Source organism: Manihot esculenta, chromosome 6, assembly GCF_001659605.2.
Source record: "Manihot esculenta cultivar AM560-2 chromosome 6, M.esculenta_v8, whole genome shotgun sequence".
Lineage (NCBI taxonomy): Eukaryota > Viridiplantae > Streptophyta > Magnoliopsida > Malpighiales > Euphorbiaceae > Manihot > Manihot esculenta.
The window spans coordinates 15105748-15249926 of NC_035166.2; the positions used below are offsets into that span (position 1 = coordinate 15105748).

Sequence of the window (144179 nt, forward strand, 5' to 3'; positions counted from 1 at the left end):
CGAATTAATATGTATTTATTTATATGAATATGATAAAATATCAATAATATTTAATGGATGTGATAAAAAATATAAACATAATAAATTTTCATATTTCACTTTTTATAAAAATTTATTTTTTTTTAATTTTAATAATTTATAATAATTTAAATTTTATAATTTTAATATTTATAATAATTTAATTTTTTTAATTTAATTTTTTTACAGTAAAATTAATAAAAAAATTATTTTATTAATAAAATAAAAAATTATAAATTAAATTATAAATTTTATTAAATTTTAAAGATTATAATATATAAAATCGACTTAAAAATATTAAGGATAAAAATAAAACACGTACATTAAGCTTTTTGGCCAAGTTTCCCTATGTAGTCTCTCTATGACTCGATACTCTCGCCTTTTCCTCTTCTTAAATCTAACTTCTTCTTTTTCCTTTTCCCATGGAAGACGGTCTGCGTCAATTAACTATCGAAGCGACTCATCCTGTCAAAGGTCAGGATAGCCGAAAGTAATGATCATCCTGTGTTGGAACTGTCGAGAACTTAGCAATTCTCGAACAGTTAATGCATTTAAGGATTTAGTTACTAGTTACAAGTCGGACATTTTATTTTTGATGGAAACAAAAACTCTTAGTTCTCGTATGAAAATTTTCATAGTTTTTTACATTTTGATGGTTGCTTCTCAATCAATAGACAAGAATTGGGAGGACTTTAGTTAATGTGGAAGAGTCATATGTCTGTTTCTGTGATTGGCTTTTTTTCAAATTTTATTGATTCGATTGTTTCGCAAGGTAATGTCCAATGGAGGTTTACTGGTTATTATGGGTTTCCGGAATCGCAACGATGACGTCAATCTTGCAACCTTATTCGAGCTTTATCTCGTAGAAGCTCTCTTCCGTGGCTTTGTTCAGGAAAATTTAATGATTTATGCTCGAGAGATGAGAAAGAAGGAGGAGCAACTTTACCAAATTATCTTATGCAGGGGTTTAGACAAGCACTTGAGGATAATAATCTTGTTCAAATACCCACTATTGGCTCTTTCTTCACATGGGAGAAGGGCAGGGAGTCGAATAATCTGGTTAGAGAGAAGCTTGACAGAGCCCTTACTACTGAGGACTAGGCTCGTAAATTCACTAATGTTGTCTGCTCAGTTATTCATGTTCCTAGATCGGATCACAAACCATTGGTGATTAATACAGCTTCTAAGGATAATAGGGGAGATAGAAGGAGATTTTGATTTGATAATGCATGGTTATGTGATAAGGGTCTTGCTGAGGTTGTTAAAGGAGCTTGAGTTAATTATATACCACGCAACCTTTTGATGAAACGTGATGATTTAGTTTCTGCTCTTTCGTTGTGGGGTAGGGGCAGAAATAGAGAGTTTTGGCAAAAGAAGAAGACTATACAGAGATTATTGGATAATGGAGCCAGTACTGTTTCTCACGCCTCTTTAAAGAAAGATTTGAATTGTCTCATTGAGCAGGAAGAAGCTAGACTTAAACAGCAGGCAAAATGCTTTTGGCTTAAAAATGAGGACCGAAATACAAAAATTTTTCATGCACAAATTAATGGTAGACGAAGAGTGAACCGTATTACTAAATTAAAGGAGTCGTTGGGTAGGGGTGAGCAGTATTCGGTTCAAACCGAAAAAACCGACCGAACCGAATCGATTTGAAAATTTGGTTCGATTTTTTATATATTTCGGTTCGGTTCGGTTTTAATTTCAAAAATTTTGGTTATTTCGGTTCGGTTTTGTTCAGAAAAAAACCGAAAAAACCGAACCGAACCGATTAGTGATAATAATATATTTTTTCAATAATATAGAGAAATTAAATCATATTAAAATTAAAATATTTTAATTAAATTTTAAAATATTAAAAATAAAGTGTAAAAAATAAAAAAATTATTAAAAATCGAAACCGATCAAACCGAACCGAATCGAACCGAATCAGACCGGTTCGGTTCGATTCGGTTTCTGACCAAAATCGGTTCGGTTCGGTTTTCATAAACACTAAAATTTTGGTTTTCGGTTCGGTTTTGAACCGAACCGACCGAATGCTCACCCCTATCGTTGGGTACTTGGATTGAGGATGGGCAGGAAATTAAAAATCATGTTCTGCATTATTTTCAGTCTATTTTTTATGGCGGTTCTGTGGATTGCGAACGGGTTTTTGAGTTGGTGCCGCCCTTGATTAGTGATGCCGACAATGCTGATCTTTGTGCTCCCTTTTCGAATGATGAATTTAGAGCTGCTCTTTTTCAAATGCATCCAAACAAGGCACCTGATTGGCACTTGATTGGCAATGATGTTTCCGATGGTTGTCGCCTACGACTTCAACAAGGTACTTTTCCTTCTTCTCTTACTGAAATATTGATTGTTTTGATCCCTAAAGTGGATAGCCCTGAAACTGTTTAAGACTTTCGTCCAATTGTGTTATGTAATGTGTTATATAAGATTGTGGCTAAAGTTTTGGCGAACAGATTTAAAAGGGTCTGATAACTCTGTTTCTCCCTGGGCTCCATATCTGATAGATCTGGTTCTCCCTCGTCCCCTATTATATGGATCTGATTCCTTTTTGGGCTCCCTTTTAGATCTGTCAAATGGATCTCCATGTTCTATTTGAGGAAAGGACCTGCAAAATAAGGGACAAACGGTCAGGGGTCCTTCGGGGATGCCCCGGCGGAGACCCTCTGACGTTTAAGTCAGGTTTCATGAATAAGAATAGTATATTTAGGCAAGAGTTGCAGAGAGAAAATAAAAATGGAGTTCAGGCAGGAGAAGAAAGAGAATAAGATACCCCCTTGCAAGAGAAGACCCCCCAATATATAGTGCTTCATGTCCTTGTCACTCAGGCCCGTACGTACGGGCGTGTCAGGCACCTGCTCCATGCGTAACGGCCATTTAATGCTCTCCAGAGCGCATGCGGGTAGGGCTGGTGAGTGATTGGGCCTACTCCCTTATGGGGCTTGTGCTCATATCTGATCCGGATCATCCTGGGTTGCCGGCCCAGGCTCGTGAAGTCGAGCCACCTCTCGAGTGTATGATCTGATGGGCTTTGGACCTGTGGCCTTCTTTTGGACCCGACCTTATTCCTGGGCTAGGAAAGATCTGGAGGTTATCAATTGCCCCTTTACCTCCTTAGCAGTTATTCCATGACTGGTGAGGGGGTAAATACTTAGGCTCCACTAATGACCGTGCAGCTCGAGAACGGCTCTTGTCAAAACGTCCTTTACTTGCCTTATTATATTTTTTTATCTCTTTACTTTGGTGTTTAAATGTATGGCGATCTGGAGATGTGTATTTGATGATGAATGATATTTCACCTCGGCCTGTGTCTCATCATTATTTTCTACTCACACTGTCTTCTGGTTTTGTCAACTTTACTTATATGAGTTCGGACGTCTTATCCCTCTGGATGTAAACTTTTGGCGATTAGTGCGGTCTGAGCTGTGTGCTCCACTAGGATATGGAGCTCGGCCTTTTGTCGTCTTCCTCTCCCAGGGGCATCTTTGCTAAGTATTTGTTTACTGTGAGCTAATCCAAGCTGTGAGCAGGGTCTCTTGCTTTCGTTTATCCTTTTGTATTTTTTTTGTATTTGCAGGCCTTTTCATGTAGGGTGCTCGGCTCTCTGGTATGTCTTCTATATTCAGCTTTATTCAGCTTGGCTGTTAACTTATTGTGAGTCCGTTCATACTGCGGATTAAGGAGCTCGGATTTTTGTTCTTTGCTTAGGCATTTACGCCTATAACTTGTGATGCTGCCTGTGTTACGGGCTCAGGAGTTCGGAATTTCGCCTTCCACACATTTGATGCCCCGAGCTCTTTTGTAAAGTCAGACTTGATTTCTTGCTTTCTTGTCGAGCCTTATACGGGCTATGTTTCAGTCTGACTGCTTGTTTGTTCGGCTTTAACTTTTTCTTTTATAGGCTCACAGCCCTGTTGGTGTAGACCTAGAGCCCCTCCAAGCTTCTGGGGAGATCGACCCTGGATTACAGAGGTCGGACTATCTGTTTTGGATTTGACCGTCTTGCCTTCTTGATTTTTTATCTGAGCGTTGGACTCTCGTGTATGTTTTTTGCCCCCGAGTATTTATGGGTTGTCTGCTCTCGAGCGTTTTGCAGGCTCTTTGTTGCCTGGACCTCTCTCTAGGCCAGCTGAGTTGGTTTAGTGCTAGCAGTCAATTCTCGAGGTCGGTGCCTCTTATGATTGCCCCTGATTCTCTGTTTGGCTTTGTATTTTGGTATGCAGTTAAGGTCTTCTATGGCTCAGTGAGGTCTTCTTTTGCCAGGACCTCAGTGAGGTCTTCTTTTGCCAGGACCTCACTGAGGTCTTATATGTCTCAGTGAGGTCTTCTTTTGCTAGGACCTCACTGAGGTCTTCTATGGCTCAGTGAGGTCTTCTTTTGCCAGGACCTTACTGAGGTCTTCTATGTCTCAGTGAGGTCTTCTTTTTCCAGGACCTCATTAAGGTCTTCTATAGCTCAGTGAGGTCTTCTTTTGCCAGGACCTTACTGAGGTCTTCTATGGCTCAGTGAGGTCTTCTTTGGCTCAGTGAGGTCTTTTTTTGCCAGGACCTCATTGAGGTCTTCTATAGCTCAGTGAGGTCTTCTTTTGCCAGGACCTTACTAAGGTCTTCTATGGCTCAGTGAGGTCTTCTTTTGCCAGGACCTCATTGAGGTCTTCTATAGCTCAGTGAGGTCTTCTTTTGCCAGGAGATCTTAGGGATCCTGGTCTTTGTTGCTCCTGGAGATCTTGGAGATCTTCGCCGGCCGTTTTTGTTTTATTTTCCCGGGAGTTCTAGGGGATCCCGGTCTTCATGCTCCGGGAGGTCTTTTAAGATCCTCACCGGTCGTTTTTGTTTTGTTTTCCCGGGAGTTCTAGGGGATCCCGGTCTTCGTGCTCCGGGAGGTCTTTTAAGATCCTCACCGGCCGTTTTTATTTTGTTTTCCCGGGAGTTATAGGGGATCTCGGTCTTCGTGCTCCGGGAGGTCTTTTAAGATCCTCACCGGCCGTTTTTATTTTGTTTTCCAGGGAGTTCTAGGGGATCCCGGTCTTCGTGCTCCGGGAGGTCTTTTAAGATCCTCACCGGCCGTTTTTATTTTGTTTTCCCAGGAGTTCTAGGGGATCCCGGTCTTCTTTGTTTTTCCGGGAGTTCTAGGGGATCCCGGTCTTCGTGCTCTAGGAGGTCTTTTAAGATCCTCATCGGTCGTTTTTACTCCGGGAGATCTTTGAGATCCGCCGGCCTTGTACCTCTGAGGTCTCTATGTCTCAGGGTCTTCACTGTCAGGAGATCTTGGGGATCCTGGACTTGTAATTCTGGGAGATCTTGGGGATCCCGGTCTTCTACCTCCAGGAGGTCTCTATGTCTCAAGGAGGTCTTCTAGCAAGATTCAGGATTTTTCTGCAAAATAAAAACTTGCACAGAGCGTATATAACGAGGATGCTCGTTGTTAATTCAATAATATTCATTAATAAATAATACGTTGCACGTGTCCCTTAACTTTATATTTCAATTTTCACTTTATAAAATATTGTGCTGGAACATGTAAAATATTGTAAAAGGTTTAAGTATTATTTACACTTTATAATTCTGTAACCAATAATGACTGCAAAGCGATAAATACAGTGAAAGCAGTGCAAAAAGCTCTCGATTTTGGCGTTGATCCAGTTGTAATGATTGATAATAATTAATTGCTTGCAGTAGAAGTGAATTGTGGTTAAACCAATTTTAGAAAATCATTTATAATGGCATTGTTGTAATATTTATAAAGGATTTGGGTACTTACCTCCCAATGGCTGAGATCCATGTGGCAGACTTTGTGTACCTTAAAGTAACTCATGTCGCCAGCTCCTAGTTATGCCCTTTCTTGCAGATGTTAGGCTTCACGTGTAACCTTGCATGTCTGGCGACTTGGCCGACCTGCCCAACCAGGCCGTCATGCTCTACTAAATTCCCCCCAGAATCAAGCCCTTCTAAATGAATGGCCCACTATAACAAAACGTTATCCCTCCGGATAAAACTTGGCTTAGAATCCACAAAGTCCATTTCCAGTCATAGCGCCCCCGTCAGGAAGGCGTGACCAGTAACCACCGTGATTTCACGCTCTTTTTCCAACTCTTGAGGTCCTAGCTCCCAGCAGATCTCTCTCTCCATTTCTTCTACTCTTTCTCGTGTTTTCTGAGTTGTCAAGCATCGACCACAAGCATGCATTTTGCTTCTCCGTCTTCAAGCTGGCCAACACGTATAACCCGAATCTCTCTTCGATTAATTTGGGCATCTGATAATTTTGTGTTGTCTCCCTGTCGCCCCGATGCTTTCCATCTGTCCTAAAATGCGAGTCCGACCTCAAACATGGCTTCGACCTCGATCATATCTAAGCTCGCACACGGGTCCGACCTCAACGAGCAATCTATCGCTGTGGTCGTCGGATTTGCCGAGTTCCTTTCTGTCTTGCTAAACACGGCTCCGACCTCCCTTTTTCTCACGGACTCCTCTTCTCTTTACTCCTCTTCTCTTTCTCTCGCCTTCTTCTTTCTTTTATATATATATATATATATATATACGGCCGACCTCAGAATTTCAACAAATACATATATTACTCACCCTTTTTTCCTTTTACAGAAAATATTCACCAGACTTCAAAGAAAAAATCAGCCGTAATAAAATCTAATAAATATTAAAATAAATTATCTGAAAGACCATCAAAATATTCTTTAGCACAATGAACCTTTCTTTTCAGCTGGGTTATCCGCTCAAACTTTCGTACCTTATGTGGATCTCAATGGGTGGATCTGGAAACTTTAGAGATAGTAAAATCTCTTTCGTTTCCCACAGACGGCGCCATTTTGATAACTCTGTTTCTCCCTAGGCTCCATATCTGATAGATCTGGTTCTCCCTCGTCCCCTATTATATGGATCTGATTCCTTTTTGGGCTCCCTTTTAGATCTGTCAAATGGATCTCCATGTTCTATTTGAGGAAAGGACCTGCAAAATAAGGGACAAACGGTCAGGGGTCCTCCGGAGATGCCCCGGCGGAGACCCTCCGACGTTTAAGTCAGGTTTCATGAATAAGAATAGTATATTTAGGCAAGAGTTGCAGAGAGAAAATAAAAATGGAGTTCAGGCAGGAGAAGAAAGAGAATAAGATACCCCCTTGCAAGAGAAGACCCCCCAGTATATAGTGCTTCTTGTCCTTGTCACTCAGGCCCGTACGTACGGGCGTGTCAGGCACCTGCTCCATGCGTAACGGCCATTTAATGCTCTCCAGAGCCCATGCGGGTAGGGCTGGTGAGTGATTGGGCCTACTCCCTTATGGGGCTTGTGCTCATATCAGATCCGGATCATCCTGGGTTGCCGGCCCAGGCTCGTGAAGTCGAGCCGCCTCTCGAGTGTATGATCTGATGGGCTTTGGACCTGTGGCCTTCTTTTGGACCCGACCTTATTCCTGGGCTAGGAAAGATCTGGAGGTTATCAGGGTCCTTCCTATGATTATCTCTGAGAATCAGTTTGTCTTTATTCCTCATCGATTGATTACCGATAATGTTATGGTTGCATTTGAAATGATACACAATATTAAAACTAATAAAGGCAGAAATAATGGTAATTGTGCACTTAAAATTGATATTTCTAAGGCTTATGATGTGGTAGAGTGGGAGTTTCTAAAAGGCATGCTGGAACGATTTGGTTTTTCTGCTCAATGGATTAGGTGGTTGACTACATGCTTTTCGGAAGTCTCTTACAATATCAATTTTAATGGTGATTGGATTGGTCCTATTGTGCCTGGTAGAGGTCTTCGACAGGGGAATCATATTTCTTCGTATCTCTATTTAGTGTGTACGGAAGGCTTATCGTTACTACTTAAAGATGTTAAATTTAGGGGCTGGTTGGAGGGCTGTAGGGTAGGTGCTAGATGCCCAAAGATCTCACATTTATTTTTTGCAAATGATTATCTGCTATTTTTTAATGCTAGACTGGATGAAGCATATAGTATTAAATCTATTATCAATACCTATGAGGTTGCTTCTGGACAAGTGGTGAACTTCAACAAATCTGGCATTTTCTTCAGTCCCAATTTGGTCTCCTCTGTAAGGTCTAATATCAGTAATATCCTGGATGTTCACTCACCATTGAGTCATAGTGCCTATCTAGGGTTACCTTCTCTTATTGGGAGGAATAAAAAAGCAATTTTTGGTTTTCTGAAAGAAAGAATGTGGAAGAGGATTAATTCATGGAGCAGCAGATTCCTATCTAGAGTAGGCAGAGAGGTTCTCATAAAATATGTGTTGCAGGCTATACCTGCATATTGTATGAATATTTTTTTGATTCCCATTACTATTTTGAATGAATTGTATAGAATGGTCAATGGCTTTTGGTGGGAGGTAAAAGAGAAGGGCGAAGAGGTATTAATTGGCTAGCGTGGGAGAAGATGTGTAGTAGAAAGAAGGATGGAGTATAGGGTTTCGGGACTTTAGGAGTTTTAATTTGTTTTTACTTGGCAAACAACTGTGGAGGTTCTTAACAAATCCTAATACTCTTTGTTATAGAGTGTTTAAAGTAAAGTACTTCCCAAATGGTGATTTATTTTTGGCCAATGTAAGTAATGGTGTTAGCTTTGTTTGGAAAAGTGTGATGGCATCAAGGGAGTTGATTCGAAGGGGTACAAGGTGGAGGGTGGGTAATGGAGAGAAGATTTTAGTGGTTTCAGCTCCCTGGATTCCTAAGGAGGATACCTTTTTTGCAGATGATAGCCCCGATTTTATTGAACCGCATTTGCATGTTTATGATCTTTTTGAAGGTAATGGGAGGGTTTGAAACATTGCACTTTTAATGGTTTTTCTTCAATAGATATAAGGGCTATTATTAGTATTCCTATTAGTATCACCAATAAGGAAAATTCCTTCTTGTGACACTTCAATAAAAGAGGTGTGTACACGGTGAAATCCACATACTTTGTGTGTATGGACTTGCTAGAAAGATTATCTTTTAATGTGGGGGATGAGTTGTGGACTAGTTTGTGGAATGTTTCGGTCCCTCCAAAAGTGAAGGATTTTTGTTGGAGAGCTTGTAGAAATATATTGCCTATAAAGGACAACTTAAGACAAAATGGTGTGGATGTGGATGTTAGATGTTCTTTGTGCCATAAAGATGAAAGTGTCAATCATATTTTGTTGCTGTGTCCAAGGAAGTTTGGAGGTTAGGGGAAGTGGGAGATTTGCAGCCTAATGATAACTTTTTTTAATTTTTTACTGCAGATCTTGAAGTCCCAAGATAAGGTTTGAAAAACTTTTGTAATAGTCTGTGTATGGAGATTATGGTCAGTAAGGAACTCATTATTATGTAACCCATTATTATGGAACCATATGCAAAATTCAGTAACTCACCTTATGGAAGACGTCATGCACCATACTTTGGATTAGAAAGCTGCTCAACGTGCTGGTGTTTTGCATGGAAATACCACTGCTACTTTATATCAGGACAGGAACTTGTTTTATTCCTCCAACCCTGCTCGTGATCTTGAAGCCATTACTCTCCAAATTTGTGCGTCATCTCCAAACTTGGATAATTTCAGTTGATTTTGTCAAGTTGATAGGGTTTTATTTCAAGGTTACGATTTTATTGGTTACGATTTTATTATGGAAAACTCTGAGAGTATATTTCAACGTGGTGTTTCTGGTTTCTCAGAAGGTAATGGTACGCCGGTAATTGTTGAAACTTTAGCTCTCCGTCATTGTTTGCTCTTTGCGACAGAATTTTTGCCTTTTAATAGCTGCATTTTTATGTACTGTTTGTAGGTGGTTCAAGTTCTTCAGTCTCTACATTTAGACATTTTTGAACTGGATTTGATTTTGAATGATTGTAAATCTTTGTTAGACTCTAGAACTGATATTTCTGTTAGATGGGTTTATCGTCATGCCATTCTGAGTCCTCATACTTTGGCTAGAGAATTTATTAGGCATGATCGTCTCTCTATTTGGAATGATATCCCTATTTGTTTGATGAAATTTTATTAATACAACCAGTAGTTTTACTTTAAAAAAATATAATATAAATAATTCTTATTATTATTATTATTAAATTATTTATATTTTTTTAATTTTTATTATTAATATTGTCTGCATCATAATTTTTTAATAGTGATCTACAAACTAAAAAAATATATTAAATGAATTAAATTAACAATCTCTATATTTAAGTCAACATTGCGTATTCAATAAATATATAATATATTAACTAAAATTATAATAATTATATTTAAATTTAAATTAATAACAGTTGTTACTAATCGATTTTTTAACTCATTATTACTGATTGACTTTCAACTCAGTGTTACTGAAATTATTATTAAATTTAATAAATTTCGAGTTTGAACTATGGTCTGACCATACATGTATTTGACCGTATATAAGAGTTTTTTTTAGATTTTTTTATTTATGAATATATTTAATTTATTTATAAACAGAATACATTCTTAATAATTTATTTATAAATAATTTTTTTTTAAAAAGGCTCTAGATGGACCCAGGCCCTATCATTAATACAGCCCAAAGGTTTATAAAATTCTCTTCGGCCCCCACTAAATAATGCGATTTTGCAAACAGCTTCACTGCTGATTTTTAAGAGAGCCGTTCAAACTATTCTTTTCCCTCAAAATAAGATAGGACTGAAAATCAAAACAAAAATAAAAAATAAAAATAGTTATAGTTTCTGTTTTGAAATTTCCACTTTATATTAGTTTAATGTAATTTAAGGCTCCATTTGTTCATTTGTTAGAAAATATTTTTTTGTGAAAATGTTTCCAACAATATAATTTATTTTATATTATTTAATTTTAATTTAAAAAATAAAATTTATTAATAAATTTATATATTATTATGTTATGAATTATTACTTCATTAATGTTTACTAAAACAATAAATATTATTAAACAGAGTCTTATTAAGCTTTGATTCTTTGATTGATTTTCTTATTACAAGAGGAGATAAAAGAGGACAAAGAAAAAAAGTGAGGGGACAAAAGGGTGAATCCATGATAGTTAGTAACCAAAATTCATGTTGTCTGACTATGAGCCACCAACTTTAGTGACCAAAGCCTAAGGGCTGAGGAGACACAAACACACATTGATCACCGAAAGTTATCTGAAACTGTACTAACATTACAATAATTGGATCCATTTCCCCTGAATTTTGGCTGATTAACAATTTCAGTATGCGTTCAAACCGGTAAACAATCAAATTAAATTAAACCAAATCAAACCCCGTCAAGACAAAAACATTCTTAATTAATATCTTCACATCAATCACTCGCACCCACATCATCACAGTGACACCAAATATTGGAGCCTTGTTGCACAAGTGGTTCAATGTGCAGTTTACATCACACAAAGAAAAAAGAAAAAATATATATATATTGAATTTTCTTAGTAATGAACACCGAACCTGAAGCAACACCAAACAACGAAAATTAATACCGGTTCAAGACCCATTACGTCTCGCTCAAGCGGATCGGCCTCACACTGCGAATTTCAGTTCGATAGTATGAAGCAGGTTGGACAGACCCCGCGAATAGACACATATAAGAAAGTCCAATCGGATGACATGACAAGAGATAGGGAAGCAAATTCAGTCACCTTGCAGCTCTGCCCGCATGCTCGTCAGAGAAAATTAAATGGCAGTCTGACGTGAAGAGAAGCTCTGACACATCCTACGTACGAATTTGAGTGACAGAGACAGGTGACACTATAGCAGAGAGACATTTATACATTACTAGCGGACAAAAATAAAAGGGATAAAAGGGATAAACGTCTTCTTCTCCATCCAAACTTACAGAATCACAATAAATTTTACCGTTTGAATTTCAAAATATCACTCGGTAAATTATCAATGTCCACATAAATTGTAAATATTTCTATTTGCTTGAGATTTTTGAAAATTTTATAAACATTCATTTTTGACCCATTATATTGGCTCTAATTAGAATTTAAATTCTAAATGTTTTGATTCTGAAAATAATTTTAGTATCAATGGAGATTTTGTTGTCGTGGTTCTCTATTTCTCTAAATCTGGGAGGATATTTCATATATATGGAGCTTTTCTCAAACTCCAATTATATGGTTTTGCAACTTTATGCCTCCACAAATAGGTGATGACATGATTTTTGGGCATATGATGAGCTTGAGTGGGCTAACACTATTAATTTGTGTTTTAAAATCTAGACTCTCTAGACTGCCTCACTTGTGTGTGTGGTGGGGTTCTTAATAGGGACCCACACAATGGGCATCTCTCCTTTCCACCCAAGGGCCCTTGTCAAGTTGCATGCACAGTGCTTAAGAAAAGAATAGGATCTCTCTCTCATTTGCCTTTCTTCACCCAAAGCATCATAGAATTCTTTTTTATTTTTTTTTTTATAAGAAATGGTTGTTGATGAAATGACCTCTCACCAAGCAATCTCTCCTCCATCCCCTGCCCAATCCCATCCCCCACTTTTTTTTCCCTTTCTTTTCAGTTTTTCAGAATATATTATAAAATATAAATTAAACCCACATGTAACAAACATTGTATAGTTAATAATAATAATAATAATAATAATAATAATAATAATAATAATAATAATAATAATAATAATAATTTATTATCAAACCAATCACATCACCTAAAATTATATATATGTTTTGAATTATGATTATTATTTATATTTGATCGTTTGAATTTAAAATTAAATTAAATTAAATAAATTTAAATTAAAATATTAATATTTATAAAAATAAAGTAAAATTAAATTAAATTAAAAAAATTAATATAAATTAAACTGATTTAATTCTATTCGATTCGATTGAATCAATTCAATCGATTGAATTTTTTAATAGATCTTTTATTTTTATATTTTATTTTTAATATTTTAAAATTTAATTAAAATATTTTAATTTTTATTAGAATTTAATTTACTTATATTATCAAAACCATATACCATTATTAATTAATTAATTCAATTTAATTTTAATAATTTTTTATTAAAATTAAATTAAATTAAAATAATTAAAATTTTAAAATAAAAATTTAATTAAAATTTTAAAATAAAAATTTAATTAAAATTTTAAATTAATTTCATTCCATTGATTATTTGAATTTAAACCGAATACTATACATTTATATTTACATTTTTTAAAAAAATATTAAACAAAACTCAATAAACTGAATCATAATTATGAATGCATAATATAAGGTAAACACTCCAAACATAAATATAATAAATTTACAATTAACTGATAAAAAAAATAAATTGAAAAATTAGTCATATTATTCTTTATTTTATAATAATTATATTTATTTCACAAAATAGAAGATAAGACATTTACATTTTAATGTCTCATAATTTTTAAGATTTTTTTTTTTTTTTTTTTTTTTGTAAAAGAATGAAAATATTCCCAATTTCCATTAATGTAGACGTAGGAATAGAGAGAGAAAGCAAGTGTGAGTGGTGATGGGATTGCACTCAAATATGCTCTTTGACTACGTCTTTCCTATCAACTTTGACCAAACAATAATAAAGATCAATAATTTTGTTTAATTAACGTAACCTTATTTTTTACCCTTAATTAGGAAATTTCAAACGCTCCATTTATTTCACGAACATATTTTTTTAAAGAAAAATATTTTTTTATATATTTTAATATTTAAAATACTAAAAAATTTTAATCAATAAAAATATTTTTTTGATTTATTTTTTGAAAAAATCTCAGCTGCCAAGTTCCCAAATTAACCCACTTAATGAAAATAATTAATAGTGTTTCCATGTCTTAATTAGGTTCACAGACAAAATAGTCCCCACATTAAAATTAACTAATGCTTAGTTAATTAACAGCCCCCACAATCTTTATTTGCTATATTATTGTGCTTCTTTTGAGATTAAATTAAATGATAGCTTGCCTCTTTAACTTCCTTTGGATAATTAATAATATATTTTTTTATCTAGGTGAGCGGTATTCGGTTCAAATCGAAAAAATCGATCGAGTCGAATTGATTTAAAATTTTGATTCGATTTTTTATATATTTTGGTTCGGTTCGGTTTTGATCAGAAAAAAATTAAAAAAATCGAACCGAACCGATTAGTGATAATAATATATTTTTTCAATAATACAGAGAAATTAAATCATATTAAAATTAAAATATTTTAATTAAATTTTAAATATTAAAAATAAAGTGTAAAAAATAAAAAAATTATTAAAAATCGAAACTGATCAAATCGAATCGAACCGAACTGAATCAGACCGGTTCTGTTCGATTCGGTTTCTGATCAAAATCAGTTCGGTTCGATTTTTATAAATACTAAAATTTTGATTTTCGGTTTATTCGGTTCGGTTCGATTTTGAACCGAACCGACCGAATGCTTACCTCTACCGACTCTAATTTGTTTCAATAGCAAAAGCTCTAAGTTCGAGTCCCACTTTCTATTCATTCCATACAAAAAAAAAATTCATTTGTAATTGCAATTTTAGAAGGCATATTAGAATAATGCATGTTTTTAACTTTTTATTGCCATTAGCTAGGTTCATGTTTCTGGAGGAACATTAATTATTCTATATGTATTATTCTCTAATTATTTATGGTTTATTTTTTTATTAAAAAAATATAAAGGTGTGAAAATATAAATATCTATATTAATTAATATTTATATTTGATATTACTAAAATTATTCTCAATATAATATATAATCTTTAAAAAAGATAAATGAATTGATTAGAATTTAAAAACAATCACAGTGACGCTTTAAGTTATAAATATATTTTCCGTAAATGAGTAAAATAATACACGAGAATATTTAAAATAAGTGGTAGAATTCGTATGTCTTAAATTAATGTTGTGATTTTCTTTTATACCGTAATAAGAATAGAGTAATTAATAATTTTTTTATATTGTAACAAAAATATTTTGTTATCAATTATGAAAATAAATTAAATATTGAAACAAAAAATTTAATTTAGTTGCTTTTTTATTATTTTCATATTTTAAAATTAAAAAATATACATATTTTTTAATATTAAAAAATATCTTAAAAAATTGAAATTCTACATTATTTATTGGAATTTATTTAAATTATTTTTTTAATTGGTAAAATATGATAATAGATTAATGCTACCGGCCTCTGATGAGAGTGGCAGAGGAGAAGGATGGGGAGAGGATAGGGTAGGGTCTTTGGCAAAGAGGTGTACGAGTAATTTTGTAATTTAGTAATACTCTCTATTTTTTTACGGATTATTCTACTAACAGACTAATATAATATTTAACACAAATAATTAATAGTTTTATTATGAAGTTAAAAGAGATATTTTAATTAAAGTTTAAAAATTATAAAATTTTAATAAATAATTTTATTTAAATTCAAAAATTTCATAGTAATTTTTTATAAGTCCATTAAAAATGAGTGTTGGCCTATTTCGACTTTCTTAAAACCTTCGGTAGCTCAGATCAATTCTTTGCTCTGCAGTTTTTGCACTTTTTTTTTCATTTGCCTGACCAATCTCTCCTCCATAACGCCTAAGCTATCATCCAGAAAGGAAATAGCAAATTTTCTTCGCTTATTAGACACAGAGCTCAAGAGAAATTAAAAAAAAAAAAAAAAATACAACATCTCAATCAATCACCACATTCAAGTAACAAGCAATATTTTCCTCTTAAAAAAATTTGAAACAACATATTTGATTCTCCCGTTTAGAATTAACTGATAATAGTAACTAATCCAAATTAAAATTTATTAAAAAATTAAATTTATCCCCAACTTATTTCTGAATTATCATTCAAATATTAAACAAAATTTATTTTTTTAATTTTAATTTAAAAAATAAAATTTATTAATAAATTTATATATAAATATCTTAATTTTTAGGTGTAAAAAATTACTTACTTTTTTTATCAGAAAAATATTTTTTATAAATTAAATTTTATGAGTGTTCTAAACGTCAGAAAATATAAAAAATATTTTTTTTTTCTGAAATAAATGGAATTTTAATAATAATTTTAAAGTAAATTTAGATAAATAAATGAAATTTGATATTTTAAAGTAAATTTAGATAAATAATCATTAAAATTTAAGGGTTTAATGAACTTCGATTAAAATTATTGACTTATTTGACGATGAAATTAAAGTTATGGATCATTTTGAGTTTTTGGCCTTTTATAGATTCATTAGAATTTTAATTTATTATTTTTTTATGTCGTTAATTATTGCCGTTAATTTTGGATTTATTTAATTTAATTTAAAAATTGAAGAGTTTGCTTGACTATAAACTCTTTTTTTAAGCCAAAATGATTAGTAAGCCTTTTTAATTTTTTTCTCTTTTATTTAGTCTTGAATTTTTATGTAATTTATATTGTTTAAAGCGAGAAAAATTAAATTAAATTATTGTGGAGTAATATTTTAGAAATTTAATTATTTTATTTTAAATTTGATGGGCAAAATTTTGATGAGTTATAATAATCTATATATTATTACTATAATTTGAAAAAATAATAATTGTGAGACAAAAATTATGACATCGAGAAAATATATTCTAAATTAATTTTAGAATTGTAATTTAATTTATCAAAATAATATTTATTTTTATGTTATTTTTAAATGATAAAAATTATTTTTATTTATTAAAAATTAATATAACGTGTATTATTTTAATTCAAATTAAACCATGGTAGTCCAAAAATAAAAAACCTACAAAAACATAGTATGCTTTTAAACTTTTTCCAACTTTTTAAATGTAGAGTAACAAAATAGTTAATTTTCTAAAATACAAATACGAGGACCAAACGAAGAAAAGCTATCAAAGCAAAAGAGAGAGAGGCATTTTCGCAAAGACCTTCCACATTGGTTAATGGTTACTCGAGCTGCCAACAAAATAAGTAGAGTTTGGTAATTTTGCTAAGTTGAACGCTCATACAGAAGAGAGAGAGAGAGAGAGAGAGAGAGAGATCCATTCTCCATCCCCCACACAAAAGGTGGTGGGAAAAAAGTTCTTTTTGTACACACTGCGATGATGGTGATGATGATGCCTGCAATCTCCAACAGCAACACCAATACAACATTTTTTCAATTCCTCTCTCTCTCTATCTCTCTCTCTCTCTATTGTTCCCCTCTTCTCTTCGTCTCTCTCTCTCTCTCTCTGTGTTCTCTTTCTTTTTTGTTTTCTCTTCTTTACTCATAACCATGACCAGTCTCTGCTCACTTCCCAATCACATCCTCTGCAATTATAGTGACAACCCATGCTAGACACATAGAGCCACAAACCAAAAACAAACTCGCTATGGAGAACAAGTGTGGCTGTTGGGCTCTTCTAAAACGGGGACTTACAGGTGCCTGCAAATCTTCTGCCTCTAAAGACTCTGCTAACACTATCCCTCGTACTAGTCTTGTTTATGATGCAGGTATCTATGTCCTTCTTTTGTTGCTTGTTTCAATTTCTCATTACAAGTTTACCCTTTTATTCTCTTATTTTGATTCAAGTTTTCTGCCAAAAATGCTCCATGTGTAAGGTTCTCCTCTGTTTTTGTTCTGTGATATTGATTTTTACTGCTTTTTTTTGCAATCTATTGAATGGTTTTAACATGGGCTATGTGATTAAGATTCGGAACTGGTTCAAATTCAGCTCCTTTATCCAGTTTTATTAGACTCTGAGCTTGACATAATCTGGGAAGCTTTTTGGATGGCGTGAAATTATGGTAAAGTTGGCATGTGGGAACAGATCTCGAACTGGGGTTTTGCTAATGTTTCCACAGACATCAGCTTCCTTAGTTGCAGGCACTGGGAAATGCAATTTGTTCATTTAACTCATAAGATCATCACAGTTGAAATCTTAGCTTAAACTTTTTCCTTTTTTTATTCACAAGATAGACTTGATTGTTGTTTTCTTTCTTTTGTTTTTGCCCCTTTCCATTTGGCTCAATCTGAACTTTTGTTTCAATGCTCTTTCTCAAGGCTCAAAACTAAGAAAAATTGTTAATAAAGCATGTAAATTATGTGTAAAAGAGTTGTGTGAAGTGTAGAAACTGACATTCAATTTCGTTGGTGCAGCTACTGAAACAAGATATCTAAATGCTAGCAATCGAGAGTTATGCCCTCCAAATGAAGCAAAATTATCTTCTGATAATCCTGATCCGCTATCAACAGATAACAAATCACCATGCCAGTTACTTCAGTTCACCTTTCAAGAACTAAAATCAGCAACTGGTAATTTTAGGCCTGATAGCATTCTTGGAGAGGGTGGATTTGGATATGTCTTCAAAGGATGGATAGAGGAGAATGGGACTGCACCAGCAAAACCAGGTTCAGGAATCACAGTTGCAGTGAAGAGTCTAAAGCCAGATGGTCTTCAAGGCCATAGAGAATGGGTGGTTAGTAAATATCTGTTCTTCTTGGGCCAGTAGATTGATGTTGGAGGATAGCATGGGTAAGATGATAAGAAGCAAGTAATTTAACATCATGGCACTTTTGCTATGTTGCAGGCTGAAGTAGATTTTCTTGGACAGCTTCACCATCCTAATCTTGTTAAGCTTATTGGATACTGCATTGAGGATGATCAACGGCTGCTTGTTTATGAATTTATGACACGGGGAAGTCTTGAAAATCATCTTTTCAGAAGTGAGTTTTAGAGATTTACTTGCCTTTTTACAAGCTAGATCACTTAAACTATGCTTTCTATTTCAGGATCCTTCATCAATATGACCAGTACTCACTAGAAATTTTCAGTTTTTTTATTGTTTGATCTTTCTCTGAATTCACATCTCTCTTTTATTTCTTCCATTTGCTTAACCAGAAAGGTTTCCATTTTCATAAATTTAGACTATATGCTCTATTGGTTTGTTGCAAGATTATACATCATCTGTGAACTTTATTGATGAAAGAATGCTATTTCTGCATATTTCTGTCAGGTCGATTATAATTTTATTTTCAGGAACTTTTTTGACTCACCTAATCAGAATGGATGAAGTTCAAAATGTAGAAAAAGTTGTCCTTTTTTCCATTTTACATTATTTTATATATTTGCTTCAAGATGAAGAATCTACCCTTTTGGAACACTTCAATAACTTTCCTTTTGATTAAAGTTTTAATTTCATGTTTGTACAACTTTAAGATGTATAATGTTTTGATGCAAGTACTTTGTTTCCTTTAACTTTTGAAGGGACAATACCTCTTCCATGGTCCAACAGGATCATGATTGCACTTGGGGCAGCAAAAGGATTGGCCTTTCTTCATGGTGGTCCAGAACCAGTAATTTACAGAGATTTTAAGACATCAAACATCTTACTCGATTCGGTACGTCATAATTGATATTAGTGGTTGATAGTGTTTGAATACTTTTCTTTAATTGAATCCTAATACAAAGATTTATTTAACAGGAATATAATGCAAAGCTTTCAGATTTTGGTCTAGCAAAAGCTGGGCCTCAAGGTGACAAAACTCATGTTTCTACCAGGGTGGTCGGAACATATGGTTATGCTGCGCCAGAATATGTAATGACAGGTACGAGTTGGAGTATATGGTTTGAACTCCCAGAAACCTCTTTAAAACTCATATAAATCCTTGATTAATTGAAGCATTTCAGTCAACCAGACCACAAAAATTTATGTAGCCTGCACCCCCCACTATACATTTCCTTCTATGTCCAATGTTTTGGATATGAACTTTCCATATGAAACTCAGGATCTACTGGTTTGGTAATAACAGGATGTGAGGGACGACCGAGTGATTGTGAAAGTTCTAAATTTTATATCACTTATAGTGGTAAATAAATGTCACATATCATTTTAAGTTTATCAAACCAGAAGGTTCATATTTATCCAGGGCATTGATGTTCTCCTTAAGAGCTTTTTGGCTAGTCCTGTGCTACTTAGGACTCTTTCTTCATCCGGTCTAGCTCCTTTTGAACATATTCTAGAAGCCTAGGACTTAGCATATTGTGATAGATTGGTTGTGTATCTAACAATTGTACAATTTTGGCTTCTTTCCCAGGACACTTGACATCTAAGAGTGATGTTTACAGCTTCGGTGTTGTGCTGCTTGAGATTCTGACAGGCAGAAGATCAATGGACAAGAAGCGCCCTAGTGGTGAACAAAATCTAGTAGCATGGGCTCGGCCTTATTTAGCTGACAAGCGAAAGCTGTACCAGCTAGCGGATCCCAGGTTGGAGCTGCATTACTCTCTTAAAGGGGTCCAGAAAGTTTCTCAATTAGCTTATAACTGCCTCAATAGGGATCCAAAATCCCGCCCTACAATGGATGAAGTTGTGAAAGCTCTCATACCATTGCAAGATCTAAATGATCTCGCCATCTTATCTTACCATTCTCGTTTGTCTCAACAAGCAAGGCGCAAGAAGAAATATGAAGGAACTCAGCAGCACACAAATGCCGCATCTAAAAGCATCAGAGATTCACCCTTGAATACCGGCAAGCAGCGTTGTAGATGATGGACGGGCAACTGTAAAACAAAAGCAAAGGTTTGTATGTCCACCTTTGTGCATTGGTACGTGGAGATTATTTCGAGCTTGTGGTAGAACTTTTGGTTGATTTAAGATTTGCGTAAGCCAGAAAGGACTTAGAAGAGGAAAGGTAAAATCAGTTTCTATGAAACCTTACACTAGAAAGCTAACCATCAACGTGTACCTTCCTTGAGATTTGCCTCTGTTTGTAATTGAGATACATCTTGTAATTAGATAAAAACCTTCCATTTCTAAGATTGCTTTATGCATCTACCTGAATGTAATTGCTTCGAGTTTTTGGAATCCCATCATGTTTTTTCTTCTTCCAAGTAGTTTTGTCAGGACAGTATGTTTCCATGATTGATTCATCTCCTAGAACCAAAAACATCCTAGTTTTATCCGTTTAGCCTTGATTTATGGGAAGCCATCGCGACCGAGAACGTTTATGGATATTTTATGGGTTACACGATTAATGTTTAACATGAACAGAAAGGAGGCGATTGTCTTGGTTGGCTATAGAATCTCAGTATCTATACAAGTCATGTCCAAACAAGCCACTTCCAGCAAAATTAGAACATATACTATGGACAAAGATGCAAAGAATATTTATAGTGCAGAGAAATCTTTGACAATATGCACTTTATTATTTGCTGTATTTTATATCTCATTAAAACTAGAATCTCATCCAACTTTAACTTATTCTGCAAATCATTCCTCTAAAGGGCAAAGTAAAGTTTTCTCATGACATATGTATTTCATCACAGATTGCATTTTTTTTTTTTATCGCTATCATATTAGAATCTGACCTTAGTTTTAGCTTAAAACGCAAACCATTTCCGAAAATGAAGAGGTAAAATTCCCTTGTCGCGTGAGCTTTCTGGATGCCTATGCCTATTGCAGCAGAGCTTTTTTTCAAGAATATGCTTGCCTTGAGAAAAGGCTAAATTGTCCATCCTCCCAATGTAGCTCTCTTTCATTTTTCAAGTAAAAATTGAATATCCATCATGGTAAAATAGTGAAATTTATATGTGATCTATCATTATCTATATTTATAATAAAATAGTTCTATTATAAAATTTAGAAAACAATCTAAAAAAAATCCTATACTTATACTCATTTTTCATTTCAGGATTCATAATTCAATTTGTGTTAAAATAGTATCTCATAGTAGTATTGTGTTGTTAGAAAATAACTATAATTTTTATAATGATATCAAAAAATATATAAAATTATTAATTAAAAGAGAAAAATAAAAAGGCATAATTATATTTCACTTATTTTTATTTTCAATTTCGTATATATAATTAAATTTGTATTAAAATAGTACTTCTTAATTTGATTTTGACAACAACAATTCTAATAGCATTTAAAAATTATCATTCCGATACTATAAAATGTTATTTTATTACAAATTAAATCATAAATTCTAAAATAAAATATCGGTATTAAGCTTTTGTACTTTTCCTTAAAATTTATCATTTTCAATGTACCATATTTCAAACAAGTGATTGTCTATGAATCAGCATATTACATATTATAATTTCTTTTTTTGATAAAGGCTTATATAAATGATTGGATCGTTGCTTTTCACTATTAACATTTTAAATGTAAGTCTAATATAAGTTCATAATTAATTCTAACCGATATAATTTAAATATTTAAAAAATTATATCTAACCATAATTATTAGCATATAAAATTACTAATAAGAGTATATATTAATTTATTATATTAGTAAAATAAATATAAAAATATTAATTTAATATACAATACATGCAAAAAATTTTATTCACAAGTATAATTTTTATCATATAATAATAAATATTATAAGTAGTTTAATTATTATTTATAGTATTTTTAATTAATGTATTATATATTGTAATTTTAAATAATTTATTGATATAAAATTTTAATTATATCTATAAATTATTTGGTGCGTTGAACTGCTAAACCAAACGCCCAGTAATAGATTATATTTAGTAATTCTGAGTTGGATGTACTGTTATATTACTAATGTGGTTATCAATTTTGTTATTAAAAGTTTATTGCAGAACACTCCACAGAGCATATTCATCTTGTTTTATGATTATGGGTTGAGATGGTAGCAAAATTATTGGACCATAAATATCAATTCATATCAGCAAATCAAATTCCAAACACAGGCAAATTTGTTTCCTCCATAGCTATCTGGATTCTGGAAATTAGAGGATGTTTATAAAATTGTTGAAAAAACAGAATCTTTCATTTTAATACAGAACTGGATCAAATCCCAGAAAGATAATATAGCTGAAAACAACATATGTATTATGAGCTTATCCTTCTCAAGAATTGTCCAGAAAAAGACTTGGTCCCCTGTAGGCATGCATTGGCACTTAAACTTTCTTGTCTCCTGTAACATGTGTTGTCTTCAACATCAGCAGATTATTAAGAGGATGATTCAAGTCCAATTTCCATTACCTGCATATGCAAGAAATATACATAACTGCAAGTGATTTGTACTATATTAATCACTTGAAGCCTTTTATTAGTCATTTGCAATCATGGAGTACTGTCCACAACCATCATATTGTTCCTTTGCTTGTCGGTTGGCTTCAGTACAGTTTGTTATTGTTAAATCCCTGATGAAATAAAGCTGCGTGAACCAGAAAATAAATTATTAGCTTAATGCAAGAAATGAGTGGGAGATTGACACTGAAATACTACATCCGATCTAAAACCTTAACACAATGAGTTTAGGATCTTTCCTACTTATGTCTTTTACTGGTCCCTTCATTTTTCGATGCAAAAAATTCTAACACTTGCATACCAGATTGGAGGCATAAGCAAAGCACAGGGAAAAAATTAACATAGATGCGATACAAGGATCACCTTGCACCTTGTTTTCAGGATTAGTTTTGTCTCCAACCAACAATGAAATGATTTCAGGTTATCAATAATAGATGAATGCTTCATTATAAAAAAAACTCACTTGATCACCATCCTTGATGCCTAAAGATCGAATATATGTATTGTCATCCACTAGCTTTTGATCTCCATAACATAAGCAAAATTGGCTCCATACATGTGACCTGAATATATAAATACCAATATTAAAAGAGTTAATCGCCAAAATTTTTGATTTTGTTATGATTATACTTTATACTTTTCTTTTATCAATTAAAATTTGATTTTCAAAATTGTTTTAAATGCATTCAACTGTTACTTGTATAATTAAAAAATTATTAAAATTACTACGTCATTCATCATACAAATAGTATGATTGAAAACTTACAAAAATTATCAAGTTACTTTTTTCACTATCAAATGTTATATTTAAAAATTACTGTGTATATTATTATTTAATTTTTTTTAATTTTATCAATAATTTTATAATAATAATTTATTTGATCTTATTTTGACTAAAAATCATTATCAAAAGATTTTTTTTACTCTGTCTAATATTTAGTATTTTTTTTAGTATTTTTAATAGCTTATTAAATATATTAGTTATGAAGTATTAAAAAATAGTTTAAAATAATATTTAATGTGATTCAGTTTAAAAATATCAAAAATAATAAAATAATTTTTTAAGATATTTATTTTAAAATTATTCTTTTAACTATCAATTATAATGTTAATCCTCTATTTTTTCTAAATTATACTAATATTTAGTGTGAGTTTCAAAAAATTAATAATATATGAATTAAATATTTAATTAATTGTCTAGTTTAACTTAATTAAATGGTTTAAAAAAATATGTAATTCATATGACATTATAGATTTAGTTTCCATTCCTCTATCTCTTAAAAAAATTATTAATAAAATAGATAATTATAAAAAAAAATTTATATTTTTAATTTTGTTACAATTTTACTCTAAAATTTTAAATTATTATCAATTTTATATAGTTTGCCACTGGTATTGATCGTGGCAGGTGGTGGCATGACAATTCCATTAATTTTTAACTAAAGTACAATTTTAACAAAATTAAAAGTATAAGTCATTAACTCATATCAAAATAGATAATCAAAAGCAAAATCCTTCTTATTTTCTTTACTTATCTGTGCTTATTACCTATATAAATAATTAATTAGCAAACATAGTAGGAAATAATTGAATGTTGGGATGATTTAAATATAATTGTAATTAAGAGAAAAGATTTTCCCATAGATCTCATAATTTGCATCATTTTCACAACTACCAAAAAAAAAAGAGTAATTTCAAGGCATATATATCATACAGAGTCTCTCTGAAATCCTTGCAACACAGATTTTTTAAGTATAGAAGAAGAAGAAAATTAAAAAAAAAAATCAAAAGAAATTAAATCATTCAGCAGATATATATATACCATGAGATATTGTGATGAGAATTATCATCCTCTGTTGAATAGCTGAAAACATCCTCCACTGCTTTCTTAAGCTCCCCTACGCTGGCCATCATTGAAACTTCCACCTCTATCAACACCCAGGAAAAGAAAAAAAAACATTTCAATAATTTCATCTAAAACAGCTAAAATTCTAGAAGCACATGAACCCACAAATTAAAAATCGAAAACAAAGCATAAAAATTTACCAAAATAAGAACCATTCAATCTGAGAATAGAAAGCCTGAAGTGATTTTGAGGTAGCCTTCCATATGCAAAGGATGTGAAGGTAGAGAAGGAACGGCAAAGAATAGACATTCTCGTGAGCGAGCTAATCTCTGTATACCACAAAACCCTAGCCCTGTATCACTTATGACCTTGAGAATTAGAATTTAATAACAAAAAGAAGAAATTAACACTGGGTAATATAAATATTTAATAAATGCCAATCAGATGAGTTCGTTCTTACTTTTTGGATATGGAAGAGAGTTTGTAAACTTGAAATATTAGAAACAAACTCTTCCAGCAATAAGTTAGGGTTAGGGTTAGGGTTTCTGTTAGAATGCGCGTAGCTCAAAATGGTCTACGAGGGATTTCACAACGGTTAGAGACTTTCTGTTTTCAGTGGGTGGCTTGCCTTGCAAGGCGGAGAAATGTACATGGTCAGCGGAAGACTTTAAATGAACAAAAACTGCGTCGTTTGGGATAGATAATATATATATACAATATATATAAACAATGACAACAAATTCATGGCTTTTTGAATCTTTGATTTATTATTTTGGTAGGCTCTTTCAGGCCCTTATGAAAAATCAGAATGGTGATCGTCAATTATCTTAAGCTACTTTTAAATTATTATTTAAAAAAATTAATAATTTTATAATAATAAATAAAGAGATCCAAAGAATATTCACATTGTCACGAAAGATTAAACAAAATGATTATTTTGTTAAATATTGTAAAAACCATATTCAACTTTCTCTTTATCTCTCAATTGCTGCTGACATTCCCCCGACGAGTATTTTTCGTGTCACATCCTCGAATTCGATCCAAGAAAAGGGAGTGCTAGTAGCTAACGGATTGTGCTGGAATTCTTGGTTCAGCTTGGTTAGAAAGCATCAAGTGAGAAAAGGTCTTTACTAAATAAGGCTGGTTTTTTGAAAATAAAATTAGTCAATGATATATCTCTATGAATTCGTACATAAAGCAGTTGCAGCTCCGATGATCTCACTTTTTTGAAGTGAAATTCCTTATCGCTTAAGTAATGCGTGAACTCTATCTCTCTTTCTTATTTTATTTCTCAAAATCTCATATTTATATATCTCAATCTTTAAATAGTGTTCAGAAATGTGATTATTAACCGTCAAACAAATGTGTTTAAGGAGTTGTAATCTACAGTTGCCTAAAAATATCAATTATCACAATTTTTTTTTTTACAAACTCAATTTACTTTATTATATTGTCTTTAAATTTGCATATAGTGAAGTCGAAATTGATAATTTATATATTTAAGGGCTTTTATGACTCAAAATAATTAATCAGTGTTTAAACGAAGAGCTAAAAATTTAGATTTTCAAAAATAATAATAAATAAATTAATCGAGATGAGTAAAAAAATATAATAAAATTTTTTTTTTCATTTATTTTATTTAACACAATAAAATAATACTTAAAATATTAATATTAATCCAGTTGAAAAAGGTAATATGGATGATTCATCCAATTATGTTAAACATGTAGTCTATATTAATATTAAGAGCTTATTTATTTGCCATTAAAAAAAAATTAATGGGTAAATCATTAAAATCTTACTTTTTATCTTTAATCTTAGGGTTAATAAAAAGGTTGAAGAAAAGAAATGATATTTAAAAGATTATTGATGTAGAGATTTAATCAAATCTCATTAACCCCCATTTATGCTTTCAAATAAACTACCAAAAATGAGATTAAGGGTTAATTTTAACCTTTCCTCTAACCCCAACCCAACCCAACCCAACCCATGTGATATGTAATTATCATTTTTTTTTTACACTAATGGACTATATCATATGAGGGAAAATTAAAATTCTGTTTCCATTCAAATTATAAGATTTTCTAAAATTCAACTCTAAAACTCTAGTAGACCTCCTCCCTCCTCCATCCTTGACATTCATTGTCCTTTTGTCTTTATAAGCAATGGCAAGTTTTCCTTCCTCCCAATATAATTGGGGATTTAATGGAATTGCATTTTCTCTACTTTGGGCATCTTCCCAGCATATCTTTAATCCTCACCAAATCCCAAGCTAAGACCTGATCATGGGACAACATATACGAGGAGCACAGAATTTTTACTTCATAATTTTATCAGAATTTGCAAATGAGTTAATTTATATTATAAAATGCATCAAAACAATTACGTGACAAGTAATTTTTTTTTTTATAAAATAAAGTATTCTAAACAAGCCAGGTGTAAAAATTGTTTTTTATTGAACAATTAGAAAAATAAAGAGACTATTTCCTGAAACTTTATCAATTACAAGAGATTATTAAGTTTTTGGTTTCTTACTCAAGAGACCATTAAATATCAAACTACATAAGTGATCTAAACTGTAATAATAATAATTTTTATTTTATGATTTACAAAAAAAAAGGACAATATAGAAGCATGCTAAGATGCAAAATATCAAACTGGAATTCCCTTAAATTGATTATAGCAAGCAATGGAAGGGATTAATGGGAAGAAGAGACTAGTAAGATTTTATAAAATTCAAAATTTAACTAGCCAATTGGTAGCCTACATGGAGCAGATGTCATTATTAGAAGGAAAAATCATGCCCACTTTAAGATAGTTTTTCCCCAGAAATTAAGCAAAGAGTAAGATGTTTCACAATTTTATATCTTTACTTTTCAAAAGGAATATCGCTTTTCAATCTTTACTGTGCATGCACATGATAATTAGGACAACATTAACCCTCCACTATAGTAAGAAACCCTAGGTATAGAAGTGGAACTAAAAGTTGCCCTCTTTGAATATGCATCAGAGGATACTACAGAAATGTGCAAAAACTTAACCCGTATGCACTTTCTCTTCCAGGGAAAAACAACAATAAAGAAAAATAGAAAGAAGCTCTGATATGAAACAATCATGCAACATGCATAGAGAAAGAAAATTTATAGCAGACCTGGAATGGAAAGGAAAGAGAAGAAAAGAGCAAAGGTCTTTGGCACTATTGATTATAATGCAACTGATCACTTTAGATGTTTCACTAATTGGCATCCAGCAAAGCGCATTTTTTATCATCAACTCCTGTCAAATCATTCATTTTTTCAATTTCTTCCTTCCTTAATTCATCCCTACTTAGCTCTAGCTCTATCTTGTGTGCGTATGATCGATTTATTTATTTATTTTTCAAGTTCATAATTAACTAAACCAAATAAAAGAAAATTATGGGCAAATAAAATTACTTCTCGTGGAAGAGGATGGCTCTTATTATTAGCCTTTCAATATATGTAGGTCATGCATGCTTCAAATGAATCAAGGACTATTATATATGCTTAATCTAATATTTAATAATATATAAGAATAATTCTTTAATTTTCCCTTAATTTCTTTTTCTGCTAAACAATTTAAAATCCTGCACGTGCTGCTTTAAGATTTGGTGGTGCCATGTATGTGGGTAGCTAGATATACAGGTATGGTAAATGATGAATCTTTTTCTGCCAATTACAGTACAAGCTTTTCCTTTTATCCCCTTTTGGCCTTAAATAGGTATACATCAGAACATACTGAAAATGATTATATTTGCAAGAATAATGTATAGTCACTCAACAAACTATATATTACATTAACAGCTACCTTTAAAAAAACAATATTAATTAAATAATTAGAAGAATTTTTTTTATGAAAAAAAGCACTAAACAAATCCCTGGTTGAAATGGAAAGCACCAGGCAGGGTTGCATACCTTGTGTATAGATCCATGAATCAGAAACACCAAGAGCTGCAGGTGTCCCCTTGAGAAGCGTATAATAAGATGCAGAGAGATGAGACTCTGTTGAGGTGAAAGGGAAAGCAATGTATAATGTAGAGAAGAAAGTGATATTGGCGCGGCTCAATCTGAGATCGTCTTTTACAATACTCAATGTGTAAATCCGTCATCGGATTGAACCTCACCAATATCGCTTTCCTAATTTGTTTCCCTATCATCCAGCAGCAAGATTCCCTTCTTTAAGAAAAAGCTGAACCATGAACTAATAATATAATTAAAAGGGTATACAGAAACCACCATGAATGGAACTAGCAGAGACAGGCATACCAGAGAGGAGCCATGTTTGTGGACTGAACCTCAAAAAAGGAAGTGGGTTTTAGCTTTTAAAAAGGATCTGGGACTGGGAGCTGAGTGAGCTTATCTGGTATCAGTGGTACCACAAGCACTTGAAAAGGAAAAAAGTGTACTTGAATAAAGAAATACAAGATACGGACCCATGTTGTATATGATCAAAAGACAATCATATGAACATGTTTTAAATTTCTGTGGTAGGGAAAAGCTATGGTTGCTTAGTGGAGTTGGAGGTGGAGGTGGTTGTCTTGTTGGTGGTTACACAAATGTGGGGGGAATCTCCAAATCATTATTCCTATTCTATGAACACAATCCATTAAAATCAAACACTTTTACAGGCAATTATATGCCCTACTTGAACTTATCCAATCTAATACAAGATTGATTCAGAATATTGAAAAGAAAATCGATCAAACACCAGACGCACGTCAATAAGTAATACCCATATAGCTCAATTGCAATTTTCAAATCCAAGGATGAAGAAAATCGAAAACAAAACAAGTAAGAAAGCAAATAATATCACAGATATTCGTAAAAATGACCAACTGAACTAGGGTTTCAAAGATATACACTAAAAGAAGATGAAAACTCGTATGAACACAAGAATCATAATATTTCTCGAGAATTAGATGATAAAACAGTAAAAATCTTACTGGGGTTTTATGGAGAGATGGATGGTGAGAAGTGAGGAGACAGAAAATGTATACTGGTAATTTTCTGCCTCGGGATGAGAAGATGAAGAAGGTGAGGGGAATGATTTAAAGGGGAGAAACTTACTTTTTAGGGTTTGTCATGCTTAGATTGTACTCAATAAAATCAAAGCGCATGCACCTGAAAAATTAATATTCCTCCACCAAAAAATCCCAAACAACTCCTTTTGATTGTACCTCTTTTTCTCTCTTTTTATAATAATTATTTTAATACCCACCTTTTTAAAATATATCATGCATGCTTCCTTTTCATTAAATTAATTAACCTTGTAGAGCTTGCTAAAGAGAATATGATAGTTGACTTATATGTAAGTGATACTAATATATGAACCACGGTCTCTTTATGACTCAGTCTTTACGATTCAGTTCTGACTAATATGACTCTTAAAATCCATTTCAAATTAAAGTCCTACTGAAGTCGATTTTCGTTGTCTTACTAAGACTCAATCACATAATTCAAATCTAATACCAAGATAAAGAGCAACCTCTAAATATATAATCTATTTAATATTTTTTTTTTTAATTTCACTTTGATCTTTTACCGACTTATGCATTAAAAATTTTACCCATCAAATCACTCGGTGTTTCTTGTTATTTTACAAATTCATCATCAGAAAGAAAAATTTAAGCAGTATCAGTAAGTCTTCTTTAATTTAGTAATATTATTCAAATATGCATTTTTATTTATTAAATTAATTTTTATGATTAAAATTCAATTTGATAAATGTATGTAATAAACAAATAAAATTTAAATTCGCTGGTATTTGACTCATTAAGATTTGTGAGATGTTTAGAGAATAGAATGAACTCATTGAATTAAGTCGTTTATAAAAATATTATTATCCTTTAGAAAGCTAAAAATATATTTGCTTGAGTTATAATGTTTCTAAAGTTAATGTATTCCTTGAAACTATGATGTAGTCAATATATAAAATACATTTACAAAATAGAGTTATTTGTAATTTAATTAAATTAGAAACTTTTGATGAAATCAACTTAATTTTTATATAAAATGAATTTAGTATAATATACAGTCAATACACACTTAATATAAAAATATATTATTAAATATTATTTAAAATTAAAATATAATTATTAAAATTTATGGAAATATAGATAATTTTATATGAAAAATATAGTTAAGATATTAGAAAATAAATAGTTTCCCATTTTCAATAAATATTTAAATTGTAGAAATATATGTAAAAAATTTGAATATTAAAGTGGTTTGTGTAAAAAGAATCTTAAATTTGTATATTTCTGTGAAGGTTCAAACATAATATATTTTATTTTTATTTTTATTTTCAAGTTATACTTTCATATTTAATAATATATTTATAATAAATGCTTTATTATTATAATTTATATATGACTTTTTAATTTTTTATTGCTATTATTAGCATGTAACTTTTTAATTTTTTATTTAGTACGTGACTTTTTAATTGCGTACGATTTTTAAAATAAAATATATTAATCAGTAATCACAATAAAATAAAAATTTTAAAACATATATTTTATTTTATTTTTAATAATAAATAAATTAAAAAATTATAATTAATATTATTAATTAACTAATACTATCTGGTTTCCATCTTTTATATGAATAATAATAAATATATTAGAGATTACTAATTACATAATTAATCTTACATAATTATATAATATGAAATAAATTTATAATTTTTTTATATATTTTATTTTTATTTTTATGTAAAATAATAATTAATGCATATGTTAAATATAATTTATTACCTTTATCTGATTTTTTGATTTCTTATATTTTAATATAATAAGTATAATTTATTACATTGATTGCTACTTACTTTTGATTTTTTTTTCTATTTTTTAATATAATATATTATTGATATTGTAATAAAAATTTTATTATTAAAAATTATTGTTTATTTTAATAAAAAATATAATATTAAAATACATTTACAAAAATGGAATAACTATCCTATAAAAAGAATTTTAGATAATATATATAGAGAGAGAGGATTGATAAGCGTCATGTTTGGATTGATATAATTAACATTCTTAAATTTGTATATTTGTAGACACTTGATTTAATTTAATTTACTTTTATTTTTATTTTTAAGTTATATTTATATATTTAATAATATTACTAATTAATATGTTTATAATAAATAAAATTTATATTTTTATTATTACAATTTATATATGACTTTTTAATTTTTTATTAGCCCGTAACCTTCTAATTTTCTATAACTTTTATAATATAATATATTAATTACAATAAAATAAAAATTTTAATATATATATTTTATTTTTATTTTTTATAATAAATAAACTGAAAAAAAATATAACCAATATTATTAATTAATTAATATTACATGCATGTATTTCATTTCTTATGTGAATTATTCACATAAATATATGAGAGATTGCCAAGTACATAATTACCCTATATAATTATGTCATGTAGTATAAATTTATATTTTTTTACACATTTTTATTTTTTTATCCATATAAAATAATAATTAATATATATGTTAAAATGCAATTTATTATCTTTATCATCATTATTAATGTATGAGTTTTTAATTTACTATTTTTTGATATAATAAATACAATTTATTATATTAATTTTTATTAACCTTTTGATTTTCTACTATTTTTAATATAATATATTATTGAAATTATAATAAAAATTATATATTATTTTATTATTAAAAAAACTATTTTATTTTTATTTTAATAATAAATATAATATTAAAAATATATTTATAAAAATTGAATAACTACCATATACAAAATGTTTAAATAATAAAATAAATTATAGTAAAAAGAAAATAAATAAAGATATATATATATATCAAATTCATAATAAAACATTATATAAAAAATTTTCTCTATCTCACAATAATGTTAGTTTATTGATTTGATAATTTTTTGAAATTATAATATAATATAATCTAATTAATAAATATTATATATTTTTATTTTTCTAATATGAATAATTATATAAAATAAATATATATAATCAATTAAAATTGTTATAAAAAATATTAATTATGATAAACCATAAATAATTAAAAAATTAATAGAATTAATTGTATAAAATATTGTCAAATTAAAATTTTATTCGATTCAAATAACTTATTAAAAATAAATAAATAATAATAATTAAAATATAATAAAAAATAAAATTGTGTTTATAATATTCTATATCAAGCCTTACAAACTTTGAACTAATAACTTATTAAATCTAAATTATTATAATTTTAATATATTAATTTTGATAATTTTAGTTTTTTCGCTTTGTAACTTCTATATATTCATCATTGTATGTACAATCCACTAGTATAATCATAGTATCTTCTTCATTTTCAACCAGACTCATATTTTAAAATTTATTTTTTATTATTCTCTTTATATATAGTATGGTGGGATGAGAAAATTGAAATCCTTCGTATTGTTATTGGATGAGTATGATACTTTTAATTAGTATGGTGGGATGAGAAAATTGAAATCTTTCGTATTGTTATTGGATGAGTATGATACTTTTAAAAATTAAAATTTTTTATTAATAGAGGAATAATATCACCATTTTTATTCAATAAGATACTAAATTGGATGATGGACTCATTTCATATTAGAAATAATCGCATAAAATCTTTTAATAACACAGATTTCTATTTTTTAAAATAATCGCAGAAATCTTTTGATAACACGAATTTCTATTTTTCAATAATATTCCACGATCAAGACAATTGACTGAATTCCGTGAAATCATAACGGTACAACTCTCGTCAATCAATCAAATCCTTTTAAATAAATAGAAATTATATGAGAGTTATTCAACTATTAAAAATTTTTTATTTAAGTGATTTTATTCCTTCATTAGCATTTCTATTGTTGCCACGGCTATCCACCACTATTAAAATTTAATAAATTTTATTTTTTTAAATATATAGTTTATTAAATATAATAGATTACATGAGTACTCAAAATTTTAATTTTTTTTAATACAATTAAATTTATTGATACATAATTTTGTATTTATTAATATATGAGATTTTTAAATTTTTTATTTTAAAATTAAAAATGATGTATATTAATTAATTTTTTTTATTTTTTTATAATTATTTTCTTTATTTTATAATAATGGATTACATATAACTATTTTTAATAAGGGATACTTGGTACTTTACAAATTAAGAAGCTGCCTATCAAGAATCCATGCGTGCAAATTAAAGACGGTCAAAGCCAAAGCAAGACTTGTGAATGAGGTTTGACCAAAGTCTGTGTAAAATGAATAGGAAGAGAGAGAGAAAGAGAGGAGAATTTTGGAAACAGAAAACCAGAATGTCAGCGAAGGGATTGTCTAGAAAGAAGGTTTTGTGTTTTTCTTTTGAAGGGTGCTTACAAAAGTTAATGCATCCATTTTCTTTGAAGACACAAACAGTCTCATACACACATATCACAAACACATAGCTAACAACTAGGCAATTTTGGAGACACCACGAAACGGGGACACCGGGGATGAAGGAGCCCTGCCTTGGCCTTGCACCAGGGGACACTCTTCTTGGGTTTTGATGGAATGAAATTTGGGTAATTATAATTGAATTTAAAATGGGTTTAAATTTAAAAAAAATACTTTTTACGAGTTAAAAATTTTACTTTAATTTTATGTACAGATATTCACTATTCGAATCCGTTTATATAAATAATTAATTTAATATAAAAAATATATTTTATAATAATATTTATTAAAGAAATTTATATATTTTTATTTACAAATTAAAATTTAAATACTTTTTAGAAATATTAAATTTTTTAAATGAAAATTATTAATAAAAAATATTTTTATATAAATTATTAATTAAAATATATAAGACTAAATCAGTTCGAATTTTATCCAAATAATAATCAATTTTGAAATAGGTTCGGAATGAATTCAAATATTGTTAATATAAATCGAATTCAGTTCGAATAGTTTAATTTTCACGAACCGTTTACCTTCTAAGTTAGATCACTCTCTTTTTTATTTTTAGAAAGTGTAAAATACTTTTAAAATTTTTAACAACTCCTATACGTTTTTTTAGTAAATTTTAATTGATTGTAATTCATTATTAATTTAAAATATAAATATGTAGATCTCACCAATCAAAATTACATAAAATCAATTATATAAACGTCTTATATAATACAGTGATATTATATAATTTTTCTCATTTCACATACTCTAATAAATTTACGTGTCACTACAGATTGATGTTTCCTCTGATCATCAGATTCTAGCACTTGCTCTTTTGTTTTTTGCTTGCTTCTCTCTTTCATTAGTCGAGTTCGAGGAGCCATAAGGTCAAAAGCTACCACCACAACTTTGGCTTTTTGGCTACTTTCAATTCATAATGTGCGATGAAATGATGTTTTTGAGCACAAGTTGAAAGCCCTGTGTGGGAAGAAACATGTGTTCATCACAAAAGGAGACAAAACTGTATTTTTTATAGAAATACCCATAAATTTATTTATCATATGATATTAGCTTGGTGCATAGTTCTAGCAACATATGAAAGTTGATCAATTCCTAGTTCAAATTGATAGTCTTTAGATTCTTGATTAAAGGAGTGGACAACCCCATGTGCTACGATCTTACCCAGATTTTTGGCTCATTTTGGCTTCCTATTTTATAATGAGCAGCAAAAAAGCAATAATACTATTTGGCTCTTATAATATTAAAAAATTTATTAGTTAGTAATTTGATTTTTATAATATTAAACAATTTTATAAATTGAAAAATTAATTAGTGAATTTTTTTAAAATTAAATAGTAAAATATTTAACTATTAAAACTAACCGAAGAACTAATTAGTAAATTTTTTTTAAATTTCAGAAGTGTTGTAATGTATTTTTTAAAACTAAAATACTAACTAATGGGTTTTTCGATACTAACTAATGAGTTTTTCTATATCACATGAACTAAATAGTAGATATTTATTTTATAAAACCTAATAATCCATCATGGTCATTTTAATTTGAAAAAATTTACTATTTAATCTCTATTTCAAGAAAAAATTTATTAATTAATCTCTCAATTTTAAAAAATATATTAAAATATCTATAATATTTTAAAAAGTATATTAATTAGTTTATCCGTTAATTTTAGTCATTAAGTGTTTATTATTTAATTTTTATAATTTAAAAAAATTATTAGTTAATCTTCAATTTTATAAAAAAATCTACTAATTAATTTTTCTTATCAGAATAGATTTTAAATTTTTTTACAATACTTATTAGTATAAAGATTAATTAGTAAATTTTTTTAAAATAATATGAACATTTTAATATATTTTTTAAAATTAATGAACTAATTAATAAATTTTTTCGTAATATAGAAATTAAATAATAAATTTCTCTTTTAATTTTCCTTACCGTGTACTTCGATTTGTTTCCCGTCTACTGTTTGTAGTACGGATTTCATTGACAAAAAAGAATCATCCTCGTAGCTCAATTAGATATATACATGATACTGCATAATTAAGAGATGTGCCTTTTAGGCATGCCTTGGATCACAGCAGCATGATTTTAATCTGCCATTTAGAAGCATCGAATTGAGGAATTGAGTGGGTTGGTTGGTTGGTAAATCGTCTCTCTCCTACGCGGAGACAACTCATAAACACACAATTTTAGCATGAAAAACGGATCAAGTGTGAAAGAGCGTTTGAAGTAAAATTTAAGGGTTTTTTTTTTCAGTAGCTGATGGGTATATGTTTCAATCATGCATGGCAATTAGCCCAAACTTACTTGTCAGCTTCTGCCTTGTGGAGACAAGGACACCTTCCTCACTCTCTCTCTCTCTATATATATACTATTATTATACCATGTATATGAGACTTCTATGTTGAACATTTGCAGGTAAGTTTTTCTCCAATACCAATGGCTAAGTATTAATCCCAGACCTATATAGATCTATGATTAATTTTCTCATATTCAATTTTGGTAGCATAAAAGAACATAGTCGAATCAATTTTTAAAAAATTTAAATTTAATTTGTTAAAATTTTTTTGAACTTGAGCTCAACTCGATCAAGATATTAGTAAACTTAGTTTTGATTTGTTTAACAAATAAACTAAAATAAATTGATTTTTTATAGAGTTTAATTTTGAATAATTTAATTTATTTATAATTATAATAAATTTTAATTTAAAATTAAAAAATTTAAAATTAAATAATTTTAATTTAATAAATATACACACAAACCAATTTATAAACATATAAAAAAATAAACTCTTAAATCTTAATAAACCGAATATTTATAAACTCTAAAAATGTAATCGAGTTAAGTGAAGCTAAGATTTAGAAGGTTCATGTTTGGTTCATGAAAATTTAGGCATATTCAAGTTTAAGTTCATATTTCTTATAACATTGAGTAAATAAACTGAGTGTACGAGTCAAATATTATAGAACTCAAACTCAAACTCGGAGCGGAATACCTTACGAATAGTTTGGTACACCCCATTAGACACTAAATCTACTTTAAAATTCAAAACTACTAGATTTTTTAACTATTTTCCTCCATGTCATCTTCGATCTCCCCTTTTCCATTCTTTCCTTCTTCTCCTACTAACTTATCACACTTCTGCATTGAGGCATTTGACGCTCTATATTGGACATGACCAAGTTCCTCTCCTATAACCTCCCAAAACATTTTTTAGACAAGGAGTGGATAGAAAGAACTTTATTTTTTCCAAAAGATTGAGCCAGAATTGAATCATAAGCTCATACTTCCTTTTTCGCTTTAAGGGGAGACATGATCTTATCTGAACCATCCCACTTCAGAGACACAACCTACCCAACTGAGATTTTTCACATAATTGTGTGTAAGATCAAGATACAGAATGAACATGTCTCATATCTCGGTCAGAGTTTGTAGCATACTTGAGTTTGACAATGACCAGGCTTATGGGCCCTTCAAGTTCTAATAATAGCCCTCATATAAAAACATGCAAGGACGAAATCCATACACTCTACAGTGAAGGAAAATGAATTCCTGTAAGCTTATCATTACTTGCATGGAAGTTGTTTATCAGAGCAAGCTAAAGTTCAAAACTATTGGTTGATCTCATTGTTCTGTAATATTAGTAATATAACATGAAAAATCATAGTGCAAAATCAAATGATTAAGACATTGTTGCACACTAGTACTGATAAGCATCGACAGGGAGGTATGGATATTATCTTCACAAACCAAAAGAAAGCCATCAAATCTATTGTCTGCAAAAAGTTGAGGACAAAACACATGGACCAAGAAAGAGCTCAACTGAAATCAAAATTCTGCCACTTCTGAAAGCATTTTCTTTTTCTATAGTTGATTATTTATTTATTTCACTATAGGTTAGACAAAATGAAAAATGTTTAACTCATATCCACCACTTTCTTGTCATGAATATATTGAAGAAGCAAATAGTCCTTGTTCTTCTCATAAAATTAAAGAGCAGCCTGCCTCGTACAAAGGAAAATCTGCCCAGATGTTTAGCCTCATTTCTAAAGTCGGCTATGTTAAAATTGAAATTTATCATCTCATGAAGGGATGAATGATAAGCCATATCAATTTACCTCCAGCATGCTGATATTAGCAGTAGCTCTTCCATTTATTTCCCTTTGAGTTTACAGTAAGCATATAAACAGGATCCAAAGAAACCAAGAGATTGGCCAATAATATTCAACTGCAAACATTGCAATACTCAAGTTTAGGTTATGTGCTGCATTAAGATTCACATATAAACAACACAAAATAATTAAAATTTAAAACATAACAGGAGATTATGCTCACCAGATCAAATGGAAGCCCACCAAAAAGTAGCCATCCCAGTCCAATGGTGAAAAGATCCTATAACATCCACATTGGTATTAATAAATTCTGAATTGGAAAAAGCAACATCCAGGGCACAAAACAGGCGAATATTTGCATTGGCAGATTTTTATAAGGCCAAGTAACATAAACTACTTGTGACCATAGAAAGCGGTAATCAAAATCAAAATGGGTTTGTGGCTACATCTTTCTGGCCCATTCAAGAGAAATATACTCAATAAAAATACAATTTTCTGGTTGGAAATCTGGAGAACATGTTGATCAAACAGTCAAATCATATGTTAATTGAAGATGTTTGTGGCTTAATTCAGACATGGCAAGCGATAGTTCTGGTAACACGGCTAATAGTATCCCAAGTATCTTATGCACCAAAATTTTTCGTAATAGGGCCCTTGTTTAGGATAATTCGATTGATCATGTAGCACAACCTTTTACTAGAATAATAGCAAGCAGTTGATTAGTGTAGCTTAGACATTCAAGATAACAATTCTGCGGAAAACAAACAACTATTATAACTTAAACATATTTCAGGCAAACAACAGAGAATTATAAGGTGTCAGGCCTCATGAACTTGAGATGATTCCAAGCCTATGGCGAGGAAACCTGTACAAAATCTGCTGATTTTAGTTAAATCAAATAAACTATGCCTAAATAAAGGGCAAAATGTTGTATCAACCAACGCGTGTCTGGCTTGATTGGCTTCATCAGCAAAATTTTGTTGTATAACAAGGAATATGACAGGTGTTGCATACCTTCATATTACCACAGATTGTCTGTGTGAGGGCTGAATTCAGCGTTGTATTCAAAAAGACATAATAATTTATCAAGAAAGCCATGATACAGGATAGAAGCATCACAACCTGCAAATCATATAAATGCAGCAAAATTAGACCTGTCAAATTTTTCACTGATTATTGTGGTATGCATATTCATGTTCATTGCTTTGAATTTGGTAGAAGTTGGTAATAGATGGCAATACTTAAGCAACGAGTGTTCATACAGGCCATAGGTAGAGATAATACTCATTAAGAATTTGCATTTTCTATTTTGTTGATTATGTTAAATTTATCATAACTTGAAGTTCTGGAAGTTTAGCATTTAGGTTACTAAAAGGAACTGAAACCACCATATGACAAGTTTTTTTATTGATATTCAAGAAGACAATTCAAGCACAAGCAGTTAACTTCACAACATCATAGGTGCAGAAAGTTTTATTTTGAAGTGCTAGTGCATCAAGATGAAGGATCTCCAATCTTTTCTAGGAAGGCCTTCAATTTTTCATTTTTGATACATTGGATGAGCCACTTAATGGAGGCAGCTCTCCCCCTTCACATAACCCTTTCCACCCCGTACCAGCAGGATTTGAAACTAAACTTTCTTGAAGGAGATCTCAGACCTTCACTACTAGGATGTCCTCTTTAGGACATATATTCAATATATTGATTGTCCTCAATTTCCCCAAGACTGAGATAACTTAAATATTAGCAAGGACAAGTTTGGACTCCAAACAAATAAAACTTTATGAAACTATAATTATCTGCGGGTGCAATAAGCTTGTAAAAATACAGTTATTTTGAGAAATAAAGAACCTGAAATCCTGGGAATAAGAGATAGGGGAAATTCATCATCGCTTTCAGGTCTCCTCTAATTGATGTCGAGACAAGCAAGATTGGTGCACATATTACACCTACAGATATTAGTTAAGTAAATTATGCACACTGATTTCAAGGAATCCCATCAAATTGAGAAAAATGAACCCAAAAGAACAACATAATCTTATGTTGGTCCTCTTATCTCACCATTGCACCACATAAGACCAAAGCTATTAAGGCCACTAGACTTACCTGAAAATATTGAGAGGATAAATAAAACAAAGCTTTAAACCTTATATTAATAAATTAGAAATAAAAAAATGTTGGATTAAGATACTACCAATTCGAGAAATAGAAGCGAGATATATTGCTGTGCAGATATTTGCTATGAAGACTATAGCATAGCTATAGGCATCAAATGACAAGTCTCGAGCTCCAGCAATAAATGCACCAAATATAATTATCCCCACACTGATGAAATCCTTGTTTTGTTTTTCCAATTATAAACAATGTTAGAAACAATTAAAAAAGAAAAAAGAAAAACTAGATCATGCTGCTTTTATTGGATGCCATGGTAGAATAAACAAAAACATATACCTCTTATGCTTTAAAAAAGTCATAATCTATTGCTTAACTATTTGGTTTCCGGATTTGAGTATGTGTAGAAAATGAAACCATGTTTCTTCATTTGTATTCGAGCCTTGATCATTAATTTTTACCATCTCAGACACTTATGACTAGAACCTTTAGAAATATCTCAGCACAACACTAGATAAACCAGTAATGGCAATAGGGATAACATATGGCACTGAAGATATAGCAAGTAGTATTCAGCATCAACTATGCGGATTGCTGAAAGAAGAACCATAGAGCTAAACTCATTATTTTGGGGTTTAGGCCTAATTCAAGCTTAGTTGAATTTAGTGTCAATTACCTGCATGTCTTATAGAGACTATTCTCTGCCATGTCTCATGGTTTCATTTCATAAGAGTATTCTCTGGCATGTCTTATGGTTTCTAGAAACAATGCTTTTTCAAAGAAAGTGATACGAAATGTGGAAAGTAGCTCTTTTTACCATTGGAGATTTATTATTATTAATTTTTAAGTTTCAAGCATTTATTTTGCATTTCTTCTTTTACATTTGGAAAAAAAAAATTCCTACCCACCAATTGAAATCAAACCACTTTACTAGCTGTAAAGTTTATCTTTTTTATTTTAGTAAATGCAATCTTCCATCATCTCATCATTAATTCAAACGCCCTTTCTTTTCATCAGTACATTTTGTCCCTGTTTCTTATATTAGTGTTCATCCGTCTGGAACTTCATTTTTTATTCAATAGCTATAACAATGAATCTTACAATCATATAGAAAAGTAGCTTCCTTGTGCTCCATACTTAATTTGTTACTCTGTTTTCCCTTCACAATCTAATAGTGGCAACCAAATGTTTAGTATTGGGACCATTTGCATATTCTTGTGTATCATTTTTGTCTAAGGATATAAGCACCAATTATTAGATCCATCCAGCAAAGCAATCTGTTAAGAATTCAATGATACACACATTCAAGCACCTTCTTCACCTTATACTTAATCCTTCATCTGGCAGAATAACTCTCATGAAAAACAAATTCAAGTACCATCTTCTAGTGAATAAAAATAATAAATGCTAAACATATCCAATGACTAATTCATTTGATGTTGCAGTTTCATATCCTTTTATCTTGAAAATATGATTTAATTACAATGACTACAACATGCCATTTCAGGTAATTTCACTTGATAGTCTACAATATTCCACACTTATTAACATAATTTAAAATTGGACCTTGGAAGTGTAAAAGACTATGCAAAACTCCAAAAAAAAAATTAAAAAAAAAGAACAAGGACACCAAATAAGATTCTTTTGTAGATGCAAACAAATTGGCAATATCATATGATTAAATTGGCAGGCAGTCTTGTTTATAAACACAGCATAGCACATTCTTTAGTCAATTACATGTAAGTGAATGCATGGAGATAATGGCATAAATGAACATAAAACAGTGCAGAATCATTAACCTGCTTCTTGGTTAATCTGACTTACAGGAGTATCAAAGGGCTGCCTACTAACCTGCCAACAACAAGCAAGGAGTGTTTCTTGCCAGTAAGAAGATACTCCACAATCATTGTGAATGCCACGGTAGTTCTCCTAAGAGTGGTGTACATGGGAATATTTATGCCACGTACAGATTCCATTGTAACCAGCTTCATCCAAAAGATATAAAACAGGAGGCAATAAAAACTAAACTCAAGAAATATGTATAAGGAAAAGAAAAGTATTTCTATGTCTAATGATTCATACCATGTAAAGCAAGTACGAAAGTGCCAGAGGAAGGGTGTGCAACAATGTCCTAAAAGGTACAAAGCTTGCAGGGATATTATTACTTCTATTGGATTCACCAGTTCTAAAAGATATGATCTTCCACCGTCTCATTGCATAGAGAAATAAACACGAACAAAGAGTCTACAAAAGGAAGATTTTTACCCACTTAAATAAGGAAAAGAATCAGAAGCTGGTCTAGATAAACATTTTATTCAATTAGCATAAAAATTCCCAGCCTAGGTAAATGCATGTCACACACAAGACATGCATATAAACTGAGGATAATATAAAATATGATCCTTAAATGGTATTCAATAATGACACCAAATTAGTGCAAGGTTACATCAATTAACAATTGCTCAAACACCATGCCAAATATATACAAATAAAAAATATTGGCCAGTCCAGGAAACTGAACTTGAAAAAGAAATACCTGAAGAAGTGTTATAACATTTGCATATGGGAAACGGTAAGACGAAAGGGCTGCTTTGTTGAACATTACCAAGAGAACTGCAGAATGAAGGACAAAATTTTATCAGATTAGTAAAACTGATAAAAAAGGAAGGGGGGGCTCCTTTATAAAATAAGAACTGCCAGAACAGTGTGCATTTTAAAGAAGATAGTAAGATGTTAAGTAAATGACACTAGTCTCCTAGCATTCATTTGTAAAATATCGGACATCACATTAGAAAGCCATGATGGAGAACCCCAAAGATGGTCACAACTCACAAGTATAACAACTTAAAATCGAGTGATGCCATAATAATTGTTGTCCCATTGACCAGCTCAGGTCGTCATCGTACCACAATTATACACTATTAGCAGTTATATACATGACTAAAGCGGTTTGTTTGGGGGAAAACTACGGGGGAAAACATAATTTGAGTTGTTTATTCTCAATTGGGAAGTTACTAGAAAAAATTTCACCTGCACAAAAGGGAACTTTCCCAGTAACTTTCATAAGTATAAACAATCATATTCTAAAGCAATCAAATTCTCTGCTTTCATCCATCTCAACATTAATCTACGAGTAGCAAAATACAAACTCATAGATTCCCCCCCCTCACTCCACTGTGCATCCAAACCCACTAGCTCCTTAGTTTCCCTAAACTCTAAATCTTTTTTCTAAGTTAAATTCCATAAAACCTCCTTTAAAATTTGTTCTTAGGCCTTTGAATTCTTTATTATCTTTATCATCCCCATTCTTAAATAATTACCTAAATCTATAATAATAGATTTTTTAATCTGCTATCATCAACAATATGATCTTCACTCAGCTATGACTAACACAATAAGGAACTATGTTTTACAAGGTACTATTGTAGATATAAGCCTATTTGTGATTGAAAATTCAGTTTGTCTCCCTTGATTCCTTCTCAAAGCTTGTACTACTCCATTATTTTGGTGTCCCTTTATGGGATCAATAATACAGGAGATATTCCTATACTCTTAGGCCCACCACATTATCAATTTTGACATACTTTTTCTAAGCCAATAACATAATTAGGCTACAATATTTTTTCCTTTTTCTTCTTTTTGTCTTGTTTCGAACCATGAAACACTAACCGTAGAAATACAGTTAAAACAACCTTTTTAACACGACCATTTCACGTCTCTCTCCGCCATAGACACACACATTCCAAACCCAGCAATTACAGAATGCAAAATTGATAGGAGAAAAAACCCAAAAAAAGCTAAAAACTAAAAACTAATCTCCCAACAATCTTATCTTCACAAAATTAACCAAACAACACATACCCAACAGTGGAAAATGAAAGAAAAAGTAAATAAACAGATAAAAATAAACCTGCACTGGCCATGTAAGAAATGGCAGCATAAGCTCCTTTTCTGGTCATGGCAGAATCATTTTGCAGCTTCTCTGGCTTGTCGGAAGGATCAGTGACAGGTAAGGCGTTGTTCTTCTCTAAATCCATAGCTGAGAGTGATTATGTTAGCCTGAGAATGAGAGAGAGATAGAGAGAGAGGAGTGAGGACAGAGACGAAGAGAAGTTTAAGTAGGGAGTGTTTGGTTTTGCCATACAAGGAAATGAGAGAGGGAAGAGAATGTTTAAGTGGAGAAGCGCATGAGATATAGTTGGTAATGGACACGTGTCGGTACTGTTGGATTGGGGGGTCCACTTAAAACGGTTGGGTCCCAGCTCAGGTATTAAAGACCGCAGGATTTTTTTTCCTTTTATTGCGTGGATTTGTTTTAAAATTTCCTTTTTTAATTTTGGATTTGGATTTGGTTTTTCGAAGCAGATTTCGTGCCTGCAATGGAATTTAATTTCTACATTGAATCATTACGAGGAGTGATAGTATGGTTGTTGATAGGAATGCAAGAGAATGTCATACTTTTCCACTATTGCCAATTGCCACAAAATTATTACACTCCTCAAAGTGCTAAAATTTATAAAATAAATAAATAAATAAATGTATATATAAATATATATTCTCTTAATTATTTATATAATATTTTGTAATTTACAATACAAAATTTAATAAAATTCATAATTTTTCTTAATTATTTAATAATTAATAAATTATTTTTTATTTTTTATTTTATAATTGACAAAAGAGGAATGCTAATAGTAATTATTTTTTCAGTATCTAACGCTCTTCATTCTATTAGATAAGAAATATTTATTATATTTCTCTATATTTTCGAATAACCATTAATTATTATACTTTTTAATCAATAAAAATAGAAAGTATGGAACAATTACATAAAAAAGTGACTGTTATAGAATTTCTTATTGACAAAATAACTATTTTATTAAATTTATCGTTAATTAATTATTAATTAAAAATATTAACTCATTAAATATACTAAAATTATTATACATATTAAAGTTATAAAGATTAAATTATTACAATTATTTAAATTAAAAAAATTAAATTGATATAAAAATAAAATTTAAAAAATTAAATTATTTATAATTTAATAATAAATTATAATAAAATAACTATTTTATTAACGATATGATATCTACTAAATTATTTATTATTAAAATGATAGAGATTAAACGGTAAATTTTATTAAATTTTAAGAGCTGTATTATAAATTACTCTAATATTTTCTAAGAAACATATTTATTAATTTTTTATATTTCAAATTATAAACTATTTTTTTAGAATACAGTTTATTTATTACTTTACTAATATGATTAACTTTAATATATACATATATATGGAAGTTAATATTAATCAACCATTTTCTAATAATATTAAACCTTTTAATTTATTTAAAAGTGATTAAAATAATGATATGGGGCATCCTTTACTGATATTACTTATAGTTTAAGATATTAAATTACCTAAGTTAAGTAGGGTGTAAATGAACCAAATCATTCGTGAATTATTCGAGATTCGATTCGATAAAAACTCGACCGAATTCGACACAATTTCTAAATAAGTCAAAATCGAGCTTAATTTTTAGACTCGTTTGGTAAACGAAACAAACTTGACATCCATAGTATTCGTCTCGTTAAGACTTGTGAATTTGTCTCGTTTCTGAGTTCATGAGCAAGCTCGTGAACAGTTTCGTTAAGTAAGTTAAGATTATTATCATAAGTGAAATAAACTCAAACCCTGCATATACTTTTCATGAGACAAACCTAAATTTTTTAAAATTCAGCTTTATATAATTTAGTTACACTCTTAAACTTGCATATATTTAGAGTATTAAGATTTAAAAACTCATCTCTATAAATTTACGAGCTAATTAGATATACTTATTTAATTAAAATTATTTTAGTTTTAAATTAAAACTCATTATATATGTAAATAAATTGAACTACTCGTAAACTATTCGAAACTAAACTCAATAAAAGCTCGATTCGTCTAAACTCGTTTATTAAACGAGCCAAATTTGAGTTTTTTAATATTCGACTTGAGTTTGAAATGAGTAAAACTCGAATTTGGTTCGAGTTTGAAAAAATTTTAACGAATCAAGTTTGAACTCTTTAAAACTTGGCTCGGTTCCTTTACACTCCTACTTAAGTATTTAAAAAATTACCAAAATAGCATAATTAAAATAATAAAATTTTTATTTAAGTTTTTTTTAAAAAATTAAACTCAAATATATATATATATATATATATATATTACTTTTAAAAATTTAAATAAACAACATATATGTAATACCCGGCTAGACTCCGGTATCGGAATTCCTACCGTCCGGTGGAATCTCGGATGTCGGAAGCCTCTAGTGGGGTAGAAACATGTTTTCATAAAATGTTTTAAGGTATTTCATGGTTTTAAGTATGAAGATTTAATGAGTTTTTGCATGAAAAGTCTTTGGAGGAAAACCCAGGTTCGGCCGCCGAAAGTCAAGTTCGGCCGCCGAACATGCATGCGTTTTGGAGGCACGTTAGGCCCCCGAAAGCATGAGTGAGGGAAGTCCAGGTTCGGCCGCCGAAAGTCCAGTTCGGCCGCCGAACATGGCATGCTTGCGGAAGCACTTTCGGCCCCCGAACGTGGCCTGGCCAGCCACTATAAAAGGGTCACTTAGCCGAAATGGGCGAGCTTTCTCCCATTTTCGGCCATAGCTAGCTTCCGACCTCCCTCTCCCCAGATCTTGTGTTCTTTCTTCAAATCTCCTCCATTTTTCTTGAGTTTTCACCTCTCATTGCAAGTTTTGAGCATTTAAGACAAGTTTTGGAGCTTTGGAAACTCAGGAGCTCTTTTGCTTGGATCTCCGAGTTTAGGTCGTCTCTCTCTCGATTTTCAAGAGGTAAGAGCCGATCTTAAGCTCATTATATGTTTTAAGTAAGTTTTATGCAAGATCTTTGGGGTAGAGATGCATGTGTAGGTTTTTAGTGAGTTATGGATGATTTTTGAGTTTATGCAAATGTGGCTTGCAAATGCTTGTGTATGTGTGTTGTAGTTGGGGTTTAAGGTAGTTTGAGACCCCTAGGAGCTTGTATGCATGTTTTGGTTGAGTTATATGCATGTTGGAAGAGTTGGGAGGCAAACGTGCATAAAGGAGCCAAGTTTCTGCCCTTTGGCAGAAACCAGGTTCGGCAGCCGAAGGCACTTTCGGCCGCCGAACATGGCTGGGGAGGCAGGCCTTTCGGCTGCCGAAGTTGCCCCCGAAAAGAGACTTTCGTCTCTGTCTGGGACTTTCGGCCGCCGAAGGTGCCGCCGAACATGCATGAGTTTCGCCTCTGTCTGGGAGTTTCGGCCGCCGAAGGTGCCGCCGAACCTGCCTGACTTTCGGCTCTGGAGGGACTTTCGGCCGCCGAACCTGCCGCCGAAAGTGTCCTGTCCAGCCATTTCTTGCATGTTTTTATGTAGTTATTTTATGATGTTTTAGGAGGTTTTTGGGGAGTATATTAGAGTTATGTTTATGTATGTTTGGTCCCTCATTGGAGTCCACCTGTGTAGGTTCGGACCCGAGGAACCGAGGACCCCAGCAGTGAGCCAGCTGCTACAGAGTTTGTCAGAGCTAGCCAGAGGTGAGTGGAATAAACCTTAAGTTTTAAAATAAATGAAATATGAATTTTGAGCATGATCCATGCATCATGAATGCCATGGGATATATTAGGTTGTTTGCATTAGTATTCACGAATATGTTGCATTGCATTTATAATGTTGATGTGGATTGGTTATTGGATGATCCTTTAGTCCTCATATGGCATGATGATGTTACGGCATGATATGGTATGGAAGTCCAGGTTGTACCCATTCTACGTCCCTGGCACGATGTAAGAGAAAGTCCAGGTTGTACCCATTCTACGTCCCTGGCACATTGGTATGTTATGATATGTTATGATAAGAGAAAGACCGGTTGTACCCATTCTACGTCCCGGCACAGTTGGACTATGTAGAGGACTATTGGTGACAATACCATCCGAGATGTGATTAGTTGTGATGTGTTGCATTACATAATGGCATGAAATTTTAATGTATGTTTTCACTATTCTGCTCACTGGGCTTTGTAGCTCACCCCTCTCCCCTAACCCCAGATGTGCAGGTACAGGGTAGACCAGGAGGTTAGCCAGAGTTTTGAAGTATGTGTATGTAATAGTTAGATGGTGGACATGACAGTTGTACTATAATGTAATGTAAGAGATTACAGTATGTTATGTAATGAGGTATATTGAGGTTATAGATGTGCTTGACCCTATGAGTATTGTTATCCCTTTTGATACATGATCTATAGATATGTTTTATAATGTTTATGAAAGCCAACTCATCTCATGTTATATTGCCATTTTGGGGCATTGTTGAGATCCCACAGAGGGATCATGATTATGATTATGACAATGCACAGTATATGTTCAGGTTGAGTTGGATATTGAAAGAAAAGTTTAAACTTTTATGCATGTTGTTGATCATGTATGGGATTATACAGGTTTACAGGTTATATGTCAGGCTTGTTACGGGTCCCGGCGGCCTTAAGCCGATCTGGATCCTAGCGCCGGTAGCGGTCCGATTTTCGGGTCGTTACAATATATGGTTAATTACACTCATGTTTTCAATGTTAGTCTCTCCCTTTTGGCATATCTATTGTATATTATTTTGGGACAATATAATAATCGCTTAAAGTGGACCATGAGCTCTTATCACGACACAATACCATGTGGCGATGTGTCTAATAAGTTAATATACTGTTGCAGAGATTTCGCCCAATAAAAAGAAAAAACTAGGATATCGCAATATTCAGTACATCACCAAAACTCGCTCTTTCCTAAATAAGTCGATATTTTATGAAAAATTACCGTTATTAGATATAATTTAGTGATATTCATTATACCTATGATTGGGAGATCCCTATCCACTAACTGGCAGGGGTAAGTATTCAGTCGGTTGATTCAAAATCAAACTGAACAAACTGAAAATTAAAATTTTAATATTTATAAAAATCAAATTGAACGAATTTTTAACAGAAATTAAATTAAATTGAATCGGTCTGATTTGGTTCGATTTAATTATATTTTAATTAGTTGGCCTTTTTAATATATTTTTTATTTTTTACGCCTTATTTTTAATATTCTACAATTTAATTAAAATATTTCAATTTTGATTATTATCTAATCTTTATATTATCAAAAATAATATATTATTATATCTAATTAGTTTGATTCAATTTTTTTGATTTTTTTTACTAAAATCGAATCGAACTGAAATAATCGAAATTTTTAAAATTAAACCGAACTGAAATAAATAAAAAATTAAATTAAAATAATTCAATCGATTTTTTCTATTTGAACCGAATAATACTCGCTCCTACTAGTTGCTATCAGTTGAATTTCTAAGAGATTTATAAGCAATTTTTTTTAATGTGCACATATCAAAATATTCATTTTAACACATTCATTCTAAACTCATAATAATTTATTATATTTACTCATTTTATTAATTTATTAATTTAAGTGTCAGAGTAACTGTTTACTAGTGTCAACTACCTCACTCTTCTTATTTGATACATTGATCAATTACCATTATGATATGATTGACATAAATTACAATTATGATATGTTTCCAACCATATCAATTCTAAATTGAAAATGATTAATTCAAGTTGTTTTTATCATTCATCGTTTGCTAAGATTCGTTTAACAAAATTATGTATATTTTTATTTTTTTAAAAATAAATTTTTCTATTTAAAATAAAAAAATAATTAAAAATAAATTGAATTAAATTTTTATAAAGAAATATTTTTTTATTTGAAAGAAATAATTTATATTTGAAAAAAACAAATATGGAGATAATCTATATTCCTCTGCAAGACAATTGTTCTATTATTTCGTGATGATAAGTCTTAAATTTTCTTCATACTATATATATATACGGGTAAAGAATCACCAGATGGCATAATTTTTTTAATTCTTATTTTTTGAATAAAATTAAAATTTTTTTAAGTGTTGGAGAGAGAAATTGAACCAAATACCTCTTTAACCTTTTAGTTGATATATTTTATTTTATAAAAAAATAATTTAAATAAACTTTTATAAAATCATACAAGATTTAACTTCCTTCGAATGAATTAAATTTTTTATTATAAATAAAATAATTATTAAAAAAATAATTATTTAAAATTTTACAAAATTTTTAATGCCGAAGAGAAAGTGAAAGACTTTCAAAATCACACCTTTTTTTAAAGCGTGGAGAACTATATGCACTTTATTCCATATATATATACTCATGCATATTTATATATATAATGAGATAATTTATTTTTCCATTTCAAAAAAAAAAGAGAGAATTTATTTTTTATATTAATATTTTATAAATATAAAAAGTATGAGTTTATATTTTTTTATTCACACATATTAAAAAAATATTTAAAATAATCTATTTAAACTAGTTATGTTTATGTAAATTTAAAAATACGATAAAAAAATACATACAAATATAACATAATTTGAAAGTTTAATTAATTAAATTTATTTATTTATATTAATAGGTGTTATAATTAATTGATTTATATATATTTACTTAATTGAAAATAACCTACGAGTTGAACCACCAACTTGTGAACAACTCTAATTCCATAACTTGTAAATTGTAATAAGTTATGAGATGTTTTAGCTGAATAATAGTTTTTTCAGTAATTTTATCAAACAGGTTGGGAGCGGCTTAGCCGTAGGTTATAAAACCTAAATCACTGCAAATGCCAATCCAAACACCTCGTTAGGCCTTTTGTCCTTTTCATATGAAGGAAGGAAGTAAACGCGGACGTGTCAAGCGCCCACTCTGGTATTGGCAACTTCTCGTTGGAGTTTTTCCCTCATTAATTAGATGAGCAAGACAAAGATTTTGAGTAAACGAGAAATGATTTTAGTGTAATATTTTGTTTCATTAGCTGTTTATGATGGGACATCAGAGGAAAAGATTTCGCTTACCACCTAATCCGTGGTCTTCATATATATAATTCGCCTCTAATCTTTATTAAAAAAATTAATTTGGCAGTCTAATTTTTTTTATTATTAATTTTTAATACCTGACATTCATAAAAGTATAACTATTTAAGTGTATACTGCCTTACACGTATGTTAAATTTTCATAGATTAAATAATTATACTTTAAGAAATTTAAAGGTTAAATAATTATGCCTATAGGAAGTGTAATGGCTAAGATATGTTAGACGTATTCCTGAGTAAAATTACACGGGGATTTGTGGCTTCTATGCGTGAGAGAAGTGATCAATCAGCTGAGCTACCCAATTGATGGAGCAGTCATGACCCTGCTTTGGATAAGGCTAGAAAAGGTAAGTTTTTGGAATTCACTTGTACAAATCACATATCCAGTTTGTGTATATAGAGTTGCCAGTTTCAATCTGCCCTCTTAAGCCATCGAATAAAACTTTCTTTCCCCATAAAATGTTTTGTCAACCAAAATCGGTGCTTCATGAGCTTGTGGGAAAAAACTGAAGTGAGAACACTTCCCTTTAATTACTTTAGCTGCAGGATTTGTCACTCCTAAAATGTATTTCAAAATTTTAAAAAATTTATTAATTTTAATTTTTAAATATTGTAAAAAATTTAAAATATTTTTAATATAAAAAATTAATTAATAAATATTTTTATAAAATGAAATAATTAATTATAAATATTTATATCATAAATGTTAAATAGTAAAATAAATTAATAAAAGGTTAATTAATAAATTTTTTAAAATATTAATATATTTTTTAAAGTTGAGAGGCTGAGTTTGAGTTTTCCACAGGCCGGATTAAATTGTAATTTCTCTAACTAATATTAAGTTAATATGGGATTTTCCCTTCCTACTCCCCGAACCTAACCCAACGCCAAATCCTTTCTTCTTCCTTAAGCAAATTCACTCGTCTCTCTTTCTGCTCTGCAAATAACAAAATCCCTAGTCATGCAAGAAACAGAGCTCCACGATTTATCTGACGACCCAGATTATGCTGCTTCTATCCAGCAAGTAAGCAATCAATTAAATTCATCGATCAATTGCGTACAAGTGCCTAATATTCTTCAAATTCGAATTACATTTTATTCGAGCAAATGTGCAACTCAAATTTTCCAACACTGATCTCGTGAATTTGAGTTTAGGTTTTTCTGACTGTGGCCACTTTTGGTAGGGATCAGCAAGTGACATGATGAGGAGCAACAGCAGTAAGCGAAGCTCGTCCAGCGAACCAGAAGGCGCTGAAGTTGTGTATTTGAAGGATAATGTGGCGATTCATCCGACTCAGTTCGCTTCTGAGAGAATTAGTGGCAGATTGAAGCTTATTAAGCAAGGCTCATCTCTCTTTATTGTAACTCCTCGAATTTTAGGCTTATACATTTATTGCTTATACATGTTTGATATTAGAACTCTTATCATTATTTTTACTGTCTTTTAATGGCCATTCTAGACATGGATTCCATACAAAGGGCAAACCTCGAATGCGAGATTGTCTGAGAAAGGTTGGTAGCTCTGAACTGTTTTGTCAACGAATTGATGCCACTCACTTGGTGGCTGAATTGGTTGTCTTGTGGTTTCGTTTTGTAGATAGCAGTCTTTACACCATAAAGGCCGTGCCTTTTACAGATGTGCGTTCCATTCGTCGACACACTCCAACTCTTGGGTGGCAGTACATAATAGTTGTTTTGTCATCAGGTATAACATGCTAGTTCTTTTAGCTAAGCTAATTTGGCTTAGCAATTCTTTTAATAATTCAGAAGCTATAACAATACTAATTCCTTAGTCGATTTAAGGTAGATCTATTCCCTGTTTAGTTGCTTGGTTGATATAACAGAAAAAAAAAAAAAAAGAAATTAGTAGTTTCTGTGCTAACTGAAATGTTTCTTATAAGGGAAAATCATTCTGAGATTTATGTTTTGGCTGATTTTCTTACTTAATGTTTGATCTCGAGAATGAAATTACTGAAAATTATTGACTCTCCTTACTAAACCTTTAACATGAAAGAAATGGGATTTCTTGGTTTGTTATGGCAAGCCAAAGCATGATCCAGTAATTAACCTGCTGTCAGCTCTTATATGAAATTATTTTTTTTTCATGCTAAGTACAAAATCTTTCTGCAATTTATCACAATACATTAATTTCATGCCGTGTGCAGTTGCTTCTAATAAGCTGATAGGAGTGATGCGTGCATCTCCATGGCACATTTTCAGAAGGATTTCTTGCTTTTTCATGCAAAATGATTTTGGTTAGAAATGACCACTTAAGAATTGAACTGGTTAATGCCATCATACTCTCTCTCTTTTTTTTTTTTTTTTTTTTTTTTTTTTTTTTTCCTTCCTGTTACCAATTGTGCATTTCTTCCATAGTTATTAAAGACTCAAGGCACATTGAGGTGCAGAAGGGTCTTTGTGTCTAGGCATAAGTAGGACTGTGCAATCTGTGGGTTCAGTTCAAACCAAATTGAACCAAATCGATTAAACCGAAAACCGAATTACAAGTTTTTAAAAAATGAACTGAACTGAATATACTAAGGAAACTGAATCAAATGAAACCGAAAAAGTTGGTTTGATTCAGTTCAGAACAACCGTTTACAGCCACTTTGAGTCGAAATCCAAATTACAGAAGCTACTAAAAATGGAAATCAGAAATTATAGACTGATCACAAACTATTGCAAAGCAGATTACAGATTCACAAATTACAAAATCAGTAACCACAAATTCACAAATTACTCAATAATATTTCAACAAAATTTTAACAAAATACTTGAATAAATCACAAAATTGAAATCACAAATTATAGAGGGGCTCCAAAATCTGAAAAGTCAAAAAATTATCATATCCCCTAAATAAAATAACGAAGGACAGAGATGTGGAACTCTTCATCAATTTGGACATGAAGGGACAATTACTAGAGGTGAAGGCTGTTTCATGTTGAGTGACGGTTGTAGGTGGATGAGGCTCAAATGTAGTTGGACGTCTGATGCTGAATTAACAGGTTGCATCTGCTGGTAATCAAATTTGGGTGGAGGTTAGAGTGAAAGAACAAATAAATAACTCAAATGCAAGTAGGTTTTGGTTTTTCAAATTTGAGGGAGAAGAGCCATGGTGGCATTCAGCAGATAAAGAGAAGAGAGGAGAAGATTGGAGATGGAAGGGCAGCGTGGAAGTGGGGTGGCTAGCTAGGTTTTCAAGTTTATGAGGTAAGATTTAATATATAGAATGGTTTGGATGACTAGGATGGATCCAATTGAATGATTGCGATCTATTGTTAAGTTTAAAGAGGGAAAAAAAAAGTATCATAGTATTGAGTAGCACACTAAACCTGTTTTTGCAGGTTACCAATCTTAGCCACCAAGCCAAAGGCAATACCCATAATCAGTTTCTTCACAGAAATACTTATCTTGGTTCAGTTCAGTTCAACTGATTTCTTTCTCTAGTAGACCAAACCGATCCAAGCGGTTTCTTAAAAAATAAAACTGAATCAAATTTATACTTCTGTTCGATTGGTTATTTCAGTTTAATCTGAAATCTTCTCACAAGTCATAAGGCATAGACGCACGCTTGAATAAGGTGAGCCACAAAAACTAAAATTTAATGAAAATTAAAAATGAAGTAAACTTATAATATATGTAGTTTTGTTTAACCAAACTTACTAAAATTACCAATTTACTAATTTGAACTTGTTAGAAAATAAAATAAACACAAATTTTGGACATTCGAAAACATCTTAGATTTTTTATATTCACAAATGAATCCAAATGGCCCTATTAGCATCAAAAAATGAGAAAAAAGAAATTTCGATAACCTAAATGGAGGACTTAAATAACATGTTAATATTACTTTGTAAATAGATGTCAAATAATCAAGGAATAAATTACCTAAAATGGTATATTATTTGTCTTCTTTGAAAAAGAAGAATTTATTTTGAAAAACTACTAAAATAAAGAATCCACATAACATTTTCAGTGGTATTGAAAAAGGAAACTTTAGATAAAATTTAAAATAGAAGAGTCCAAAACTTAGTTAAGATGAGAAAGAGAATCAAAGAATTTATAAATAATATATGAAAAAAAAAAGATTAGAAGTATCATGAGTTTTGAAAATGGAAATATAGGAGGCTTGTGATTATGAATATTGTGGTTTGATGAGATTTTAGTGACTAGTTATCGACAACTATACTAATTCTGTAAACTTCCTGTGCATCAATATGGAATTCTGGTAGATTGGCTAATTTGGATTGAGTGGTAGTGTTTTTTGCCAATGCAAGTGCCTGTCGAAGGTGGAAATACAAGAGGCTTCTTTCTAGAGCCTTGAGCCTAGAGCAAGGCGCATAAGGTGAGAGCATTGTGATATTGCGTGCCTTTTTTTCCCGTAGAAGTATGTTACATGTTATAGAAGGAGAAAGAAGAGAGCTGCAGAGAAGTGAGCTGATCATGTGGAGTATTTTGGAGGGAAAATAGTTGAATAGCAGTTAATTGTTGAAGATTTTTGGAGGGAAGCATTGATTTAGTTACAGGTCAGCTCAAGTAGTTAGGGCAGTTACAGCAGACTTGTATAAAAAGGAAGATAATTGTACCTGAAATTCATTCTTGAAGAATCAATAACAAAGATCATTCTACTCTTTCTCTATATTATTTTTCTTTTCACCTAGTCTGATTCTTTCTCTCATCTCACTGTAATTTTCTACTTCTCATCTCAATTTCTTCTCTTTCTCATCTTCTAATTCTGTTCTCAGTCTCGGCTCCTGACAAAGCTCTAGAGTTGAAGTCTGGTGAGTGTTGAGCCAGAGATGCGCTTTTAATAACTATGATTTCTTCCATCCACTGTTTACTTCAAGTACTGCCAATTTTGAACTAATGATGCAAACTACATATATATATTTTTAATCTCCAATGTCATCTTAGTTTTATCATTGCCTATTTGGTTAGTTATCTGTGCTTTTATTTCTAGTTACATTTTTTAGGGTTAATAACTAATCTGATTAATTTTTGTCTACTTCTCTACATTTTAAAAAGGAGGCATTTTGCAGGACTCGCATTTCCCCCTCTTTACTTCTACAATGGAGGAGTCAAAGAGTTCCTTGCTACAATAAAGCAACATGTTTTGATTGTGAGGTTGGTTACCATTTTAGCATGCATTTTCCCCTTATATTAACTAACTCTCTGTTTCAAAAGATAGCTTACAAATTGGCCAATATGTACTTATTGTAAGAGCATCTGTCCTACATTGAACTTCCACTTATATGCTATGCAACAAGAATTTTGTATTTTATACATTGATTATTGTCGTCATTTTTGGCTGCCTTGATTTTTCCACTGCTTATTTTTTATTTATTTGTCTTTATTTTGTTTGTCGAGATTCAGGACTAAATGTTTTGGGGTTGTATATGAAATTTTATGGGAACTAAAATAGGGCATTGCTTGTGGATTATGAGGAATCGAGTAACAAACCATGGTCTTGCTTAGGCTATGGAAAGCCTCCTTTTTGGCCTCTATGACCTCTAACCTAGTTACATGTGCTCCCTTATAGATATGGGTCAGAGGTTAAGGTTGGCAGTTTTTCTTGCTTGGGTTTGCAAGTAACAGAGTATATGTGGATAGAAAAAAATAAAACGATTATTTAGTACTTAAATGTGGGAGAAAAGCGAGCATGATGATTTATGTTGTGTTTGCAGGATGATTTTTTTTCGTTCTTTTCTTTTTGTTGGTTATGGTGATTTATTTTGACATTATCTTGTTAGCATGAAGGGGTAGAACCATGGTTTTAAATTGTGGTCGTGGTCGTGGTCGTGGCCGCGTTCGCGGTCGCGAGTAACGGAAACAGGCCTGTAATGGCTGTAATGGTAATGGCCTGATGCTATGCAAATTTTTCAAAAAAATTTGCAAAGTTCATAAATGAAATGATATTGATTAGATTTAATTTAGAACAATATATACAAATGCATAGTAAACTTATATACATAAAATATAGATTATTTAACTTAAGTTAAATATCATATAATTTAAAATAAGAAAAGCCAACATAATCTTTATAAATCGAGTAACCTAATAGCTCAAAGTATAATTTTAACTCAAAACTAACACTTTAATCCATAAAAAAAATTTTTATAAACGGGAAAAAACAACTAAAAACTAAAATAGATAAAATTTAACTAACTTTTTAGAAGAAATAAGCTTGGAAATAGAGTAGTTTATGATGGATTTAAGCTTATATGAGAAATATGCAGGGAAGATCGAAATTTGAAAGAGAAAGGGAAGAGAAAATTTAAAAATATGGCTTTTGAAGCTGCTGAAAAGTGTAGAAACTAATAAAAATGAGAATAGGGGGTATAAGAGGAAGGATATAAAAGAAATTTAATTACTGGTAATAGCCGTTACGCCTGCAAATCAGGGGGCCCGTTGTATAACGGGGTAATGGGTAACGGCCCCCCCCCCCCCCAAACCCGTTATATAACGACCGTTATGTGCCGTTATTTAAAACCATGGATAGAACTTCTCCTGCTCCAAATTGCTGAAATTGTCATTTATAGTATTTGGCAAAATAGTGGGTCAAATGCATGCTTATTGGACAGTGAGGTTTTATTTGGGAAGCAGAAAGGGGCAATTCGGTTCAACCATGTCTTATGCAGAGTATTTGGTAAAACAACAACACTTGCATGTTTAAGGGTGTAGACGAAACCTCTTTTTTTTTTTCCTCCTGGATGGTTTGTACAAGTTCCTTCTTTCTCTCTTTCTCCTTGGGCTTTTAGTTACTCCTAATCTTAGAAGCCAAATTCTTTTTATTTCCTCTGTGGTTGTTCCTTTGTTTCATCTCTTGCAAATATTTTGTGTTTTTTCACAGTTTCGCCCTTTAATTTTATTAATTAATTAGAAGAGGAAGAAGGTGTTTTTTTGCAAGGGTGTGGCATCATACCATATCTAAAGCATGTGTGATGCCCTTCTTTATTTTCTTTACTTCATTCAATTGTTAATTATGTACTTTTGAAATATTTTGTCTCACATTAGTTACGGGTGAGTTTTAAATTTGCTTATTTTGACATCCAACTTGTCCTTATTTATCATTATGGATGCCTTTTCTTATATTTGTTTGCAATTCACAGGTCATTGGAAGATGCAAATGTATTTTTGGTCAATGATTTCCAAAATCCTTTGCAGGTGTGTAGAATTGATTGATTTTGTTTGCTTTCTTTGGATAGCTAATAACCACAGTTACATGGCAACCATTCTATTACATTGCTCTGAGGCACTCTTTAATTGCAATATTTTGTTTCTTAAAACTAGGTTTGCTTTAGATATTGTTTTCTACTAGCTTGTGTGTATGTGTGTGGGGTGGGGCAGGGGGCTAATCCCCAAAATTGACCTAGGCATTGCATTTTCATTCGAGAACCTTTGTGTTGTTTAACATTGCTTGCTTTGGTTCTTATCTGATTCATTGTTTGCTGTCCATAGAGAACTTTATCCTCTTTGGAGCTTCCTAGGGCCGTTCCTATTGCAAGTGGGGCATCCGCATATGCTTCAACTGGTGAATCTCCATCTTATGAAAACCAAGAAAGAGCTGCTAGGGATGCCCACAATGGAAGCTCTAGCATTTCTCAAAATGTCAGGAGGCAGAGGCAAAAGAGCAATGATCCTGCTCGAGATCTCTCAATCCAAGTATTGGAAAAATTTTCTCTTGTAACCAGATTTGCTAGGGAAACAACTTCACAATTGTTCCGAGAAAATCAAAGCAATGGATTTGGTGCTGTTGAGAGGAAAAACTACAGCCATTCTTCCCTTGATATTCCTCCAAAGATACCAAAGGACACAGAGGAAGTTCCTATTCAAAGTACAGTACCGTCAGATCCTCTTGAGGTAACCTCTTGTGCCCTTTGGAAATTATTCAATCTAGTACTTCAGGGGAATTATCTCGATATTTAGTTAAATTAATGCTTTTCGGGGGCATTTTCCCTAAATGTGAATGCACTATTAAGAAGTTAGAATATGTGGGTTTTGTGATGTAGATGCAATTACTTTTCAACTAATCCATATCCTCAGTGTGTATATGACTGTAATGTACATGTGCATATACATATCTTGGATCAACATGCATATGCATGCATTTATCCGACTATTTATCTGAAGCTTGGACACTTTTCTAGATTTTTGGAATGATATATTGCAAATGGTAGTCTAGTTGCATATCTTAAAGCAATTTCGCATAGGCTTTCCAACATTGCATGTTGCTAGTTTGGTATTTCACAGGGCATTGACCAGCCCTATGCATATGTGTGTACCTTTAATAGTCTGTTACAATCCCATAAGTTCTCCTGCCATTCACACAATGTTATCAATTCAAGAGGCGACACTTTTTTTGAAAAAGGCGACAAAGCCAACATGTATCACCAACTATATTTTATATGTTTTAATCGAACTAAATATTAATTTCTTTAGTTAGATGAAAACATATAAAATATAGTTGGAGATACAATATATTTATATATGATATATAGAAGATTAATATAATTTCTTAATATATATAAATAAAATTGATAATATAAATAAAAATTATAATTATTATAATTTAATTATTGTAATTATAAATAATATATAATTAAATAAATATATTACTAATATATAGATAATATATCAATATATAAATAATTAAATAATAATAAATAATCATATTAACTAATAATAAAATTATATAACTTATATATACTATTTAATATAATAGTCTATATAATAAATAATAATATTATTTAATATAGAATATAAAATAATAATAATATATATAACTAAAGAAATTAATATTAATCTTCTATAAATAAACATTATTTATTAGATATTACTAGTACGAATACCAAGATAATTTATTATAAACTACTAATACGATGGAAAAAAAGTGAGGAAAAGTCAAAAGATCCCAATGTCTTTTCTTCTTCCAAGGAAAAAGGTGACTATTAAATATTTCTAAAACCACTTCTTCTTCCTTGCTTTCTTTGCTTTTGTTCTGCTTCTTTTCTTTTTTGCTGTTTATGAAAAAAAAGAAGCTATTTTTCCGAGGTGACGGCTCATACACCAGGCGCCTCTGCCATTTTACGTTGGCCGCTCACCTCTGTCACTCCAGGTGCAACTCATCTGGGCAAGGTGAGGGTGCTTCACCCAGCCTTGCTCGATGCCTTTTCATGCCTTTAACAACATTGCATTCACATTCATGGATTGATTGTGGGATTTACTAATTTATTCATTTAGATTAGCATGTCAAATTTCAAGAATTGAAAATAAATTATAAAATGATTTGGCTTTGAATTGTATTATGTATAGAAAAAATTGTTCAATTTTAAGAGCTATTTAAATGACTAAGCATTAATAATTCAATATACTTGATATTTGGCATTCACAAACTGCATGACTCCTTCAATTAGATGGTGACCTTGCAATAATATAAATGCCTAAAAAAATTACAAGACTCTGAAAAAACTGTTGGAACTTGCACACAAAACTTACCTTCATCTTTCAAAGGTTTTTTATATTTCACCTCATATTTGTTTAGGTAATTATAAAATTTCTTTAAGGGGCTATGGTTATCTTGATATTCACTTAATAAGGGTGAAATAGGGAGACTAATTTGTTTTTGTGATGAAATTTGAAAACTGACAAATAAAAGTTTGCAGTGGTGGAAACCTTTAGCATCTCAGAATCAAGATTTGTAACTTCCATTTTGTTCGATGAGTCACCATGCATTTTATCTTGCCAGCCTTATGGGACTGGTGGTCATTTTTTTGTCATCTCATGACATACAAAATGTATCAAATTATTTTTTGGATTATTAGAAACATGAGCCATTTTCAAAACTGACAGGGATAGTTGAAATTGCTTTGATTTCCTTCTACATAAATTGAGGATATCAATGCTTTGTTACAATTAATGTTATGGTTAAAAATTTAGTCCAACTCCAACTGCTTGTGTTATTTTAGTTGTGGAAGAAATCATCCTATTCCAGAGCAGTATCACTATGCAAAACCTTAATGCGAACACCAAATTGATTATGTATTTCAGTACAAAATTTTTGAAAAATGGAGAATAACTCAGAGCGATTCTTCATTAAAAACAACCAAGTGCAATGAGAATAATCATCAATAAAAGTAACAAAATACTAAAATCCCAAAGTTGTACTGACACGACTTGGACACCAAATGTCTGAATGAACAATGTCAAATATCAAAGTGGCCCTATTATTGACTCGCTTGGGAAATGAAGCCCGAGTTTATTTCCCAAGTTGACATGACTCGCATGATAAAGAAGACAAAGAAGAAAGACTGGGGACGATTTTCTGCAATTTGAGAAGACTAAGATGTCCCAAACGGTTATGAATAAGCTCAGCGGACGTAGTAGAAACAAAAGCAACCGGAGAGGTGGTACAATCTTTGTGACTCAGATCTTGTTCCAATCATTCTCCCAGAACTCCGGTCCTGCACAACAACAGAATCAGCAGTAAAGGTTACTGAACAATTAAGATTTTTGGTCAATTTGCTAATGGAGATTAAATTATATGGACATTCAAGAGTGAATAAGACAGTAGTTAAGGAAATAGAAGGAAGAAGTTGTATGTTTCCTATTCCTTGAACTTAAGTTTGTGAACCAGTAGCTAAGGTGACTTTAGATAATGTAGAAGGTGAAACAAGAGTAGAGAAAATATTGTGATTATTAGAGATGTGATCAGAAGCACCAGAGTCTAGGATCCATGGACCAACAGGTGAAGACTTAGTTAGACAAGCAAAAGAATTACCGGAGTGATCAATGCTGGAAGATGGAGGATGTTGCTTAAGTTTGTGAACCAGCTCAAAATACATAATTATTACTCCCTTGCAACTTCACTGTAGCAATTGAAAAGGAAGGTTTAAGAGACTCAGAACCTATATTGAGTGTGTTTTGCTTCTCAAACATGTCAGGAGAGATTCTGAAACAACAAGGGACCGAGTAGGGAGTCGAATCTGCCAAAAAAGAGCCGAATCTGCCAAGAAAAAGGGACCCAAGCCGTGAACAGTAAATTCGAAGTTACTGTTCACAAAGGGCGTGTGAAGGCGAGCTGAATCAAGCGGCCGGACCTACTGGGCTGTAGTCGCCGTCGCCGGACAATGCAGGAGGAAGAATCGCCGGCATGAAACGGTCGCCGGAAGAGGGTGCGCGCGCCGGCGCATGGCCCGAGACAGGCTGGTCGGGGCGGCGCGTGGGGCCGGATCTGGAGGTGGTGCTTCACCGGAAAGTAGATCGGACGACGGCGTGGAGAATGGGTTGGGTGGTGAGACTAACTGATTTCCAGAAAGTCACCAAAGCAGTTTGGTTCAATAAAAAGATCTGAAGAAAAATCAAAAGTAACTATTTTAGGCAATTGTTTGTTGAGATGCTATTATGTGCTACCGGGGAAATGTGGTGGATTCAATTTGAATCACAACGGTCTGCAAATATTTCTAGTTCTACATAAACTAATGGAGCTGCTACACTATCTTCTACTATTTTTATGTTTGAAATCCAGCCTTGAGGACAAGGCTATTTTTGAGGGGGGTGGTATTGTTAGAGATATGGAGAATTCTAGAAATGCAAGAGGGAAATAAGGAGATAAAAACCATGTGGTTGGACAGCTGGCAAAAGGGGGGAATATTCTAGAAGAGAAGGCTAACAGAACGAGTATAAAGAGAAAGAAGGGTGATGCGAGAAGGCATCAGTATATTCTGGAATTTACCTCTATTTTCAGAGGGGCAGAATTCTCTCTGCACGGGGATCCTTTTCTCGGGCCTCTTGGCAGCCATTTCTATCATCTTATTTGCTTTCTTCTTATTTTTCAGCATCTATTGTAAGTAAAAAAAGAGAGAAAAAGAGATATCAGCCCTTCATTGTTTCTAACTCTATCATATCACTCTATCTAGAATTCTAGACTTTTTTATTAAACTTGTATCATCAACTGAGTTCATCATTTAATAGCATTTTATTATATATTCTTGACCTATTTGACATCAAGTTGGAATGAACTAAGAGGCTTGTCTGAGTGTGTGAGCATGTGAGTTGTTCTAGTTCAAATATTTTTTGTTTGGAAAAATTTAGAAATAACACCAGAAAGATTTAAATTAAATCATGTTTCTTGAATAATTACATATCTATTGTGATTTTATCTCTTCTTTGTTGATAAATAAATGCACGTATTCCTTCTTTTGGGTGTGGAATTAAATTCTTCCCACAATCTTTTTGGCAGTTTGATAAGCTGACACTTGTGTGGGGAAAACCACGACAGCCACCCCTAGGTTTTGAAGAGGTAAGGGTTCTCTTTCCTAAACACAAATTAACTAGTCAGTGATAGGTCTCACATGTATGAATGTTTTATTAGGGTATTTGGTGTTAGTTCCCTTGGAAGAATAATAATTCTCGTACTTCAGTTCTTGGTCGTTTCTTGGAACTAACCTAATCTCTACCTTTTTGCTGATGGATTTTGTTCTTCTACAACCTAACCCAAGAGCTGTGACCAACACTGGATTTAGGTTGACATAAGGCCCTCAAAGCTCTTGAAGGCTGTAGATGATATATCACATAAATAAACCATCCACTTGCATAGAAATCAATAGTTACAACACACACACAGATAAGTGGAGTTAAAACTCGATTTGGAGGGAAGCTCAAATAAACCGTTATTCCAAACTCAATATTCATAAATGTGGAGTTCTGCTCAGCCCAATACATTATTTATAATGTATATACAGGTTCTATGTCACTACCCGTGGAAGCACAATACAAGCATCAGTTTAAAACCTAAATGTTTCTAATATTCAACTATCTACCCAAATTATCCTTGATTGCCCATAACTATCAACATATAATTTATAATTAATATTCACTCATACAACCCAAAAACAACAAGTTAAAACACTTATTACATTTAGAATAATAAAAGAGAGAGAAAACAATAACACAAGAAGATTTATGTGGTTTGGCTACAAGAGCCTATTTCCACGGACACAAAACCTCAAAGGACTATATCTTTATTGAATTGGGTTATCTCACTAATATAAAGGGTTCTCTATTTATAATAGAAGATTCAAGAAATATATGGTATGATACTATAAATGAAGGATTCTCCAACTATAATAGAAATATATTAAATCCCATGATCATAGGAATTTATAGACATAATTATTCTATTTATAAATACAAATCCTATATTAAATAGATTCAACTTTCCATAACATTCTCCCTTAATTGTAGTTTGGAATCTCATCAATTCTAACACTCTCCCTTGATGAGATTCTGTATAAAAGCCAGAAACTTACTCATAACAGCTTTTGACCAGCAACTCATGAGCAGATTCAAAACTAGGCATTCACACAAAGTATCAAAATACAAAACAATCCTTAGAAATGCACTTCCCTCTTTAAAGGCAATACCGGCGAGGAAACATCAACACAATATTGCTCTCCAAAGGTAATATCGGTGAGAAAATATCAACACAAAATTTCTCTCCAAAGGTACTACCAGTGAGAAAACATCAACACAAAACAATTCATAGAATTGAACAACCACACCGATCGAATACAAAAGTATGTGTGAACAGTATCCATAATTAGTACCGATGAATAGTGCCCGTGAACAGTATCCAAACAAAAACCTCAAAAAATTGAAGGCTTTATACTATATTAAATTTAGAATAATAAAAAAGAGAAGATAATAACACAAAAAGATTTACGTGTGTTAAATTTTGGTCAGGTCTAACTCACTCCAATAGCTAGCCCAAGGGGAGGAGTGCCTATGGCCCATATAAGGGGCACATTACCCCTTTCCACAACCGATGTGGGATTTAACACACCCCCTTACGCCCAGAATTTTTATTGGTGCGTGACATATTTATGGGAGGCCCAACATCGGATGGGAGGCTCTGATACCATGTTAAATTTGGGTCAGGTCTAACTCACCCCAAAAGCTAGCTCAAGGGGGAGGAGTGTCTATGGCCCATGTAATGAGCACATTATCCCTTTCCACAACTGATGTGGGATTCAACAACGTGGTTCGGCGATGAGAGCCTATATCCATGGACACAAAATCTCAAAGGGCTACATTTTTATTGAATTGGGTTATCTCACTAATACAAAGGGTTTCTCTATTTATAATGAAAGATTCAAGACATATATGGTATGATACCATAAATGAAGGATTCTCCAACTATAATAGGAATATATCAAATCCCATGATCATAGGAATATATAAACATAATTATTCTATCTATTTAGGAATACAAATCCTATATTAAATAGATTCAACTTTCCATAACATTCTCCTTTAATTGTAGCTTGGAATCTCATCAATTCTAACAACACTAAAGTTAACTAGTTGAAGATTTATTTATGCAAATTCCAGCTTTGTAGATGCGATTGACCATCCTAAAATGAGGGAAATAACACTCGTTCTGAAACTATCCTCCTAATTACTTGGCACTTGTGAGACCCACACTTCTGATTATTTCACTATTCAGTTGCCACTGGACTTTTGCCAATTTGAAGTTACCTGTCAATGCTTCTGGGCCATTGACGATGGTTCTCAACCATGGTTTCAAATAATGGTTATTACATAATGTAACTGCCATTATTTTAAGGTTTTTTTTGTGGTCATTACTGTTAAGATCGTCATTGCAATTTTTTATTTTTATTTTTTAAAAAAAGGTGTTGCAGCCGTTACGACTTCTATGTAAGAATCACAACCGTTAGTAGCCGTTAGATAATGGCCATAATGGCCGTTATTTACAGTTTGTGCAAGAATCTTCCTGCTTTTTGCAGCTTTCACATGAAGGCTTAGAGGTGGAGGGCATAAAACAAATTTTATTGGCTCCTTGACAAGTCAAAATTACAACCAGTAGCTTCTTCTGAATGAAGTTGTGATTAACAAAGGTTTCCTTATGTTTTGATTTTAATTCTTTGATTTGACACTGAGGTCCTCCATCCTCACTCTTTGATCAGATATGCTTTCACATCATGGGCAATTAAAATTGCAAAACTTTTGTCAGGAATATGCACAATGTAACTATGATAATATGAGGGTCTTAACTCTGGTTTGATATGTTATTGCCATTATCGAGTCTTTTTTTAAGATTAATGGGCCTAATTTTTGTGAGTTTATGGTTTGCAGAACTCACCTTGGGAAACTGCTTATATATCCTGTTCCATGATAGATTTTGTTCTATAATATGTGTAACTACAAAAGAGGATCTTTTTTAAATTAATGGAGCTTAACTCGGGTTTGTAGGGGGTATTATATGTTTTCTTCAGTTTTCTTAGTCTTATCTGCAGTGGTCCACTTTCTTGGATTCTGAAGGACGAGTCATGGATTCTAAAGCTTTAAGGAAGAGAATATTCTATGGAGGAGTTGAGCACACGTTAAGGAGAGAGGTTTGTTCTTTGCAGTGTGTTAAAAAAAAGTAGATACTATTTTTGGTTTAACACCGTTTCATTCTTAAATCTCTCGTTTATGCTTGTAGGTGTGGCCACTTCTGTTGGGATATCATACATATGATTCAACATATGAAGAAAGGGAATGCCTTCAGTATAACAAAAAATTGGAGTATGAAACCATAAAAAGACAATGGCAGGTTGGTATTCTTTGTTTATATAATCATAGATCCCTGCATCCATATGTTACTGTATAATATGCCTGTGGAGGTCTAAAGAGCTACTATTGCTTCTTTTCCTTGCTGGGATGGGGGATTTGAGACAGCGTCTAATGTTTTGGAATTTGCATTGGCTATGAATTTTCTTTTCTCCATTACACTGATAGTCTTTCTTTTTTCCTTCACTATTTTCCTGGTGCAATTATAAATATATTAAACGGACTGTAGGCACAGAGCCATAGATTTAGTTAAAAGTTTACTGAACCAGGTAACTGGAACCTTATGCAGGTTTTTGGGGGGCCAAAATGGAAACTTGATTGGTAGGTGCGGAAAACTATGAGTCGGACCAATGTCTTCGTTTCATGATGCACTTCTCAACTAAATTACTTGTAATAGTACTGAAAATTGAGGCCAATTGATATTTTATATACAATATAATATCCTTCTTTTGTAATAACTTATTAACATGTTGATATGATCTCATAAAACATCACCTTTATACAAGTGCTTGTGGGCGGTGTTATTCTGTTTAGTTATGACAAATGGACCTTTGTATGTCAGGATAGCATGAGTTGTTCTGCTCTTACTTTTCTTCAAATATGGTTATCATTTCTGTATGTCTAATGGAGAAGCGTTTTTTCTACCTTTTCCCTTTTTGCAGAGCATCTCTCCTGAACAGGCAAAGAGATTTACAAAATTTAGGGAAAGGAAAGGCCTTATAGACAAAGATGTGGTATGCATAAAGCTAAACAGTTAAATACGGAACTTCCAAATATTTAATCCAGTTGATTTTACCTATAAATGCAATTTTGACTTAATTATTTTAATTTTTTATCTGTCTCTCCAGGTGAGGACCGATAGGTCACTTTCTTTCTATGATGGGGATGACAATCCAAATGTGAATATCTTAGGGGATATACTATTGACCTACTCATTCTATAACTTCGATCTTGGTTATTGTCAGGTAATTACTTCTCTCAGTTACATTGTTTCCACTGGAGATACTCTTCATTTTAATTTTACAACATTGAAAGTCTCATCATTCTGGTTTTGGTGGTTGTTTTCTAGAAGCTTTTCCTTCATTAAAGTTTCATCTAATGTACTTGTTGCATCCTGATCAATGTCAATCCTTACGTTCAAGAGATTGCATATCTAAATGCAATAGAAAATTTTGGTGAAATAGTAATTGTTGGAACTTTTTATCCTTTCCCTTCAATCTCTCTGCTATACATTATAGATCCCTTCTCACAGTGTACCTTTTGTCTCCATATTTCATATTTGTAACAATAAATATTTTATTATTTATTGATTATTATTAATTTTTTTTTTTTTGTTAATGGTTGAGGTTAGTTTTTTAGCGGTTCTTGTAGATCACCTTAAGCTATGTTTGGTATAACGTAACCAAATATGTAATGTGATCATGATTATATTATTTTATTTGGTAACACAAGAAAAAAAATTACATTATCGATTGATGATTAAACAATCTAATTAATTACACTTTGAATAATATAGTAACTACCTACAAAAATGAATATAATGGTATGCTAGGTAGTTTTTTTATTGATTTCTTTATTGTCAATTACCATCATCAACGCTCCCACTCAACTAGTATTGCCACAAACTATCATCACTCCCACCTAGCTGCCCACATCACTGACCCACCATCACCTAACAACCATCACCACAACTTGACTGTTGCTGCCACCATTGTCATGTGACACTACCACTGCCACCACCACGAAAATTGTTACTACCACCAGCGCCGTTTCTGCCAGCCCACCACCACTACCATTTGGTCACCTCTACCATCACAACCACCTAGCTACAGCTACCTCTGTCCGGCCACTACTGTTATCATCAGCACCACTGCAGCCTTTGCTGCTGCATTACTACTTTTGATGGAAAAATCCTTGACTTGTATTGTATATTATATCGTATCATGATTGATTGTATATCACACTTGTTGAATCCCACATCGGTTGTGGAAAAGGGTAATGTGCCCCTTATATGGGCTATAGGCACTCCTCCCCTTTGAGCTAGCTTTTGGGGTGAGTTAGGCTTGGCCCAAATTTAACATGGTATCAAAGCCTCCCCATCCGATGTTGGATGCCCCATAAATGTGCCACGCACCAGTAAAAATTCTGGGCGTGAGGGGGTGTGTTGAATCCCACATCGGTTGTGGAAAGGGGTAATGTGCTCTTTATATGGGCTATAGGCACTCCTCCCCCTTGAGCTAGCTTTTGGGGTGAGTTAGGCCTGACCCAAATTTAACAGTACTGATTGAACAAAACCCAAGGACTGCAGGAAAGATGTGAATTCCAAGTTTCATTGTCGAGAAGTCTGTATTAAACCATAAAGTGACCTTTTCAATAAGCAAACTTGTCCTGGACTAGCTTTAGAATTGTTGAGATTATTTCTATAAATAGCCTAGATTTGTAGTGATAATTAGGGATATGATTGTGTGATATGATTGTGTGATATGATTGAAATATGCTTAGGCTATAATTAGGGATATGATTGTTGAGATTATTTCTGGACTAGCTTCTCTCATCCACAACTACATGGAGGTATCGACACAATATTGGTCAATTCGTCTCACAGTTGCTTCAATTTTGTAGAAAGATAATATTTATTGTTGTATATCACAATAGAGATTACAACCTATTTATACATGAGAGACGGTAACTAAACAGGAAGGAAAATCAAGCCTATAATTATATAATCCCTAAGATTAAGCAACTGATTCATCTATCAATATTTACTTCCTATATTAACATATTTACTTTCTATAACTTATAACACTCCCCCTCAAGTTGGATCATAAATGTTAATCATGCTCAACTTGTTATATATATAATCAACTCGAGTCCCATTTAGAGCTTTAGTGAAAATATCTCCTAATTGTTCTCCAGTTCGGATATATCCTGTTGATATTATCTTTTGTTGGACCTTTTCACGAACAAAATGACAATCAATCTCGATGTGTTTAGTCCTCTCGTGAAATACTGGATTGGAGGCAATGTGGATAGCTGTTTGATTATCACACCACAACTTAGCAGGCACCGAATTTGTGAACCCAACTTCTTCCAACAGTTGACGTACCCACAAGATTTCACAAATGGCTTGTGCCATAGCTCGATATTCAGATTCAGCACTAGAACGGGAGATCACATTTTGCTTCTTACTTTTCCATTAGACCAAGTTACCTCCCACAAAAACACAATACCCAGTAATTGACCTCCTATCAACTTTCGAGCCTGCCCAATCAGCATCACAAAAGCATTCAATATTTGAGTGTCCATGGTTACCATAGAATAGGCCTCGCCCTGGGACCCTTTTAAGGTAACAAAGAATCTGTCCCAGAGCATCCCACTGGGCAACAGTAGGAGAAGACATAAACTGACTTACCACACTCACTGAATATGCAATATCAGGACGAGTCACCGTCAAATAATTCAGCTTGCCAACTAATCTTCTATACCTTCCAGGATCTGCAAATGGCTCATTGTCTTCTGTGGTAAGTTGAAGGTTAGGGGTCATTGGGGCACTACAAGGCTTAGCACCCAATTTTCCTGTTTCTGCCAACAAATCAAGAACATATTTTCTTTGAGACAAGAAGATGCCTTTCTTACACCGCATAACTTCGATTCCCAAGAAATATTTCAAGGAACCCAAATCCTTTGTATGAAACTGTGTTTTAAGAAATTCTTTTAGGGATGTGATGCCAGCAATGTCACTTCCTGTGATAACGATATCATCCACATATACTACAAGCAGAATTACTCCACTATCAGAATTTCTATAAAACACTGAGTGATCACACTTACTCATCTTCATTCCAAACTGTTGGACCACCTCACTAAACCTGCCAAACCATGCCCGAGGACTTTGTTTCAAGCCATAAAGCGATTTTCGAAGTCTACAAACCTTACCTGACTCCCCCTGAGCAACAAAACCAGGTGGTTGCTCAATATAAACCTCCTCCTGAAGATCACCATGAAGAAAAGCATTTTTAATATCTAGGTGATGCAAAGGCCAATCATGAGTAGCCGCCAAGGAAATAAACAATCGGACAGATGCGAGCTTGGTAACTGGGGAGAATGTATCAGAATAGTCAACTCCATAAGTTTGTGCATAACCTTTGGCCACTAAACGGGCCTTGAGGCGAGCAATAGATCCATCAGGATTTACTTTCACTGCAAACACCCATTTGCACCCAATAGCCCGCTTTCCTGGGGGCAAGGACATCAACTCCCAAGTACCATTAGTGTCAAGGGCCATCATTTCCTCTTCTATTGCAGCACGCCAACCAGGATGGGACAAAGCCTCAATAACAGTTTTGGGAATTGAAATAGAATTTAAAGCAGTGACAAAACAACGAGAAGAGGAGGATAATTGATCATAAGAGACACAAGATGAAATAGGATAAGTGCAAGTACGTTTACCTTTGCGAAGAGCAATGGGCAAATCCAAATCAGACAATGAAGGATCAGTAGGAGCAGGATCGGTCGACGAAGAAGCGGGTAGCGGAACGGAGTCAGAGTCCTCTAAGCGTCTGGAATACACATGAAAGATGGGAGGGCGACCTGGCACATGAGCGAAAGGTGTAGGAGTAGTCTGAGGAGACGAAGAGCGAACATTGTATAACAAGAGGTCATCTTCCTCCTCCTGGGTTTATAAACAGATGATGGCGGAAAAAACGGAGTGGACTCAAAGAATGTTACATCCGCAGACACAAGATACCGATTCAGATCAGGAGAAAAATAACGATACCCTTTCTGACGTCGAGAGTAGCCAAGGAAGACACATTTGAGTGATTTGGGATCCAATTTAGTAACCTGTGGACGAACATCACGAACAAAACAAGTACAACCAAAGAGACGTGGCTCAATAGGAAACAAAGATTTAGTGGGAAATAAAATTTTATAAGGGATATCACCATGAAGGACGGAGGAAGGCATGCGATTGATCAAAAAACAAGCAGTGGATACAGCATCAGCCCAAAAACATTTAGGTACATTCATTTGGAATAAGAGGGCTCTGGCTACTTCAAGAAGATGTCGATTTTTTCTTTCAGCAACTCTATTTTGTGAAGGAGTGGCAACACAAGAGGACTGATGAAGAATCCCTTTTTGTAACAAATAAGATTGAAATTCCCCAGAGAGATATTCTTTAGCATTATCACTTTGCAATAAACGGATGGAAGTATTGAATTGGGTTTGGATTTCAGCATAAAATGCACAAAAAATAGAAAATAATTCTGAACGACTCTTCATTAAAAATAACCAAGTAGTACGAGAGAAATCATCAACAAAAGTAACAAAATACTTAAAGCCAGACTTAGACACAACAGGACAAGGACCCCAAACATCTGAATGGACTAACTCAAAGGGAGACGAAGCCCGTTTATTGACTCGAGACAGTGTAGGTAAACGATGATGTTTGGCAAATTGACAAGACTCACAATCTAGAATAGACAGAGAATGAAACTGTGGATATAACTTCTTCAAAACCGAGAGAGAAGGATGCCCTAAACAACAATGAACATCAAAAGGTGTTAAACGCGTGGAGCATACCAGAGATCGAGGAGATCGAGGTAGTTGCTGATCCAAGATGTAAAGACCCTCTGACTCACTTCCTCTACCAATAATCTGCTTCGTCGAAAGATCCTGAAAAACACAGTGATCAGGAAAGAATGAGACACAACAATTCAATGCACGAGTGAGTTTACTCACGGAAAGCAAATTAAATGCGAACTTAGGGAGACATAACACAGAGGATACAAAAGAGAAGGGGTTAAGTTGACATGACCAGAACCCATGACAGACGATTTAGTGCCATCAGCAAGAGTAACATAAGAAGGCGATGTATGAGACTCAAGATTGGACAAAAGGGTAGAATTACCTGACATATGATCGGTAGCACCAGAATCAATAACCCATTTGGAGGATGAAGACACAAGACATGCAGTAGAGTTACCTGACTCGGCAATTGCAGTGATAGAGGAGGAATTAGAAGATTTTATAGATGCCTGGTATTGGATGAATTGTGCATACTCATCTGCAGATATCAAAATTCCCTGATCGGAAGATCCATTCAATTTGTGTTCCGTGATTTTAGTCATCATAGGAATCACATCAGTTACGGTGGTGGTTTTAACTCTAGCCATAAGCACAATCAACCCAAAAACGATAGCAACAAAAGAAACACAGAATCAGAAAACAGTACCCGGCGTGAACAGTACCGATGAACAGTACCACGTGAACAGTACCACGTGAACAGTACCGATGAACAGTACCGTGAACAGTGCCGATAAAATAGTACCAAATAAAACACCTCCACCCAACACCCGAACGGCAAACAAACCTCAAATCTGACAAGGAGTTGGTGTGGTGACTCCAGCGATGGTGAGATCCAAATGTTACCCTTTATGGATAACCCAAATGAACGGAGTCCTAAGTCTCCAAAAAAAATTTTAAAACTTTACGAGAGAGAAAAGAGAAAAAAAATCTCTATGAGACAGGCTCTGATACCATGTAGAAAGATAATATTTATTGTTGTATATCACAATAGAGATTACAACCTATTTATACATGAGAGACGGTAACTAAACAGGAAGGAAAATCAAGCCTATAATTATACAATCCCTAAGATTAAGCAACTGATCTATCTATCAATATTTACTTCCTATATTAACATATTTACTTTCTATAACTTATAACAAATTTATTGTAGTACGTCATCACTGAGAGATTCTCTTGCAAGATCGACGCTATTCTTCGCTTGATTTGATAAATCATCGATCTGTTGCTCTCACCATACCTTTCTCCTAATTCAAGCCAGTGTTCTCGAGCAGTGGTGGCATAAAAAAAACTTCCAACCAGATCCTTTGAAATAGAGTTGAGGATCCACAACATTACCATATAATCACATCGTTTCTACTTCTCGTAATCTTCAAATCCATTCTTAGGCACAATGAGTTTCCCTTCCACAAACGTAAGCTTGTTCTTGGCACCGAGAGCGATTTTCGTTGCTCGATTTCAGTTCAGCCTCTGTAATTGATGTCGTTTAATTGAACGAAGACGAGAACCATCGCTGTATTATCTGAGTTTTGCAGTTTCAAGGTGTCGTCGGTGATTGTTCTGGAGACGTCTCTTGTTGGAGCTGACTGGCTCTGGCAGAGCTGCTCTCTGCTATTTCTTGACCTAGGGAGAATTTTCGGGACGAGAGGAAGTAAAAAAAATTGGAGGCTAAAGACATGTAACTCGCTCTAATACCATCTTACTTTTGATGGAAAAATACTTGACTTGTATTGTATACCGTACAACATATATAGGGCACCTATTTATATGATGTCTAGAACCTAGAATCTTCTAATCAAGGGTATACTAGAACCTTCTTCAATACACTAGAATCTTATTAATACTACATGCTAACAATTACCACCACCACCTATCATTGCAATCATTACCACCAATCATTACCACCATAAATAAACTAAATAGTAAATAAAAATTATCATTACATTACATATATATTTTCATATTTCAGTCAAACATAGTTATTTAATGACAATTACATTATACATGATTGGTTATATTGCTTTGCATTACATCATATTAAAGACATCCCTAGTCCTGTCCCATATTTCTCTTGAGGGTGGTAAACCTTTTAGCTGTTTAAATATTGTTATGTTGTGTGCTGAATGCATATATGGAATTTTTTCTGTTTCTACCTTTTTGGGCATGCTTACACTTTCTAGTTTCTGGCCTTTCCTAACAGGGTATGAGTGATTTGCTGTCTCCTATTTTGTTTGTGATGGAGGATGAATCAGAATCATTTTGGTGCTTTGTAGCACTGATGGAACGTCTTGGACCCAACTTTAATCGTGACCAAAGTGGCATGCACTCTCAACTTTTTGCATTATCCAAGGTAATTCTCATTTTTAGAATCTTATAGGTATTTTGGCATGTTGTGTTGGAATTGCTCCATTGGTAAATGATATTTCACGTTTGAGCTTTAAGGGTATTTGTTTGTTGGTTTACCCATTGAATTATGTATTAGATTATAGTGTCCCTTTTTTTAGTTGTATCAATGACTGTTTGTTATCTATCAATTATTTTGGTTTTATATGTTCAATCATTTTTATTTTTTTCTTCTTCTTCTTATTATTATTTGCATATTTACTTGTCTTTATTGCCTATTTGGCTGCTGATTTTGAAGTTTTCACTTTTTGAAATGTTGATGGTATTAGTTCCATACAGCTTTACAAATATCAAATGAAGAGCTGATTTCTTTTCTGGGTTTATCTAACGAGCATTTAAAAAAAAAGAAAAAAGAAAAACAGGGAGAAATTTATGAATAAAGATTTTGGGAAGGGGAGGGAGGAGGGAATGGAGAGACAAGGGGCTGAAATGTCACTTTCCTCAAAGCTTTTCTATTTGGTTGAGTAGTTCCCACCAAGGGTGGTGTCAATTTGGGTGAGATTTCTAAAATCGTTTTCAATGTGAAAGGTTGAAGCTAAAATTGACAAGAATTAAAAAATTGGCTAAAATTGTAATGTACCCTTAGTAGCTCTTTTAACCATTTAGCTTACCCAATTATGATTTCACACCGCCACTGTAAAAATTAAAAATTAAATAAAAAGTAAAGAATAATGTCCTTATGGATGGTAACTGATTGCTTTATCGAGTAGTTAATGTCTGTGAGAGGTCAAATGACTCAGATATGTGTTAATTAATTTTTTTGAATGAGAGGTAAATCTCTGAGTTAAATTTTTGTTTCGTTGTGGCAGCTGATAGAGATCCTAGACAGTCCATTGCACAACTATTTCAAGCAGAATGATTGCTTGAATTACTTCTTTTGTTTCCGCTGGATTCTAATACAATTTAAAAGGTCAGATTGCTGCTCATATCACTTTCCAGTCTTTGTTGATGCTGATGAAGTACCTTCTTGTTGTGTACTTTCTATATCCTGTTAAAAATATCTTATGCTGCATGTGAAACTAGAATATTTTGCAATCACAAGAGCTGATATTCAATCATTTTGGCCATAAGTCCATTAAGTTTAATTAGCTTAATTTTACACAATCATGTATAAGATAGAGAAGTTCGTATTATTGTAGTCTGTATGAGGATCCTTGTGCGCTGTCTTCTATCTGTTTCGAAAAATAAAAAAGGTGCAGTTGAGGGTCTGAGAAGTATGGGTGAATGGTAATATAAGATTCCCCATTTGTGATAATGTATTTTTTTTTTCAAATAATGAAGGGAATGGTTAAAATCAAGTACAACACCTTAAAAGTCTGCTATTGATTAGCTTGGTGCTTTGGAAAGTTGGACAAGAAGGCTATAACTCCATGACTTTACTTACAAGATAGTACACTTTTAATCTATTGACTTATTTGTTGATTCTAAGGATATGATTTGATTTGATTAGGATCTTTAATTATTTTTATAATTATTATTTGATTATTTTGCTTCCTGTTTAGTTATAATTTTTTGTGTATAAATATTCATGTAAATCACTTGTAAAGATCAAGAGTGAATATAAAATATTCTAAAATTCTCCAAAATTCTTCATGGTATCAAAGCTTTTTCCTGATTTTAGGACTTAAATTTAATTTTTCCTCTTTAGAGTTTTGAAACTCTAGATCTCCCTTTTTGGTACTACTCCATCTAAAAATCTTTCTACCTCTCACCGCCGGCACTAGGAGAATCGTTGGACCGTTGCCGGCCTGACCGCCCAGCTCCGACGCTGGAAAATCTCGCGTGTGAGGCTCACGCGCCCTCCCTTCCCAGTGTGCGAGACATCATTCGACGCTGCTTTGCCACTCCGATCACTTCGGCGCCAATTTCAACCATCTTTCCAACCTTCCCGTGCTACTACCTGGTCTTTTGGTGATTCAATTGGGCTCTCTTGTGTGTACAACCTTGAGTACCTCCTATTCTTTCACGGTTCATTTGTTTTTATCATGGCAGAAGGTAAAAGGGTCTCGATTTCTAACTCTGATAATCCTTCCTTGCAAATTAGTCCCGTAAAACTTGATGGAACTAATTATCTTTCTTGATCAAGGTCTTGTTTGTTGTTTATTAAGGTTAGAGGATTGCAGGGGCACGTCACCGCTAATAAGAAGCAACCAGATGAGAGTGATCCAGATTTTCCTCAATGGGACTCGGATAATTATCTTGTTATGACATGATTACTTAACTCGATGCAACCTCATATCTTTAAGTCCTATTGTTAATTGATACTGCTGCAAAGATATGGAAGGCTTTGTCCTTAACTTATTCTAATATTGGGAATGATGTCCAAATTTATGATATTCGGAATAATATCCATGGTAATAAGTAAAGAGAAATGACTATCTCCCAATTTTATTTTGAGTTATGTGGCCTATGGCAAGAACTTGATTACTATCAAGACTTCCAAGCAAACTATATTGGAAATGCAGTTAAATTTCAAAGAATGATTGAAATGGAGTTAGTCTATAATTTTCTTGCAGGATTGAATAACGAATATGATCCAATTCAGGTCTAAGTGTTGGGAAAAAAATCATTTTCCTTCTCTAGAAGGGGCCCACGCCCATATTCAGCAAGAGAAAAGTCGTCGATATGCTATACTCTATACTGCACCAGTTGAAAAGGTTAGGTTGGCTACTAGTTTGAGCACACCACAGCCTCCTAATTCTTAGAAGAAAGATCACCAACCTGCATTGTGATTATTGTGGGAACAAGTAGACTTGTTGGAAATTACATGGTCGTCCCACTAGAGGCCGTGGGAGGAAACGAGGTACCTTCAGAACTCAAGATAATTTAGCAGAAACTATGGAGGAGCCCTTTAAGGAGTCAAAGGAGACAACAACGGCTGAGTTCCTTTCCCCTAATAAAATTCAGAGTCTCAAGTGCCTTCTGTCTCATATTGACACCTTTTCCTCCTTTGGTGCCACATCTAACTTTGTAAAGTCAGGTGATGCTTCCTCTCTTGATATTATTCCATGGATTATTGATTCTAGTGCGAATACACATGATAGACTCTTCTAAAAACTTTCTCAATTATTTTCCTTCTCTAACCAAGGATAGTGTCAGAATTGTTGATGGTTTTTACTCCCATATTCGGAACTGGTTCTGTTATTTGTGCATCCAATATTTAATTATCATTTGTTCTTTATGTTCCTCGTTTTCCTGTCAACTTTTTATTTATTAGTGCTATCACCAATGCTCTTAACTGTAAAATTAAATTCTTTCTTGATCATTGTATTATTCAGGATCTTCTCATAGGGAAGAGGATTGAAAATGGTAGATTGCATGATGGCTTATATATGTTGGAAGGTGATCTAGGTTCTCCAATATTTCAAGCCTGTTTTAGAGAAAATAGGAATGTCAATACAGTGTCACAGGCGGTTAGGGCATCCATCATTTTTTGTCTTAAAAAAACTTTATCCTAGTTTGTTTGTTAGAACTCAGTTTGGTTCTTTATTTTCTGATGCTCGTGAGTATGCTAAGCACACTATAGCCTCATATCCTTTGAATCATAATAAAAGCCAAATTCCTTTTGTGACTATTTATTCTGATGTTTGGAGGTCTACTCAAACTGTCTCCTTATCTAGTAATCGATGGTTTGTCATCTTTATTGATTGTTGCACTCGAATGATTTGAATCTATTTGATTAAAGCTAAAAGTGATATATTTTCTTGTTTTTAATCCTTTCACAAGATTATTTGTACTCAATTTGATACTGAGGTGAAAATTTTGAGAATTGACAATAGAAGATAATACATGGATAGTAGGCTCCATATTTATTTGGAGAATAATAGAATAGTACACTAGACAAGTTGTCTTTATACTAGTGTTCAAAATGGCGTTGTTGAAATGAAAAACAAGCATCTATTGGAGGTAGCTCGATCACTTATGTTTACCATGAACCTATCCTAAGCATATTGTGGAGATACAGTCCTCTATCTGCTTATCTTATCATTAGAATGCTTCTCAAGGCCCTTGACTTTATGAGTTCTTTGGAGGTTCTAGAAGGAAAGAATTCATACATTGTTCCACAAAAAGTATTTGGGTGTGGTTGCTTTGTCCATTCTAAGACGGTGGGAAAGTTGGACTCCGATACCCTTAAATGTATGTTTGTTGTGTATTCTCCAACACAAAAAGGATATAGGTGTTATCACCCTCCATATAGGAAATACTTTATCAGTATGGATATTATCTTCCAAGAAACTGAACCCTACTTCAGTGCCACCCACTCACCTTTTCAGGGGGAGAATAATGAGCAAGAAGAGGTGATTCCGAACTCTGTGATTCTGAATGATATGATTCAGCTAGAGAGTTCGAGTTTTAGTAGACAGGGGAAGGTGTCCAATTAGGGGAAGAAAATTGGATGTTTGGACGAGCAAGATTTGAGGAGATATTCGAGGAGAGACAAGGCAGAAGAAGCCATTATGCAGTCTATTCGGAGTCAAGAACTTTCTTCTGGTGAGTTATTCACAACTCTTGAATGCTCCAATGATTTAGATAAACCTATTGCACAAAGAAAAGAGGTCAGATTTTATACTAAACACTTTATTTTTAACTTTGTTTTTTATGAATCCGTCTCCTTCCTGTAGAGCTTTTGTATTGTCTATTTTCTCTGTATCTATTCTACAGGATTGGAAGAAGTTCTTGCAGATCCTAAATGGAAGGGAGTAATGATTGAAGAGATGAAAGCACGGACTAAAAGTGAGACTTGGGAGCTCGTCACTCTCCCACCCGGGAAGAAACTTGTTGGTTGTAAGTGGGTGTTCACAATGAAACACAAAACTGATGGCACAATTGAACGGTTTAAGGTCATATTGGTTGCTAAAGGATTCACCAAACCTATGAAGTAGATTATCAAGAGACATTTGGCCCAGTTGAAAAAATGAACTCAATCACAGTCCTATTATCTTTTGCTGCCAACTTGGACTGGAACTTACAACAGTTTGATGTAAAGAATGTTTTCCTCCATGGAGATTTAGGAGAAGAAGTGTTCATGGAGATCTCTCCTGGGTTCGCTGATGAGAAGATACAAGGAAAGGTGTGCAGGTTAGAAAAAGGTTTTGTATGGACTAAAACAATCTCCACAAATCTTGGTTTGATAGGTTTAGCAGAGTCATGATGTCCTTTGGTTACCAACAGAGCAATGTTGATCGCACTCTGTTTATTAAACATCACAAGGGCACGATCACCTTTCTTATCGTGTATGTTGATGATATAAGTGATTGACAAAGAGGAAATAATTCAACTAAAAAGGTTATTGGCTCAAGAATTTGAAATCAACGATTTAGGAAAGCTGCAATATTTCCTAGGTATTGAGATGGCTAGATTAGAAAAAGAAATTTTTATCTCCTAAAGAAAGTATATTCTAGATATTTTGGAAGAAATTGGTATATTAGGGTGTAAACTAGCAAAATCTCCCATTAAAAGTAATCACAAGATGCAAATAGAAATTGGTGAGTCCATAGTATTGAAAGATACCAGAGATTGGTAGGGAAGTTAATTTATCTCTCACACACTCGACCGAATATAACTTATGCAGTTAGCTTAGTCAGCCAATTCTTGCATGACCCTAGCGAGACTCATATGCAAGCTGTAGTTCGCATTTTGAGATACTTAAAAGTCTGCATCAGGGAAAGGGCTTCTTTATTCTAAACATGGTCACTTTCGAATTGAAGCTTTTACAGATGCAGATTTGGCATGATCTCTCAATAACAGGAGATCCACCCCACAACTACTGCAAAGTTGTGGGAGGGAACCTTGTCGCTTGGAGGACCAAAAAACTAAGTGTAGTTCAGTCAAGTGCTGAAGCAGAATACAGAGCAATGACTCAAGGTGAGTGTGAACTTTTATGGTTGCAGAAGTTATTGGAGGAGTTGAAGTTGCTCGAGAGAGATAAAATAATTTTGTATTGTGACAAAAAATCTATTATCAGTATAGCACAAAATCCAGTCCAACATAACCGAATGAAGCACGTTGAGATTGATCGACACTTTATTAATGAAAAATTAACAGACGGTGTTTTGAGTTTAGTTCATGTAACTTCCACTAGGCAATTTGTGGATGTGTTTACTAAAGGGCTCAACAATAAGATCTGTCATAATCTGATTTGCAAGTTGGGCATATGCGATATCTATGCACCAACTTGAGGGGAAGTGTTGACTTATTTGCTGATTTTAAGAATACGATTTGATTTGATTTACTTGGTTGACGCACAGTCATATAAAAATCCTACATCCCTGTTTTCTCCATTTCATTTATAAAATGGAGAAGAAAGTTGCAACAAATATCACTGTTTTAGGTAAACCATTCAGAAGTCATTTTGATTCCAAAAGTGCCATTTAATATATCCTACAGTTAACAAATTCGTTGATTCTTGTAAGTGGTACCTATACTGCCCATCATAATCATCTAAATTTTATGTTATTTCTTTTGTATTCAATTTCTTACTCCTTCATTTAATGTGAACAGAAAAGGAAAAAAATGACCATGTTCCTGTAGTTATATTTGATGTATAAATTTTAATTTTCCAGAGAATTTGAATTTGAGAAGGTAATGCGACTGTGGGAGGTTTTGTGGACACACTATTTGTCTGAGCACCTGCACCTATATGCATGTGTAGCAATCTTGAAGCGATATCGCAAGAAGATAATGGGCGAGCAGATGGACTTCGACACACTCTTGAAGTTCATCAATGAGCTGAGTGGCCGTATTGACCTTGATGCAATCCTCAGGGATGCAGAGGCTTTGTGCATATGTGCTGGTGAGAACGGTGCTGCTTCTATTCCACCTGGAACTCCACCATCATTGCCACTTGGGAATGAGAATGATATGCTATATTCTCAACATGATGATGAAGTATTGTGATGCAGTGCCATCTAATGACATGATATGTCATGTTTATTTTCTTTTTACTTGGATGTTCAACTTTGTATTATTGCTGATCTTACAATGCAAATGTTTGTAATCATATTTCATTAATTGGCTCATGTTACCATGTCTTGCCACTGAATTGAATCTGTATATCCTTTAATTTTCGATGCTTGTAACCAGTTTTTTTACCATGTCAAATGTTAATGGGTTTAAATTTTTTTTCCTTGTTATGCGTTACCATTTAGCTTGAGACTTGCTGCTTCATCCCGAGGATGTTGGTTGCGACTTGACAAGTGAAATCTATTCTATTACGGTGTTATTTCACCAGGGATGTACCTGTAAACATTTTTTTTTAAAAAAAATTGTGATGAAAACTATGACTCAAACTGAGACACTTCAGTACCATCTGCTTCTCTTTTCTTTTTTACGGTAAGCACTGTAATTTTTTTCCCTGTTAGGAGACAGGAGAGAAGCATTAGGGTAACTGCTGCACATTCTATTCCTGCTTAGTGCACACACCACTAATAGCACATTTTAGTCCTGTTTGATAAAAACACTAGTAATTTTATCATAACCAATCCTCATCAGTGCAGGCAAGACGACATATTTTGTAGGAAAGCCTTGAAAAACGAAAAACTCGATCTGACTACAGAACATGGAAGAAGGTAAGGTATGAGAGTATCAGAAAATTTGCAGGTCCACCTGTGAAATACATCTCATCATTATAGCTCTAATGATTCAAGTAAAACTAAGGAGTCGTAGTAGGTGATAAAAGGCTTATTGTTGAAGACAAATGCATCGCTGCTGGCTGGAACCAGTGGAGATTCTATGTAATAATTCAGGGTTTATGCATCCTGTATCCAACTATTGGTAACTGATCTCTGCTCTTTTCTTTTTTCTTTCCATCCAATTCTTCTGGTTTGCTTTCTGGACTAGTGTTGCTAGAGGATGAGAATTTTGTTGCATCTTGTTCTGGTATGTCATCATTGCCATTCTTGTGGTTGCTAGGATTGGTGGTTTTTCTTTTGCCGGTGTTCCAGTAGCTTTCACCTCATTGTCCGTCTGACCGGGCAGTCACCAGCAATAAGTGATCGTCTACAGGTAAGAATAAGGATATGCAGGTATGTTAGTGATTGAAAATATTTCAAAAGCCACGTTTCCGTTTGCCTAAGTAGCTTGTGCATCCTAATGATAAGGTCTTCCTCTCGACAGATCCGACCGTGTTTGATATTGACTTCCATCTCAATCTGCAACTCTTCCCATTCATCATCAAACCTGCAATAACCAGTAGAAACGTAAGTATCTACATTAAGCTACATGTTAAAAAAAAGTCCTCAGTGCATTCATATAATGAGTACCGTACACGATTGACGAGAAAGAGACTATCCTCCACAACTCGAGTATCAAGTCCGGTTTTCATAAATCTTTCTTGGTCGGTGGCTTCACTTGTTTATTATTAAATATAAACTTTATAATTATTAATTTTTTATACCAAAATTTACATATTGTTGTTTTTTGAGAGGATGAGCTTCCAACTCGATAAACGATTCCTCATAGGTAAATTATTAACCACCTTTGCCTAAACGCACTGGCTGAAGGGTTTCCAAGCCCAAATTCAAATCGTCTGGAGCAGACATTCGTAATATGGCTCAATTCAATCGTTTTGACTAAAAATTAAATGAATATTTTAAAAACAATTAACATTTATCTACAAAATAATTCATAAAATTTGATATGAAATTATTATTGGTAAATATAATTAACATAAGCTAAAAGTGACTCAACTGTTATTGGTAAAAAAAACCTGAAATAATCACATCCGAGTGGACTTTTTTCTTAATATAAAATATATTTAAAAAAATAAAATTTTATTAGTTTCAAGAATATTTTAATAATATGGGTTAATTAATTTTACAAAAGCAATATGAGTAAATATATATATTAAAAAAAATTTTAAAAAAAATTTTAATTTTAGGATCAATATTCAACATTTATTAAATTATATTTGCATACATCTTAAAAATTAATTTTAATATTTATACGTATATGTTAAAAAAAATATACATATATATATGATATATATAAAATAAAAATATTTTTATATATGAATATCTTCTTAATAGTTATAAAATATTAACTATCTATTAAAAATGAAGATAAGCATATCACACATGTATTCTTGTAGTATAGCTAAACGATATATTATTCAATGATTATAAATAAATTTGAAATTTTAACTATTAATATATCAATTTTAAAATTTCAATGTAAAAAATCCACCTATATGTGTATTCTCCTTAAATAATTCAATATCTTCCTATCAAAATAAAATTTGAGTATATTTATTCAAAATTCATTCTAAAACGGTGCAAATGTGAGAATTATTTAAAAAAAATAAAGGAGAAACAAGAAAAAATAAATAATATGAGATAAAGTGAGAAAAGGGATAATATTTTTATTAGGGTATTAGAGCATAGTTTTTGAGTTTTAAACCGAATGAAAGAATTTTATTAAAATAAAAAATAAATTATTAATATAAAAATCAATTCAAACCGAATCAAAGAATTTTATTGAAATAAAAAATAAATTATTAATATAAAAATTAAACTATTGAATTGAGTTCGGTTTAATTTTTTATTGAGAATCAAATTAAAATTATATCAAAACTATTTTGTAACATCGAATTGAAAAATTAACTTTATGTATTTATAATCTTAATAAAATTATACATATTGTATGTAATTAGAATTCCATATAGGCATATGGATATATATAATTTAATACTATCTTTTATTTTTATATTTTTTAAAATAATATCAGTTATAAATATATTAAATTATTTTATAGTTATTAATTATATAAATGAATTATATATTAGTTATATAATATATTTTTAGATATTAATTATACATGTATCTTTTAACTAAAAAATATATAATTGATAGTTTTATATAAAATAATATAATATTTTTGTTAAGAATTATATATCATATATATTTTAATATTAATATTTGTATTGTTTAAAAGTTTGTATATTTTTTAATTATTGTTTTAATGTTAAAATTTTAAAATTATTTACTATTTCAAATTGAATATAAAAGTATTACAATTTTATATGTAATAATCAAGATTTTAATAAAAAATAAAAGTAAAATTAAAGTTAAAAAGAGAATCAGAATGAGAACCTGAGCTAAATCAAAACAGCACTGAAATTGTTTAGAATAAACCACAATTGAACTTGTCATGGATAATTTCTGTATGTGAGAGAGAGAGTATGAATGGTTCTGTTGCCAAAACCATTTGTTTTTTGTTTTTTGCTTTTTACGAATACTACTTTTTATTTGTATTGGGTTTTGGTTTTGTGGGATTATCTGGCTTTGGTTTCTTTTTTATTTAATTTTAAAAGTCAACTGTTTGATATAAAGTGAAAAAAATAATTAAATTAAATTAATTTAAAATTTTAATTTAATTTTTTATTATTTTAATTTAAATTAATTTAATTTTTTATTTATTTCCATTCAATTCTTATTTACTATTGTCCTGTCCCTGTATTTATAGATCATTGGCTCTTAGCACCGGAGCTCAATTGTCTTATTAGAGTGGTTTCATGACTATTAAAAACTTAAAATGCCATTGTCCTTGATGGTTGACCCAGTGTGTGGGAGTTTTGGCTAAATGCCTGATTGGTATTTCTGTCGGTGGTAAAACACTGACGCTGGATTCTATTGTCATGCGAGTGTCTCAAAACTAGAGCATTGGTCTTCTATATATAAATGGAAAATGGAAAATGGAAGACATACACACTGCGGCCAACTGATCCACTTGCCTTCTTCTCCTAAACACCACCCCATTTTCCACCTATTTTTATGTTCTTACACGTATGTCCTGCTCTGTCTCCACTAACTTCTCTCAAAGTTAGTGAAGCTGGGGCTCTAAAAAAAACCATAAAAACAAAAAATCACCATCAATTGATTATGCTTGTGCAAGAAAAAGTCAGCCCTACGTGGCCCTTGTAATTAATTAATTAAGGGTCGATTTCTCTCTGTGGTATTTACTGCTAATTTATTCAAGGGCACTAGTTAGAATAAATTAATTTGATGAATTTAAATTTTTATAAATTTAAAAAATTCAACTTATTTTGTCTCAAACTTTCAATTCAGTTTCTTTTTATTAAAAATACTTTACTTTCTAGAAATTTTTTTTTAAAAAATAATATTAATGTGTTAAATGCATAAATTAATTTTATTTAATAATAAATAAATAAAGGCTGGTTGGTTGGTTTTGAAGGAAAATTGTAGGAGAATAAAAATTGAAAATGATCCGACAAAAGCGAGTAGCATCCAACAAGTTGTGTAGTAAAATAAGTTTATGTCTCAAAATTATAAGGACTTTGTTGCAAAGTGTTTGAAGATATATATGGATTCATTGCTTTATTCATAAAATCATTGAGCTTAATTCATTTCAAAACAAGCCCAGGTTCAGGTTCAGGTTCAGCTTCTCTCCCCTTGTCCCAAATTCATTACATCTAATACTCTATCTCATTCATTTTATGGATAAGATTTTCCCTACCACCAAATTAACAAAATTATTATAGATGAAAAAAGAAGTATTTTTGTATATTTGCTGAATTATACTATATAATAATTCTTCACTCAATTATAGTGTTTAAAAGGCTGCAAAGTGGGATTAATTTTATTTAAATGTAGTTTAATAATCAATTAATTCTAAATTTAAAATTTAATTATTTATATATATTTATTAGTATGACATAATTAATTATGTGTAATTATCGTAATGAATCACGTGGTAAGACTCTACTAAATTATAACACTCAATAACGAAAAAAAAAATTCAAATATCATAATCGTAGATACTCAAAATGACAGAAAACTCATCATTTCTTGAGCCTGTCAAGTTATTCATGATATAAAGTTACTGTTAGAAAATAGAATCCAACAAGCGCTTACAATCGCGAGATCTTTTATCCGTTAGTCGATGCTAGTCAAATTTTCAAGAGATTTATCAACTAACTCCATTATTTTACCGTATAAAAGTAAAAACATTAACATAAAAGTTTGAGTTACATATTTTTATACACTCATTCTTAAACTTAAGGCTACTTTCTTATTTGCTAGCCAATACTAATTAGATTTTCAGAAAATTTATCAACTAACTCTATCTTTTTACGGTATAAAAGCAAAAACATTTATAGAGAATTCAAGTTACGCATTTTTACACATTTATTCTTAAACTCAAGATTATTTTTTTACACTCGCCCTTCTGTGATAAATTACATCGAAGTGATTGCCTGTAAACACTAACCACTTCATTCTCTTTCTTATAAATTGATAAATTATTTTTAACCACATCATTTATCTCTTTTATTGAATTTAAAATTATATTAATTATCTATAAAATATAAAAATTATCAGATCTATCTCAAAATTATATTAATGATCTATAAAATATAAAATTTTAATAAAAATAGAATATACAAATCATAAAATTAAAAACAATTCATATAATTATTAAATAATATTTTAACATAAAAATTAGTTGTACTTAATACAGTCTATCCTAACTTAGTCCTATATTACTCATATAGAGACTCAGGTTCAAGTATTCATATTCCAGTACCTTATTTAAAAAAAACAAAAAATTATATTTAATATAAATAATTAAAAAATATATTATTAATAAATCTTATTATTATAATTTTGAAATTTAAAAATAAAAAATAAACAGCGAAATTACGGATATTCCAACCAATTAAAATATGAAAATAGAGTCTCAGCCATTTATTTACTTAAAAAATGGAACGTTCAACTAAAATTACAAATTGATTTTTTATTTTTGGAAAAATAAAAAGAGAAATCGTTAAGAGATATATTTGTTGTTGTTGTTTTTTCAAATGAATATATTTGTTGTTTTTTTTTTAAACGAGATATATTTGTTGTTTTGCATTATTCCCTTTAATTAATCTCCCAATTAAGCTATAGTAAGTTTGAAAGAGTCGAGATACCAACTCTCTATTGGTGGCTCCGTTCCGCTTCAGAGAGATAATATTTATTTAACTGTTATTTATAATTAATAGTAAATAATTTGTATTTATTGCTGATCACAAATCGCATATAGCTTATTAAAATTGATATATATTAAATGTTTAATAAATTATATTTAATTGTTATTGTTAATTGATAAAATTTATTTTGTGGAAAAAAAAATTCATAGCCCTGGTAATTCTTGCTATTCTCTATAATATTCCTGTTCAATGAATTTTGAAATTGTGATTGACACTAAAAAAAGAATATGCAAATAGGAAATGAATGCGCAGCATATGGAAGATAATTGAGAGGACACTATATTAAAAAAAATACAATATTATAATAAGGTTATTATTGTCCGCAAATCAAATTTATAGCGAAAAGAAATTATATATATAAGATAGAGCTGCAAATAAAAAGTTTAAAATAGAAATTATATATGACTTTGAAAATCGACTTGGAAAAAGCCTATGATAGACTTAATTGGAAATTTCTTGAATTAGTTTTATCCAATACTGAGTTTTCAAATGTTTGGATCAATAATATTATGAAATGTGTTAGCTCCACTATGTTGAAGTTACTATGGGATGGTAAAAAATTAGAAGGGTTCAGGCCTTCCCGAGGGGTTCGGCAGGGTAATGCTATGTTCCCTTATCTTTTTGTTTTATGTATTGAGCAGTTGAGTAATATGATTGTTGCGTCGGTCAATGAGGGGTTATGGAAGTCTATACCTATATGTAGAAGAGGACCAGCTGTATCTCATTTGATGTTTGCTGACGATATGGTCTCTTCGTTGAAGCCTCGGTCAAGCAAATGAGTTGTATCTTGAAGATTTTGAATAATTTTTCGCTTGTGTTTGGGCGGCGAATAAATTTCAGCAAGTCCTCCATATTTTTCTCTCCAAATATTACTTCAGATTTGGCTGGAAGTTTAGTGAATATGGCAGGGATGGCTAGCACTAATAGTCTTGGCAGCCATCTGGGGATGCCTTCATTTCATGAGAGAGTGGGTCCAGCTTCATTTCGGAAGGTTATTGACAAGATGAAACACAAATTGTCTGGTTGGAAGGCCTCTATGCTTTCTAAAGCAGGGAGGGTCACTATGATTAGCTCGGTTCTTAATGCAATTCTGGTGTTCTTAATGCAGACTACAGTGCTTCCTATTTCAATTTGCAAAGAAATAGAAAAGATATGTAAAGATTTTTTATGGCATGAAAATTCTAGTAATAAGAAGTTGCACCTGATCAATTGGGCGGCGGTGACTAAGCCTAAACATATGAGTGGACTTGGTATAAGTTGTATGAGACATATGAACCAGACACTTGTAAGCAAGCTAGCATGACGAGTTTTGCATAGTTGTGATGAGCTTTTGGCTAAATGTTTGTTTAAGAAATATGCTGTTGGGAGAGTTTCATGGGATATGAAGATGAAAAGTGGAGCATCCATGATTTGGAAGGCGGTGTGTTTTGGTTTGGAGCTTCTTCGCAAAGGAATAAGTCACAATGTGATTTCTGGGAATGAGATATTTTTTTGGACAGATTTATAGCTGTCTATAGGGCCTTTAATTGAGTTCGCTTTGGTGCCTGCTTCCCATTTGAGTCTATCAGACAAGATTCGCAACTATTGGATTGAGGGTGTAAGATGGAATTGGGATGTCTTGAGGCAAGTTCTTCTTAGAAATAGTTTGAGCTTCCTACAACTGTTAACTCTATCTAATGGTGTTGAGGATGTTGATGGCATAATTTGGAGCAGAAACTCGTCAGGTAGGTATTCTGTTAAATCGGGATATGAAGTTTTTTTAAATCCTAATGGGGAAGACCATCAACGGGTTTGGAAATGGATATGGAAGGCTAGAGGAACATAGTGAGTTAGAATATTTATGTGAGAAATTGCTCACGAAAAAATCATGTGTAACGTAGAGAGAAAGAAGAGAGGTTTTACTAATTCTGATGGTTGTGGCTTATGCTCCTCTACATCGAAAACGATCTTCCATGCTTTAAGAGATTGCCCTTTGGCAATGTGATTGTGGAATAAGCTTGGTGCTAGGCAAATTGAGAATGATTTCTTTCGTACCAATGATGTGTTTAGGTGGCTGGCCTCTAATTTATAGTGTATTGATGCTCAGATCAATGGTGTTTCTTGGGATATTGTGTTTGCTGTCGGTCTATGGTGGCTATGGAAGTGGCAGAATTCCTTTATCTTTGATCGTGATTCTCACCACTCTGAGCTCTCGTCGGATTTTATTTTGAAGGAGGCTAAAACGGTTCAGGTGGCATGGCAGAGAGACTCGCTGCACAAGAATGGGTTGAAGCATTTGTTTTTCATTGCTTGGCAACTAGGTGGCTTAGAATGGATAACCGTTAACACAGATGACAGTGTGAATTCTCATGGAGGAGGTTGTGCTGGTGTCTTTAGGAACCATTTCGGCCGTTGGCTTTGCGGTTTTACGCTTGCTTTGGGTGGATGTGATCCTTTGGAAGCGGAGTTGTGGGGGATTTACAGTGCTTTAAAATTGGCTTGGGAAAGAGGGTGGAAGAAGATTGAATTATAATCGTGCAGCTGCTGTGGCTTTAGTTCAAGAACAAGGCTAAGGATCTTTCAGAATTGCTAATTTATTAAGGAACATCAGTAGCCTTTTGCAGCAAGGTTAGGGGGTGAAAATTAAGAAGATTTTTAGAGAAAGCAACAGTGTTGCAGATCATTATGCGAGATTAGCAGTGGCAGAAGATGCTGAGCTTGTGTGGTTGGATAATCTAGACTGTGAAGCTGGCTTACTGCTAAATGCAGATTATATTGGAGTATCTTGGCCTAAATTAATTTAATGGGAATCTCTCCCTCCTATTAAAATAAAAAAAAAGTTTAAAATAAAATTTTATACTTTATAATAGTTCAGTTTTAATTTATTTTATATAAATTAAACAAAAAAGATTTAAATGTCAAATATTTAACATTCTGCCATTGATACATATCTAATAGAGCAAATTTCTAACAATGATATGGAGATTGACGTGAAATCTTATGGCACAAGTCTCAAACACACACGCACAGACAGACATAAAATCCAAAGATTTGATAAACTCACGTCATGTGCACACCTGCACCTAGAGAAGTTGAAACACTTATAGAATGATTTAGATGAGAATTCAACAAATGCCACAATGAATAGTTAATAAGTTAGCTAAAATTCTTAATATAATTGATGAAAGCAAATCTTCACTCTCACTCAAAGCAATTAAAAAAAAATCTGAAAATTAATTAAAAGTTCCCTCTTGCAAGTATTTCTTGTCTTTATATATTCTAAAACATTTTTCTTAAACTTGGCCAAATCACACACAAAATCCAAACTCATTCACACACTAAAATAATATATCAAATAATAAAATATAAGTCCAAAACATGGTCCAACACTCTAAAACTTAACACTTAGAAAATAAATTATAAGTAATAAAATATAAGTAAACATGGTCCAACACTCTAAAATTTAGAAGATAAATTATAAGTAATAAAACATAAGTCCAAAACATAGTCCATACTCTAAAACTTAGAAGATAGATTATTGCCAAAATACAAGACCAAATAAAACAAGTATTTAAATAATAATACATATCAAATCCATTATAACAAAACTAAATTTTCACAAAAATCTTTATTGATATTCACTTTAGACTTTCCTTTTGTAGTTTTAGCCTATAGGCTTGATTAGACTCCATAAATCCATAATTGCATTAAGTGTTGCACAAAATCTATCCATATGAATTGAAGTACGCTCCAAATGTATTTGGATTATATGAATATGATTTTGAACTCATTTTAAACACATTTGAATAATATAAGGTTACTCCACACTGTTGTTGAAAATTTGCATTATTGGATCCGTATCATCCATATAACTGCTTCTTTGTGGGCTCTCTCCTTGATCCTATTATAGTAATGTCAAAACGGGTTTGTGCCCAGGAATAGTTTGGGATTATTTGTATTTTGTTCGGATCTAAACAAGAGATTTGAGATTCATTTTTAAAACATATTTATTTTAGCCGGCCTGTTATGGAATCGACTCTACACGGACACAAATCCGCGAACTACCCATTTTAAAAATACTGAAACAACATCATTTTATTCATTAATTTTATTTTTTACATATAAAGATCAAGATATGGATGATAACAAAATGGTAGATAGAAAATATATCAATTTTCAAATAAGATTTAAATGTTGTTGATTTGGATAAAGATAATATTAATTAATATTTTTTTTTATTTTTTATAGTTTTTAATAAATTTATTTTATTATTTAGGCTATTTTAATAGGTTTTATTTAAATTAAAAAAAATAGAGTTAAAAACTTATTTGTTGATTATAATGTCTTTTTTTATTTATTTCTCATAGTTGGTATAATATGTATTTTTAATTAATAGTGTGAATTTAATTAATTTTTTAATTTTAATTTAAATTAAAAAAAAAATTACGTTTGTGTTAGTCTGCGCAGTTTGATTTGAAGTCGACTCTAAATATTAAAAATTATTGGTTTTCTTAACTCGGCTTGTTTTGGAATCAAGTCCATACGGATTAAATCAAGTCCATACGGATTAAATCAGGTTAGACAGTCCGTTCTGACAGCACTATGAGAAAATACTCTCTCAAACTTCTGAAAAAAAAAATAGCTACTCTATTTTTTAAAGATTATCAATTACAAAGCATTTTAATGGGAGGAGAATAAGTTTATTTTTAATTTGTTTTTTCTGGTTGGATTATTTATTATGGATGTCGGGCTATTTCTTGTATGCGTGGAGTGAACTCTTTATATTCGTGTGGAATAAAAGGTATTAATTATAAAATTTATGAATATCCAGATATTTAAATTTACATTATAATTTTAAATAATTTTTAAACTCTAATTGTATATATAATTCACTGAATATATGTAATTACGAAAGAATTATATAATATAAGGGGTACATTGATGTATAAATTTTAAAATATAAAAATATTACACATATCTCCTATATTAAAAATTGTTGTAGATTAAATTTGTTTTAATTATCTACTACTATTTAACTATCTGAATAGCTGATTTTAAATAGAAATCAGCAGGTTGGAATAAATAAAGAAGTCGAATCTAGGATGAATTTAGTCACCACGGACATGGTAGTGAGGATTGAGGACATATTGACATTGTTAGTGAGAATGAGACAAGAACTTTAAAAGACACTACACAATAGAGCTTGGCCCTGCTATGGAATAAGACCCATTGAAAACATTGTAGCAGAGAAAGCATATCCACTGAATGTGAGAGTATCTACATGCAAATCTCCATAATACTTAATTATAAAACCCCAACGTTACAAGGTCCCCTCCTCTCTTCTAGGACCATACCACACGTGAATAACTAAATATAGCTTTAATTTTCCCAAAAATTGAATTTCTTTTAACATTTTTTATCCTTTTATTTACAAAAAAAAATTGTTAATAAAATTATTTAAAAGTAATAATATTTTTGCCCAATTAATAAGCTTCACTCTTTATTTTAAATTATGCAATTATAAATTAAAGGTAAATATTATGAAAGTACAAATTGAGTTTGAAGACTATAAGTAAAAAGAAGAAAATAGTGGAGGACAATGTAACCGAGTTGTCGGAATGGGGGTGGCAGCAATCGGAAGCAGCGGGTGTCGTGGGGTTGCCGGCCGGGAGAGGCAAAGAGGATCACGTGAAGTTGTGAAGGTGGTGTGATTCCAAAGTCAAGAGATCGTGGGTGTGGTTGCAGTGAAAGTTGGTGGGTTTAAGCAAACACAACTTAATATTGGAACTCTGGTTTTCAGTGGAAATGGAGACATCTTATTGCATTCTTATTTTATTTCAACCAAACATAACCCACGTAGGGAACATGCATCTTTGCCTTTTTTTTTTTTTTTTTTCTTTTAATTTTCTTTTCAAATATAAATACAGACATACGGATCAGTTATAGAATTATAATACAAATTATTAGCTTGACATTTTATTTTATCTTTATATTTATTAAAATATTTAATTCAATAAATTTTCAACATTTTCTTTAAATTAAATAATTTATAAGTTTCTTTAAAAAATAATATTTTTAATTATTTTGACATTTTTTGAAACTTAATTCTTTATTCATTTTTAATTCAGCTCAAACCTAATCCTACAAAGTTGTATTTCTATTGATAAAAGTATTTAAATTAGTATAATTTAAGATTACAAATTTCAAAATTTTCTTAAAAAATAAACGGAGAGGTAATTTTGAAATGAGAAAATAGATGGAGAAAATAGAAACGTGTGGATGTGAAAGGAGAGTGAGAAAAAGACGTGTATTCCATCAACACTTGGACAAAGCCATCGCACAAGCCCCTCTCTCTAGAACCTTGTAGTATTTTAGGTTCCTCACGGGTCACGCCACTCTTTAAGCTTTTCACGCTCCCATTACCTCGCGTGCACTACAAACTCTTTTTTTAGCTATTAAATATAATATAAATAAAGTTATAATAGCTTTTATAATTAAATTAAAAATAATATATTTTTAATTTTTGACCTGGAAAATAATAACATTTTATAAAAATTGTTTTTTTTAACTATTGATCCAATGCAATAGTACCTCAATGAAAAAATAAAATAGAATCTACTTGTTTGTGTGTACATATTCCTGGTAAAAATTTCAGTTTTTCTTTAATGTTTACAAGTTATAACGAGACACGTGTGGTTGGGTGCGCGTGTTGATGGCGAAAACAATGCAGGGGAAGAGAAAGGAACAAAGGAGGGGCAACTGGGTCGGCTAAAAGCGGAGCAGTAATACTGACATCTTAGCTACTGTTCCTACACCGCTGTCCCCCCAACTTCCCCTGTCTCCGATTTTCTCTCTCTTTACGTTTTCTATTAATTGCCTTCTTAGCAACAAGCCCACGGATCACTCACTCCCTCGCTAGAAAAAAACCCCATTTCTTGGTCTTGCTTATTTTATTGGTCTAAGTTCTCTGTTTTCTTCTTCTTTTATGATTTTTAGCTTTGCATGATGGAGCTTCGACTGGGTCTCGCTCTTCCAGCCTATGGTTTCGACGCTAATAAGGTGTCTGCTGGTAGCTCTGGCCAAGTGATCATGATCATGAATCAGGGTATGCTTCATTCGTGGTTGTCTACTGGAACATATTCTGCTTCTGCTGAAGATGATTTTAGCACCAACAACCAAAAACGTAGTTTTTATGATGCCTTCGAGGAGACAAATGACGTGCCTCGGACGTTGCCTCTTTTGCTTTGGAATAAACAACCTAACGAGGAAGAAGATGATGAACATAAAGATCTTGATAAAAGCTTCCCTTTTGCCTTGAACAGGTATTTATAATCTGGCTTCTTCTTTCTTTGTCTGCTTGTCTTTTTCTGTGTAGTTTAACTCCCTGAAATATCACGAAAATTAACAAGAACTTCCATTAGGTTACTCTGAGGTGCAACCCTAAAACGATATATTGCATTCTTTTTTTAGTAAGTTTGCAATCTTGAAGATTGAGAGGTGGATATATTTTGTTTGAGCAGAGCTGATGGAGATGGTGATGGAATAGTAGGGTGGCCACCGATTAAGTTCCGGAGGAGGAAGCTTAGCCACAGGAGTAAAGAAAAACGACCGGAGAATGATCGGGCGGTGGACAGTGGATGCGTCGATTGTCATGGTAGACCATCAAAGTCCATGTACGTTAAGGTGAAGATGGAAGGAGTAGCCATAGGAAGAAAAATCGACCTTAGTCTCTGCACTTCTCTTCAAGCTCTTGAACAAACCTTGCATGGCATGTTTGGGATACGTAAGTATAATTAACCAATTCCTTAATTAATAACAGTATTTTATTGAGCTTAATCTTCAATGTAATTGACATATATATGGGAACTGCCCTGTAATTGGACAGGACAAGAAAACTGCAGCAGCTATAAACTGACTTTTCAGGACAGGGAAGGTGACTGGCTACTTGCTGATGATGTATCATGGAGGTTAGTGTCTGAAAATTTTCAATCCTGATGACCCTTTTTTTCTTTTTTGCAGTTTTTAATTTCTGGGTTTGGAAGAAATCACAATTTTGGGTGTTTGTAATTCTGCAGAAGTTTCATTCGGTCAGTGCAACGCCTAAAATTGATAAGGAACAGCAGGTGACTTCATGGGCTCTGGCTCACCTCATCAGTGAGGATTTTGATTTGGGGTAGTTAAATGTTGTGGATTCTGCTCTGTTAGCTACTCTACTAGGACCCGTACTAGGAAGGGAATTCAATTGGGTCCCTCCCTCTAGAATTGTAGTTTATATTTTGATTAATGCCTTAATGACTGTATCTACTATGTAGTTAATGGAACAGAAGAAGCTACTGTTTATAAACGGGTAGGGTAATCAACGGGTAGAGCAGGTTACTTGCGAAAATTAAATTACTTAAATTTAAATTTAATTTATATTAATAATATTCGAATTCAATTTAAATCTTAAATTAAAAATTAATTTAAACTACAATCAGATTCTAAATCTGATTATTATTATCCGAATAAAATTTAAACTTTATATATTTTAATTAATAATTTATATAAAAAATATTTTTTATTAATAATTTTTATTCAAAAAATTTAATATTTTTAAAGAATATTTAAATTTAAATTTTTAAATAAAAATATATAAAAAAATTTATAAATATTATTGTAAAATATATTTTTTATATTAAATTAATTATTTTATATAAACATATTCGATTAGTAGATATTTTATATAAAAAATTTAAATTCAATATGAATCTGCAATGATTATTTTATATAGAAAATTCAAATTCAATATGAATATGCAATGGGTACTATTTTTTAAATTTGAATCCGTTATAAATTCAATTATAACTATTTAAATCCGTTTATTTAGAATTTGATCGGATCGGATATTCAAAAATATTTATCCACAATTAGATGATCTCCCAATAGCAATAACACATTCCAAGTGCTCTTTTCATGTGATTAGTAGTAGTGTTCTAAAGTTGGGAATGTCTTGTGGCTTATATTAATCAGTTTTTGATGCAACTCAATAAATAATTTGAGGATGATTTGTAAAATATATTAAGTACGTGCAGCACACGATTGCACGTACGTGGATCATTTTAAATAATAATTTATACTTATGATATAATATTAATTGACATTAGTTATCTTATTTAAACTGACTCATTCATAGAACAAAAAGATTTGAAGAAAAAAAAAACATTAATTTGCAAACTCTAGTGTTCCCTCAATGTAACGCTCCCTTTAAGAACTTTTGCATTAACTTCTTTAAATGCAGTTCTAAGCGTCATTACCCATTGACTGACTATGAATTTACAATAAAATAACAAATAAATCCTTTCAAATTAAATAAGCGCCTTTAAATTTAAAAAACACATTAAATAAGTAATTTTGAAGTATAAATTATTCAAATTTTAAGATAGATATAATAAATCATTTAATTTTTAAAATAGAATAAATTATAATTTAGATCTAATCAATAGTATGTACAAATCTTATAATCTATACTATGTATTTTATGTGTAATAGCACAGTTGAATATCTGTTATATTCTAAAGAATATAAATAAATTATTTTTTTATTGAATGATTAAAAAGATTTGTTTGTGAATTCATTATTTTCATTATAATCATCCTCACCAATTTAATTATGATATGATGAGATTAAATTTTATTTATTTTGAGAGGTAAGCAGCAGAATAAACTCACAAACATCTTATAAATATGTTAAAAACAAAGAGATGAACTAGAAAATATAATAGAAATAAAGGCTTATTTAATCAATTTTAAAATTTAAACGGTTTATTTAATATATTTTTAGAATCTGAAGCATGCTAATTTGAACTATTTTTAAAATTAAATGATTTTTTTTATCTATTTTAATAATTAAAATACTTATTTAAATAAAAAAATTAAGGATATATATGATTATTACTCCATACTTTAAAGTTGAAAATATGCCTTTTATCTAGTAATTAATTTAATAGTGGAATTTATTATTGGATTAAGAAACTCTAATCATGAAATTTGTATTTGTTTTCTAAGATAAGATATATAAGAAATTCTTTTGTATTCTTCTGCATTTTAAATTCTAATATCTTTGCTACCTTTCTTTGATTTTTTTATTTTTTTCTTTCGCCTACCATATAAGATCATTTGTTTTAAAATGCTCAAAAACTACAATTATAAGGTAAAATTCAACGGATTTTACTAACGGATTTTACTAACGGATGAAAATCTGTTAGTAATTTTAACAGATTTACTAACGAATTTGAAAATCCGTCGGTAAATATTAATATAAAAGATTTTATATAAAAATTTACCGACGAATTTGAAATCCGTTGCTAATCTGTTAGTATTACTAACGAATTTCAAAATCCGTTAGTAACTTATAAATATATAAAATAATTAACATTGAAAATTACTAACAGATTACTAACGGATGAAAATTCATTAATAATTTTAACGGATTTAAAAATTCGTTGGTAAATCTTAATGTAAAAAAATTTTATATAAAAATTTATCAACGGATTTCAAATCCGTTGGTAAATCTGTTAGTATTACTGACGGATTTCAAAATCCATTAGTAATTTTAGAAGGGAAAAAGTCCGGTTTTTTTTTTTTAAATTTACTAATGGATTTGAATCCGTTGATAAATCCGTTAATATTACTAACGGATTTGGTAAATCCGTTAGTATTACTAACGGATTTCAAAATTCGTTAGTAATTTTTGGAGGGAAAAAGCCCGCTTTTTTTTTTAAAAAAATTTACTAACGGATTTGAATCCGTTAGTAACCTGCTTTTATAAATATAACACCACATTTTCTCCTTTTATCATTCATTCATTTTATCATTTTTACTTCTTCCATTTTCTTTCCCTTTCTCTCATTTTCTCTCATTTTCTATTACTTTCTTTCATTTCACTTTCTTATCTCATTTTTTTCTTCTCATTTTTTTTCCTATTATTTTCTTTTCATCTCTTATCCTTTTTTATCTCATTCTCTTCCCTCTTCAATTATTTTCTTTATTTTCCTCCATAATTTTCCTTTCACTTTCTCCATTTTCTTTCCATTATTTTCTTCCCTTTCTTCTCTTATTCTTAATTTTCTCTATACTTATCATTCATATTATTTCCTCTCATATTATTTTTTTCTATCATTTTCTTTTTCTATTATTTTATTCTCTAATCATTTCCTCTTTTTTTCTCATTTTTCTATCATCCTTTTACTCTACTCTCATTCTTCCTTCTTTTCATAATTTTTATTTTTCTATAATTTTTTCTTTTCTCTTTTTTCTTTCTTTTTCTTTTTATCATTTTCTCTCATCTACTTTTCTCTTATTTCTACTTTCTATATGTTTCTAATAAATATTAGACATAAATTACAAGCTTAGTAACAATAATAATATAATTTTAAATCTTATTGAAGTAATAAAAAATAATATTAATAATAAAATTTATTATTTAATTGAAATAATAATTATTTTAAAAGTATTTAAATTTTCAATAGATTTACTAATGGTACGGTTAGTAAATTTTTTTTCTCTCAATTTACTACCGGATTTAAAATCCGTTAGTAAATCCGTTAGTAATACTAACGGACTTCAAAGTCGTTAGTAAAAATTTACCAACGAGCTTTTTAACAACGGATCGTAATCTGTTAGTAATCCGTTGGTAATTCGTTTACCAACGGATTTTTATAGGATTACCAACGGATTTTCCGTTGGTAATCTTGAAATTTTTTGTAGTGAACCTGTTATTTCAACCCAAAGTGAACAATACAATTAATAAGTGGAGGCTATTGTAATACCCGGCTAGACTCCGGTATCGGAATTCCTACCGTCCGGTGGAATCTCGGATGTCGGAGACCTCTAGAAGGGTAAAACCATGTTCTCATAAAATGTTTTAATGTGTTTTATGGTTTTAAGTAAAAAGGAAAATGAGTTTTTGCATGAAAAGAACCTTGGAGGAAAACTTAGGTTCGGCCGCCGAAACTCAAGTTCGGCCGCCGAACATACAGGCATTTCGGGTGTGCCTTAGGCCCCCGAAGGCATAAGTGAGGAAGTCCAGGTTCGGCCGCCGAACATGGCATGCATGCGGAGGCACGTTCGGCCCCCGAACGTGGCCTGGCCAGCCACTATAAAAGGGTCCCTTAGCCGAAAACGGGTGAGCTTTTTCCCCATTTTCGGCCAAAGTGAGCTCTCCGCCGTCCCTCACCAATCTTTGATGTTTTTCCTCTAGATCTTTCAAGATTTTCATTTGTTTTAACTTTGTTTTGAAGATTTGAGCTTTTGAGCAAAGTTTTGGAGCTTAGAGGTTTAAGAACCCAATCTCTCCCAACTTCGAGTTTTAGGTCATCTCTCTCTCGATCTTCAAGAGGTAAGAGCCGATCTTAAGTTCATTGCATGTTTTAAGTAGATCTATGGGTTAGAATGCATGTTTAGGTTATGGTTATGTTTATGGGTATAAATGTATGTTCATGAACAATGTGGATGCTTGATGTGTTGTAGATGGGGTTTATGATGGTTTGAGGCCCCTAGGAACATGTATGCTTGTGTATGTGTGTTGTAGAATAGGTTTGATGCATGTTTGGAAGGTTGGGAGGCGAAATGTGCAAAAGGAGCCAAGTTTCTGCCCTTTGGTAGAAACCAGGTTCGGCAGCCGAAGGACTTTCGGCCGCCGAACATGGCTGGGGAGGCAAGCCTTTCGGCTGCCGAAGCCTGCCCCCGAAAGGAGACTTTCGTCTCTGTCTGGCAGTTTCGGCCGCCGAAAGTGCCGCCGAACATGCATGAGTTTCGTCTCTGTCTGGGAGTTTCGGCCGCCGAAGGTGCCGCCGAACCTGCCTGACTTTCGGCTCTGGAGGGACTTTCGGCCGCCGAACCTGCCGCCGAAAGTGCCCTGTCCAGGCCTCCTTCGCATGTTTTTCTATGGTTGTTTCATGATGTTTTAGGGGATTTTTGGGGAGTAGTTTATAGTTATATTCAGGTGTGTTTGGTCCCTCATTTGAGTCCACCTGTGTAGGTTCGGACCCGAGGAACCGAGGACCCCAACAGTGAGTTCAGCTGCTTCAGTGTTGTCAGAGTCAGCCAGAGGTGAGTGGAACTAAACTTAATCTTTTAAATTGAGAAATTAAATGTTTTATCATGTTTCATGCATCATGATTATGCAATAGGATGATTGCATTAGTTTTAACGAATATGCCGCATTGCATCGATTGTTGTTGATGTGGGTGAATATTGGATGACCCAATTAGTCCATGACAGGAAGACCAGGACCCCATTCTACGGCCTGGCACAGAGTAAGGAAAGACCAGGACCCCATTCTACGGCCTGGCACGGTTATGGGACTCGAAGACCAGGAGCCTAGAGGAGGCCCTGGGGCAATGGTAAGTAATGTATGTTATGACAGGAAGACCAGGACCCCATGCTACGGCCTGGCACAGAGTTAGCTTGGACTAATTGGTGACAAGTTCACCCAACCCTTATGTGAATTGTCTGTGTTATGATACATTTCATAGAGCATAGTGTTAATATGTTTTATAGTTCTGCTCACTGGGCTTTTAGCTCACCCCTCACCCTTTATCCCCAGGCTTGCAGGTACAGTATAGAGCAGGAGTCCGGATAGAGTAAAGAAGTCATGTTTATGTAATAGCTAGCAATGGACATGATCAAATTGTAATGTCATGTCTTAATCAGTATAGATATGTAATGAGATGATGTTTATGGATGTTAGAGGTGTGCTTGACCATAGATTGTTGTTATCCCTTTTATTACATGATCTTAAAGACTTTTATGATGTTTATGTAAACCAACTCAACATATGTTATATCACCCATTGGGGGCACTGATGAGATCCCACAGAGGGATCAAAGTTATGTTAATGTATATGCACCGGTTGAGTTTGGTTGATGTATATGGAAAGAAAAGTTTTAATTTTTATGTATGTTGTTGATCATGTATGGGATTATACAGGTTTACAGGTTATATGTCAGGCTTGCTACGGGTCCCGGCGGCCTTAAGCCGATCTGGATCCTAGCGCCGGTAGCGGTCCGATTTTCGGGTCGTTACAGAATGGTATCAGAGCTTTAGGTTCATATGGTCGGACCTAAAGTGTCGGGCTCATAGATGTTATAGAAGGTCAAGCACAATAGGAAAGATCATGTCCATTAGGATAGGATGTGGAGTCCTGTCTTGCATGATGATGTGAAATGCCATGATTATATGCATGTGCATTAATGATATGCTATGATATGTGATGTATGTGATGTGGGTTCATGTGTGCCCACATGAACCATATGATGCTAATGTTTGCTTGTGATGTGTACTGTTTTTCAGAAAACAGGATGAGAGGAACTCGTCGATCTGCACGATTGACTGGAGTGCCACCTGAGGATGAGGGCATGAGCACCCGTCCTCCTACATTGCCTAGGGCAATGTCTAGTAGGTCTAACAGAGAAAGGGCAGTAAGAGACCCTAGAAGGTCTCTGGATCTGGGTAGAAGCAGATCAGTGAGGGGAACAGTTCAGGGAGGAATGTCAGAGGACGTGGGGGATGATATGGATGTAGAGCAGAGGAGGGATGGCAGTTTGGGAGTTAGCATGTCAGAAGAAGGTATGGGAGAATCCCAAGGAGGCACTCAGGCCTTGGGATTTGTTCAGCCACCCCACTACCCACACTTCTCACAACATCCCGGGTATTCGATGGGAGGTACATCGGATTACCCTAGCTTCACCCCTTATCCCACACAGATGCCATACCCACCATACTACCCACCATATTCACAATACCCAATGTATCCACGCCCACCTTACTATCCAAATCCAGCAAACCCTACCTCAGAAAATGTTGCACCACCTCCACCACCTACAGAACCAGCAGCCCCAGTTACTCAACCTTCGAGACCTAGCTCAGCCAGTGGGAGCAAGGTCAAGATGACTGAATACATGAAGCTGGGTGCTCCCCAGTTTGAGTCAGGTGATGACCCGTTTGTGTATCTTGAGAGAGTCAAGACTATTACAGAGGAGTTAGGGGCGGATGACAGTAGAGCCATTCAGATGGCTGGGTTCACATTAAAATGCAAGAAAGCCCGAGAGTGGTTTAAGAGTTATGTGAGCCCGAGGGTGGAAAGCTTGTCTTGGGAAGAGTTTGCAAATAAGTTTGCAGGATGAGCTTTTCCCGATAGTTCAAGGGAGCTGAAAATGATAGAGTTTGAACAGTTGAGGCAGACAGAGGATATGAGTGTAGAGGAGTACACCGACAGATTCTTGGAGCTGTTGCCTTTTGCTGGGCAGAGTCTGGATACAGATTCAAAGAAGTCAAGGAGGTATGTCATGAAACTTCATTCCAGGTATTCCTCCTTGATTCAGTCCGTGGACAGGGAGAGCTTCCATGCCATAGTAGATATGGCCAGGAAAATGGAGGCCAGTGCCATCATTCAGGGGACAGTTAAGCAGACAGTGGCACAACCTTCTGGTTCTAAAACTCCGGGTGGGGGAAGGTTAGATCCCTCTACCCTGAGTGCAGCAGCCTCAGGTAGTAAGAGATGGGGTAAACCCAAGGGTAAGAAGAGCAAGTTCTGGAGCAAAGTCAAGTCCAGTCTGGGATTTGGGAGTGGCTCAAGCTCTGGTGCTGATAATGCAGTTTGTGCGAGGTGTGGTAGGCCACACAAGGGAGTATGTCGGTTTGGGACGAACGCCTGCTTCAGATGTGGTCAGGAGGGGCATATGGCTCGAGAATATCCAAGAGCAGTCCCGATGGCTCAGTCCCAGCAGACAGCCTCAGGTAGTGTAGTGCAGCCAGCAGCTCCAGCCATGACTCAGGCCAGTGGCAGAGGCAGAGGGAGAGGGGCAGCCTCTTCCTCAGCGGGTTTCAGAGGTGAAGGTCCATCAGCTCCAGCACGGATCTTCACAATGACACAGCAGGAGGCAGATGCATCTAACACCGTGGTGGCAGGTAACTTAATCATTGGTTGTTCAAATGTGTATGCTTTGATGGACCCTGGTGCATCTCACTCTTTTATTGCTCCGAGAGCCGTGGGGAGGTTGGGTCTGATGACTTCTGGGTTAGAGTGTCCTCTCTAGGACAGTGGACTCAAGTGTGACCCATCAGTGGCAGAGTCAGTCTGCCAGTGTAGTCCTGTGTTTGTTGAGGGAAGATGCTTGTCCGCCGACCTAGTGGTTTTAGATTTGACAGATTTTGACGTCATTCTAGGGATGGACTGGTTATCTACCCATGGTGCTACCTTGGACTGCAGGGACAAGGTAGTCAGGTTCAGAGGTCAGGATGGGTCTGAGGTTGTCTTCAGAGGAGACAGGAGGGGTACACCTAGAGGTCTAATATCAGCTCTTCAGGCTCGAAGGTTGCTCAGGAGGGATGTCAGGGGTATTTGGCTCATGTGAGAGAGCTTAGCAGTCAGGTTAGAGAGCCCGCCTCGGTGCCAGTGGTTAGAGAGTTCTTAGATGTGTTCCCAGACGAGCTGCCAGGTTTACCACCTGCTAGGGAGATAGAGTTCGAGATAGAACTGATGCCTGGAACCCGACCGATCTCTATCCCTCCCTACAGGATGGCGCCAGCAGAATTGAAAGAGTTGAAGAAGCAGTTGCAAGAACTGGTAGAAAAGGGCTTCATCCGACCGAGCACTTCACCTTGGGGTGCACCAGTTTTGTTTGTGAGAAAGAAGGATGGATCCCTTAGACTTTGTATCGACTACAGGCAGTTGAACAAAGTCACTACCAAGAATAAGTACCCATTGCCAAGGATCGACGATCTATTCGACCAGCTAGCCGGAGCAGGTTGTTTCTCCAAAATAGATCTGAGATCGGGGTACCATCAGTTGAGGATCAGAGAAGATGATGTGCCAAAGACAGCTTTCAGGACCAGATATGGGCATTTTGAGTTCCTTGTAATGCCATTCGGGTTAACCAACGCCCCTGCAGCATTCATGGATCTCATGAACAGAGTGTTTAATCAATACCTAGATCACTTCGTTATTGTCTTCATAGATGATATCTTGGTGTATTCCAGGAATGCAAAGGAGCATGCCCATCATCTGCGGTTGGTTTTGCAGACCTTGAGGGAACATGGCTTGTATGCCAAGTTCTCTAAGTGTGAGTTCTGGATGAGGAGCATTTCGTTCTTGGGGCATGTAGTGTCAGAGAATGGGATAGAGGTGGACCCCAAGAAGACAGAAACTGTGGCTAACTGGCCTAGACCCACTTCAATGACAGAGATTAGAAGTTTCTTGGGTTTGGCAGGTTACTACAGGAGGTTCGTTCAGGACTTCTCGAAAATAGCAACTCCTCTGACCAGACTGACCAGGAAGAATCAAAAGTTCATGTGGACTGACCAGTGCGAAGAGAGTTTTGAAGAGCTTAAGAAGAGGTTGACTTCAGCACCAGTGTTAGCTCTGCCATCTAGTGATGCAGACTTTACAGTCTTTTGTGATGCATCCCGTGTGGGACTGGGTTGTGTACTAATGCAGAATGAGAGGGTGATTGCTTATGCTTCTAGACAGCTAAAGAAGCATGAGTTGAATTACCCCACACATGACCTTGAAATGGCAGCAGTAATCTTTGCACTCAAGATGTGGAGGCACTACCTCTATGGGGTAAAATGTGAGATCTTTACAGATCATAAGAGCCTGCAGTACATCCTGAGTCAAAGAGATTTGAACTTGAGACAGAGAAGATGGGTAGAGCTGCTGAGTGACTATGATTGCAAGATTCAGTATCATCCGGGTAAGGCGAATGTCGTGGCAGACGCCCTAAGCCGGAAGTCACTAGGCAGTTTATCCCACATATCGGCAGAGAGGAGGCCAGCGGTGAAGGAGTTTTACAAGCTCGTTGAAGAGGGTCTACAGTTGGAGTTGTCTGGTACAGGTGCTTTGGTAGCCCAGATGAGAGTGGCACCTGTGTTTCTGGAGCAAGTGGCTCAGAAACAGCATGAGGACCCAGAGTTAGTGAAGATTGCCAGGACTGTTCAGTCAGGCAAAGACAGTGAGTTCAGATTCGACAACAAAGGGATCCTCCGCTATGGGAGCAGACTATGTGTACCAGATGACATAGGGCTAAAAGGAGACATTATGAGAGAGGCTCATAATGCAAGATACAACGTTCACCCCGGAGCCACCAAGATGTATCAAGATTTGAAGAAAGTTTATTGGTGGCCAGCGATGAAGAAAGAAGTGGCACAGTTTGTGTCAGCCTGCGAAGTGTGTCAGAGGGTGAAGCTGGAACATCAGAAGCCGGAACATCAGAAGCCGGCTGGAATGCTTAACCCGCTACCTATTCCAGAGTGGAAATGGGAGAATATCTCTATGGACTTCGTAGTGGGGTTACCGGCGACGTCCAACAGATTAGACTCCATATTGGTGATTGTGGACAGACTCACCAAATCTGCTCACTTTATCCCTGTCAGGAGTGGCTATTCTGTGGACAAGTTGGCGCAGGTATATGTTGATGAGATCGTCAGGCTGCATGGGGTTCCTGTTTCAATAGTGTCGGATAAGGGGTCCCAGTTCACCTCCAGATTTTGGCGGAGTCTGCAGAATGCCATGGGTACTAGATTGGATTTCAGTACTGCCTTCCACCCCCAGACGGACGGACAGTCCGAAAGGACCATCCAGACTATCGAGGATATGCTTAGAATGTGTGTGCTGGACTTTGGCGGTTCTTGGAGGCAGCATCTACCTTTGGTGGAGTTTGCCTACAATAACAGCCATCATGCTAGCATCGGGATGGCTCCATATGAAGCTTTATATGGGAGGAAGTACAGGTCACCTGTTTGCTGGGAGGAAGTTGGAGAAAAGGCCTTGGCAGGGCCTGAGCTAGTAGAGATCACCAGCAGGGTGGTACCCATAATCAGAGAGAGAATCAAGACTGCTGCAAGCAGACAGAAGAGTTATGCAGACATCCGCAGAAGACAGGTAGAGTTTCAGGAGGGGGATCTGGTATTGCTCAAGGTGTCTCCAACGAAAGGAGTGGTTCGCTTTGGGAAGAAAGGTAAACTAGCCCCACGATACATCGGACCCTTCGAAGTCTTGCAAAAGATTGGGAATGTGTCGTACAAGCTGGATTTACCTGCTTCAATGGAAAGAATCCATCCGGTTTTTCATGTTTCCATGTTGAGGAAGTTTGTGTCAGATCCGAGCAAGGTTCTTAGTGAGCCTGATGTGGAGATCCAAGAGGATCTCACCTATGTTGAGCAGCCAGTACGGATCATAGACACCCAGATCAGAAAGCTAAGAAACAAGGAAATCCCGATGGTGAAAGTCTTGTGGAACCACCACAATATGGAAGAGTGCACCTGGGAGACACGGGAGTCCATGCTCCAGCAATACCCTTATCTTTTCTAAGGTTAGTTCCTTGTGAGTTTTATGTGCTTTGCATGTATGTTATGTGTTTGCCATGCTATGTGCTAGTTGAGGAACATTCGAGGACGAATGTTCTTAAGGGGGGGAGAATGTAAAACCCGGCTAGACTCCAGTATCAGAATTCCTACCGTCCGGTGGAATCTCGGATGTCGGAGACCTCTAGAAGGGTAAAACTATGTTTTCATAAAATGTTTTAATGTTTTTCATGGTTTTAAGTGAAAAGGAAATGAGTTTTTGCATGAAAACAACCTTGGAGGAAAACCCAGGTTCGGCCGCCGAATCTCAAGTTCGGCCGCCGAACATGCATGCATTTCGGGTGTGCCTTAGGCCCCCGAAGGCATAAGTGAGGGAAGTCCAGGTTCGGCTGCAGAACCTCAAGTTCGGCCGCCGAACATGGCATGCATGCGGAGGCACGTTCGGCCCCCGAACGTGGCCTGGCCAGCCACTATAAAAGGGTCCCTTAGCCGAAAACGGGCGAGCTTTTTCCCCATTTTCGACCAAGGTGAGCTCTCCGCCGTCCCTCACCAATCTTTGATGTTTTCCTCTAGATCTTTCAAGATTTTCATCTGTTTTAACTTTGTTTTGAAGATTTGAGCTTTTGAGCAAAGTTTTGGAGCTTGGAGGTTCAAGAACCCACTCTCTCCCACCTCCGAGTTTTAGGTCGTCTCTCTCTCTATCTTCAAGAGGTAAGAGCCGATCTTGAGCTCATTGCATATTTAAAGTTAGTTTTATGAAGATCTTTGGGGTAGAATGTATGTTTAGCCTATAGTTAGGTTTTTGAGTTTATGTTATGTTTTGAGCAATGTATGTTGGATTTGTGTTGCTTGATGTGTTGTAGTTGGGGTTTAAGGTAGTTTGAGACCCCTAGGAGCTTGTATGCATGTTTTGGTTGAGCTAAATGAATGATGGCATGAGTTTGAGGCATTTGTGCATGTTTGAACCAAGTTTCTGCCCTTCGGGAGAAACCAGGTTCGGCAGCCGAAAGGACTTTCAGCCGCCGAACCCTCTTGTGGAGGCAGCCTTCGGCTGCCGAAGCTTGCCCCCGAAAGGAGACTTTCGTCTCTGTCTGGGAGTTTCGGCCGCCGAAGGTACCGCCGAACATGCATGAGTTTCGCCTCTGTCTGGGAGTTTCGGCCGCCGAAGGTGCCGCCGAACCTGCCTGACTTTCGGCTCTGGAGGGACTTTCGGCCGCCAAACCTGCCGCCGAAAGTGCCCTGTCCAGCCTTCTTTTACATGTTTTGCATGATTGTCTCATGATGTTTCAGGGGGTTTTTGGGGAGTAGTTTAGAGTTATGTTCATGTTTGGTTGGTCCCTCATTTGAGTCCACCTGTGTAGGTTCGGACCCGAGGAACCGAGGACCCCAGCAGTGAGTTCAGCTGCTTCTGAGTCAGTAGAGCTTCAGCTAGAGGTGAGTAGAATAACTCTTATGCTTGTAAATAATAAACCCGTTTTAGCATGATTCACGCATCATGAATGCCATGAGATATTTAGGTTGTTTGCATTAGAAATAACGAATATGTTGTATTGCATAATATGTTGATGATGTGGATGAATGTTGAATGATCCTTTAGTCCTCGTATGTTATGGTAGGATGACGATACGGTACGAAAGACCAGTGAGGCCCATTCTACGCCCCTGGCACTATGTAAGAGAAAGACCAGTGAGGCCCATTCTATGCCCCTAGCACAGTTGGAACATGTAGAGGACTATTGGTGACAAATTCATCCTTGATGTGATTAGCTGTGTTGTGATGCATTTCATGTTATCATGTGTTTCAAATGTTTTATTATTCTGCTCACTGGGCTCTAGTAGCTCACCACTTTTCCCTAATCCCCCAGGATTGCAGGTACGGGCTAGACAAAGAAGTCAAGAAGAGTAAAGTCTTGTAATTGTAATAGTTAGAAAGTGGACATGATAAATTGTAAGGTGATGTAAAAGTTATGAATAGTTATGTCATGTATATGTTGATTATGAGATTGAGGTTTAGAAGTTGTGCTTGACCCTATGGATATTGTAATCCCTTTTGATACATGATCTTAATGTTTATTGATGTCTATGTTTAGCCAACTCAACACATGTTATGCCACCCATTGGGGGCATTGATGAGATCCCACAAAGGGGTTAAGTTTATGATTATGGCTATGTTCAGTGCATGCACAGGTTGAGTTTGGTGTATGAGAAAATGAATGGAAGAAAAGTTTTAATTTTTATATATGTTGTTGATCATGTATGGGATTCAGCAGGTTCACAGGATGTATGTTTGGCTTCCTACGGGTCTCGGCGGCCTTAAGTCGACCCGGATCCTAGCGCCGGTAGCGGTCTGATTTTCGGGTCGTTACATAACTGGCCTAGACCCACTTCAGTGACAGAGATTAGAAGTTTCTTGGGTTTGGCAGGTTACTACAGGAGGTTCGTTCAGGACTTCTCAAAAATAGCAACTCCTCTGACCAGACTGACCAGGAAGAATCAAAAGTTCATGTGGACTGACCAGTGCGAAGAGAGTTTTGAAGAGCATAAGAAGAGGTTGACTTCAGCACCAGTGTTAGCTCTGCCATCTAGTGATGCAGACTTTACAGTCTTTTGTGATGCGTCCCGTGTGGGACTGGGTTGTGTACTAATGCAGAATGAGAGGGTGATTGCTTATGCTTCTAGACAGCTAAAGAAGCATGAGTTGAATTACCCCACACATGACCTTGAGATGGCAGCAGTAATCTTTGCACTCAAGATGTGGAGGCACTACCTCTATGGGGTAAAATGTGAGATCTTCACAGATCATAAAAGCCTGCAGTACATCCTGAGTCAAAGAGATTTGAACTTGAGACAGAGGAGATGGGTAGAGCTGCTGAGTGACTATGATTGCAAGATTCAGTATCATCCGGGTAAGGCGAATGTCGTGGCAGACGCCCTAAGCCGGAAGTCACTAGGCAGTCTATCCCACATCACGGCAGAGAGGAGACCAGTGGTGAAGGAGTTTTACAAGCTCATTGATGAAGGTCTACAGTTGGAGTTGTCTGGTACAGGTGCTTTAGTAGCTCAGATGAGAGTGACACCTGTGTTTCTGGAGCAAGTGGCTCAGAAACAGCATGAGGACCCAGAGTTAGTGAAGATTGCCAGGACTGTTCAGTCAGGCAAGGACAGCGAGTTCAGATTCGACAACAAGGGGATCCTCTGCTATGGGAGTCGTTTATGTGTACCAGATGACATAGGGTTAAAAGGAGACATTATGAGAGAGGCTCATAATGCAAGATACAGCATTCACCCCGGAGCCACCAAGATGTATCAAGATCTGAAAAAGGTTTATTGGTGGCCAGCTATGAAGAGAGAAGTGGCACAGTTTGTGTCAGCCTGCGAAGTGTGTCAGAGGGTGAAGCTAGAACATCAGAAGCCGGCTGGAATGCTTAACCCGCTACCTATTCCAGAGTGAAAATGGGAGAATATAGCAATGGATTTCGTAGTGGGGTTACCGGCGACGTCCAACAGATTGGACTCCATATGGGTGATTGTGGACAGACTCACCAAATCTGCTCACTTCATCCCTGTCAGGAGTGGCTATTCCGTGGACAAGTTGGCGCAGGTGTATGTTGATGAGATAGTCAGACTGCATGGGGTTCCTATTTCTATAGTGTCAGATAGAGGACCCCAGTTCACCTCCAGGTTTTGGCGGAGTCTGCAGGATGCCATGGGTACCAGGTTGGATTTCAGTACTGCCTTCCATCCACAGACAGACGGACAGTCAGAGAGGACCATCCAGACCATAGAAGATATGCTAAGAATGTGTGTGCTGGACTTTGGCGGTTCTTGGAGGCAGCATCTACCTTTGGTGGAGTTTGCCTACAATAACAGCCATCATGCTAGCATCGGGATGGCTCCATATGAAGCTTTATATGGAAGGAAGTGCAGGTCACCTGTTTGCTGGGAAAAAGTTGGAGAAAAGGCCTTGGCAGGGCCTGAGCTTGTAGAGATTACCAGCAGAGTAGTACCCTTAATCAGAGAAAGAATCAAGACTGCTGTAAGCAGACAGAAGAGTTATGCAGACATCCGCAGAAGGCAAGTAGAGTTTCAGGAGTGGGATCTGGTATTGCTCAAGGTGTCTCCAATGAAAGGAGTGGTTCGGTTTGGGAAGAAAGGTAAGCTGGCTCCGCGGTACATCGGACCCTTTGAAGTCTTGCAAAAGATTGGGAATGTATCGTACAAGCTGGATTTACCTGCTTCAATGGAGAGAATCCATCCGGTTTTCCATGTTTCTATGTTGAGAAAGTTCGTGTCAGATCCAGGCAAGGTTCTTAGTGAGCCTGATGTGGAGATCCAAGAGGATCTCACCTATGTTGAGCAGCCGGTACGGATCCTAGACACCCAGATCAGAAAGCTAAGAAACAAGGAAATTCTGATGGTGAAGGTCCTTTGGAACCACCACAATCTGGAAGAGTGCACTTGGGAGACACGGGAGTCTATGCTCCGGCAATATCCTCATCTCTTTTAAGGTTAGTCTCTATGTGTTTTATGTGTATGATGTGATGATTCTATGCATGTGCTAGTTGAGGAACATTTGGGGACGAATGTTCTTAAGGGGGGGAGAATGTAATACCCGCCTAGACTCCGGTATCGGAATTTCTACCGTCCGGTGGAATCTCGGATGTCGGAGACCTCTAGAAGGGTAAAACCATGTTCTCATAAAATATTTTAATGTGTTTTATGGTTTTAAGTAAAAAGGAAAATGAGTTTTTGCATGAAAACAACCTTGGAGCAAAACTCAGGTTCGGCCGCCGAAACTCAAGTTCGGCCGCCGAACATACAGGCATTTCGGGTGTGCCTTAGGCCCCTGAAGGCATAAGTGAGGAAGTCCAGGTTCGGCCGCCGAACCTCAAGTTCGGCCGCCGAACATGGCATGCATGCGGAGGCACGTTCGGCCCCCGAACGTGGCCTGGCCAGCCACTATAAAAGGGTCCCTTAGCCGAAAACGGGCGAGCTTTTTCCCCATTTTCGGCCAAGGTGAGCTCTCCGCCGTCCCTCACCAATCTTTGATGTTTTTCCTCTAGATCTTTCAAGATTTTCATTTGTTTTAACTTTGTTTTGAAGATTTGAGCTTTTGAGCAAAGTTTTAGAGCTTGGAGGTTCAAGAACCCAATCTCTCCCAACTTCGAGTTTTAGGTCGTCTCTCTCTCGATCTTCAAGAGGTAAGAGCCGATCTTAAGTTCATTGCATGTTTTAAGTAAGTTTTAAGTAGATCTATGGGTTAGAATGCATGTTTAGGTTATGGTTATGTTTATGGGTATAAATGTATGTTCATGAACAATGTGGATGCTTGATGTGTTGTAGATGGAGTTTATGATGGTTTGAGGCCCCTAGGAACATGTATGCTTGTGTATGTGTGTTGTAGAATAGGTTTGATGCATGTTTGGAAGGTTGGGAGGCGAAATGTGCAAAAGGAGCCAAGTTTCTGCCCTTTGGCAGAAACCAGGTTCGGCAGCCGAAGGACTTTCGGCCGCCGAACATGGCTGGGGAGGCAAGCCTTTCGGCTGCCGAAGCCTGCCCCCGAAAGGAGACTTTCGTCTCTGTCTGGCAGTTTCGGCCGCCGAAAGTGCCGCCGAACATGCATGAGTTTCGTCTCTGTCTGAGAGTTTCGGCCGCCGAAGGTGCCGCCGAACCTGCCTGACTTTCGGCTCTGGAGGGACTTTCGGCCGCCGAACCTGCCGCCGAAAGTGCCCTGTCCAGGCCTCCTTCGCATGTTTTTCTATGGTTGTTTCATGATGTTTTAGGGGGTTTTTGGGGAGTAGTTTATAGTTATATTCAGGTGTGTTTGGTCCCTCATTTGAGTCCACCTGTGTAGGTTCGGACCCGAGGAACCGAGCACCCCAGCAGTGAGTTCAGCTGCTTCAGTGTTGTCAGAGTCAGCCAGAGGTGAGTGGAACTAAACTTAATCTTTTAAATTGAGAAATTAAATGTTTTATCATGTTTCATGCATCATGATTATGCAATAGAATGATTGCATTAGTTTTCACGAATATGCCGCATTGCATCGATTGTTGTTGATGTGGGTGAATGTTGGATGACCCAATTAGTCCATGACAGGAAGACCAGGACCCCATTCTACGGCCTGACACAGAGTAAGGAAAGACCAGGACCCCATTCTACGGCCTGGCACAGAGTAAGGAAAGACCAGGACCCCATTCTACGGCCTGGCACGGTTATGGGACTCGAAGACCAGGAGCCCAGAGGAGGCCCTGGGGCAATGGTAAGTAATGTATGTTATGACAGGAAGATCAGGACCCCATGCTACGGCCTGGCACAGAGTTAGCTTGGACTAATTGGTGACAAGTTCACCCAACCCTTATGTGAATTGTCTGTGTTATGATGCATTTCATAGAGCATAGTGTTAATATGTTTTATAGTTCTGCTCACTGGGCTTTTAGCTCACCCCTCACCCTTTACCCCCAGGCTTGCAGGTACAGTATAGAGCAGGAGTCCGGATAGAGTAAAGAAGTCATGTTTATGTAATAGCTAGCAATGGACATGATCAAATTGTAATGTCATGTCTTAATCAGTATAGATATGTAATGAGATGATGTTTATGGATGTTAGAGGTGTGCTTGACCATAGATTGTTGTTATCCCTTTTATTATATGATCTTAAAGACTTTTATGATGTTTATGTAAACCAACTCAACATATGTTATGTCACCCATTGGGGGCACTGATGAGATCCCACAGAGGGATCAAAGTTATGTTAATGTATATGCACCGGTTGAGTTTGGTTGATGTATATGGAAAGAAAAGTTTTAATTTTTATGTATGTTGTTGATCATGTATGGGATTATACAGGTTTACAGGTTATATGTCAGGCTTGCTATGGGTCCCGGCGGCCTTAAGCCGATCTGGATCCTAGCGCCGGTAGCTGTCCGATTTCCGGGTCGTTACAGCTATGGTATCAACATATAAAATCAAAATTAATCACCAATCGACCGTACCACTATAAAGGCATTCACCGGCTATCCTGAGATCTCACGCCGATGATCAAGTCAAAGAGGACACTAAAAAAATAAACCAGAGCCATAAAAAATAGATAACATGTATAAGGATCATACAAAAAGAGACCAATAGCCTCTCAAAACACAACTAATCAGCAAGAGAAAATCGGCTTAGCAACCTAAAAAATAACGAGCAGACCAAACCAGTACTCGTCTGTGTACAATGATGCTTTCTACCAAACCATAGATCAACGTATCTCAATTTTAGTCTAATATAGCTATAAAACCATTTTTAAAAGCTCAAACACAAGATAGAGATCAATGTATCTCAATTTCAGTCTAATATAGACATAAAACCACTTTAAAAAAACTCAAACACAAGGCATTAGTGTCGATTATTATAGACCTCCAACCTAACTCCGATAAATATCTTACAGCCAAAACTCAGAAGATAGACCCTCACAGCAACTCAAGAGAACCAAAAAAAAATATTTCTCAAATGCAAAATGCTTCACTGATCTACAATTCACAAAACGAAAACTGGTGTTGCCACTATCAAAAGGCAGCATAAGCCTTTATACACCTTCAACAATATCCTTTTTCTCGACTTCTTCTTCTAACTTCTCTTCATTCTTTTGGTCTCCTTCCACTACAAGAAAGTTGTGATTTACAATGGATTTTACTAACGGATGAAAATCCGTTAGTAATTTTAACGGATTTACTAACGGATTTGAAAATCCGTTGGTAAATCTTAATATAAAAAATTTTATGTACAAAAACAGATTTGAAATCCGTTGGTAATATGTTAGTATTACTAACGGATTTCAAAATCCGTTGGTAACTTATAAATATATAAAATAATTAATATTGAAAATTACTAACGGATTACTAACGGATTTACAAACGGATTTGAAAATCCATTGGTAAATCTTAATGTAAAAAATTTTATGTAAAAATTTACCAACAGATTTTAAATTCGTTGGTAATCTGTTAGTATTACTAACGGATTTTGAAATCCGTTAGTAATTTTTGGAGAAAAAAAGCCCGATTTTTTTTTCAAAATTTACTAACGGATTTGAATCCGTTGGTAAATCCGTTAGTATTACTAATGGATTTCAAATCCGTTGGTAAATCCGTTAGTAATTTTTGGAGGGAAAAAGCTTGCTTTTTTTTTTTCAAAATTTACTAACGGATTTGAATCCGTTAGTAATACTAACGGACTTCAAAGCCATTGGTAAAAATTTACCAACGAGCTTTTTAACAACGGATCGTAATCCGTTAGTAATTCGTTGATAATTCGTTTACCAACTGATTTTTACAGGATTACCAACGGAAATATCCATTGGTAATCCTGAAATTTTTTGTAGTGTTCAATCTTTTCAACGACTCTTTTTTTATACTTAACATTATTATGAACAAAATTATCTATCATTTGATTATTATATATTAATATAGTAAAAATAAATAGTTATTTTTTTTAAGTCAAAATAAATAGTTATTTGAAATATTTATTTTTAATTAAATATAAAAATAATTATTCCATAATATATTACTTTAAAAAAAATTTTAATGGTCAGTAATTTTTTAGAATAAATTTCAATCTGGTCTATGTATTTAATTTTGAATAAAATATATTCATTGGTTTCTATACTTTTAAAAGCTGCTAATTTAATCATGAAAAGTACAGCTATTTATAATTCCTTTATTTCATTCAATAAATATATTTAGCTGAAAATTTCTCAAAATAAGATTTTTTTTTACAATTATATATTGTATATTCAATTTTTTCATGTATACTAATATTTTTAGCATTACATAATTTTAAATCTTCATTTAAAAAAAAAAGTTTTATATTCCCAACCACAGGTATTATAACTAAAATTTTAATTTTCTAAAATATAGAACAGATGTTAGTAAATTACAATTTTACAAAACTCTTTATATGTAATTATATTTTATATATTATCCACGGTTAAAATTTTCATTGATAACTTATGACGTTTTATCATAATTATAAATCCTCAACTTTTTTTCCATGCAAGAGTTCAAGAGTACAGTGGCAAAGGTAACTGTGGTTCCGTTCAAGTTATACACCGGTCATTCTTCAACTCGTAGGGAGGCTATTGGTATTGTTATTCATAATGACAATGGAAGGGTGGTAAATTTTAGACCAATGGTAAACTGTAATTTTATTAGAAGTGAATTTAGAATACGTACAAATACATTTATTTATAAAGTGTACATATACGGAAAAATCTACATGAAGCTACTAGAATTTTTTACACAAGCCTAACCAACTATATATGCTAGCATCCTCCTCAAGTTGGATTAGGTAGCAAAGCAACCAGATTCAACTTGGAGAAGAAAAACTTATGTTGAGGAGTAGACAATGTTTTTGTGAAAATATCTACAAGCTGATATGCTAAAGGGATATGAATAGGAGCAATAAATCCCTTTTGTAGTTGTTCCCTAACGAAATAACAATTGATATCAAGTTGCTTGGTCCTTTCATGAAAGACGGTTGTGAACTATATGAATGGCTATTTTGTTATCGTATTGCAAGGAAATAGGAAATTGCACATCAATGTGTAAATCTCTTAGTATGTATTTCCATAAAAGTTTACAAACTATGGCTCTCATGCTACAGTATTTGGCTTCTGCACAGAATTTGGAGACTGTTTTCTGTTTTTTTATCTTTCAACTAATGAGAAAATCATCTGAAAATACACATAAACCAGTGATATACTTTCGAGAAAAAGAACAAATGACCCAATCTATATCACAATAAGCTGTAAGTTTAGTCAAGTTAGATGTAGCAAAAAAATATAACCCGGTAGATAAACACGTCTTGAGATATCTCAAAACATGGCAAGTTGCATTCCAATATGGTTTCCTAGGATTAGACATGAATTAGCTCAAATAATGGACAATAAAACTAATGTCTGGCCTAGTAATGTTGATATATAACAACCGGCTACTCAATCTTCTAAACTTATCTGGGTCAGGAAGTAAATTACCGGTAGAAAGATCAAGATTTAAAACTTTGGGCAGAGGAGTGGAAGCAGGCATAGCATGTATCATACCTGTATCAGTTAAACATCTAGGATAAATTTTCTTTGGTTGATAATGGTACCAGATGATGATCTAGCCACTTCTAATCCAAGGAAATACTTTAAGTGCCCAAGATCTTTAATAGTGAATTTACAATGTAAAGCTTTTTTAATTTGATCTATATCCGAGAGAGACGTATCAGTTATGCTCACATCGTCTACATAAATGAGTATAGCAGTAAATGTACCATGAGTATCCCTCGTAAAGATATAATTGTCCTGAATAGACTGAGCAAAACCCAATGACTACAGAAATGATGTGAACTCTAAGTTTCACTGCCTTGATGCTTGCCTTAAACCATAAAGGGACCTCTTCAACAAACATACTTGTCCTGGATTAACTTTAAAATAAATTGTAGGAGGCTGCATATAGACTTCTTCCAAGAAACCATGTAAGAAAGCATTATTGATATCCAATTGAAAAATGGGCCATTATTTAGAAGTTGCTAAAGCAATAAAAAGTCTAACAATAACAATTTTTGCTACAGAAGAAAATCTTTTCTTAAAATCTAAGCCATCTATTTGGTTATATCCCTTAGCTACTAAACGAGCCTTAATCTATCAACATCCCCATTAGGCTTAACCTTGACTTTGTAGACTTATTTTAAACTAATGACCTTTTTTCCTTTGGGTAGGTTTATAACACCCAAGTACCATTGCTTTCAAGAGCCAGAAGCTCCTTATGCATAGCCTCAATATAGTTAGGATCTTTTGAAGCTTGAGCATAGGTGTAGAGTTCATGAATATGGGAAATAGTGTTGAGGTAAATATGATGTGAAGGTGTGAAGCTAATGGTCAAATCAAGGTTGGGATCAGGATGCAAATGATTGACAACAAAATCTTGCATCCAAGTTGATTTATTATGTGTTCTCATGCTTTTTCTTAAAGGAGGTGGAGAATGTAAAGACCCGGAAATCCGGACCGCTACCGGCGCTAGGATCCAGATCGGCATAAGGCCGCCGGGAACCGTAGCAAGCCTGACATAACCTGTAATCCTGCTTAATCCCTGACGCGGAACCCTATGGCACTTAGTCCTCAAACCCCGTCGCACCTCTGATATAGATTCCAAGAACGTGGATAAACCACCCTCTATAGCACCCTAAGCTTAGCGAAGCTAGAACACTAATAACGGAAGGATTTTGTAGAACGGATCAGAAGAACGCCACAATCGAAATTGATAAGTTGGTCTGATTCGTGATGCAATCAATGAAAGAAGCAAACTCTCACTCTCTCAAAGAAGGCCGAAATTTGCATAAAGCAAATCTGAATTAAATTTGTCAAAAAAACAAAAAAAGTCTCTGATATAAGAATTTAAGGCCTTATTTATAGTGTAAGGCAAAAACCTAAACCTAGTTGGAAAAGGAAAACAAATACTAAGTCAGAAATCCTATCCCAACAGGGAAACAAGCTAAAATAACAAAAATAACTGCCAAGTCTTTAAAAACCAACCACATTCTCGTATGCCTCAATAGTTCCAGCAGAAACCACAACCTCAGGGACGAAACCACAACCTGCTTATGGTTCGGGCTGATTCTCCACTATCTTCCTCCATGATGTGCTCCAAAATTAACTTCCACAAAACACAAAAGTATCTTCGGCTAACTGAATGTCGCGAGCGCGACTTTGATAATGGTAGCGAGCGCTACAAATCTTCAATTTGCTTCTGCTTCATCCATGCATACACCCAGCAACGTAATCAGCTTCGAATGACCTTCAAGTTCCTTCTCGCACTTATCCCTAGCAATTTCAGTCATCTCTCTTGTAATAAATTCTTGAATATGCAATCCAAGAGTAACGCCGTACTTCCTTGCTTTATTCCTTGTCAATGGTCCTTGTTGTAGCTCCAAGGGATCCTTGCCTTGCTTCCCATGCTGGTTCACATCATTCTCCCCTTCTTTAAAAAGATTTGTCCTCAAATCATGCCGTTTGTTCAACTTACCTTGGCCCTTCAAATGCTTGAGGGATTCATGGTCAGTATAAATCACGAACTCCTTTGGCAGCAAGTAATGCTCCCACACGTCCAACGCCCTCACCAAAGCATGTAACTCCTTGTCATATGTAGAATAACTCAGTTGTGCACCATTGAGTTTTTCACTAAAATATGCTATTGGCTTCTTCTCTTGCATCAGCACAGCCCCAATACCTACACCAGAAGCATCACATTCAATCTCAAAAATTGAATCAAAATTAGGCAAAGCTAAGACAGGTGCAGATGTCAACTTCCCTTTCAAATTCTCAAACGCCTTTTGCTGCTCTTCTCCCCACTGAAATCCAACCTCCTTTTTGATAATGCTAGTGAGTGGTGCTGCAATGGTAGAAAAATCCTTCACGAATCTTCTATAGAAACTTGCTAGCCCATGGAAGCTCCTCACTTCAGTCACGTTCTTAGGAACAGGCCATTCCTTTATAGCTTTCACTTTCTCTTCATCAACTTCTAATCCCTGTGCACTCACAACAAAGCCAAGAAAAACAAGCCTATCCATGCAAAATGTGCATTTCTTAAGCTTGGCATATAAGTTTTCTGTTCTCAAAGCTTCCAACACTATCCTAACATGCTCTAAATGCTCATCTAATGTCTTACTATAGATCAGAATGTCATCAAAATAAACAACAACAAATCTGCCCAAATAAGCTCTCAAAACATGGTTCATTAATCTCATAAATGTACTCGGTGCATTAGACAACCCAAAAGGCATTACTAACCACTCATATAGGCCATATTTTGTTTTAAAAGCTGTTTTCCACTCATCCCCAGGTTTCATACGAATTTGATGATATCCACTCATAAGATCAATTTTAGTAAAATACCTTGCACCATGTAACTCGTCCAACATGTCGTCAAGTCGTGGAATGGGATGTCGATACTTCACCGTGATCTTATTTACAGCCCTACAATCGACACACATCCTCCACGTGCCATCTTTCTTTGGTACCAGCAAAACAGGAACGGCACAAGGGCTTAAGCTCTCTCTAATCAAGCCTTTCTCCAACAGCTCCTCCACTTGTCGTTGCATCTCCTTGGTCTCCATTGGGTTACTTCGATATGCTGGTCTATTTGGAATCGTCGAACCAGGTATGAAGTCGATTTGGTGTTCAACTCCCCTTAATGGCGGTAAACCACTAGGCAGCTCCTCTGGAAACACATCTTGAAAACCCTGCAACATAGACACAAAACTAGAAGGCAAATGGTCAAGTGAAACATCAATATTAGTAAACAAAGTTTCTTTATATCTAATGAGCAATAACGGCTGCTCGTTAGATATTGCAAATTTAAGCTCTCTTGGTTTCGCATAAAAAGTTTGTTTCACCTTTCCTTGGTTTTCTCTCACCAATGGGCCATTTATTTGATTATTTTCTTTTCTGGCCTCCTTTCCCAATTTCTTCTCACATTCACTCTCCTTATCATGTTCTCTCGCACTTCCCTTAATTTTTAAAGTAGCACCCCTTTTGGTCGAATCTTGCTTTGCTTTTTCATGCATCTTCCGATGATCTTCATACACCTCCAACGGTGATAATGGTACAAGAGTAACCAGCTTTCCTTCATAGGTAAATGTGTACCTATTTGAATACCCATCATGCTGCGCCTTCCTATCAAATTGCCATGGTCTTCCTAACAACATATGGCCAGCTTGCATAGGAACTACATCACACAACACTCCATCTTTATACCAGCCTATAGAGAATGGTATCTTCACTTGTTTAGTAACCTTCACCTCTCCACTATCATTAAACCATTGTAGTCTATATGGATGTGGATGTTTTAAACAAGTCAATTTCAGCTTCTCCACCATTGTCTCACTTGCAGCATTGGTGCAACTACCACTGTCAATGATGAGCATACAAACTTTACCCTCAACTAAACATCTAGTATAAAATATGTTATCTCGTTGCTCTAGACCTTCTTCTTTCACTTGCATATTCAAAGCACGCCTAGCAACTAACATATCACCACGTTCAGCAACCAACGCATTCTCAACTTCTTCTTCACACTCATCAACATCATCAAGCATATCATTCATATCATTATTATCACCATCACTATGGTCAGAATCAGAAACTAAACCCCCATCATCAGTAGCAATCATAACTCTCCTATTTGGACATTGAGATGCAATATGCCCATTTCCTAAACATTTGAAACACTTAATATTTCTACTAGGAGTAGTATTAGGAATACCTGACTGCTGCTTATTTGAACCTCCATTCATCCCTTTTCCACTTGTAGGTGGAGGATTGCTCCTTTGGAAGGAATTCTTGAAATCTCCACCTTTTGAGGGCAAATCATTTGAAGACCCCTTAAAGGTTGAACTACTTCCTCCCACATTCTGGAACTTCCCATATTTGGTGGAGCTCTTGTTCTTGATTTTCCTTTCAATCTTCATGGCCTTCTCAACTAACTCTTCCATGGAATTGTAATCATACATTTCCAGCTCACTTGCAATGTTGGAATTTAGACCTCCCAGAAATCTGGACATTAGCCTTTGTTCATCCTCCTCAATGTCAGCCCTGGCCATGGTCATCTCCATCTCCTTGTGGTATTCTTCAACACTCTTACCACCTTGGACCAGTCTTGCCAACCTATTATACAAATCCCTATAGTAATGAGAAGGAACAAACCTTGTTCTCATTAAGTCTTTCAAGGCCTCCCACTCCGGCACGGGTCGCAATCCTTTTCCTCTTCTACTAGACTTGAGTTGATCCCACCAGAATGTAGCATATCCCCTAAATTCCACGGCTGCGATATGGGACTTCTTTTCTTCTGAGTAATTATGACACTCAAAAATTTGTTCCACCTTTCGCTCCCATTCAATGTATTCTTCCGCATTGTTATTCCCTTTAAATTCGGGTACCTTCATCTTGATGGAACTAAGGTCATTGTCAGTCACAATTTGGTAGTTTTCAGCCACCTCTTCCTGATCACCTCGACCTCCTCTTGCTGCTCTCCTATTGACCTCCTCTTCGCCTCCCCTTGGTAAGATTCGTTGTGGTAATCTCACTGGAGGTGCGGGCTGTTGTACCCTCTCCCTCATCATTAGATTCATGTTCTCTTGTAGGGTGGCCATCATTCTTGCCATCTCTTCCATCTTCTCATTACTTTGCTGCATATATGTCTCAAAATTGCTAGAAATTGAAGCAACATCTTTACCATTCCCACTAGTCATGACCACAACAGAGAAACTCACAAGAAACAATTAGTAACTGAAAGAAAGAATTCACAAGTGTTTCGCTCTTACCTCACTATTGCCGATTCTTTGATTGCACTTCAGAACCAAGGTTCACTCACCAATCTGCCAAGTACGTTCAAAAAGGTAGGATCCTAATCCCTAGACACCTAGAAGACAACTTGACAAGTATCCGGAGGCAGCACAAGAACGTTTGCACTACACGATTGAAAACTAAGTATCGAAACAAACAAATGATACTCAGCAATGTAATGGAATTTCAACGCTAGCTCAAAAACAAAATAGAAACAAGAGGGCAATAAAATAGACAATTCTGGTCAGAATGTATCAAAACCAACTCGCTCTTGGTAAGCTGATTTATGGACTTAAATCTTCTACCCCAAACGCTGGTTTGAAGACACCCCAAGAATGCTACTATACTATGCAATTTGAAATAAAAGAACAGCAGCCCCTCAATGGTGGAAAAAAAATCTGAAGCAAAATTTTCACTTAATTGTAACCCACCTAGAACTGATCCTTAATACTTAAATAGCAAGACTAAAAAGAAAATTTTTTTGTTGGAGCATTTTTTTTTTTTTTTTTTTTTTTTTTTTTTTTTGCTCTCACTATCCCCTTGCTTGGGTCTCAAACAACACCACACGAAATTCTTGAGTGTGTATCAAAAAAAATTCACTAACAGATTCAGTTCGAAGGGAAATAATGGCTGCTAAAAGAAACCGAATTGCCAAATAACAAAATAGCAAGCAACACAATGATTTTGGATGGACAATCCAGGACCTAACAATTGGAATCGAATTGAACAGAAACGAATTGAAGACAATGAACCCTAACGAAATTCGAAACTAAGATACCAAAAAAAACGAAAATATAACACAGCCCTAGAAAGACAGATAGATAAAGATTTACCTGTTGTTGGCTCTGATACCAAATGACGCGGAACCCTATGGCACTTAGTCCTCAAACCCCGTCGCACCTCTGATATAGATTCCAAGAACGTGGATAAACCACCCTCTATAGCACCCTAAGCTTAGCGAAGCTAGAACACTAATAACGGAAGGATTTTGTAGAACGGATCAGAAGAACGCCACAATCGAAATTGATAAGTTGGTCTGATTCGTGATGCAATCAATGAAAGAAGCAAACTCTCACTCTCTCAAAGAAGGCCGAAATTTGCATAAAGCAAATCTGAATTAAATTTGTCAAAAAAACAAAAAAAGTCTCTGATATAAGAATTTAAGGCCTTATTTATAGTGTAAGGCAAAAACCTAAACCTAGTTGGAAAAGGAAAACAAATACTAAGTCAGAAATCCTATCCCAACAGGGAAACAAGCTAAAATAACAAAAATAACTGCCAAGTCTTTAAAAACCAACCACATTCTCGTATGCCTCAATAGTTCCAGCAGAAACCACAACCTCAGGGACGAAACCACAACCTGCTTATGGTTCGGGCTGATTCTCCACTATCTTCCTCCATGATGTGCTCCAAAATTAACTTCCACAAAACACAAAAGTATCTTCGGCTAACTGAATGTCGCGAGCGCGACTTTGATAATGGTAGCGAGCGCTACAAATCTTCAATTTGCTTCTGCTTCATCCATGCATACACCCAGCAACGTAATCAGCTTCGAATGACCTTCAAGTTCCTTCTCGCACTTATCCCTAGCAATTTCAGTCATCTCTCTTGTAATAAATTCTTGAATATGCAATCCAAGAGTAACGCCGTACTTCCTTGCTTTATTCCTTGTCAATGGTCCTTGTTGTAGCTCCAAGGGATCCTTGCCTTGCTTCCCATGCTGGTTCACATCAATCCCATACATGATCAACAATACTCATAAACCTGTAAACATTTCCATATAACAACCAAGCTCAACCTGTACATAAACATAAACATGACATAAACCTCCACTGGAGCCCTCATCAAATGCTCCAATGGGGTATCTCATCATATATAAGCTTGGTTGAAACATAACCTCATATCTCATATCATAAAGACCATGTACATACAAGTGGGATCAACAATCTGTATTGGTCAAGCACAACTCTATCCTCAATATTCAAATTACATAACATAACTTAAAACTCTTTTACATTACATCATAATACAATTTTCATGTCCACAATCTAACTATTACATAACATCACTTCATACTCTGGCTAACCTCCTGGTCTACCCTGTACCTGCACATCTGGGGTTAGGGGAGAGGGGTGAGCTATAAAGCCCAGTGAGCAGAATAGAGAAAAACATATATTAAATATTTCATGCTTCCATGAAATGCAACACATCACAAACATATCACATAAGGATGGTATTGTCACCTATAGTCCTCAACATAGTCCAATCGTGCCAGGGGCGTAGAATGGGCCTCACTGGTCTTTCTCTTACATACATAACATAACATAACATTCCAATATGCCAGGGGCGTAGAATGGGCCTCACTGGTCTTTCTCTTATCATAGTCCAGGGGCGTAGAATGGGCCTCACTGGCAATCCATACCGTATCATCATCATATCATATCATAGGAGGACTAGAGGATCATTCAATAGCCAATCCGCATCCACATCATATTATGCAATGCAACATATTCGTGAATACTAATGTAAACAACCTAAAATATATCATGGCATATATGATGCATGAACATGCTCCAAAAAGTTATATTTCATTTATTTAAAAACTTAAGGTTCATTCCACTCACCTCTGGCTGAAGCTCCACAGACTCTGAAGCAGCTATCTCACTGCTGAGGTCCTCGGTTCCTCGGGTCCGAACCTACACAGGTGGACTCCAATGAGGGACCAAACATATATAAACATAACTCTAATAAACTTCCCCAAAAACCCCCTAGAACATCATGAAAACACCACATAGAAATATGCATGAAATGGCTGAACAGGGCACTTTCGGCGGCACCTTCGGCGGCCGAAAGTCCTGGACAGATCCGAAAGTCAGGCACTTTCGGCGACACCTTCGGCGGCCGAAAGTCCCAGACAGAGACGAAAGTCTCTTTTCGGGGGCAACTTCGGCAGCCGAATGCTGCCTCCACAAAAGAGGGTTCGGCGGCCGAAAGTCACTTCGGCGGCCGAACCTGAGCTTCTCCCGAAGGGCAGAAACTCAGCTCCTCTATGCACATTTTGCCTCCCAAGCTCAAATCATGTAAAAACTAGTTCTAAAACATGCATACCTCACATACATTACACCTAGGGGTCTCAAGCTATCATATACCCCAACTACAACACTTCAAACAACACATAACAAGCTACATTGTTCATCAAAGCATCAAAACCCATAAACTCAACATATACCCTAACATGCATTTCTACCCATAGATCTTGCATAAAACTTAGTTAAAACACATAAGGAGCTTAAGATCGGCTCTTACCTCTTGAAGGTCGAGAGGGAGACGATCTAAACTTGGAGATCCACAAAAATGAGCTCCTGAGTTCCCAAAGCTCCAAAACTTGTTTCAAAAGCTTAGATCTTCAAAACCAAGGGAAAACAAGTGAAAATCTTGAAAGATTTAGAGGAAGAACATCAAAAATGGGTGAGGGGCGGCGGAAAGCTCACCTTGGCCGAAAATGGGGAAAACTCGCCCGTTTTCGGCTAAGGGACCCTTTTATAGTGGCTGGCCAGACCACGTTCGGGGGCCGAATGTGCCTCCGCATGCATGCCATGTTCGGCGGCCGAACATGAGGTTCGGCGGCCGAACCTGGACTTCCCTCACTCATGCTTTCGGGGCCTAACGTGCCTCCAAAACGCATGCATGTTCGGCGGCCGAACTTGACTTTCGGCGGCCGAACCTGGGTTTTCCTCCAAAGACTTTTCATGTAAAAACTCATTAAATTTCATACTTAAAACATTGAAATACATGAAAACATTTTATAAAAACATGTTCTTACCCTTCTAGAGATTTCCGACGTTCGAGATCCCACCGGACGGTAGGGATTCCGATACCGGAGTCTAGCCGGGTATTACATTCTCCCCCCCTTAAGAACATTCGTCCCCGAATGTTCCTCGACTAGTACATAGCATAACAAACAACATAACATACATACAAAACACATAGAGACTAACCTTAAAAGAGATGAGGGTACTGCTGGAGCATAGACTCCCGTGTCTCCCAAGTGCATTCTTCTATGTTGTGGTGGTTCCAAAGGACTTTCACCATTGGGATTTCCTTGTTTCTCAACTTTCTGATCTGAGTGTCAAGAATCCGCACTGGCTGCTCTACATAGGTGAGATCCTGTTGGATCTCTACATCAGGCTCACTAAGAACCTTGCTCGGATCTGACACAAACTTCCTCAACATAGAAACATGGAAAACCGGATGGATTCTTTCCATTGAAGCAGGTAAATCTAGCTTGTACGACACATTCCCAATCTTTTGCAAGATTTCAAAGGGTCCGATGTATCGTGGGGCTAGTTTACCTTTCTTCCCGAAACGAACCACTCCCTTCATTGGAGACACCTTGAGCAATACCAGATCCCCCTCCTGAAACTCTAACTGTCTTCTGCGGACGTCTGCATAGCTCTTCTGTCTGCTTGCAGCAGTCTTGATTCTCTCTCTGATTAAGGGCACCACCCTGCTGGTGATCTCTACTAGTTCAGGCCCTGCCAAGGCCTTTTCCCCAACTTCTTCCCAGCAAACAGGGGACCTGCACTTCCTTCCATACAAAGCTTCATATGGAGCCATCCCGATGCTAGCATGATGACTGTTATTGTAGGCAAACTCCACCAAAGGTAGATGCTGCCTCCAAGAACCGCCAAAGTCCAGCACACACATTCTTAGCATATCTTCTATGGTCTGGATGGTCCTTTCTGACTGTCCATCAGTCTGGGGGTGGAAGGCAGTACTGAAATCCAACCTAGTACCCATGGCATTCTGCAGACTCCGCCAAAACCTGGAGGTGAACTGGGGCCCTCTATCTGACACTATCGAAACAGGAACCCCATGCAGCCTGACGATCTCATCCACATATACCTGCGCCAACTTGTCCACAGAGTAGCCACTCCTGACAGGAATGAAGTGAGCAGATTTAGTGAGTCTGTCCACAATCACCCATATGGAGTCCACTCTGTTGGACGCCGCCGGTAACCCCACTACGAAATCCATAGCTATATTTTCCCATTTCCATTCTGGAATAGGTAGCGGGTTAAGCATTCCAGCCGGCTTCTGATGTTCCAGCTTCACCCTCTGACATACTTCGCAGGCGGACACAAACTGTGCCACTTCTTTCTTCATCGCTGGCCACCAATAAACTCTCTTCAGATCTTGATACATCTTGGTGGCTCCGGGGTGAATGCTGTATCTTGCATTATGAGCCTCTCTCATAATGTCTCCTTTTAGCCCAATGTCATCTGGTACACATAGTCTGCTCCCATAGCGGAGGATCCCCTTACTGTCGAATCTGAACTCACTATCATTGCCTGACTGAACAGTCCTGGCAATCTTCACTAACTCCGGGTCCTCATGTTGTTTCTGAGCCACCTGCTCCAGAAACACGGGTGTCACCTTCATCTGTGCAATCAAAGTACCTGTACCAGACAACTCCAACTGTAGACCTTCATTCATGAGCTTGTAAAACTCCTTCACCACTGGTCTCCTCTCTGCCGTGATGTGGGATAAACTGCCTAGTGACTTCCGGCTTAGGGCGTCTGCCACAACATTATGGCACAGTCCCAGCAGACAGGTTCAGGCAGTGTAGCTCAGCCAGTAGCTCCAGCACCAACTCAAGCCAGTGGCAGAGGTAGAGGGAGAGGAGCAGCCTCTTCTTCAGCGGGTTTCAGAGGTGAAGGTCCGTCAGCTCCAGTGAGGATCTTCACAATGACACAGCAAGAGGCGAACACATCCAACATCGTGGTGGCAGGTAATCTCATCATTGGTTGTTCTGATGTGTATGCATTGATGGACCCTGGTGCATCTCATTCTTTCATCGCTCCGAGAACCGTGCAGAGGTTAGGGTTGATGGTCTCTGAGCTAGAGTGTCCCCTATGGGTCAGTGGACCCAAGTGTGACCCGTCAGTGGCAGAGTCAGTCTGCCAATGTAGTCCAGTTTTTGTGGAGGGAAGATGCATGTCCGCCGACCTTGTGGTTCTAGAGTTGACTGATTTTGACGTCATTCTAGGGATGGACTGGTTATCTACCCATGGTGCTACCTTGGACTGCAGGGACAAGGTAGTTAAGTTCAGATGTCAGGATGGGTCAGAAGTCGTCTTCAGAGGAGACAAAGGGGGTACACCTAGAGGTATGATATCGGCCCTACAGGCTCGTAGGCTACTCAGGAGGGGTTGTCAGGGTTATCTAGCTCACGTGAGAGAGCTAGACAGTCAGGTTGGAGAGCCCGCCTCAGTGCCAGTGGTCGGAGAGTTCTTAGACGTGTTCCCAGACGAGCTTCCGGGTTTACCACCTGCTAGGGAGATAGAGTTCGAGATAGAGTTAATGCCTGGAACGAGACCGATCTCTATCCCTCCCTACAGGATGGCCCCAGCTGAGTTGAAGGAATTGAAAGAACAGTTGCAAGAATTGGTAGACACTCTGGCTCAAGATGTGCTGCAGGCTCTTATGATCAGTAAAGATCTCACATTTTACCCCATAGAGGTAATGCCTCCACATCTTGAGTGCAAAGATGACTGCTGCCATCTCCAGATCGTGTGTGGGGTAATTCAACTCATGCCTCTTCAGCTGTCTAGAAGCATAAGCGATCACCTTGCCATTCTGCATCAACACACAACCCAAACCTACTCTGGATGCATCACAGAACACTGTGAAGTCCTCATTGCTAGTTGGCAGAGCTAACACTGGTGCTGAAGTCAACCTTTTCTTAAGCTCCTCGAAACTTTCTTCACACTGGTCGGTCCACAGAAACTTCTGGTTCTTGCTGGTCAATCTGGTTAGAGGAGCTGCAATCCTTGAGAAGTCCTGAACGAACCTCCTGTAATAACCAGCCAAACCCAAGAAACTTCTGATCTCAGTCACTGTGGTGGGTCTAGGCCAGTTAGTCACAGCCTCCACTTTCTTGGGGTCTACCTCTATTCCATTCTCTGACACTACATGCCCCAAGAATGAGATGCTCCTCAACCAGAACTCGCACTTGGAGAACTTGGCATACAAGCCATGTTCCCTCAAGGTTTGCAGAACTATCCTCAGATGATGGGCATGCTCCTCTGCATTCCTGGAATACACTAAGATATCATCTATGAAGACAATAACAAAGTGGTCCAGGTACTGTCTAAACACTCTGTTCATGAGGTCCATGAATGCTGCAGGGGCGTTTGTTAACCCGAACGGCATTACAAGGAACTCATAATGCCCATATCTGGTCCTGAAAGCTGTCTTCGGCACATCTTCATCCCTTATCCTTAGCTGATGGTACCCCGATCTTAGATCTATTTTGGAGAAACAACCCGCTCCGGCTAGCTGGTCGAATAGATCGTCGATCCTTGGCAATGGGTACCTATTCTTGGTAGTGACTTTTTTCAACTGCCTGTAGTCGATACAAAGTCTAAGGGATCCATCCTTCTTTCTTACAAACAGCACTGGAGCACCCCAAGGTGAGGTACTCGGTCGGATGAAACCCTTGTCTACCAATTCTTGCAACTGTTCTTTCAATTCCTTCAACTCAGCTGGGGCCATCCTGTAGGGAGGGATAGAGATCGGTCTCGTTCCAGGCATTAACTCTATCTCGAACTCTATCTCCCTAGCAGGTGGTAAACCCGGAAGCTCGTCTGGGAACACGTCTAAGAACTCTCCGACCACTGGCACTGAGGCGGGCTCTCCAACCTGACTGTCTAGCTCTCTCACGTGAGCTAGATAACCCTGACAACCCCTCCTGAGTAGCCTACGAGCCTGTAGGGCCGATATCATACCTCTAGGTGTACCCCCTTTGTCTCCTCTGAAGACGACTTCTGACCCATCCTGACATCTGAACTTAACTACCTTGTCCCTACAGTCCAAGGTAGCACCATGGGTAGATAACCAGTCCATCCCTAGAATGACGTCAAAATCAGTCAACTCTAGAACCACAAGGTCGGCGGACATGCATCTTCCCTCCACAAAAACTGGACTACATTGGCAGACTGACTCTGCCACTGACGGGTCACACTTGGGTCCACTGACCCATAGGGGACACTCTAGCTCAGAGACCATCAACCCTAACCTCTGCACGGCTCTCGGAGCGATGAAAGAATGAGATGCACCAGGGTCCATCAATGCATACACATCAGAACAACCAATGATGAGATTACCTGCCACCACGGTGTTGGATGTGTTCGCCTCTTGCTGTGTCATTGTGAAGATCCTCGCTGGAGCTGACGGACCTTCACCTCTGAAACCCGCTGAAGAAGAGGCTGCTCCTCTCCCTCTACCTCTGCCACTAGCTTGAGTTGGTGCTGGAGCTACTGGCTGAGCTACACTGCCTGAACCTGTCTGCTGGGACTGTGCCATAACAGCTGCTCTAGGACAATCCCGAGCCATATGTCCCTCTTGCCCACATCTGAAGCAGGCTCTGGACCCATAGAGGCACACTCCCCTGTGTGGCTTACCACACTTCACACATGCTACATTGTCTGCACCTGAGCTTGAGCCACTTCCTAATCCCAGACCTGACTTGATCTTGCTCCAGAACTTGTTCTTCTTCTGCTTCTTGGTGGTACTGCTCCACCTCTTACTACCTAAACTTAAGGAAGAAGGATCCACTTTTCCCCTACCTGGGGTTTTGGAACCGGAAGGCTGTGCCACTGACTGCTTGACTTTTCCCTCGATGATAGCACTAGCCTCCATTCTCCTAGCCATATCGACTATGGTGTGAAAACTCTCTCTATCGGCTGACTGTACCAAGGAGGAATACCTGGGATGGAGCTTCATGATATACCTCCTTGATTTCTTCTGGTCTGTGCTAAGGTCCTGCCCAGCAAATGGCAGCAACTCCATAAACCTGTCAGTATATTTGTCTACACTCATGTCATCAGTCTGCCTCAACTGCTCGAATTCTATTATCTTCAATTCCCTTGAACTATCAGGGAAAGCCCATCCTGCAAACTCATTTGCGAAATCCTCCCATGGAAGACTGTCCACCCTCGGTTTGATGTAGTTCTTGAACCACTCACGGGCCTTCTTGCATTTTAGGGTGAACCCAGCCATCTGAATGGCTCTACTGTCATCCGCCCCTATCTCGTCTGTTATCATTTTGACCCTTTCCAGATACGCAAATGGGTCATCACCATCATCATATTGGGGAGCACCCAGCTTCATGTAGTCGGTCATCTTGACCTTGCTCCCTCTGGATGAGCTAGGGTTAGGAGGTTGAGTAACTGGGGCTGCTGGTTCTATAGGTGGTGGAGGAGGTGCAACATTTTCCGTGGTAGGGTTTTCTGGATTTGGGTGATAGGGTGGTGGTGGATACATAGGATACTGTGGGTATGGTGGGTAGTATGGTGGGTATGGCATCTGTGTGGGGTAAGGGCTAAAACTAGGGTAATCCGACGTACCTCCCATCGAATACCCGGGGTGTTGCGAGAAATGTGGGTAGTGGGGTGGCTGAACAAATCCCGAGGCCTGAGTGCCTCCTTGGGACTCTCCCATTCCCTCTTCTGACATACTAACCCCCAAACTGCCATCCCTCCTCTGGTCCACATCCATGCTGTCCTCCACATCCACTGACATTCTCCCTTGTACAGTTCCCCTCACAGATCTGCTTCTGTCCAAATCCAAAGACCTTCTAGGGTCTCTCATTGTTCGGTCCCTGCTGGACCTGCTAGACATTGCCCTAGGCAACGCTGGAGGACGGGCGCTCATGCCCTCATCCTCAGGTGGCACTCCAGTCAATCGTGCAGATCGACGAGTTCCTCTCATCCTGTTTTCTGAAAACAGCACATAGCACAAACATCAGCATCATATGGTTCATGTGGGCACACATGAACCCTCATCACATACATAGCATACATAACATATCATTTATGCACATGCATATAATCATGGCATATCACATCATCATGCAAGACAGGACTCAACATCCTATCCTAGTGGACATGACTTTTCCTATTGTGCTTGACCTTCTATAACATCTATGAGCCCAACACTCTAGGTCCGACCATATGAACCTAGGGCTCTGATACCACTCTGTAACGATCCGGAAATCCGGACCGCTACCGGCGCTAGGATCCAGATCGGCATAAGGCCGCCGGGAACCGTAGCAAGCCTGACATAACCTGTAATCCTGCTTAATCCCATACATGATCAACAATACTCATAAACCTATAAACATTTCCATATAACAACCAAGCTCAACCTGTACATAAACATAAACATGACATAAACCTCCACTGGAGCCCTCATCAAATGCTCCAATGGGGTATCTCATCATATATAAGCTTGGTTGAAACATAACCTCATATCTCATATCATAAAGACCATGTACATACAAGTGGGATCAACAATCTGTATTGGTCAAGCACAACTCTATCCTCAATATTCAAATTACATAACATAACTTAAAACTCTTTTACATTACATCATAATACAATTTTCATGTCCACAATCTAACTATTACATAACATCACTTCATACTCTGGCTAACCTCCTGGTCTACCCTGTACCTGCACATCTGGGGTTAGGGGAGAGGGGTGAGCTATAAAGCCCAGTGAGCAGAATAGAGAAAAACATATATTAAATATTTCATGCTTCCATGAAATGCAACACATCACAAACATATCACATAAGGATGGTATTGTCACCTATAGTCCTCAACATAGTCCAATCGTGCCAGGGACGTAGAATGGGCCTCACTGGTCTTTCTCTTACATACATAACATAACATAACATTCCAATATGCCAGAGGCGTAGAATGGGCCTCACTGGTCTTTCTCTTATCATAGTCCAGGGGCGTAGAATGGGCCTCACTGGCAATCCATACCGTATCATCATCATATCATATCATAGGAGGACTAGAGGATCATTCAATAGCCAATCCGCATCCACATCATATTATGCAATGCAACATATTCGTGAATACTAATGTAAACAACCTAAAATATATCATGGCATATATGATGCATGAACATGCTCCAAAAAGTTATATTTCATTTATTTAAAAACTTAAGGTTCATTCCACTCACCTCTGGCTGAAGCTCCACAGACTCTGAAGCAGCTATCTCACTGCTGAGGTCCTCGGTTCCTCGGGTCCGAACCTACACAGGTGGATTCCAATGAGGGACCAAACATATATAAACATAACTCTAATAAACTTCCCCAAAAACCCCCTAGAACATCATGAAAACACCACATAGAAATATGCATGAAATGGCTGAACAGGGCACTTTCGGCGGCACCTTCGGCGGCCGAAAGTCCTGGACAGATCCGAAAGTCAGGCACTTTCGGCGGCACCTTCGGCGGCCGAAAGTCCCAGACAGAGACGAAAGTCTCTTTTCGGGGGCAACTTCGGCAGCCGAATGCTGCCTCCACAAAAGAGGGTTCGGCGGCCGAAAGTCACTTCAGCGGCCGAACCTGAGCTTCTCCCGAAGGGCAGAAACTCAGCTCCTCTATGCACATTTTGCCTCCCAAGCTCAAATCATGTAAAAACTAGTTCTAAAACATGCATACCTCACATACATTACACCTAGGGGTCTCAAGCTATCATATACCCCAACTACAACACTTCAAACAACACATAACAAGCTACATTGTTCATCAAAGCATCAAAACCCATAAACTCAACATATACCCTAACATGCATTTCTACCCATAGATCTTGCATAAAACTTAGTTAAAACACATAAGGAGCTTAAGATCGGCTCTTACCTCTTGAAGGTCGAGAGGGAGACGACCTAAACTTGGAGATCCACAAAAATGAGCTCCTGAGTTCCCAAAGCTCCAAAACTTGTTTCAAAAGCTTAGATCTTCAAAACCAAGGGAAAACAAGTGAAAATCTTGAAAGATTTAGAGGAAGAACATCAAAAATGGGTGAGGGGCGGCGGAAAGCTCACCTTGGCCGAAAATGGGGAAAACTCGCCCGTTTTCGGCTAAGGGACCCTTTTATAGTGGCTGGCCAGACCACGTTCGGGGGCCGAATGTGCCTCCGCATGCATGCCATGTTCGGCGGCCGAACATGAGGTTCGGCGGCCGAACCTGGACTTCCCTCACTCATGCTTTCGGGGCCTAACGTGCCTCCAAAACGCATGCATGTTCGGCGGCCGAACTTGACTTTCGGCGGCCGAACCTGGGTTTTCCTCCAAAGACTTTTCATGTAAAAACTCATTAAATTTCATACTTAAAACATTGAAATACATGAAAACATTTTATAAAAACATGTTCTTACCCTTCTAGAGATTTCCGACGTTCGAGATCCCACCGGACGGTAGGGATTCCGATACCGGAGTCTAGCCGGGTATTACAGAGAAGGAACAAGAGAGTCTATAGAGGGTGATTGTGAATTAGAACCAAATTGTGTAAAGGTGTGATCATAATCAAAATTTGCATGAACAAGACCACCTCGTGCAACAATACTAGCAGAATCAGAATCAGGATCAGGACTTAAGGTGTCATCAGGTAAAATGATAGGAATAGTAGGACAAGGAACATAATAGTCTTGAATTGAATGATGGATAAAAGGGAAAATATATTCATGAAAATTAATATTTCTACTAACAAATATTTGTTTTGTATCCAGATTTTGTAATTTATATCCTTTTTGAATATTATAATAACCAAGTAAAATGCACTTGATGGCTCTAGGATCAAACTTATCTTTGCTAGGATTGGTCTTTAAGTGATCATAAACAGGTGGTTTGTGAAACAAGGCTTCAAAAGGAGTTAACCAATTAAGGGTTTTGACTGGAAGTCTATTAAGAATGTATGTAGCTGCCAATATACATTCATACCAATAAGATTTTGGAAACTTTGCCTGAAATTGAATAGCCCTAGCAATGTTTAAAATATGCTTATGTTTAATTTTCATTGTGCCATTTTATAGAGGTGTATAAGCGCAAGTAGTTTGATGAATGGCACCTTTAGAAGCAAACAAAGAAGCACATTTTACATAATGAATTATCCTCCATTATCAGACCTAAGGATTTTAATTTGTCTGTCAAATTGTGTTTGGACATTATTGAAAAAAAAAATCAAAATAGAGTCTGTTTGATCTTTGAACTTAAGCATATATGTCCATATGGCTTTAATTTTGTCATTGACAATAGTGATGAAAAATCTAGCTCAAAAAGAGTTGTGGCAATACTATTACTTTTATGAAAGAGCAATCTAGACATTTTGGCTGAGGGACATAATGAGCACAAGTAACTAGTATCAACATATTTCTTAAAATCATGTATATGAGATATCTTTTGAAGGGAAGAGTGCCCTAACCTAGCATGAAGAACATAGAAAGAAACTTTTGTGATTGAATTTGTAAAAGAGGCAATCTATTTATTACAATCATCAATCTCAATGGTATTTACAGAGAGATTGAAAGATATCACATTACAAACAGAATCAAGATATAACTGAATGATGGAACTACAGAAACTAGTACTATCTAAGATGTATAACCCATTGGTTATTCTTCCAACAGCTATTATAGAATTATTCTTTTGGTCCTGAAAGAAACAGCAAGATGAGTAAAATTTTAATGTCAAGTCAAAGGTTTTAAGTAACTTGGACACAGACAATAGATTTACATTGAAATTAGGAGCAAAGAGGACATATTCAGCAATTTCATGCGTGTGTGCAGTGTAATGGTGCCTACATGTGAGACTTGTGTAGAAGAACCGTTTGGTAAATAGACAGTTATAGGTGAAACAACTGTAGAGATATATGGCATATAACATTTATAAGGTGTGACATGATCTGATGCTCCAGTGTCAATAATCCATGCTTTTTTTTTGTCATTACAGCACAACAATTCAATATTGAAGAAGTGGATTGTGTATTGAAATAGCGAGGATTATAGAGTGGTTACTAGAGTTTGGATGATAGGTATAGGCTGAATCTGAATTGACTTTATTCACTGTAGCAATGGCTTTACCTTTGATTAATCGATTCATCTCCTATTGTAAGGACTCAAGCTTGGAATTGACTTCTTCAATCTTGTTCAACTCAGTGGTGATAGATCCAATATCGTCTATTGGTGTTTCTGGAATTGATCTTGTACTATGACCATCTACATGTTTTACATGAGCAGTATATCTTGATTTAAAAGTCCTTGGAACCATGAAGTTCTTGTTCTTGTTCTTGTTCTTGTTCTTGAACCAGTCTAGATAACCGATCAACTTGAAGCATCCCGATCGTGTGTGTCCATCCAAATTGCAATAATCACAGTGGCCTCTCCTTGCATCGTACTTTCGATATTCTCTCCTATTGCCATGAGACCTTATTGCCAAAGTAGCAATTTCAGTATGCTCTGTAATATTCGTTTGAACTTCCTTCTACCATTCCACTAGTAAGACCATTGAGAATGCTTTATTCATTGTTGGTAATGGATCCAGAAGCAGAACTTGGCTTTGAACCTGATCGAAGGCATCGTTGAGGCCCATAAGGAATTGCATGAGATGATCTACATCGTGGATTTACATCACGAGTTTTTCAGATTCACAATTCCACGAAGGTATTGGCACGATGTTGGCTAATTCATCCCAGAGTTGTTTCAACTTGCTGTAGTACACTGTTACATAGAGATTTTCTTATGAGATTGATGCTATCTTTCGCTTGATTTGATAAATTATTGGTCTGTTGTTTTCATCGTATCTCTCTTTGAGCTCGATCCAGATTTCTCTAGCATTGGTAATATAGAGAAAACTTCCAACCAACTCTTTCGAAATAGAGTTTAAAATCCACGATGTAACCATGTAATCGCACATTTTCCACCTCTCATAGTTCTCAGAACCATCGTCTGACATGGTCACTTTTCCTTCCACGAATCCTAGCTTTTTCTTAACTCCAAGTGCAATCTTCATCGCTCGAATCCAACCTTTGTATTCAGTTCCGTTTAGCTGGATAGGCACAAGCGGCATCACCGGATTGTCAGAATTTTACAATGTAAAAGTATCATCGGTCGCATTTTGGTGATTTCTCTTGCGAGAATCGGTTGAGATCGTGCCCTAACAGAGCTCCTTTCTTCCATCGTTCAGCTCTGAGTCTGAGAAGATTCTCGAGGTAAGAGAAAGAGAAAAGAAAAAAGAGGAGAGAAAATGTTTTAAAAGACCCGCTCTGATAACATCTTAAACGGATGGTAAATAGTAATTTTATTAGAAGTGAATTTAGAATATGTACAAATACACCTATTTATAGAGTGTAAATATACAGAAAAATGTACATGAAGCTACTAGAACTTCCACACAAGCCTAGCCAACTATACATACTAACAGTACAATGCTTAAGCCAAGTAGTGCCCTATATGTCTTATCCAGGAGTGCTTGAATCATTGACTTGCCGAGAAGCAATCAAGCCCACCGCAATTAGAGGTTGAAAGAATTTTTCAGTTGAAGGGGATTGTTTATCGCTCATCTCTTATTTCAATGGAGCCCCCTCCCCGACTCTTCTGAGTAACATGATCAATGAAATTAAGGGCATCACTGTCTTTTCTAGTCTTATCTCCTTCAATTTCATCAAAAGAGAATGGAACCGGAAAGTGCATCATTTGGCCAAAAGAACTCTAAATCAATCGGATTTCCCCATGCTTGCTAGGAGAGTTTGTTAGCTTTAGTCTTAAAACCATCCTCTTATCTTCGATAAAAAAAATTAAATTCAATTAAAAGAATTGGAATGTAAAATAAATGCTACACATGAAATACCAATAAGATATTAGCATTAAAGTTAACAATAGTATTTTTTAAAAAAAATATACAAAATTCCTAAGTAAATTTACGGACCAACATTATATTATGAGTAATTACTTTTATTAGTGATAAAAATAACTTTAAAAAGACCTACGAAAATATGCATTGATAATTACTTAAGACATCATTTTAATTGCCAACAATGGAAAAATAAAAATAATTATACATTATTAAAATGATTTTAAAATATTATTTACTTGCATATAACATAAATTTCATCGGTAATCTTTGTACTAAAAAAATTAAAAGACAATGATAAATATGTATAATAAATTAAATTTGTTGGCATTCCAAGGCTTAGTCTGGTGGTAAGTGCATCCTGTAACCTTGAAAGGTCTAAGGTTCAACTCCCCCAATCCCCTATTTCAAAAAAAAAAAAAAATTAAATTTGTTGGTAATATTGAGTCAACAAAATTAATGACAGCTAGAAAAATATTTACCAATATATACTTTGGGATAAATCACTCATAATTTCAATTTTTTATCAGCAAATTTTATCAATGAGCCAATTATAGGTGTATTACTGAGGCATCGGTATTTAGATTATTAAAAATAATTGTTAATTCTTTTTTACTGTCTTGTGTATAATTGTAATCAATATAATAAAAACTTGCTTCGTATTTACAAACTAATGTTGAATGACTAAGAAATATAATGAATTATTATGTAAGATGGCGGTACACGTAATAGATTATGTTTAACCTTAATTTCTCAATTTAAATAATTTTTAAATTTTTTAATATTGTTAATACTTGAGAATCCATCATATAATTTATGATTTAGACACACTTAAATACTGGTTTAATTTAATAAAGCAATTAATAAATTGAGATGGTTTGATTTAATAAAAAAATCAATAAACTAAGATTAATTTAAAAGAGAGCAAATATTGTTAGAAAATGAAAATAATTGAGGCAGCCTTATATTTAGAGATGTTAAAGTTTTATTTCATAATGTAAAGTGGAGGTTTCTTTATAAATTTTTTTTTAAGTTGATCTGAGTTGGGTCTTGATAAAAATATATATATTTTCATACGTATTAACACTCCTCTATAACCTGTTTCATTAAATGGAATAAAAATTCATTTTAATAGATTTTTCGAGCGATTCATTAATGATGGACAGTTATATAAAAATGCTGAGTCAATTAATTCATATTTTACCTGTCGAGTACGTTACATCAGTATTATTCATGGCATGCATATTTAATATTTTATAGTGGATCTGACTTAGATCAAGAATGTTGAGGTGTGATATGAGATTATTCAGGTCGTTTTCAAGCTTTTTCAATCGAATTAGCAAAAAAGAATTTATTTATTTTTCCTCCTTATTAGGTTTTAGAGATAAATGTGATGATCTCAATTGATTATAGTGCTTATATATTATTAATTAATTAATAAAAGACTATAATTCAAAAAATATGTTAAATATCAATGAGAGATTATATATAATAATAACTAAATATATAAATATTATGGAAATATTAGTTTTATACATGAAAAATTAAGACATTAAATATGGTATATATGAAAATTTATAATATATAAAATAAATTCATATTTACCTCGATTTATTTTAATTTTTTAAGGTCAGAAATTATAATTATTTTATTAAGAAAAATATATTTTAATGTATTAAAATAAAAATAGAAAAGTAAAATGGATAAACCCGAGACTGCCTTTTTCTGTTTTTTTTTTCAGCTTTTCTTGGACTTGGAAGAGCCAAGTCACCTTTAATAAGGACAAACAAAACTTTTGTTATTGATCACATTTACAATATAACTCTGCCCTAAATCTTGCCAGCTGTACTTCATTACTGAGTTATGGAATTGATCATATTAGAATCATATAGAGCACATCTGGAATCATGAAAATATATGACAAATATTAAAAAAAATGTTAATTTTTAACACAATTGACGTAATAAGTAAAATAATTAAATATTAAATTAATCAAAATTCAGGGAAAAATTATTAATCCCTAAAAATTAAATAAATTTATGTTAACCATCGCTAAACTGGGCTGCATTCTCTTTTTGTCAAATTTCTTTTTTTGGCTATTCTGTTCGTCTAAAAATTTTTCTGTTTGACTTGATTTATTTTGCATAACTGATCAACTCTTGTGTGTTTATGTTTGTTTGGAATTTGTTTGTTGTGACCATTATAGTTTTGAGTTTGTTTATTGTCATTGATCAGTTTTATGCATTTTCTGTTAATGATTCAAGAGGTGTATTCGTTGAAATTTTAGTGAGTGTGTTGTGAGTGGTTTGATTTGTGATTCGAGTCTGATTTTGGATTGGGATTTCTGAATTTATCTTTTTATGTGTTGGTAACTTAATCGATTGACTTTTTGGCTTTGTATCTTTCGGCATCTTTGCTAGATCTGTTAAATACAACACAATGCATTATTGAAAAAAAAAAAGAGTTATTTAGAAAATTACTATTTATCTATAAGTTATAGGAAATTTAATTATTAGTCTATTAATTTTAAAAAATATATTAAAATATTATTAATTTTTTAAAAAATTTATTAATTAGTCACTCACTTATTTTTAGCCATTAAATATTATAAAAAAATTAAAATGCTCTAATATAAAAAAATTAATTAGTAAATATTTTTATAAAATTAAAAATTAATTAATGATTTTTTAAATTACAAAAATTTAATAGTGAAATACTTAGTAAATAGATTAGTGAAAGAATTAGTTAATATATTAAGGTATATTAATATATTTTTTAAAATTAAAAGATTAATTGATAAATTTATTTAAAATATTAGAATTAAATAGTAAATTTTTTATGTTTTTCACATGTAAAAATATAGTATATTAAAAAATAATTACAAATTACAAATGAAATGTTAGTTGGGCTAATCAAATATTGATTTTAAGTAAATTGACGCAAGAATTAATTAATATTATTTTTATTTTATAATTTTTATTTATTTTTATAATTATCTTAAAATTATTATTTATTTTTTTACATTATAGATTATATAGATCGATTTTTATAATTTTTATTCTATTTTATTTTTAAAATTTTTTAATATTTAATAAAATTTAATATTTTTAAAAGATATAATTAAAAAGTTAATAAAAGATATTTTTTAATATATATAAAAATAAAATAAAAAATTATGAGAAAAATAAAATTTAAATTTAAAATATTTAAATTAAAAAATAAATACATTAATGTGTCATTTTTAGACTATATGTATTGGTAAAGGAATAGGAGCCCTCGTGCTTTTTCAGTTTTTCAAAAAATGCTTCATAATAATTATTAATTAAATGCAAGTAAAGATGGTTTTTCTTTTATATTTGAGAAAAAGAAAAAAAGGGAAAAAAAAAAAGTTTTTTAATTAATATTGTTTCTGTAACTAGTTTCCAATGTGACGTCTACAGCACTAACTTTGTGGACGTTAGTACAATAATTTACCCACTAGCACTCAACACGAACTGCCACGTCATCATCCGTATCAAGTCATTTCTCCAGCGCTTAGAGTATGTGGCGGTCATTTAGTTCTGACTCATCTCTCAACTCCCTATTTCGTATCCAAACGCCACGTAATCAATCATATACTTTTTCGTCCCTCCTCTACATCCAAACACACAAAGATGTATTATTTAATCCAATAGTTTATCTCCACGTAACAGTTCCCCGCTTAAGTTTGAATTTCCTTGTGGTTCTGACACTAGATGATACTCTCTCACACGTTCTCTTCGGTCCTCCTTTCGTCATGGCATGTGTCTCTTGATACTAACCTTTCTCTCTCTACAAAGGCGTTCTCTCTCTCTGGCTTTCAGCTAAAAAGGCTTCAACTTTAACCAGTGGCCCTGTTTTCTTCCTCAAATCGTAATGGAAATGGCGGAAGGTATTAAATTGTAATTTTACACGAACTGGCGGGAAATCTTTAGAGTGATTGTATCAGTATCGCTCCTCATGCACCTTCATTATGGTAACGATTTCACGCTTTTAATTTGCTTCAGTTTGTTTCTTCTCGTTATCGCATTTCGCGATTGGAATTTAATTGCGATTTCTCCTTCGATTGATCGAATTTTCTTCCGTGTTTGGCGTTTTCTAGTTTGGCGTCTTATCGATTTTCTAATTATTTTTTAATCAATTTGACTGTTTTAGAATTGTTCCCCTTTTTTTTACTAAATAAGGGTTAGGGTTTCGTTGCCCTAATGATGGGTTTATTCTATTTTGAATTTTTTGAGCTCACTGCTTAATTTCTGCTGTAGAAGAAGAAAAGGAAATAAAATTGGGATTGATAAATTTTGTCTTTGAATTGATTGGAGTGATAAAGTTTTCTTCTTTTTCCTTTTCTTGGAAATAAAGATATGGACCGCTGTTTATCTTATTCTTTGAAGATTGACATTTTATTTTCCCCTCATTTTGGATTTTTGAAAATAGATTTGATCTGTGAACAGTTTTTTTTAACCCAGGAAGATTTTGATTGACCAATCTCTATCAGACCTAATTGCTTGTTATGTGTACCAACCTACACTGTTATGATGCTAATTTATATTCTCTCAGCTTTAATTTATAAATTTCAATTAAATAGATTTGAACATTCTTCGTTAGCGTTGTGAAGCTCTAATTAATGCATTTTTTTATTTGAGCTGCTAATTAATGCATCAGTTTGATGGTCAACTCTGTATTATTTATTATGCATGCATACCAATTCAAAGAAATTTTATATTACTAGAGACACTAATACTCCTGTATGAAAGGTTTTTTTTTTCATAAAAAAAAAGGAAATATTCATTTATTTAAGACACAGTTGCCTCATTTAATAAAAGTTGTCGTCTATTGATTATTTTCTTATATTCACTACCACCCTTTTCAAGCATTTGCAAAGTTTTACTTTTCTTATACTCGTGATGTATTGTTGTTGTGTCTTGTCTAATAAGACTGTCTCCTTCATTTCAGGAATTATATTCTAATTCTATTACTTGGACGATTCCTGGATTGTGAGAGGAGAATTGGGATTACTTTAGTCATCAGGAAACACATTACATCAGGTTGTTTGACCTTGATAGCTGTTAATACTTTATTTATAAGTTTGTGCTTTATATTTACACTTGCAAAGAAACCGCTGGGGAAACAGGAAGCATAAGTTTATCAGCCAGTGGTGATGCTTAGATCATCTGTGACTAGACCTTCTTTTGACCTCAGTTCTGAGCTGTTTTTCAATGACCAGGTTTATTTCAGCAACACTTTCTTATCTGTCCCGGTTTTTTACATTTGTGCTTAGTTGCTGAGTGTATTTCCTGCTATATTGTTTGATAATAGAATAATTGACTTAGGTTAATTATGTATGTTGACCATTGATTAATTTTAGCATTAATGACATGTATACTTAGCAGCTGCATGGTTGCTTAGCCTAATGCTTGCAAACCGAGAGAATATTTGACCCCTTGCAGGGATCAATTATGGTGATTTTATCTCTAAAATGTACCACCAATATTCAACTCTGGTATTGAATATGTATATTCCTTGGTCAAATGCAGCATTCACATTCTCATTTCTTTCCAATAAATAACCAATCATTATATATTTCAGAGTAACATTATTTTTGGGATGTGTATATAGGTGCAATTGTCTTGACTCGATGATTATCTCCTGAATGTTATGCAGGTGATTAGCATAAGTAGAGCCATGATTCT

The 144179-nt window shown here is 34.6% G+C and overlaps 6 protein-coding genes across 15 annotated transcripts in view; 4 read left to right on the top strand and 2 right to left on the bottom strand.

Annotated features, from left to right (window-relative positions):
• Positions 1 to 16944: 16944 nt before the first annotated feature.
• LOC110618197 (serine/threonine-protein kinase PBL34) lies at positions 16945 to 20788 on the top strand. Its single transcript, XM_021761296.2, has 6 exons — positions 16945 to 17408; positions 18055 to 18374; positions 18486 to 18621; positions 19163 to 19296; positions 19380 to 19503; positions 19993 to 20788. Exons 1-6 carry the CDS (start codon positions 17288 to 17290, stop codon positions 20445 to 20447), a joined length of 1290 nt encoding a protein of 429 aa, XP_021616988.1. The 5' UTR covers positions 16945 to 17287; the 3' UTR covers positions 20448 to 20788.
• A 1859-nt stretch (positions 20789 to 22647) lies between these two features.
• Positions 22648 to 29968, bottom strand: LOC110618199 (U11/U12 small nuclear ribonucleoprotein 25 kDa protein). Of its 4 annotated transcripts, none has more exons than XR_002488471.2 (6): positions 28742 to 29968; positions 25010 to 25161; positions 24786 to 24891; positions 23427 to 23526; positions 22916 to 23090; positions 22648 to 22847 (listed from the first exon to the last, which is right to left on the bottom strand). XR_002488471.2 is itself a non-coding variant. In XM_021761299.2 (6 exons), the coding sequence occupies exons 2-6, from the start codon at positions 28756 to 28758 to the stop codon at positions 22983 to 22985; spliced, it is 483 nt and encodes a 160-aa protein (XP_021616991.1). In that variant the 5' UTR covers positions 28759 to 28790; positions 29770 to 29968; the 3' UTR covers positions 22648 to 22982. The 4 variants fall into 4 exon arrangements, 3 of the variants coding, with proteins under 3 accessions (XP_021616991.1, XP_021616993.1, XP_021616992.1); XM_021761299.2 differs by having other exon boundaries at positions 22648 to 23090; positions 28742 to 28790; positions 29770 to 29968; XM_021761301.2 differs by lacking the exon at positions 28742 to 29968 and adding an exon at positions 25270 to 25547 and having other exon boundaries at positions 22648 to 23090; positions 25010 to 25169.
• A 7354-nt stretch (positions 29969 to 37322) lies between these two features.
• Positions 37323 to 44671, bottom strand: LOC110617059 (UDP-N-acetylglucosamine transporter UGNT1). Of its 2 annotated transcripts, XM_021759650.2 has the most exons (10): positions 44425 to 44671; positions 43051 to 43127; positions 42597 to 42758; positions 42366 to 42499; positions 40597 to 40727; positions 40464 to 40508; positions 40254 to 40351; positions 39417 to 39524; positions 38626 to 38682; positions 37326 to 38518 (listed from the first exon to the last, which is right to left on the bottom strand). In XM_021759650.2, exons 1-10 carry the CDS (start codon positions 44549 to 44551, stop codon positions 38444 to 38446), a joined length of 1014 nt encoding a protein of 337 aa, XP_021615342.1. In that variant the 5' UTR covers positions 44552 to 44671; the 3' UTR covers positions 37326 to 38443. The 2 variants fall into 2 exon arrangements, with proteins under 2 accessions (XP_043813252.1, XP_021615342.1); XM_043957317.1 differs by lacking the exon at positions 40464 to 40508 and having other exon boundaries at positions 37323 to 38518.
• Positions 44672 to 52323: 7652 nt separating this feature from the next.
• LOC110617288 (TBC1 domain family member 15) lies at positions 52324 to 82233 on the top strand. Of its 4 annotated transcripts, none has more exons than XM_043957878.1 (15): positions 52324 to 52512; positions 52673 to 52849; positions 52949 to 53000; positions 53086 to 53193; positions 56528 to 56612; positions 58598 to 58652; positions 58947 to 59348; positions 63727 to 63786; positions 66803 to 66901; positions 66991 to 67101; positions 67781 to 67852; positions 67967 to 68083; positions 74905 to 75054; positions 75917 to 76017; positions 78386 to 81693. In XM_043957878.1, exons 1-15 carry the CDS (start codon positions 52450 to 52452, stop codon positions 78396 to 78398), a joined length of 1665 nt encoding a protein of 554 aa, XP_043813813.1. In that variant the 5' UTR covers positions 52324 to 52449; the 3' UTR covers positions 78399 to 81693. The 4 variants fall into 4 exon arrangements, with proteins under 4 accessions (XP_043813813.1, XP_021615679.1, XP_021615678.1 ...); XM_021759986.2 differs by having other exon boundaries at positions 52325 to 52512; positions 81671 to 82233; XM_043957877.1 differs by having other exon boundaries at positions 52359 to 52512; positions 52680 to 52849; positions 81671 to 82233.
• Positions 82234 to 94966: 12733 nt separating this feature from the next.
• On the top strand, positions 94967 to 96387 carry LOC110618065 (auxin-responsive protein IAA31). Its single transcript, XM_021761092.2, has 4 exons — positions 94967 to 95393; positions 95592 to 95854; positions 95957 to 96038; positions 96147 to 96387. The coding sequence occupies exons 1-4, from the start codon at positions 95074 to 95076 to the stop codon at positions 96196 to 96198; spliced, it is 717 nt and encodes a 238-aa protein (XP_021616784.1). The 5' UTR covers positions 94967 to 95073; the 3' UTR covers positions 96199 to 96387.
• A 45817-nt stretch (positions 96388 to 142204) lies between these two features.
• The window catches only part of LOC110617717 (beta-1,4-mannosyl-glycoprotein 4-beta-N-acetylglucosaminyltransferase), a 3357-nt gene continuing 1382 nt past the window's right edge, over positions 142205 to 144179 (top strand). Inside the window, exons 1-4 of one of the 3 annotated variants that reach the window (XM_021760688.2) lie at positions 142206 to 142465; positions 143443 to 143534; positions 143621 to 143713; positions 144151 to 144179. The exon at positions 144151 to 144179 is cut by the window's right edge and continues 1382 nt beyond it. The gene's annotated coding sequence lies outside the window, so the exon portion shown is untranslated. Of the gene's footprint in view, positions 142466 to 143442; positions 143714 to 144150 lie in introns of all 3 variants that reach the window. The other 2 variants (XM_021760687.2, XM_021760689.2) reach the window with 2 other exon arrangements.

Excerpts from the sequence above, each read along its gene's own strand:
- LOC110617288 (XM_021759986.2), top strand. The coding sequence starts at position 52,450 with ATGCAAGAAACAGAGCTCCACGATTTATCTGACGACCCAGATTATGCT. Across the intron at positions 52,513-52,672 it reads ATGCTGCTTCTATCCAGCAA|GGATCAGCAAGTGACATGAT; the intron begins GTAAGCAATCAA and ends CACTTTTGGTAG. Across the intron at positions 75,055-75,916 it reads AACTTTTTGCATTATCCAAG|CTGATAGAGATCCTAGACAG; the intron begins GTAATTCTCATT and ends TCGTTGTGGCAG.
- LOC110617059 (XM_021759650.2), bottom strand. The coding sequence starts at position 44,551 with ATGGATTTAGAGAAGAACAACGCCTTACCTGTCACTGATCCTTCCGAC. Across the intron at positions 42,759-43,050 it reads ATGTTATAACACTTCTTCAG|ACTCTTTGTTCGTGTTTATT; the intron begins GTATTTCTTTTT and ends TTCCTTTTGTAG. Across the intron at positions 40,509-40,596 it reads CGCTTCTATTTCTCGAATTG|GTAAGTCTAGTGGCCTTAAT; the intron begins GTAGTATCTTAA and ends CAATATTTTCAG.
- LOC110618065 (XM_021761092.2), top strand. The coding sequence starts at position 95,074 with ATGATGGAGCTTCGACTGGGTCTCGCTCTTCCAGCCTATGGTTTCGAC. Across the intron at positions 95,394-95,591 it reads TTCCCTTTTGCCTTGAACAG|AGCTGATGGAGATGGTGATG; the intron begins GTATTTATAATC and ends TTGTTTGAGCAG. Across the intron at positions 96,039-96,146 it reads GCTGATGATGTATCATGGAG|AAGTTTCATTCGGTCAGTGC; the intron begins GTTAGTGTCTGA and ends GTAATTCTGCAG.
- LOC110618197 (XM_021761296.2), top strand. The coding sequence starts at position 17,288 with ATGGAGAACAAGTGTGGCTGTTGGGCTCTTCTAAAACGGGGACTTACA. Across the intron at positions 17,409-18,054 it reads TAGTCTTGTTTATGATGCAG|CTACTGAAACAAGATATCTA; the intron begins GTATCTATGTCC and ends TCGTTGGTGCAG. Across the intron at positions 18,622-19,162 it reads TGAAAATCATCTTTTCAGAA|GGACAATACCTCTTCCATGG; the intron begins GTGAGTTTTAGA and ends TAACTTTTGAAG.
- LOC110618199 (XM_021761299.2), bottom strand. Across the intron at positions 23,527-24,785 it reads TCTCATCACAATATCTCATG|GTCACATGTATGGAGCCAAT; the intron begins GTATATATATAT and ends TTATATATTCAG. Across the intron at positions 23,091-23,426 it reads GCATCAAGGATGGTGATCAA|CTTTATTTCATCAGGGATTT; the intron begins GTGAGTTTTTTT and ends TGGTTCACGCAG.